The sequence below is a fragment of the Mercurialis annua genome, linkage group LG5 (assembly GCF_937616625.2).
Source record: "Mercurialis annua linkage group LG5, ddMerAnnu1.2, whole genome shotgun sequence".
Classification (NCBI taxonomy): Eukaryota; Viridiplantae; Streptophyta; class Magnoliopsida; order Malpighiales; family Euphorbiaceae; genus Mercurialis; species Mercurialis annua.
This window is the reverse complement of record NC_065574.1, coordinates 13,816,244-13,927,195: the sequence shown is the minus strand read 5'-3', so window position 1 is coordinate 13,927,195 and position 110,952 is coordinate 13,816,244. Positions and strand designations below refer to the sequence as shown.

Genomic DNA, 110,952 nt, shown 5'->3' with positions numbered 1-110,952 from the left:
GCCGACTCGTGGTGCTGATGATGGTCTGACCGAGAAGACCGATGTTGTTTTGATTGAGTCGGCTGATGTTGTTGTTCCGCAGAGGGATGCTGAGAAAAACGATGATGTTGTTATTACCTCGTCTCCGACTGTGCAGCTTGAAGTTCGTCATTATGAGGAAGCTGGTTTAAGCGAGAATGATGGGACTTCCTCCGGGGCTGGCTTGTCGGTTCCGGAGCATGTTAGTAATGCTGTAATAGATTAGGATCTTTGTTTTGTAACGAATTTTTGCCAAGTAATATATCGGTTTATTTTTTGTGAAGTGTGGTGTTTCTTTTCTTGACAAGTAATAGATCGGTTTCCCTGTTTGTTTTGAGTTGTGTCTTCGTCTGGTTTTAAGCACTATCCTTTAAAATATGGTCCTACTCGGTTTTGATTTATAGTTTTGATTTTTGTTAAGCTGTGATCTAATTCGGTTTTAAGCGATAGCTTTGAATTTTGTTAAGTTATGACTTAACTCGGTTTTAAGCAATAGTTTTGAATTCTGTCAAGTTATGACTTAACTTGGTTTTAGGCAATAGCTTTGAATTCTGTTAAGTTATGACTTAACTCGGTTTTAAGCAATAGCTTTGAATTCTGTTAAGTTATGACTTAACTTGGTTTTAAGCAATAGCTTTGAATTCCGTTAAGTTATGACTTAACTCGGTTTTAAGCAATAGCTTTGAATTCCGTTAAGTTATGACTTAACTCGGTTTTAAGCAATAGCTTTGAATTCTGTTAAGTTATGACTTAACTTGGTTTTAAGCAATAGCTTTGAATTCCGTTAAGTTATGACTTAACTCGGTTTTAAGCAATAGCTTTGAATTCCGTTAAGTTATGACTTAACTCGGTTTTAAGCAATAGCTTTGAATTCCGTTAAGTTATGACTTAGCTCAGTTTTAAGCAATAGCTTTGAATTCTGTTAAGTTATGCTATGGTTTGACTCAGTTTTTCTTTTCTTTTTGTTCTTTATTGATAGGGGAAAAACTTGCATTTTGGGCCTACAGCTGACTTTGACCTAAATGCAAGTGAAAAAACCCCTGACAGACTCGATTAACTGAATGTTGTCTACTGGTAGAATCTTTTGAGAACTCTGGCATTCCAGGTTCTTGGTAGGTCTCTTCCGGACATGTAGGTTAAGTGATAGGCTCCACCTTTTCCCACTTTCTTTATTTGGTAAGGCCCTTCCCAATTAGCTCCGAGCTTAGAGATGCCTGCATTTCCTCTTGCTATATCAGCTCGTCGTAGTACCAGGTCGCCTACTTCGAATGTCAAAGGTTTGACTCGTTTGTTATGATACGTTGCCATCCTTTGTTTGTATGCTTCGATGTGCATTAATGCTTGATCTCTTCTTTCTTCTAGCAGATCGAGGCAAATTTTGGTGTTTTCTTCGTTTTGTTGTTCGTCGAAGTATTGTACTCTGATGGTGGGCATGCCAATTTCGACTGGTACCATTGCTTCGCACCCATAGGTCAAACTGTATGGTGTTCTTCCTGTGCCAGCTTTTGGGGTGGTTCTGTATGACCATAGTACATTGTGTATCTCGTCGGCCCATCGACCTTTAGCTTCGTCGAGGCGTTTTTTCAGGCCATTAACAATGGTCCGATTGGTGACTTCTGTCATTCCGTTGCTTTGTGGGTGGGTGACCGAAGTGAACCTTAGGTCAATTCCTTTTTCATTGCAGAACTCTCTGAAGTTTTTGTTGTCGAACTGCTTTCCATTGTCGGTTATGATGGTTTTTGGAATCCCAAAACGACAGATGATTTCTCTTCGGACGAAGCTTCGAACTCGCGCTTCTGTTATGGTGGACACAGCTTCGGCCTCTACCCATTTTGAGAAGTGGTCAACTGCTACTATCAGGAATTTTCGCTGTCCACTTGCCGTTGGAAAAGGCCCGACAATGTCTATTCCCCACATGCTGAATGGCCAAGGGCTTACTATTGGGTTTTGTTCCGCTGTTGGCTGATGGTGGACGTTTTGGTGGTACTGACATTTTTCGCATTTTTGTACCAGGTTTGCTGCGTCTTGTGCCAGTGTCGGCCAGTAGTAACCTTGTAAAACAGCTTTTCGGCAGAGAGCTAGATGCGAGATGTGACTCCCACATATCCCTTCGTGTATCTCAGCCAATACATATTTCCCTTCTTCTACTGTGAGGCATCTGGACCAGGGGTGTGAGAAGGATTTTTTGTACAGAGTCCCGTCTCGGTATGAGAAGTGTGGTGCTCGGCGTTTTACTTTCTTTGCTGCTTTGTTATCTTCGGGCAGAATTCCATTCTCGATGTATGAAATGATGTGTTCCATCCACTGATCTAAAGGGTTTATGAGGAATGTGGCTTCAGGATTTTGGATACTGCTGAAGTTTTGAACTGAGCATGGTATGCTCGGCATTATCTCTCTGGATGCTCCTGCCTTTGCTAGTGTGTCTGCTTCGGTGTTTTCTTCCCTGGGGACTTGCTCCAACTCCCATTTCCCGCCTTCTTCGGTAATTTTTGTAAGTAGCTCTTTCACCCGGTCTACGTATTTTTTCATTTCTGGGTCCTTCACCTCGTATGTCCCGAGTACCTGATTAACCACTAGCTGAGAGTCACTCTGGATTTTGACATATTCAGTCTTCACTACTGTAGCCATCCTTAGCCCATTTATCAAAGCCTCATACTCTGCTGCATTGTTGGTTGCTGGGAAATTTAGGTGGATTGAGTGTTGCATTTTGATTTTGTGTGGTCCTCTTAGTATTATGCCTGCTCCGGCTCCGGTTATATTTGATGCCCCATCGACCTGTAGTGTCCAGCTGGTAAGACCCTTGTCTACTTCGGTGGGTTGGTCGTGTGTTGTTGTTTCGGCTACAAAGTCGGCTAAGATCTGGGCTTTCATTGCTGTTCGCGGCTCGTATTTGATGTCGTACGATCCTATCATGACCGACCAATTGATTAGCCGTCCTGATGTTTCCGGTCTTGCCAGTGCTTTTCGTAGGGGTTGGTTTGTTCGGAATACGACCGTGTGAGCTTGAAAGTATCTTTTTAGCTTTTCCACTGTTAAAACCAATGCGAGTGCAAACTTCTCAATTTTACTGTATCGGATCTCGGGACCTTTCAACACCTTGCTCGTGTAGTATACCGGCTTTTGCTCAGTCAATTCCTCCTTCACTAGTACCGATGCCACTGTTTCATTAGTGACACTTAAGTATAGGTATAGTACTTCTCCGGTTTCCGGCCTTCCGAGCAATGGTGGTGAACTCAGGAATTTCTTGAGTTCTTCGAAAGATTGTTGGCATTCATCGGTCCACTCGAACTTTTTTGCATTTCTCAATGTTTTAAAGAATGGGAGACATCTTTTGGCCGAGTTGGACACGAATCGGCCGAGGGCTGTGATTTTTCCATTTAGCTTCTGCACTTCTTTAGCTGATTTTGGCGCCTTCATATCTAGGATTACTTTTGTTTTTTCTGGGTTTACCTCGATACCCTTCTGGGAGATGAGATATCCTAGGAATTTTCCTGCTGGGACTCCGAAGGCGCACTTGTCTGGATTTAGCTTGAGTTTGTATTTTTTAAGCTTTGTAAAGACTTCTTCCAAGTCTCTCGCATGATCTTCTACTTTTTTGGGCTTGACGATGATGTCGTCTACGTAAACTTCCATATTGCGACCGATCTGGTCTTTGAACACGAAATTCATTAGACGCTGATATGTTGCCCCTGCATTTTTTAGTCCGAATGGCATTTGTTTGTAGCAGTATGTGCCGTTGTCGGTAACAAAGCTTGTTTTTTCTTCATCGTCTTTGTGCATTGGGATTTGGTGGTATCCTTGGGCTGCGTCTATGAACGAGTACACTTCGTAGCCGCTGGTTGAGTCGACCAACTGGTCGATGTTTGGCAAGGGGTAGCTGTCTTTTGGGCATGCTCGGTTTAGATCTGTGAAATCTATGCACAGTCTCCACTTTCCGTTCGGCTTTTTTATGAGCACGACATTGGATAGCCACTCCGGATAATATACTCTTCTGATGAAACCTGCCGCTAGCAGTTTGTCTACCTCGGCTCTGATGGCGATCTGTCTGTCTATTGCGAAAGCTCTTTTCTTTTGTTTGACTGGTTTGTGTTTTGGGTCGACATTGAGTTTATGTGATATTATGGCCGGGTCGACTCCCTCTATTTCACCTGGTGTATTGACAAATTCGACTTCGTTTCTGATTAGCATGTCGGTTATCTCCTGTTTTACTGGCTTAGGTAGTTCTGCGCCTACTTGGACCGATCTGGGTGTTATACCTGCCAGGCTAACTCTTTCTATCTTTCCGTGTGGTTCGAGCTTTCCTTCATCCGAGTCTGGTATCTCCATTGTTTCAATGGCCAGTGTCTCTGATACCGCTTCCATCGATACCAAGTAGCACTGCTTGGCTATGTCCTGCCTTCCCCTGACTGTTACCACTCCTTCCTCGGTTGGTATCTTCATACACAAGTATTTAATGCATGTGACCGCTCCTGTGCTGTACAACATAGGTCGGCCGAGAATGACGTTGTAAGCAAGTGGCATGTCAACAACCATGAACAGTGTTTTAAATTTCTTAGTGATGCCGACCAGGCCTCCTTCTTTGGATCCGTTTTCTTTCCCCAGCTCTACCGTTAATTCTGCTACTCCTTCGGCTTGTACCGGTGTTCCCCCTAGGCCAACTAAGGGGGTTTTGACTGGTTTAAGATTCAGTATTGAGCAGCCGATTCCGAGGTATGCCTGCTTCGTGATTAGGTTAACTGAGCTTCCTTCGTCTACCAATTGTCTCATCACCCAAAAATTTTCTATCAAACCCGAGATTACCAGCGGGTCCTGGTGAGGAAAATCTATTCCTTCCCCGTCAGTTGGACCGAAGCTTACTTCTGGCATAGTTTTCGCCATTGATATGTTCATTACCATCTTCTGCCTTTTCCGTCTTCCTCGTTTATATTCCGGGTCTGCCATTCCGCCTGCTATTGTGTTGATTATTCCTGACACGTTTTGTCTTTTCGGTGGCGGTGCTTCCTCTCTTTTTCCATTGTTATCCCTTTGGTTTCTTCCTCCCGAGTTGTAATTTTTGCTCTGTGCTACAAAGTCTTTTAACCGACCGACTTGTACCAAACGGTCGATTTCTTTTTTCAAGCTTCCGCATTCGTCGGTAACATGGCCGTGACCGTCATGGAACTGACAATATTTTTTCCTGTCTCCCTCATATTGTAGTTTGGGTGGGTATCTCACTGGCTCATTGTTATTTTGTATCCACATCAAGATGTGTGATCTCGGGGTATTGAGTGGAATGAAAGCTTGGTCTTCTACTTTTACTGGTCGGTGTGGGTCTGCTCGCGGCGGACCGGCTTGTTGTTGGTTCCTTGGTCCGAATCTATCGTGCCTGGCACTTTGATCGAAGTTAGGCCTCGGTGTTCGGAACGATGTTGTAGTTTGTGCGGCTTTTCGCCGCTGTTCTTCGTCTAAATTTATGTAGTTCCAGGCTCGGTCCATCAGCTGGGAGTAAGTTTGTACCGGGTTTGTTATCAGGTTATCCCGGAAGGCCATCATTGTTGTGTTGTCTTTCATTGCGTCTATCACAGTATCATCATTCAAATTTCCCACTTCGACCGCTTCTGCGTTGAATCGGCCGATGTAACTCAGCAGACTTTCTCCTGGCTTCTGGTAGCAGAGTTTTAAGTCACTGGACTTTTTCTTTCGTTGTATGCTCGGTGCGAAATGTGTTCGGAAAGCTCTTGCCAGCTCGTCGAAGCTTCGGATGGAGCCTTCTTTTAGGCTTTGATACCAGATGGCCGCTGGTCCTTTTAGGGTGGTCGGGAAAAGTTTGCAGACAGCTGCTTCGGACAAACATTGTACCATCATGACCACTTGGAAACAGCTCAAGTGCGTGATCGGGTCCCCTGTTCCATTGTAATCGTCTAACTGCGGTGTTTTGTAGTTTAAGGGGAAGGGTTCTTCTCGTATTTCTGCCGACAGAGGGTTTCCGATGTTCAGGAAGCTTGTGTTTTTCGGCTCTTTTCTTCTAAATTTCTCCATCTCGGTTCTCACCCTTTCGGTGATTTCTTGCTCCAGGTTCTTTTTCTTTGGGGAATCAGCGCCCGAACTGTGTACGCTCTCCTCGATCTCCACCCGTTTTAGTGTCTTTTTATGCCCCTCTGGAGTTTTATGTCCGGTCTGTGTTGGTTCTGGGTTTTGTTCTCGCGGATTTTTCTCGCGGTTTGCTTCCTCGGGTGTTTTTTGGCCTTGGTAGAATTCCTGTGGGTGAGGTGGTGCGGTTGGTATGTACGGCGGAGTGGTAATGTTATCCTGGGTTGCAGTTGGGGCTGTTGGTCGAGTATGGACCTGTTGTACCTGTTGGAGGAAAGCTAGCTGCCGAGTATGAAATTCGATGTATTCTTGAATTTGTGCTGGTGTAGGATTTTGGACTTCTGGGGTGGCTTGCCCAGGTGTGGGGGTGGCGTTTGGGGTGAATGTGAGGTTGATGGGGGTTACGCCTGGTCGTAAGAAGGTTTGAGTGGTTTGGTGCGTAGGGGTGGAGTATGATGTTGGAGGAACGTTACTTGACGACGGCATTCCCCACGGGTAATAAGTAGTAATCCCCGACATAGGACTCGGGTGAACGCCCACCATCGATGTAGTGACCGGGCAAAACGAGCTTTCACCACCAGCTCTTCTCGGTGGAGCGTTGAGTCCCTCTCCCGTTCTACTGCTTTGCGTATTATTGTCTCCGATTGCAGGATCATCTCCTTCTATTCTGCTCATCCTATTAGTTTCCAAAAGGATAGAAAGGGGGAAGCTTTCTTATTTTCTTTCCCACAGACGGCGCCAAATGATAACTAGTGATCTTGAATCGTGGCTAGCTCCGTTGGACACTTCAAGGCCGTTCCTACAAGGCACAAAACAACCGTGAGAAGGGTGCCGGAAGGGGATTCCGGCAAACCACTCCGACGGTCTAATTAGTAACTGCTTTAGTGAGAGAAAGAATAAGAAGTGAAAAGAGGCTAAAAGTATTAGAGAGAGAAAGAGAATTAACCTTTTTACCTACTTTTTCCTAGCCTTTTATACTATGTGTGTTGTTTCTCTTTGTCTGGCCGACAGACCTGATTTTGTTCTCTTTGTCTTGTGCAGATGTTGTCTAGAATGTCAGGGTACGTTCTGACAAGTTTGTCGTTGTGTCTGGTTGAGGGTAAACTCGGATGGCACCGAGGCGGTGTACATGTTGCTCGGTTCGGCCGAGATGGTACCTTTACGTGTGGCGTTCGGTGACCGAGATGGTATATATGGTGTTCAGTTCGGCCGATATGGTACTTTTACGTATGGCGTTCGGTGACTGAGATGGTATGTATGATGCTCGGTATGACCGAGGTGGTAACTTTATATATCTTGTCTGGTGGCCGAGATGGTATATGGTGTTCTGTTTGATTTAGTTGGATTGGTTTCTTGTCATGATCTGCTCGGTTTGTGTGCTATTTCGGGTTTGTTCCTTTGTGTTGTTATCATCAAACAAGTCAATCCAATACAATGTAGTTCACTCCATAAACAAACAAATTGAATATAATTCAATCATATGCCAATAATCCAAATCAAACAATTCAACTCAAATAATTAATGCGATGCATTTAATAATAATAATAATATATATAGTATATACAAAATAGTTTTTTTAATACGATAATAAGAGTGAGTAAAATATACTCACTGCTTGCTATCCATAATCTTCGATAATAGCTAAGCGATGTCGCGTTCTTTAAGTTCCAGGTTCCATTGGTAGTCGCCTCATCAAGTCTACACAAATTTGATAATAGCTCGAATTAATTACACTCTAACTATAATTAATTAATCCAAAACTAGGTTTCTAGCCAACTTCGGCTATTGAAACCGTTTACTTAAAACAGTCCAACCTCTAAACAAAATTGATATTCTTAAAGTTCAGAACGTCGCCTACAACTTTCGTTTAGGTCTCGGACTGAGATTAGCACCCGAAAGTGTCGGAATTTGGCCCTGAAGTTAATAGCTTAGGGTTGTCCTAAATTTCAGAACTGCTATGCGCGACATAATGTTCTGATTTATTTGAGCCATTTAGAGGCCGAACTAGCAGAAACTTATACTTAGATATTTATAGAAGACATCCTTAAGTTTTCATAACAACAAACTGAACTTAATTTGGAGCTATATAACTCGAGATATTGCCCTTGCAATATGGCTGTCTTGCAGCGCGATAATTCCAGCAATATCGTCAAATTCTCAAGTTATCGCTTTAACGTTTCGGTCGATTAAAACAGCCTATATACTCAATATTATACCATTTACTTCAGCCTCTAATCATGCCATTATCATCAACTTAAACTCGCTAAAATATTAGTTCAAAGTTGGATTCAAAACGGTTTTCACGTTACGCTCGCAACTAGTTACGTAACGCTTAACATTTTACGTCAAATTCAATGCGATTAACCACCAACGGAGGGTGGAATCAGCCCCCTTTCTCTTCCACATGGCCTCCCCTGCTTTGGGCAGGAGAGGGGCTGCTCTAGCCATGGTGCAACGCACCATGGCTGCAACGACGCAGCCCCACTGTGCGAAGCACGGTGGTTCAAGTCCGCCGGCCTCCAAGGCCTCCAATAGACTCCATCATCAACCATACTAATTTCCATCAAACCCTAGAATCAAATACCCCAAACACAAATCTCATATGCTCACTCAAACCACCCTTCAATTCAACTTAAATCAATTAATAACATGCCAAATACATCAATTTTATCATTAAAACTCATCATCAACATCAAGCTTACTAAAATAGAAATTTACAGCCAAAATCCTAATCAATATCTGAGATTTTTACCTTGATTTGATGATCTCAATCAGTAGGTATCGTTTTCCTCTTTCCGTAGCCGCGAGAATCAATCGATTTGGAGTTGAATTGAGGAAGTTATGCCACTTTGAAATTTTTACATGAAGGTTCTTCAAAGGAAGAAGATGATGGCCGAATTTTTCTCCTTGAGATGAGATTATGTGTTGGATGCTATGAAAATTCACTCCACTAAGTATATATATTTATGGCAAAGGTTACAATTGACCCATGAAGTTGCCACCTCTTCGAGTTTGACTTTCAAACTTTTCTTACTTCCAATTTAGTCCGTCAATCACTTAATCATTCGGACTTAACAAATTTCGTATTATTTATTTTCAAATAAATAATATCACCTTAATATCTCATTTTTCTATTTCTGATAGTTTATTTTAGCAATTTTCGGCTAAAAACGCTCAAATTTCATTTTGAGCTAAAATGCACTTTTTCCAAATTTTTCGTCCAATTCTCATTTTAATAATTATCGATAATCAATATATCAATATTATTTTTATAAATACTAATTCCCATCAATAATCTATATAATTTATATTTTCCGGGAATTAAACGCTTATTTTCCAATTTTCGAGTTTAAGTGCAATTTATCCACCTTTTCATATTTTCCTTTTTGAGTATAATTCCATTTCATTTATGGAATTTTAATATTGATATTTTCTTATTAAAATCTTAATATCGACCTACTCGGGTCTTTTTTATTTAATTATTTTCCGATAATTCCTTTTCTGGCAGCTTTAACTGTTTAAATTTAGACACGTTGCTTACTTTGGCAACGTCAGACATACGGGGTATTATATTCTTCCCCCCTTATAAAAATTCGTCCTCGAATTTTCTTATAGCTAAATTATTTTATTCGGTAAAGATTTTACCATCTCCTTATATTGTCCGCTTTATCACATTAGTGGCGTGTATGCTTGTCACTTCAACTATTGCATAACTCCTGCGTTCTCACGTAACTGCTTCACACTCACTTTCCGTTATAAACCGATCTCACTTATTATAGGTTGGAAATTTATTCCCGCCATCTGCTAATGTCTCATTTGAATATGCTCATGTTCATCGTTCTTTCCTCATTACTCTGCATGTCGTATTTGTATTGTATCATACTTGATACAACCTTAAGACGTCCTTTTTAATATCTTTAGTTATTAATCAAAATCGTATTTGATTAATTTATAACAGTTTAATTAAATAACTTAATATTTTAAGTTATTTATCCAAAATTGCTCTTCTGGTCAATTTTGACCCTTAAAGTCACTTATATCGAGTAGCTCGTTTGTCAAATAAAATTGATAAATTTATAGTCCGCAATGCTATCTCCAACTTTTGTTTGAACATCGAGTCAAAATAATGCTCGATGAAGTCGAAAACTTGCGCTGAAACCGCCTCCTTGAGGTAGTTTTGAGACTGCACTTGTAGGTTTTATAGGCCGCTATTCAAGTCGATGAACCAAGCGTTTAAAAACGTTTAACTCTGAATTAAATTCAGTATCCCTATATTTTTCTATCCCGTCTACAACTTTCATTAAGACCAAATTTCCTTTCGACAATTCCTTAATGTCCGAAATCGTCCTCAAAATTGGCTACTAGCCATACTTTTACCCTTAGGTTAACTCATGTTTTCGGCTCGTCTTTGAGAGTGAAAAATAATTAATCCAATTGAATAATGTCATGATCAAATTATCCAAATTTGATCTATGCAATGTCATTTACTTATATCCATTGATTTCGATTAAAAACACCACTAATTTTCGGGGTCCGAAATTCGCCCGAAAAATAGCTTCATGAGCTAATTTGGAATTGCGTTATATCGTTGCCAATTCCAATCTACCTTGCTTTGGAAATTCCTTCTTAACATCTCTACTTAACGTGCATTTATACTATTCATACTAAGTATAAGGTTTATCCTTTATTTTATCTCGTATCTTAGTCCTTGATTTTCGGGTTACCATGTTTTTTCTGAACCAAACAATGCGTAACTTATTATCTTATACTCAATTAACGTCGTTCTTTTGGTTCTCCTCCTTAATCTCAATCTATCTCTCGATATGTCATTATTAACATGTATTTCTTATTCCCAAACTATGTCTTTCCTTGTCCTTTAGTCGTTTACGTTCTTCGCTATTTGCAATGAATTATTATTCCATAATAATTCTATCGGTCTCCTTTCGATCATTTCTCAAATCTTAATCTTAACCCTAACATCTTCTTGTTAGGCTATACTATCCTTGATAGTTTCTATCCTTGTTTCGCATCGTATAAACTTTTAAAGTTTATCGGAATCCGACATCATTTTCCTTGATGTTTCTCATCTTTCTCGTATTCGATCATGTCTATACTTATATTTTCCTTTTACACTTTCGCTGTGATATTCTGACTTAACCGTTTATTAACTGTTGACTTCACAGTTAAACTTGTACGATCTTATATCTGATATCCTTATTAAGACCTGATGGTATATAGGAAATCTTTCCTTTTATATCAATATCTACTTCATGGTCCTCTAGTGTTGAATCCCATGAAGTTGAATGCTCTCAATACATCCTTTAACATGTGTCGCGTTCATCTTTTATGGCGCAACTCTTATTTCTCAATCTTTTCACTTCAATCGCCCACATCTGACTGGTAATACCTTTACCATTGTTTGATGTAATCCTTTCGTTTCCTTGTTATGTTTCTTGTTTATTTGTTCCTATTCCAATGCTTCTCGATCACTTTATCCATCTCATTCCAATGTACATGTTGTACATGATACTTCTTGGTTCTTACGAACATACAACTATTAATTCCTTTACCATCGTCCGTTGAAGTTATTATTTTCATTTTATCGTATTTTCCGATCATCTTGTACTTCTTGTTTTGATATCTCCAATATCGTCTATCGATAGGAGGTAAACCTACTCCCTTCTCGCATTCGTTGCCGTATTGCATCCTTGATCGTGCGTATATCTTTATATCAGACTCATAATGACATCTAATTTATCAGTAAGGTCGACCTTATGCTTATGTCGAACTCTTACATTTGACTCTTTTTGTTTGCGGTTATTCCAAATTCATATCCTCTTATCTTACTTCTTCACTCTTCATATTAGATGTCTTTCATCAAACTACCTTACTACGATCTGCTCCTTCCACGTTTGTGTTCTTATCGAGTACTAGGCGTTATACACGTATTATTCGATTGTTCTCATCCTTACATGGTATTTTCCATGGCCCGTATTCGCTTCGGGTCTTTTATGTTTTATTTTCTTTTCGCTGTACACTTTTTATGTCTACCCCATCTCATTCCTGAGTAAGTACCAATTATAGGTACCTTATCGATATATTTCATGCCTTACATCGATTATCTCGATATTATCTTATTATTATTAGGGCTCAATGCTTATATTGGGGTGTGTTTTATCATATATGTTCATTCTTGTTGGTCAAGAATCTTTTATTATTATTGTCGCAGGGCTTTACATCTGAGTTTCTTACAAAACAAAACACTTTTCAAACATCTTTGACTGGCCAGTCTTTCAAACATTTCTTTCGATTCAAATACTTTTGCTTTAAATCATTTGAAAACATTGGTACAATTGTAGCTCAGAGTGATGAAACCTCTCATCACTAAAGAGTTGCTCGATAAAATCACGTTTTAAATTTTTTGACACGAGTATGCTGCATGATCTACATTTTGAAAAATATATTTTATATAGAAAATATATATATATATATATATATATATATATATATATATATATATATATATATATATATATATATATATATATATATATATATATATATATATGTATACTCGTATGCATTACTAACGTGATTATGACATGCCACATATGATGACTGAGCGCAATTGTACCATTAAATCACAAAATTTTCTTTCCTTAAAAACAATCGTAAGTCCCTTCAGATTAAACACCTTGCGACATTAATAGCTTTTCATTATAATTTATTGGGGTTTATTATGATTTTGATATTGGAAATTTCATTATCCATTAACACTTATCTAAGTGTTTTATAGCCAATGCTATCCTCTATTAGCATTGCTTAAACGAATATCCCGTTACTCGTCTTTAATACTCATCCATCTCTATAGTTCACCATCTCGATCATATCCTTATCTCACGTAGTCCTTAGGCTCACGTGTCAATCTTTCATAGCATACTTTCTCAGATATCGTTTATTATCCTTGTGGTAATAGATACGTAATATAGGAGATTACGTTTCACGCCATATATATTATGTATGTTATGTATTTTATGCATTCTTAATTTTGAGTATCGTATAAGTAACTATGTTTAGGATAAAGCCTATATACGCGGGTTTCTCAATCTATCTCTATAGGCATTATCCTAACAATACACAATTCTATTAATGCATGCCATATCAATCGATCACATAATAAACAAAATAATACAGACATTTTAATCACATAAACACATTTGGCACATAGGCATAAAAATCATTTCGTATTTGGGGGTGTCTGACTGGACTCACCCCTTTCTCGGGTCACAATGCCATATATGTGTCCTCTAGCGCATGTAGCATTGCCTCTACCTCTGTGCAAAATTGCAGGGTTATGCCAAATACTAGGAACAGATTCCTATGAAAAAGAAATGTTGGTCTCTCACGTCAAAAGAAGAAAGGTGAAATGGAATCGCCATTCCACTCATGGTCGCTGACTATCCGACGAGCTCTAGCAGACAGTGATCCAAAATACTCAGGTACATCGTCGTATAGTCTTAGCAAAGTCGGGTCCTAAACCCCTGATGTACCCACGGTTAATCTCTCATAGTGCTTCCTCTTCGGATGGGTCTTTCTCACTGTCCTTACTAACTTCCATTTTTGGGAAAATAGTTATACCTTGAGTTACAAAGGATCCTTTAATGTCTAATATATATTCATTATGACATATCTTTGATAGTTTGTCAGTATCTACATGAAATCCATTTTATAAATAGGAGGCGCTTCCTCCTCTTCTGACACAACATGTAGCGGAGCTCCATTTTCCTCAGATATGCTGAACAAGAACAATACTTAATCATGTGATACTGTCCAAACCACTTTTCCACAATATCCAATAATTTAATATATGATATGCACCATCTAACTTAAAGCTTGACTAACTATCTAAGCATATCACAATCACTTAACCACTTAAGCAATCTCACACACACGCGTTCAACTCGGCAATAGACAGGTTATAACATCAAACAAATTCAACCAAACATATATAGTCAATAAGGCTCGACTCTATACGCTGCAGTAGTTCCTAGGTACTTAGGGTCAAAAAGACACTTTTCACAGACTGGCAGTGGTAACTGGACCAACTGCTCTGATACCACCTTTGTCACGACCCAAAATCGAGGGCCGCGACCGGCGCTAGGGAATGGGAATTGTAGTTCCGAAACCCGTAGCAAGCCTGAAATTCACTAAAACTTTTTCGCAAATAAACAATCATACAATGACTTCACAAACGCAACATTTAAACAAAGATACATTTATATACACTGGTAACACCATACAACGTGCTGGGACTTATCGTTTCCGTATCATGTACGTACTAGCCCGGCATAAACCACTATGTCGAAATTACATCACGGGAATTTACCTCCGTGGTACAATACACTACTGTCGTAGCCAGACCAACATGTACACAACAGACAATAACTATAAACCATATAAAATTTCACTACTGTAATAGGCCACGACACTGATCAGTCTTCACACTACTGCAGCAATTATGGAAGTCGGGGCTGTACATAGCCAAAAAAAACTTCCGATTAAAGACGAACTTCTAGCCAAGTTCAGAATCTAGGTACCTGAAAAACACACTATTGGGGGGTCAGCTATTAAGCTGAGTGAGTTATACTTTACTTACCATATTATCAAAATAAGCATCGCATTTAAAACATTTTTAAAATATAAATATACAATCACATTTTCAAACAATTCCAACATATACAATCACAGCGATTGCAAACAATTCACTTAAGACAAGTATTTGATCCGATCGAAACCTTAATCTTAAACTCCTTAACCTCTCCTAATCCGTATCATATTCGAATCATATCGTCCGAGTGGCCGGGTCTCGAGATAGTTCGACCGAGTTACCCGCTACCACGTGGCATAGTCCCGAGATAGTTCAACCGAGTTACATCATGCCACGACTTAATCCCAAGTTGTGGGTCCCGAGATAGTTCGACCGAGTTACCCACCAGATACGGGTCCCGAGATAGTTCGACCGAGTTACCTCGTATCTGCCACAATTATAATCCTCATTTCCGATACCCAAACATATTCCATTTCATAATTATAAATATGATCAACATTTAATGAGCTCATATCAAACGTATCTATGTACGAATATCTAGACTTTCATAACCACCGGTGATCACACGGCCTATTGACGCCCAATAGGTAGCTCGTTTCTTCGGATCATATACAAACTCACATTGGCAAATAATCGACAAGTCATAAGCAAAGTAATACAATTCATATATCAAACAAGTCAATCCAAATACAATGTAGTTCACTCCATAAACAAACAAATTGAATATAATTCAATCATATGCTAATAATCCAAATCAAACAATTCAACTCAAATAATTAATGCGATGCATTTAATAATAATAATAATATATATAGTATATACAAAATAGTTTTTTTAATACGATAATAAGAGTGAGTAAAATATACTCACTGCTTGCTATCCATAATCTTCGATAATAGCTAAGCGATGTCGCGTTCTTTAAGTTCCAGGTTCCATTGGTAGTCGCCTCATCAAGTCTACACAAATTTGATAATAGCTCGAATTAATTACACTCTAACTATAATTAATTAATCCAAAACTAGGTTTCTAGCCAACTTCGGCTATTGAAACCGTTTACTTAAAACAGTCCAACCTCTAAACAAAATTGATATTCTTAAAGTTCAGAACGTCGCCTACAACTTTCGTTTAGGTCTCGGACTGAGATTAGCACCCGAAAGTGTCGGAATTTGGCCCTGAAGTTAATAGCTTAGGGTTGTCCTAAATTTCAGAACTGCTATGCGCGACATAATGTTCTGATTTATTTGAGCCATTTAGAGGCCGAACTAGCAGAAACTTATACTTAGATATTTATAGAAGACATCCTTAAGTTTTCATAACAACAAACGGAACTTAATTTGGAGCTATATAACTCGAGATATTGCCCTTGCAATATGGCTGTCTTGCAGCGCGATAATTCCAGCAATATCGTCAAATTCTCAAGTTATCGCTTTAACGTTTCGGTCGATTAAAACAGCCTATATACTCAACATTATACCATTTACTTCAGCCTCTAATCATGCCATTATCATCAACTTAAACTCGCTAAAATATTAGTTCAAAGTTGGATTCAAAACGGTTTTCACGTTACGCTCGCAACTAGTTACGTAACGCTTAACATTTTACGTCAAATTCAATGCGATTAACCACCAACGGAGGGTGGAATCAGCCCCCTTTCTCTTCCACATGGCCTCCCCTGCTTTGGGCAGGAGAGGGGCTGCTCTAGCCATGGTGCAACGCACCATGGCTGCAACGACGCAGCCCCACTGTGCGAAGCACGGTGGTTCAAGTCCGCCGGCCTCCAAGGCCTCCAATAGACTCCATCATCAACCATACTAATTTCCATCAAACCCTAGAATCAAATACCCCAAACACAACTCTCATATGCTCACTCAAACCACCCTTCAATTCAACTTAAATCAATTAATAACATGCCAAATACATCAATTTTATCATTAAAACTCATCATCAACATCAAGCTTACTAAAATAGAAATTTACAGCCAAAATCCTAATCAATATCTGAGATTTTTATCTTTATTTGATGATCTCAATCAGTAGGTATCGTTTTCCTCTTTCCGTAGCCGCGAGAATCAATCGATTTGGAGTTGAATTGAGGAAGTTATGCCACTTTGAAATTTTTACATGAAGGTTCTTCAAAGGAAGAAGATGATGGCCGAATTTTTCTCCTTGAGCTGAGATTATGTGTTGGATGCTATGAAAATTCACTCCACTAAGTATATATATTTATGGCAAAGGTTACAATTGACCCATGAAGTTGCCACCTCTTCGAGTTTGACTTTCAAACTTTTCTTACTTCCAATTTAGTCCGTCAATCACTTAATCATTCGGACTTAACAAATTTCGTATTATTTATTTTCAAATAAATAATATCACCTTAATATCTCATTTTTCTATTTCTGATAGTTTATTTTAGCAATTTTCGGCTAAAAACGCTCAAATTTCATTTTGAGCTAAAATGCACTTTTTCCAAATTTTTCGTCCAATTCTCATTTTAATAATTATCGATAAACAATATATCAATATTATTTTTATAAATACTAATTCCCATCAATAATCTATATAATTTATATTTTCCGGGAATTAAACGCTTATTTTCCAATTTTCGAGTTTAAGTGCAATTTATCCACCTTTTCATATTTTCCTTTTTGAGTATAATTCCATTTCATTTATGGAATTTTAATATTGATATTTTCTTATTAAAATCTTAATATCGACCTACTCGGGTCTTTTTTATTTAATTATTTTCCGATAATTCCTTTTTCTGGCAGCTTTAACTGTTTAAATTTAGACACGTTGCTTACTTTGGCAACGTCAGACATACGGGGTATTACAATGTGTTTTTTAAATTTTTAAACATTTATGTGTTAATAGTGAATAGGTGCTAGCTATTAATTATAGAGAAGGAAGAATAAATGTCCAATTGTACATGTGTTCTTATTCTAATGGGATAATGCTAATGAAAACGTTTTGTATTTTATGATAAGAATGATAAATATATAATATGAGTGGTAATGTGTGTAATTGCATGCCATAATTTGATATTTTTATTATTTTTCTAGTTTTTTATTTGCTGATTTATTTATTAATTACAGATATTTATAATTTTCAATTTTCATTTTCGTCAAGTCAATATTTTTGTTTGTTATATTATATTATATTATATATATATTTGCTTTTGTTTATTAATAATCTTTTCTATTATTCAATCTTATTCATTTTGATCCTTATTTTCATTTATATTTTATAATTTTGATTTTTTAATTTATCTATTGTTTAGTTATTCTCATATTAACATGATAATATCAAAATGAATTTATAATTGATAAGTTTAAATTAACTAAATTATTTCGTGATGAATGCTAATAATTGAATTTTTATTGTGAATGGAGCGGAGGCCAGGCTCGCCTAGACTTATGGAAACCTCGGCTGATTTATTTTAAAAAATAGAGTCGTCACTTAGCTTATCTAGGAACTATCCTTTCTACCGATTAGATAACTTCACGCGCCTATAGATGGGATATCATGCATCAAACTAAAAGATTCAGGTTCGTGGACTGATGGTTCCGATGATGCTGGATCCGGTCTTGATGTGGCCGGTCTGAGTGTAATCTTCAATCTACACAGAAAAGATAGGTTAGAAGGATTCGAGCCGGTGTTGGCTCGAACACCCTCCGACCTTTAATTACTCATATTCACTCTAAACTCTTATCAATTCAGTCTATCTGACTTATGCATCGGAGGGTGTTCGAGCCAACACCGGCTCGAATCCTTCTAACCTATCTTTTCTGTGTAGATTGAAGATCACACTCAGACCGACCACATCAAGACCAGATCCAGCATCATCGGAACCATCATGGACATAACCTAACTCTTAACTTAGCTTATTAATTTTATTGATTTAACATGCATATCTCAAATATAAATAGCATTTCATCAAAACAAGGCAGTCCGAAAAAATAAAAATACTAGAAAGCAAATGACTGAAAATAAAGTGTTGAAAGATAGAGTGCAGAAATGTAAATATACATTACATTTAAAACTCGCATATGACTCGATCTGAACTGGCATGTTGCACAAATAGTAAGTACTCACAAACAAGCATCTAACCATGTACTTTCTAACATATAATAGATATATGTAGATTTTATTCTAATTGCATGCATAAAACCTAAACTAAATATAAAAGTGAGACTGATTTTATTAATTAGCATCTTGAATACATATACAACCACTAGTTACCATATTCATGGCAGTCCTAGGATTTTTATATGATTCAATTAGTTTGGAGCTAGATTAACGAGATTATCTGATTAGTTCTGTTAATGATGAATTTGGACATGCATTCAAAGCAGTAAACAATATTTACATACCAAAATTACATTTTATATACATACAAGGTAAGAAATACTTTTAAACCTCTTTTTGGAGTGTTTGCAGTTGTTTATCGTTTGGTCGTCAATACAGTTAGATTTAGGATATGGTCAAAAGACAGAAGTCGCTCCTCTGGTCAACACAAGTCCACCGATCAAAACCGGAGTCAATTTCGGGTCCAAACAAAACATGAAATGCCTCTAGAAGTTGCTGGACCGGCGGTTGTACTTTGAAGCCTATGATGACATGGCAATGCGTACTGTCGTTGACATGGAAGAAGGATGCATACTGAGACTGTACCTGGTAATTATAATAAATATACCTACAACTAATTACAAGACCATGAGTTCAAACAGAGAGTGATTCCGAGCACGGATAAGCCCGAAAATGCGAAAATACAACTTGGAAATAGATACGAAGATTTGGAGAAGCTGGAGGCAAACAAACACAGCGCCACTAAGAGTGGCGGCTGTGCCATAAGATGTTGCGGGGGCGCCATTTTATTATGACAGTAGCGTCAGTTTGTTCTGGCGGAGATCCGGAGCGGTTCGGTTCAATAAAAAAATGTGTCAAAACATATAAAAACGCATAAATAGATGTGTGGAAACTCGTATATATGTAAATAACATGTTTAAGAGCAATTAAAATACCCTAAACATGGATTTAGAGTGACAATCATGGCAAATCAATGCAATTATGGGAGTTATGGCAATTTATGGCAATTTACATCAAGTACACAAAATAAATACTAATCATGCATCCTTTTGATTTAGAATCAGAAACAATATACATATTAGGAAACAATTATATGATAGGAGCTGGATTAGGTTCCTTATACATACCGTTATGATTTCTGGAGTTATTTTCTAGTGATCCGAATGTAGAATCCAGCTTGGACTATAGGGCAACAGTAGATTCTTCGAGATTTGAAGCGTAGAAGCTAGATTTGATCAAAGTGATTGACTGAAATGCGTGTGTATGTGTGTCTTGTGTGGTTCGACCTAGGGTAGTGTTTTAAGGTTATTTTGTGCAAGTCTAGGGTTTGTGTTTGATTTATACATGCCTCCTGCCCCCCCCTTTCAATTAAGGTTCTAATTGTACTATTTACAGAGGTTGAATAAGGGCTAGGGTTAAATGTATAGGCCAGGTTGAAATTCTATTTTTGGTTAATTATATATAATTTTTGTATTATTAGTGTGTGCCATGAAAAAGGTGGCAAAAGGGTTCTTTTTGGTCATGAAAAGTATCAAAAGGGCTTTCAGGGCCACTAAGATTTGGTTTTGAGAAATTTCGTTAGTCAAACCTGTAAATTGGCCCATAAACTTTTAAAGTATTATAATTAGTCCAATTTTTTAGACTTAGATCACAATCCCTTTAGATTTTTATGGATTATCTGCGACAATTACGCTTCACTCCCTCAACTTTGCCGCTACATGACAATATAGTCCACTCATATTATAACAAGAAAATCACAAGATCGTCACCCGGACGCGTATTTCTGGAAATCATAATTGGACGCTTCAGCCCCTTATCATTTTTCTACCAGCCTAAAAAATAGGTGTCTACAGTTTGCCCCCCTATTTGATAGGAATTGACAAAGTAGGTAAATTCTTGTCAAAGAATAAGACTCGCCGTTCGACAACCAATAAGTATATTGTCCACCACTAGAGGTATTTTCTCGCTGATGGTTTGGTTATGCCCTAATCTGAGCATTACCGGTTGAGGTGCGTCTTCTGGTCTACTCTACGTCTGTCTGCCTGAGTAGTACTTCTCAGCTGGCTTAAAGATCGTCCGTCGGATCCTATCGGCTTGTAGTTTGCCCCTTGGAATGGAGCTATGCCCCTCAATTGTCCCGAGGGTGACCCAATGGCTTGAACCCTTAGTAATTATCATATCCAGTGCCTCTTAGGTTTGTAGAGGGGACAACATCCCCTTGGCCGTCCTAAGGGCCATCTTATTGCAAATTATCTTGTCTGGTCCCTCCTAGGTTTGTAAAGGGGACATCACCCCCTTGGCCGTCCTAAAGGCTATCCTATTATGTGGATGTATGAGTTCCGTAATTATTCCACAATTATCGGAACATTTTGAAGTTTGTTTGAACTCATCTTTTTAACGATAAAAGTTTCCTCTGTCCGAAGAATTTCATGTAGGGTTAGATCACTGTTATACTATTTTCTGTGTCGTATTCTATAATTTTGGTCATCTTTGTGTCTTTCCACCACTGAGTGCTTGAATTCAATTCAGTCGTATAGGATAAATATCTAGTCTACTGAAGATAGTTGTCTAGTTTGCTGGCGATATCTGTTTGGTCCTATGGGTAATTGTCTGGTCTACTTCGGATAGTTTTCTAGAGATTTAAGAATTTGGTCTTGAGTCTGATGATCGGGTGCCATGTCCTCTATTGGAAGCAAAACTATGGCTTTGGGGAATTTTGTCTTTTGAAGGCTTGGTGCCATAAATACTTTGGAAAGGTAAATTCTTATTCTCCCTCCCTTCCTCCCTCCCTCTCGACTTTGCAAGAATTTTCTATTTCCACTTATTTGCATCATGCCATGACAATGGGCATTCAAAGAGCCGAGTTTGGATTTTGACTAACACTATGTGCATGATATATGTCTCTCGACATAGGTCAGGATGTCCCGCTTCTACTTCGCTTGGAGCGGTATATTTGCATTGGATTTTGATCCGAGGTAAGTTTTTTTATTGTTTGAACGTTCAAAATGTCGCCCTAAGTCACTCAAAAATAGGCCTGAGAATTGAAAAATGACTATCCAAAAAGGGCAGGCACCAGATTGATGTGCCACCGCCGCCATATTAGCCAATGAGATATTTGCCTAGAGTTTGTTAAACTTTTGGTTCAATTTTAATTTTGGTTTCATTTTGTTAAACTTTTTGGTTCAATTTTAATTTTGACACAAATGGACCATCTCAACACATCTAAACGGCTTGTCCGACCTTCAAACCATCGAGATCCAAAAGTAATTTTATGCAGTTTTAAAAGATTATTTTCTTTCCATTTAGGCTCTCAAAGTTTTTAAACGGTTCAAATAAGCTTCTACGTTTAGAGAAAAAGATCCACATAAATAACTAAAAATGCGAGGGGTTTATTGAAAAAAAAAACTAAAAATGTGTATATGCTCTTTTTGAAAAACTTAAAGGGTTCTTTTTTCACCCAAGTGTCAAAAATATAACTAAAATGGCTTATATGTTCTTTCCAAAAAACTTAATACTCCCTCAGTCCCGTTTAAGAAGTCTCATATTCTATTTTGGAATGTCCCATTTAAAAGGTCCCATTACTATTTTTAGAATACTTTTTCATTGAATACCCCATTTCACCCTTATTTTAGTTATCTTAAAAGAGTTATATGGAAAATTCCACTATCATTAATAGGGGTAAAACATGAAAAAACATGAAAAGATAAGAATAATTAATGTTTTCTTAATCTGTGTGTAAAGTCAAATGGGACTTTTAAAGTGGGACGGAGGGAGTAGTTATTTTATACTTTTGGTTATTATAAAATTATTTTAAATTAATTTTTTTTGCAGTTTAATAAATTAATAGTTGATTTTTTTAAGGAAATTTAATTTTTTTATGTCTTATTTAATAGTAAAAAATTTACGTTAATTTTTATATTTTTATTTGTTTGAATTATTTTTAATTTATTCAATTGATAATAACTTACTACTCAGTATAGTATTTTGTCTACACAAAGAAAAAATAATAATTATTATTACTTAGTTTAATTTTAATTTAATTACAATAAATAAAATATTAACTATAATTACTTAACAAAATTTATTATTTAATTATACTAAGTATAAAATTAATTATAATTACTTAATAGAAATTTTATTTAATTACACTATGTAAAAAAATTATGAGAAGATTACAAAACTATACAAAAAATTAATAAAGTTTACAAAAATGCTAGCTAAACTCATTTATTACACTAGCACCTAAAAATTTAAAAAGTTTACATTTTATACCTAACCACTAAATAAGAGACACATGTCTTACTCAAATAGTAGAAAAAAAGCAAAAAAAACGTGCCAAACAGCTGTCAAAACGCGTCAAACAGCTGTCAAAACACGTCAGAAGTGCGTCTGACGCGCGTCTTACACGTGCGTCAGTCACGCGTCAGCTTTTCAAAACCATTCAAACATGTATCACATATGTATCTGTTATGTATCAGATATGTATCGAAGACATATTTGATTATTATTTTTTCATATTTCTAAAAAATATATAACTAAATAAATTATTAATATGTATTATTTATGTGTCTCTAAGCAGTATGTTTAACATATATTAAATTAAAATATATATGTATCACATGCTTTAATTAAAATTCACGCATCAAATAATAGCAATATAACATGTTTATATACATGTGATATATAAAAAAAGAACTAATAACAATATGTATCCCCTTCATCAAATCTATCACCATTGATAAAAATAATAAATATATATTATTAATATATATTATTTATGTGTTTCAAATCTATATTATTTATATGTATTATTTATGTGTCTCAAAACTATATTTTGAATATGAAGTATTATTTATGCGTTTGAAAAACTATTCAAACGGACACAATTTACTTCGAAATCTTTTCATAATAAATACAACTTTAATGGTACATCTTAAATACAAATAATACATATTATATACAACTTTAATGGAACATCTTAAAATACACCAAAAATACATATTAAATACACAAATAATCTCTCTCTGCTACTGTAATATAGAATATTAAATATACTATTGTGCCATCAATTATATAAAAAAATAGAGAAAAAAATCAGAAAAACATTTCAATAGATATCATGTAATGCGTACAAAATAAACAAACAATATGTTTTTGATACAATATTTATACATAATGCATATCAAAATACACAAATAATATATATTAAATATAATTTTAATAATACATCTACGATACATAAATAATACATATTAAATTTAATTTTAATAATCCATCTATTTTAATATAACAATTATAATGTATAAATTATACATCAAACATGTATCTATAATGTATCATAACTTAACGCATATGCGATAAAAAATTTTAGTATGCAATGTATCATAAGAGGGAATGCTTTATTCATGGTCTCATTTTCTAACACTCTCTCGAGCGTAATAATTAAATTAACTTGTGATCAAAGATGAACTAGCGTTAGCATATAATTATCACTTGTATGGACTACTTCACTAGTTTAAAAATCGATTGATGTATCTACGATGTATCAAAAATGTATCGGTAATGTATTATTGATATATTTATGATGTATCAATAATGTGTCTACAATGTACGGGTGGTACATCTATGATGTATCAGGTGATGTATCTATAATGTATCATTAATGTATCTAATGTATATATATATATATATATATATATATATATATATATATATATATATATAAAAAACAAAAAAGATGAACTAATAACAATATAATGTCGTCATAAAAAAGATGAACTAATAACAATATAATCGCGAACTGGGACTGAAAGAGTTCATTGCAATAAAAACAAACAATGGTAAGGCATCAAATGCTACAACCATTATCAGTCACATTTCCATCGACAATATTTACAATTTTTGTAAATTTAATGACAAAAAAATTGCATAAAATATATCTATACATATATTCACATCTCAAATACATAAATAATACATCTCAAATACACATACAATATATTTTTAATAATATATTTTTTATTATGCATCAAATTAGGATGAGTTTTTCTAAACTATTCAAACAAATACTAACAATAAAAAAACTAAATTGAACAATTTGTCGGAGGCCGGAGAGAGATGTCCGCTGCTATTTTTTTAATCTTTGTTAGGCCTTTTAACTTTCATCTGCAATCAAAAGTATACCAAAATAAATTAAATGTCTATTTTCAAACTATGTTATATCTTATAATGGAAAATAGGATCCAAGCTAAGTCTGTAATAATTTTTTGATTGTCATACATGTTCCCTAAACGTCTGGTTAGATTGAATTAAACTCTGTCAAATTATGCACTTTCAGCTAATACATTGAATGACGGGGTTGAAGAGGTTTGGTTGCAACGAACTTTCACAATTCTTCTAACTGCCAACACCTGATATACTCTTAGTAATACATCTCAAATACATAAACAATACATCTCAAAATATTCAAATAATATATATTAAATACAATTTTAATAATACATCTCAAATAACATACATAATACATCTCGAACTCAATATTAATAATGCATCCATTTAAATATAAACATTACGATTTACACACCTACGTGCAATAAAAGTATCCCAAGTCTCAGATTTTACAAGGATTATTTTCAGCTCACAAAATTTATGAAGTAAACCTTTCTAGAAGATTGTCCATATCCAGAGTAGTTATACCTGCAAAAATTGGAAAATTCATATGAGAACTGTAAACTATAAAAATGCTTCTGATCGCAAAGTTGAATTAACAAAAAAAGTATGCATGTGGGGCTTTTCTTCTAACATCATGGATAACATATTTCATCTCAGAGATGGCAAAAAGAAAAAAAAAGCTCAAACTCATGAACCATTAAAACTGGATAACACCAGGGAAAATGATGATATAATAGTCAAACTCAAAGGTATTAACACAGGTTACAACTTAACCAACAACATGGAGGTCAAAACAATTACTTTTCTCTAGATATCAAGTTAAAAATCCTAGGCATGTCCATAATTATGTAGGAGCCAATTCATCAAACAAGTGAGCAACACTACTGAAACAACTGCAATCAGTATTCAGTACAAAACAAAACTATGCTGATTATGCTGATTTCCCAAAAAATTCACAAGCTGTAAATAATGAAAACATTGCGGAGACACAGAATTACGTCTCAAATACCACAATCATAGCTCATCCCATCTTCATGTAAAGGAACACAATTTTCTATAGAATCAAGATTGCACAAACTTGAATTCTAACTATGCATGTAAACACATCAGACAAATCAACAACAACTAACCAAATAGATGGCTTCAGCAATATAAACAAACCCAGCTAAACTAACTCATCACCAATTAACCAGAAAACACCCATTAAATTTATTGTTAACTAATCCAAGAAAGCAATATACCACCAGAAATTATAAAAACACCAAACACCCAAATGCATGAACTACATAAAAATCACATTCATTAACAAAAAAAAAACTATAAATATATAAAAAAAACTTTAAATGAAGAGAAAAGTAGAGTTACCCCATGATATTAACTCTCAATATTTTCCATACGTGCTTAATTCGATGAAAAACGACATCCAAATCGTAACCTACCAACAAGCCTGCAAAGACTACGTTAACAACTTAGGTCAACCCGCCGCATCTCAAATAACCCGCAAAATTGATTGTCTTTCCGAGTTAGTCAGCAACCCATTATCCCTCGTCAACAAAATTAGCGACGGCGACGATAATAAAAAGATTAAATACATACATCTATATAAGGAATTAGAAAATTTTTCGAAGTGGATATCAATGTTGATGGTCTTTTGAAGCAAAGTTAGTGGGATTGTCAGAGAGAAGCTTATTGCAAGGCTTGCATGGTGATCATCACGGTGGTGGTGGTGGTGGAGGAGGAGGAGGAGGAGATGTGGAAGGAGTGAAGGCGATGACTACAAAGAATTGTGTGAGACTTAAGGAAATATAGAGCAATGAAAAACTGTGTTTAAAAATGTCAGAATTTTATTATAAGTGTCATTTTAGGAGAGAGTGGGTATTAACTGAAATAAATATGAAAGTTGAGATATTATTTGTAAAGTTAAAATTAGCACTGATGTAAATATTGAAGAGAGTTAGCATTTTCGTAATATTTCCGCGTGATTAGCTTAATTATGTAATTTTCTCAAAAATTATTAGTGTAATTAAATAAAAATTATACTATGTTATTATAATAACAATTATACTACGTTATTATAATAAAATTTACTATAATTACTCAATATAAATTTTTATATTTAATTACACTACATATGAAATTTATTATAATATTTTATTGTAGTTAAATAAAAATTATAGTAAAACATAATAATAAAATTTTAACATTGTAAATTAAATAATAAATTATATTAAGTAATTAAAATAAATTTAATACTTAGTATAGTTAAACAAAGTAATTATAATATATTGTTTACTTTTTGTAAATAAAAAGTATCGGAATTTTCAATTGAGTTAACCCTGAAGTCCTTTTTGCACAATTTTTGATGACTACAAGGACTTAAATGAGACGCAATCCACCACAGGGACCAATCTGTATCTTTTGCCTTTTTCTAAGTAGCCCCTTTTGGCCAATTTTATATCCACACATTAGAAGTGAGATGCTCAAAACAAACACCTACTCAACCACCACTAGATAAGAAAAACAAATACAGACACAACACAACATAACTCAGTGAGTCACTTGCTCAAAATTTTACAGACATGGCCTCTTCAACCTCTGCATTCACAACCAACATTCATTGTCTCAACACCACTACCAAACCCCACTCTCGGCTACTACCCAGAGCTTCCCTCAACAACAGCAACACTAGCCATAGCTTGAATCGCAGGCAACTCACTGTTACACTGCCTTTACTATCCCCACTCATGTTCCGACACAACCAGCCTGCATTTGCCGAGGAAACTCTGTCTGACTGGGAGAGAGTTTACCTCTCCATAGACCCTGGAGTTGTGCTTCTTGATATTGCATTTGTCCCTGAGGACACCAACCATGGTTTCTTGTTGGGTACCAGGCAAACGCTGCTGGAGACAAAAGATGGTGGGAACACTTGGTTTTCGCGGTCGATTTCGTCTGCTGAGGATGAGGATTTTAACTACAGATTCAATTCTATTAGCTTTCATGGGAAAGAAGGTTGGATTGTTGGGAAACCTTCCATTTTGTTGTATACTAATGATGCTGGTGATACTTGGCAGAGAATTCCTCTCAGTGCTGAACTCCCTGGAGATATTGTAAGTTATTTGCAGTTTAATTAGATGATACTTATCGGGTTTGCCACTGCTTATTCTGAGATAAAAGGCGAATTAGTTGGGTTCTTTTTGCACTATTTGTGTAGGTATTTATAAAAGGAACTGGAGAAAAAAGTGCTGAGATGGTGACTGATGAAGGTGCAATTTATATCACATCAAATGGGGGATACAATTGGAAGGCTGCTGTCCAAGAGACTGTTTCAGCAACTTTAAATAGGTAGGTGTGTTTGAGCTGAAATCCTTTATAACCATAGATTTTAAGTTTTGGACAGGCAAGATGTTCATATTGTGTCATTGTTGTGCAGAACAGTATCTAGTGGTATTAGTGGTGCAAGTTACTACACCGGGACTTTTAATGCCGTGAATCGGTCCCCGGATGGAAACTATGTTGCTGTCTCAAGCCGTGGTAACTTCTATTTGACATGGCAACCTGGCCAGGTGAGGTTCTTTCGCTTGTTGATATCTAAATGCCCCTTTTAATTTGCTTCACTTTTAGCTGTCATGGATTATATCTGCTCTAAGTTCTGTTTTGTTATGCACGACAATGGGATTTCTATCAATTAAGTTTAAGAATTTAAGTTGTGACATCTAAATTTAACTACCATGTAATTTGGACAATGAGGTTGCATTCGAAAAGTAAGTGAATAGATTTGTTCCCATTACAATGAGGAGTCGGGGATGCATGTGATTTTGGTCAGGATTAGCTTTTGATGAACGCGATAGCACATTTCTGACAGTAACTTGCAATAGATATAACTGACAGTTACTAACTATAAAGCTCCACTCTATTCTGCATATTCATAAACAGAACTCCACGCTTTAACTGATGGACTGCAGTATGATGCATTACCCTTTCATTTTTCTATGTTGGAAAAGAAAATATCTGTTTACTAGTGCTCATTTTCTAGAAGTTAGCAAATCCTCAAGTTCTGGAGAACTCAAGCCTCACAAAAGAGGATACTTCTGGATATTATCATTTTCATTATGGAGAACTGAAGTGTAAAATGCATATTATTCAGGAACATATATATTTAGCAATTGTAAGCAATGCATTATGATGGTATCTTAAGGAAATCGTCTAATCTTATCAGTTTAGATTTGGGTATGAATTTCGGGATAGACCATGGAACATGAGATTTGTGTAAATGTGGGTTTGCTCCATGATGACTACAGATAATATTCACTGAACTCCTCTTTGGTAAGAAGGAAAACTGCATCAGTTTTACATTGCTAGAGCCTTGAATTCTGGAAGTGTTTCGCATTCAGGCACCTTTTATTTGGCCTAAAACTTAACTTTTGAGAATAATGGTTGATTAGTAGAGATGACTGGGCAAGCTCTCGATTAGATCTCGCTCGGCATAGAAATTCACGGAACTTGTAGGAATGACATTATGCTAATCCATGTTCCACACGGCCAAGAAAGCATCGTTTTTTAATCTCATTATCAAAGAAATCGCTTCTTTTGTCACAATGGCGAAGGGCGGTCAAAAGAAAAGATAAGAGCCACCTAAGCATCCCTTTCACAAAAACCTATAGATCTCCTCAATGTTTCCTGATTATGGTGAAATGTACTGGATTTTTTTCTTGGACACCTGAGTTTGGTGGCGTGTTGGCTGTTGCATGGTTTGGAATTCGATCCCGTGCTTGTCTTTTTGAGGTATTGGTATTCCATTGAGGTGAGAAAGGAAGATGAAGCATAGTAATGGGAGAGGGAAATTTGCGAAGCATAATGATGGATATCGAAACTACTTCTGTTCGATGTGAGAAGTAAACTTCAAACTATGCAGATTATCCTATGCAAAGTCTGTAGAAACTCATTCTTCAGGGTCTCCTTAGTTGACTTCTATAGTCAGATTTTTTTACAAAACCGCCTTTTATGATTTTCTATATTCAGTTAGAGTTACACAGTTTCAGAAAGCCTCAAGCTAGCCAGCAGCAAATGTTAATAATAATATTTCAGTTCTCTACAAACCATTAGTTTCAGTAGTCTCAGTGATTTATTCAAGAGGCTAACTTACCTCTATGTCTCTATTAGTAACTTCCCCTTGTGTGTTTTGCATTTGCATGCGTGTTGCATAATCTTTTACTTTTTTTTTTACCTTTTCCAGATTTTCAGTTGGTGGCCAATAGTTCTATAAGATTTTATTTTCGGGCTTCTTCATGTCTTGACTATAATTATATTAGCTATGATAATCATTGCTTTTACTATTTGCAGCCGTACTGGCAGCCACATAACAGAGCAGTGGCAAGACGAATTCAGAACATGGGATGGAGAGCTGATGGTGGTTTGTGGCTTCTTGTCCGAGGAGGGGGGCTTTATCTCAGTAAAGGGACCGGAGTAAGTTGACAATGTAAAGGGATATCTCTAGCAGTTAGTGTGAACATTTTTATTCGCAAGTTTTCACCATTTTAGGCCTGTTAGCTTTCACTAGGTGATAGTACTTGGTTATACCAATTACATTAGAATTTAAAACTAAATCATAAGTCGCAAGCAGGTTATTAAATATCTTTAAATTTAGGTAAGCCCGCATTTCGGGTGGAGAGATCTTGATCAAGTCTCTTGTAATAGATTTGTTTGGGAGGGCTATACTTTTTGTATAGCTGACATTTGATGGCGCATTGAGCCTCCGATGAATCCCAAAAAAATAAAATTAAATGGCCTGACTACTGCCGTATTAACATGCTTCAAAATTAAAGATAGTAATGCTGTAGTGTTCATAGTGGTATCAAAACTGGATAGATCCAATTTTATGAGTAGAAATGAACTCAATGTGGAAATAGTGCAGTACTAATTCGATGCGTCTTCAGCATAACGAGTTCTTTTGTTAATGAATCGGGCAGTGATACTATCCATGGTGGTGGCCTTAAAAGTTACACATATATTCTCACATGCCACTTCTGCAATTAAATATACTTGGTTATTATTATATTTTTTTCTGGGAATATATAATGTTGTCGTGTATTACTTGATACAAAACTATTTTGTGGATTTTTTTTCTTTTACTTTCCCATTTTCATTTTACTTGCATTTAGAGTTCATGGTTAATGCAGCCTTGGAACTTGTGGTAGTTGTAGAGTGCATTCTCTTCATGTAATTTTTTTATTTATTGTTTTATTTGTCAGCCTTGAATATTTGCCTTCTACTGCTCCTTGTTAGCATTGTTTTACTTTTTTGCTTTATTCTTGAAGTACAATTTCATTTGACAGATAACTGAAGAATTTGAAGAAATTTCACTGCAAAGTCGGGGTTTCGGAATTCTAGATGTTGGTTACCGTTCAAAGGTAGCAATTTTGTCATGTAAAGAATTACATTTGTGAATGAATAGATTTGGTATGCACATTATGGTGTATTTTTAATATTTGATGATCAATGGTAGGGGCATGCGGCCTTAAGATAGATTTCACAAAGAGAAAAGGCATTTGAAAAATATTTTGGCAAGCTTACTATATTCAAATACGGCCCTTGCTCGTTTGTCTAATTTGGGTCGAGCCTCTACAATTAGTACACTGCCTGATTTTGTTTCTGCAGGATGAGGCTTGGGCCGCAGGGGGTAGCGGGATTCTGTTGAGAACTACCAACGGTGGAAAAACATGGATTCGCGATAAAGCTGCTGACAATATTGCAGCCAATCTTTACTCAGTGAAGTAAGTCTAGTCCTGTTAAAAGATTAAATATGTTGAATTTTTTAAGTGATAATAGGTTTTAAGAGCAATAATTTTTTTAAGTTATTTAAGAATCTATTGCCCTCAAGGCTCTAGCAAAGCTTCGTGTATGTTGTCATTGGCATCAAATCGCGAACCCTTTAACGGCCAATAGTTTAACATGTTTGTAACTTCTCAAACATGTAGAAGATGTTATTCATGCTGTCTTTTTTCACAGGTTTATTAATGATACTAAGGGATTTGTGCTTGGAAATGACGGAGTCTTGCTTCGATATCTTGGGTAGAAGTGCAATTTTCCGATAGTAATAATGTACGGTTCTCTTTCTTCTGCTCGGTTTCATAATTTTCTCATAAAATTTTGCACTCAATAATTCTTGTCCATTTAGATATACTTATGGCCAATGCTGCGCTAAAAGCTCTCAAGTCTTACCTTTTGGCATTTCGTTTCCATTTCTAAAATGCTTCAGAAACCTCGAAATTATTTCTTCATATTTTTTCTTTCCGGCATTTTCCGTTTCAGAATTTTCATACTGCTGAGCTTACGATTTAGGAAGTTGTTATGAACGCTCAAATGGGGAACTTTTGAAATTTGTTGCTTGCAGGCCTTGTCAATTATGTAGAAATTTAGTGTGCTTTGAAGAGAGGTATGAAGATTCTTGTATGTCACATTGAAATTGTATCTGAATGTTGCAACTCCATTGAGTTTCATAAATGTCTTACACAAATGTTAATTATACAAAATAATATTTCATATTTGATCTATGTAAATTCTATTTTGCACATTTCAAAGTCGACTAAGCTACTGTGGGACATGATTTTATACTTTCAATATAATATTTTTTAACCAGAGATACGCGTTATGTGTTAGTGTTAGAATTAGTTGAAATAACATATTGAGAAACCAACCAACGAAAGGCAGGGTGGAACCCCTGACCTTCCGGGATGCACGGCGAGGAGTGTAGCCACTCGGCTACTCCCTCGTGTTCATGCTGTCGATATTTCAGCAAGGCTAAATCGATGAGAAACACTATATTAGTACAATATTTTAAAGTTTAGTAACTGATTTGGTAAAACAAAAAATTCAAAAGAGTTCAGACACACTAATGTTGTTATTCCAATTTTTAAAAGCAAACTGATCCTCAGGATTGTTTGTCGTGTGAAATCTAGAATAACTCTTGTCGCTCATTTACAATTACTAATTTAATTAAAAACGCCTATCGATTTTGAGAAAACTATCGAGTTGGAGCAAAGATTACCGCAGGAAAATACGAAAATAAATTCACAGATTGTCAACTATTTTGCAAATTTAATTTTAGAGATGGGGAATATTCAAAATGACATTTTCTCTACTGCTAATTTTAAAAATGATCAATTGTTACACATCAACTGCTATCTATCGGTGTTGCCGAAGGTATGTTCTTAGTCGTTAAAAATAAGTTTAAGTTTTTTGCACTTACTTGTGGTGATAATTAGAAACAAGCACTAAATTGATTTTTTTTTCCAATTAAAGAAAAAACTGAAGATTTTTAGAATCTCACTACTTCAATAATTATTTTTTGTGGTTAAAATATGATATTAACTTCTAATGTACTCATAATTTTTTTTTGCAGTGTCAAATATTTTTAAAGATTAATTGTTTCTCACATTTGACAAAATTAGAATAACTTAATAAAATTAACAGAAACAGCTAACATTTGAATTTTCTCGATCATCACACTAAAAGATCCTAAAATCAAATCAGGTACATAGGGTAGACATGCCTTTTCCCTCGCTTTTTAATGACCAAAGATCGTAGATTTTGTAAAAATGAGACACAATATGAGAAGCAGCTGTACACTATATTTGATCAACCTGTTGTATATATATACATGACATATTTTACATATCTACAATCTTTTTAACATGGATAATATATGTTTTCTGACTCTTTATTAATCGGGTATTAAGGGGATATCTCTTCCTGCAGTTTCCCATCTTTCCTTAAAACACGCTATTCCAGTTCAGAAAGGCGTAAGTCCCACTTCCGATGATGTTTCCATCTGCAGCCCCTCGTCTGAAAAGAATGTCGAGGGAAACATGTCTTGATTACAAAGATTCCTTCTTCTTTAGATCGAGATATCAATCTACCTCTGTTGGTTGACCCATTATGATTGATATCGTATGGATATCATAAAAGTGCCAACGAACGCAGTGCACCTATTGCTGAAAACAGCCAGGATGCAATACTTGCCTCTTATGCGAGACTGCTCGCTATTTGAGTAGTAAATCATGGCCGGAAAACTCTAATAGTCTTAGAGACCTGAAGCCGACAAAATGGACATCTCGAAACAGAAGAGGCGCATCTCCGGCAAAGCACATGACCACATGGAACAATGGTCATGTCAACTTCATTGCTTAAGCAGACTCGACAAACCCATGCTGTTTTTGCTGTATCTGCTTCTTTTGCTGCCACATCAGACTTTTCCTGCAAATATGTTCCATAAAATTAAGTTTTGCAGAACGCAAATAACACTGCTGCAGATAGAACATTATAATCGGCATGAGCTTTAAAACTTGTATTCCATAATCTTTAAAAATGTTGCAAAAATTTGATAACCATTCATCTTTCTCAGAGAGTTGCGTAGAAACAATGAAATATGGTTTGGGGAAATCTTTTAAAACTTTTGAAAATCAACCCACCAATCCTGAATATTGTTGACCATTTCAGGTATTTAAACCACCACTAGTCACCGCTCATTCCTAAACAAATGAAGATTAGAAATTGTACCTTAGTTCCAGACCGAACCTCTACTTTTAAAAGGAAGAAGCTTAATAGTTCAAAAAATTGAAAAAAATAATTGGCTTCTTGTAAATCTAACTAAAAAAATTTGAATTTGGTATTTTTAGTCTAATTTAAAAGGTTAACAGTAATTTTAACCAGATTCCACTTATTGTGCAATTTATGTGTTTTTCATTTTCTCAATGTACATTTTTGACATTTCACTTTATTATTATAGTTTACTACATATAATTTCCAAAAATTGACTAAACAATGCATCATGTCACATGTCAGTTATAACTTTTGAGATTGAGAAAAAAATTACTGTAAGCTTCTATAATTGGGTTAAAAAACTTAAAAGTAAAACGTTTAGATTTACAAAAAGTCAAAAAGTTAGAAATTTATATCCATTAGATCTAGAAAAAATAGAAGAAAAAAAAACTTAAAAGACCTGGCTGTCTTGTTTGCCGAACAGTTGATGAATGACTGAGATTAATAATATAGTAATACAGAATACTGAATTGCAAAACTGCTTCACAAACCTGTTCAAGCAGAAGGGCAGCCTGAGACTCTTTCAGTTGTTCCTGCAGAGTTAGTGTTCTTCGCAGAAGAGACTGCTTCTCCTCATCAATGTTGATGCCTGCTGCAGAAAGCATCTCATGAACGGCTTGGACAAGTTCTCCAGCTGATACTCGCCCATACTGGAGCTCTTTACTACCCTGCATTTTACATAAAAAGATCTCAGTCAAGTGCTTGAATGTACTCTGTTCATTAAAATAAAACAAATATTATCATAGAAATAAAAAACAAAACAGACTGCTTGACTGCACCTAACTACAAATAATCAATCATGAACTCATGCTTCCAATATCTTTCTCTTCCATCCAAAAAATCAAACCTTCAAATCCAGGCAAGTTAAATAAGCAAGACAGCTCCACTACTAAATTGGAAGATGTTTAGTATTAAAAAGAACTTGGAAGATGCTTTGGTCAATTTTTTAATGAACACTCAAAATATGAAGACTAGCTTGTAAGCAAACACTAAAATACTCCATTAATCATTTCCATGCCTTATAAATAATGTCTTAAATGTACAAATCAAAAAAGACAAAGTAAAACACCCCAAAATCTTTTGCCATGAGTAGATAAGGAAAGATATAGATTTTAATGAACAAAGGAAGCTTGAATAGGAACAGGAAGGAGCACATGATCTAGCACCATAATTATATCCATATTCATATTGCTCATATTGCTGGACTCCGTGAGACTGGAGCCATGCTCATATTGCAATAAAATCAAGCGATTCAATGCAGACCAAGTAAATATCCAAACCTGATAAGCATTAGTGTTGGTCCTTCGAGAACTCTCTGGCACCTCAACGACAGTCCTCGTATCATCTACAGCTTGACTTATATCTGGCTGAATAGCAAGAGGAGACTCGTTTCCAGCTGATATGGTTTTAAACGAGAAGACGTGCGAAGAAAGAATTGGCTCAACCACTCCTGGTGTCGTTTCTACCTTTAGTCTGTAAAGAGATTGGCCAGATGATGGTCTAACATCCTCTGGAACTTTACCATATTTCAACTTTTCCCGATTTTGAAGCCGCCATGCCACTATTTCCCCCTTGTAGAAGGGCCTCAAAGGATGAAGTTGCACATGAAGAGCATCTGCAGGCAATATTTCTTTACCTACTAACTTATCACCTGTAGATTCAGATTCTCTCTTGGCAGAACAAAGTTTCAGTACATTTAGAATTGCCAATTCAGAGCCTTCAGGACATAAAAATAGGGATCCTATAGGTAGTGGTGCTGAGAGGCCCAAAACCTGGCTTGTAACTATTGCTACTACATCAACAACTGAAATACAAGCAGGAGGTTCGGCAACCAAAATAGAAGTTTTTATCCTGTCTACAAAGTATAGGCTCCTATGTTTAGATCCACCCTCCCATTCTGGAACAGTAGAGTTTTTATGGAGGGTAATATCTAGAGACTTTGGTAGAAGCATGAAACGGGTATGGATAAATTTAACAAACTGCAACTTTTCCGTAACAAGTCTTAGTAACTTCTGTATGGTTTCAAAAGGTAAATTATCAGCTGGAAGAACATAAATGCTATTTACAAGACTCCATACAGCACTCTGAAATGACGTGCTTGACAGCTTTGCTTTGATTAGTGCAAGTGGGACAGACCCAATAGATTCCAATGTCTGTAAATCTTCTTCCTTATCAAGTTCCTAGAAACCAACATGATTTAGCACCAAAAAACAAGTAAAAAAAGAAAAGTTTACAATTAGGATTTCTGGTACTTGGGAAATGTTAAAATTAATTTTAGAACATATAAATTGTTTACCTCTAAGACAACATCGGATACTTTCTTGATGCCCAAAGCTATAGAAATTCTCTCTGGAACATCTGGGTGAACAAACCTTAACCTTGATGTATCAATATGTTTAATATAGCGAGAGCCATTAGAATCAATATACAAGCATGATTTTGCATGAACAAGTCTGCAACCATCGTCTGGGACTATTGCATTAGATTTCCAGTTCAAACTATCAGATGTATATGCCTCAACTGTCACATCACAAAGAAAATACAAAATTTCCATCACAGCACGGAGTTCATTTGGGTTTAAACGTTGATATCCACAAGCTTTTTGGAGATTTAATAGGAGATCCTTGGCTGCATCAATAGATAACACTTCCTGTAGTCCTAACTCTTTAAGAATTTTCAAGAAATGGAGATATGCAGTGGGGAGTTCAAAAGCAAATGGCGACAAATTAACTGTCAAGCGAACAAAAAGAGAGTTTGCTGTCACCAAGCGTGTCCCGTTTGCAGCCGGTAGAAACGCCACTCTCTGCAGTTCTTCTAAATCTGAATAAAGGAAAATTTTGAAGATTAGAGAGGAACTAAGACAAAACAATTAAAAAAAAGATGTGACAGATGCATTCAGTGATCTTGTCACTGATAGGCAGCATACCCATAGATGCCAGCAAGGGTGCCACAATACATAAATTGTATAATTCCTCCAAAACTGTTTACCTTTTCCTCCTAATAAAATTTCTTTCTCATATCTCAGGTAAAAGAAAAAATAGGCAACTTGGCAAGGACAGAAAAGAAAGTATGAACACCCAAATTAAAATATTTACATTTTGTTGGCGGGAGGTGCATGGATGAAGAGAGAAATATTGCAGTTAATAGAGCATAGTACCTAGCAGAGAAGCCAACATCTATATTCCTACATAATCAAGATTCTACTTCTCTTCTCGACTGTTTCCATCCTTTTCCATTTTAAGAGAAATATATGGAATTAAGAGAAGAACCAAAGAGGTACCTGAAGAAGAAAGGGAACCCCAAACTCTTTCCAGGTATTTTAGTACTGTACAGAATGCTTCATCAACTGTCATAACTCCTGAGGCAGTGGGCCAGTGAGCAAGCGTGTCTTCACCACAATTTTGTCCAATCACCTGAGACACACCCTTGTTAGCTACATATGTATGTACTTGAATATAAAACTACTTTGCGAATTTATAGAACACTAAGAATTGTTACCTGCAGATGTTTTAGGACTGTAGAAAAAGCTGGAGGACTCCTAAGGTGGAGTGCTCCCCATGAGAATTCGGGTGGAACAACATTTTGTCTAGTAAGAATAGGAGAGCAACTCCAAGCCAAAGGCCAATCCTTCAACAGAATACCTTTACTGTATGAGGTAAGAACTCTCTTGCCACCAACGTTGGGAAATCCCAGTTCAGCAGGTACAAATGCAATCTTACCAATGGCATTACAGAAATTATTTCCATAAAGGACAGCAAAATTTGAGATCACAGCTTCAACAACGGATCCAGCTAATGTCCATATTTCCAAAGAAACTTCATCATTAGAATCTCTTTCAAATTCATCGAAATCCCTGTTTGGTTTCAAACTCTGACTGCCAAGAGACTCTACTTTTTTGGCACACTCAAGAATCACATCTGCTTCAGCAGCAGTTCGAAGGCCCATTTTCCTTAGAATACGAAGCCACCCATCTGTGGTAAACCTTTCTCCAGGAAATTTCTTAATCTCACCAGAGAATACGGTTGTTAATAAAGCATCAGAAGGATCAAATAGATCCTTGGGCCTTGAGAGATCCATGGAAAATTCATCTGCATTCCTCACAAATTTAGTCTCTTGCAAAACTTCAAGTAAAGAAGAATCATTCTGGAGATCTTGCCAATTAGTGTAAAGATAGATTAAAATATCCTCCTGCTCAGGTTGACGTTTGCCTTCAAATTTAGGTAAACCAAACCTTTTCAAAATCTGTGGATCATTTAACTCTGGGACCCCAAGTGCTTGTAATAGTGAACCTTCAATTGAATCTGTTGAATAAGAAAGACAATGCTCATCAGATGGCTTTAGGAATGAATTTGAAGAGATCATACAATGATGTTGTCCATGCAAGCTGCTGTAGGATCCCACAACTGTTTTGTATATAGGCAAACAACGCAATACATCAAGCTCTTCAGATCCATATTTGGAGCCATTAGAAAAGAAATCCTGAGCAAAAAGACTGAAAAGTTCATCTCGATCTGAATCTGAAAAAGATGCAAGTTCTGCAAAATAGCCAGCTTGTTTAGCTGCAACAAGCTTGGAAGCAATAACTTGCCCTAGTGACTGATTGAGTGAAGGAACACAATTACATGAGGCTGCACAAGCCATGAAATCAGCATCAAAAATAGGTATGTTGCACTGATTCAGAAGAGAAAACAACCAAGGATACCGAATTTTGGCTAGTTCAAAAGCTGAAATGTACAGCTGCAATACAGATTCAGAATAATGATTCACGGACAACCCAATCATATCACTACCCAAGCCACCAGCATCTGAGATGCCATTTTCAGAGCCTAAATCAGCAAGGGGAGGAATGAAGATCAAATGACGAGCCTTTACACGGCATAAGATGGGCCTGCCAAGAAAGGCAGGAACTAGAGGCCAATCAGAAAATAATAAGAGTTCGTCTGCTGAACCAGTGAAACATTTCCAAAACAATCTTATCCATTCATGGGAAGGACCACCTTCGTCATTGGAAATTGATCTATTTTTCCATGAGAACCACGGGGCCATATTGGAACCCATAACATGATTCACCCAGTTCTCATGAAAAAGCGATCTCATTTGACTAGCCAGTAAGTGAAGAGAGAAACTCTTTAGTCTTACTAATGATTGTTCAGCACATTTTTTTAGAATATCAGATAGGATAGACCTACATAAAACTTTCGGATGAATAAATTTTGCAGCCAAAGGCATCATGAGGGCCAATTGATCCTCATCACCAAGCCAAAGTTCAGTAATTCCCAACCGAGCGAGATCATTAGTAGCAGTTGGACAAGGTAAGCCTTTGAGCTCACTCACAACCTGTAAAATCATAGGATTTACATTTCCATAGCCGCCATCTGAAATGCCATTCCTTATAGGCCCTCCAGCCATACCAATGTCATCAACAACTCCCCGGCCAAAATCAAACAAAGCCTTCCCTAAACTTGTCATAAGTTCAAGCGCATCTCCTGAACTGGCTGAGCTCTGGCCTCGAAACCCATGAAAACTCTGGAGATTAGTTGTTGATCCTGAAGCGGAGTTGCCAGACCTTTCATTAGCTGCTCCACGCACAATATTGGAGTTATCAAGGTTAGCTGACGTATTTTCACCAGAAAGATTAAATAAGCCTGGAAACTCAATATCAGACAAGCAATACTCCAAAACATCGACATAAGTATCAACCGATCGAAGAGAAATAGATGTTGACGACATCCGTAGATGATTCCGGACCATTTTGGGTTTAATTTCTCGAACTGTAACACCCACAGCTTGGATTTCACTCACCAGTTCCCAAGGTACAGAAAACACAGGATAATGTTCCTTAACAAAGCCACAAACAGTTGCTGGAAGCAAATTACTAGTTACCCCATTTCCAGGTTGTGAAAGAAACATCCCCTCTTCAGACTTCACGAAACTTCCTGAATATAGCTGCCATAAAGGAAGATCAGCTACACGAGCATAGAATGGCCTTATTATTTGTTCTATCAAGCATTCCCAATCTGTTTTGCGCATTTCGATTTGGACTGAGTTATTGTCATCATTAGGCTGAATAATCAGTGTGTCCCCGTTAGACCTTGGCCAGAAGGAATAAATCTGATCTCCATATGCCTTCAAATAGAGAGCTGTGGCATGACGGGCACTTGATTCAATAGCTGAGCTTGAAGGTTCTCTTCTTAGCTTCTGCATTTCCACCACCATTTCAATGTAGGAATCACAAACACAGGACATCAGTTCTCTGTTCCAAGCTTCAATCAACTGATCCCCAGCCTCAGCCTGTGCTTCCAATAAAGATCCCCTGCCCTGGTACTTAAAGAGTGTACGGCCACCATTGTGACGAACAAGAAAATAACCAAGGATAATAACAGGCAGTGGTATACTACCGGATAAAGGAAGAGGGGACATAACACAGCTATTGAGCTGCACATCAACAGGGTGACCATTTTTTGATATATGCGCTGCAACTCCAGCAACAGGTGTCAAATTGTAAGCAAGGTATCTCCTACGTGAAAAAATGTAACCATGCAACACTTCAGAGAGATATTCATTCCACAAGGAACAATTATTGAAAATAAATACCAATCAAATAAATGTTTAAAACCCACCTATCAAGAGCCATATTTCTTGTTTGCCCAGATCCAAGGCTAAGGACTACGAGCCATTTGTCAACAACTGGAGTGGTAGTGGTTCCTTCATACAAAATCACATCTATCACATGAAATTTTACTGCAGCATTTGAGCTGCTAAATAACCTTGAAAATTGGAACTTCCTCCACTTCTTTTCTGAAAAGGGGTTCCTCATGGTTGCACATAATGAATCAACACAGGCTGAATAATTTTGGCATGGCTGTTCACCTCCTTCATCCCATGTAGAAAGTGACACCTGTAATTGATTAATAATTACTTACATCGTACATGTCAATATTTGAGGACTACAATGATAATTTATGAGAGCAGAAACACAATTATACAAAAGGTTCAACTTTTGATGTAGTACAATAAAAAACGAATCCCTCCATTCCATAAAAATAGAAAAAGTTGTCACAATTAATGTAAAGATAAAATTATCAAATTACCTCATAGTTTTACTCCCTCCGTCCCAATAGAGTTGTCCACTTTGAGAAATTTGTTTTTTCCAAAACCCTTGTCCACTTCTAAAAAGTAACAATTTTTGAATTTAATCTTCCTATAGTACCCCTATTTAAAATCCACTAATAAACTAATATTTATTGATATCTATAAGTAAATTGAAAGTGGACCCTACCTTAAATAAGGGTATGCTAAGAAAAGTAGAGAAAAAATAATAAAACCTATAATAATAATTGTGTTTTCTTAAACTGTGTAATAATGACAAAGTGGACAACTCTATTGGGACGAAGGGAGTATTATATGAGCATTAAATATAGTGACTCCATGATGATTCACTTTTTAAAATTAAGAGGGTAATGTAGAAATATTCTAAAAAATTAACCATAATTTGTGAACTTAAGTCTTGTGAAAATGTGACTTTTCTATCTTTATGAGATAAAGGAAGTACTTTGTTTCTTAATAGCGACCAACGAAAAGACAGAGCCAGATGAAAACAATGGTTATTAATTCAATACTAGCATCAAATAGAAAGATGGTGTGTAACTTGCGCAAGATAAATTGAACATGTGTTTGTTCACGCTTGAAGCTTCATAAGCATTTGCATGCAGTGTATGTGAGATAAAATGTAGTTGGAGTCTCACGTATCAGCTTGAACTTTTTGGTGAATTGATAATTTGAGTGGTGTTATGTGAGTTCAGAATCGTGTATGACAGCATATATCATGCTTTTATTAGGCTTTATTGCTGTAAATATTTTGTTCATAATAGTATAGTTGAAACTTCCTTATCTAGGCAGATTTGATTAGTAAATATACTGTCTATAGAAAGTTCCTTATTTAGGCAGATTTGATTACTAGAAATCAGCTAGATTTAATTGATGTAATTGCTGAGAATCAGCCATGTATTTTTCTATAAATTGAGAAGAACTCTCACATAGAGAGGCATTCAATCCAATCTGACATGGTATCGGAGCCATAATTCAGAATTCTGATTTTTTTTCGTGATCTTGGGTTTGTTTCTGGGTTCTTTTGAGTGTTTCTTTATTGTTCAGTTTCTTCCAAAACTTTTGGATTCTTTGTTCTTTGGTGAGTGACGGGATCATGTCAGCTACCAACCTAGAAAATTTTGGTGTTCGTTTCACTGGTAGAAATTATTCTACCTGGGAATTTCAGTTTCGCTTATTTGTCACGGGAAAAGAACTTTGGGGACACATTGATGGTACTGATCCAGCACCTACTGAGCTTTCTCAATTGGCTCAGTGGCAAGTCAAGGATGCTAAAGTCATGACCTGGCTTGTCGGATCAGTTGACCAGCTGCTTGTTCCTAATTTGAGGCCATTCAAGACAGCTAAGGGCATGTGGGAGCACTTAAAAAGGGTCTATACTCAGGATAATACAGCCAAGCGCTTCCAATTAGAGTATGAGATTGCTAGTTACTCCCAAGGAGATCTCTCTATTCAAGAATATTTTTCTGGATTTCAGAATATATGGGCTGAATATGTTGACATAATTTATGCCAACGTACCATGCGACTCTCTTTCTGCTGTTCAAGAAGTGCATGAACAAAGCAAGAGAGACCAGTTTTTGATGAAACTACGTCCCGAGTATGAGGCAGCCCGCTCCAATTTGATGAATCGTAATCCTTCTCCTTCTCTGGATGTGTGCCTTGGCGAGTTACTTCGTGAGGAGCAGCGACTCTCAACACAAACTTTATTGCAACAAAATAGAATGCATGGTAATGCAATTGCTTATGCAGCTAATATGAGAGGCCATGAAAAAGACAGACGGCGAGTTCAATGCTATAGCTGCAAGGAATATGGACACATCGCTATTCACTGTACAAAGAAATCTTGCAATTATTGTAAGAAGGCTGGGCACATTATAAGAGATTGTCCTATTCGTCCTCAGAATCGTCAAACTCATCAACCTGCTATTGCTAATCAGGCTGCTCTTAATCAAGCTAATCAAGTTGTTGCTAATCAGGCTGCTGTTGATTCAACAACTGTGGACAGATCTGTTCTTACTCCCGAAATGGTTCAAGAAATGATTATGAGAGCCTTTTCAGCCTTGGGGCTTCAAGGTAAGCATTCTGTGCCATCTTTATCTTGGCTTGTTGATTCTGGCGCATCCAATCACATGACTAGATCATGCGAAAGTCTGAGTAATATTAAAAAATATCATGGAAATATTCAGATTGCTAATGGTAGTGTATTGCCTATTCATGCTATTGGAGATGTTAATTCTTCAATTAAAGATGTTCTTGTGTCACCCGAGCTTTCAACTAGCCTCATTTCGGTAGGACAATTGGTTGATAATAACTGTGATGTGCAATTTTCTCGTGATGGTTGTGTTGTGCAGGATCAGGTGTCGGGGAAGATACTAGCGAAGGGGCCTAAAGTTGGACGCTTGTTTCCTTTGAACTTTTCTATTCCTAATTTTGTTTCTTTGGCTTGTACGACTGTAAACCAAAAAGGTGCAGTATGGCACAGACGTTTAGGACATCCTAACTCTATTGTCTTATCTCATTTAATAAATTCTGGTTTATTAGGAAATAAAGATCAATTCTCCTCTCTTCTTTCTTTTGATTGCTCTACTTGTAAATTGGGTAAGAGTAAGTCTCTTTCTTTTCCTTCTCATGGTAGTCGTACTGAAAGCTGCTTTGATATAATCCATAGTGACGTTTGGGGTATAACTCCAGTAGTATCACATGCTAATTACAAATATTTTGTAACTTTCATTGATGATTACAGCAGGTACACGTGGATCTACTTTCTTCGTTCTAAATCTGAGGTATTTTCTGTCTTTCAAACATTTGTAGCCTATGTTGCGACTCAATTTTCTTCGAAAATAAAAGTACTTCGGTCTGATTCTGGTGGTGAATATATGTCTCATGAATTTCATGATTTCCTCCATAAGCAAGGAATTATTTCCCAACGCTCTTGTCCGTATACGCCACAACAAAATGGTATGGCTGAGCGTAAAAACCGTCATTTGTTAGATGTTGTTCGCACTTTATTATTGGAATCTTTTGTTCCCACTAAATTTTGGGTTGAAGCTTTAAGTACAGCAGTTTACTTAATTAATCGTTTGCCTTCATCTATCTTGAAGTTTGAATCTCCTTACTATCGTCTTCATAATAAGCATCCCAGTTACCTTGACATACATACATTTGGTTGTGTTTGTTTTGTTCATTTGCCACCTCATGAACGTAATAAATTATCTGCTCAGTCTGTTAAATGTGCTTTTATGGGCTATAGTGTGTCACACAAAGGTTATGTTTGTTATGATCCATGCTCTAACAGATTTCGTATTTCTCGTCATGTTGTTTTCTTTGAAAATCAATTTTTCTTTTCTACTTATGTTGAGCCTTCACCAGAGCCACCCATTCTTCCTAATTTTGATGAGGTCACTCCAAATTTTGAACGATTTAAGACAGGATTTGTGTATCAAAGAAGACAACGTCCAACTTTGCAGGTTTCTGAGCTTCATCCCACATCTGAGCCTGATCAAACTACTCCTTCCATAACCACCCAGTCCGACATCATTTTACGCCGCTCGTCGAGAATCAAGCAGCCACCTGAACGGTATGGATTTTCTCATACATCTCTTCATACCAATTTGTCCAATGTTCCTATTCCTTCATATTATTCAGAGGCTGCTAAACATGATTGTTGGCGTAAAGCAATGAAAGAAGAACTTAAAGCTCTTGAGGATAATCACACATGGGATATTGTTTGTTGTCCTAAAGATATTAAGGCTATTGGTTGTAAATGGGTTTACTCAATCAAGCTTCGTTCTGATGGTACTCTAGATCGCTATAAGGCACGGTTGGTTGCTCTTGGTAACAAACAAGAGTATGGGGTGAATTATGAAGAGACTTTTGCTCCGGTTGCCAAAATGACAACAGTTCGACTGGTAATTTCAATTGCTGCCTCACAAGGATGGCCACTTCATCAGATGGATGTTAAAAATGCGTTCCTTCATGGCGATCTCAAAGAAGATATATATATGGTTTTACCACCCGGCTTACCCTCCTCTTCTTCTTTGGATGTATGTAAGCTGAAGCGGTCTTTATATGGGTTGAAACAGGCTCCCCGAGCATGGTTTGATAAATTCAGATCAACTTTATTACAGTTTGCATTCAAGCAGAGTCAATACGACTCTTCTTTATTTCTTTGCAAGACAGCCAATGGTATTGTTCTACTTCTAGTTTATGTTGATGACATTGTTATCACCGGGAGTGATTTTATCTTAATTGCTCGTTTACAACAACACCTGGAAGCCTCATTTCACATGAAAGATCTTGGTCCTCTTACTTACTTTTTGGGTTTGGAAGTCCATCATGACTCTTCAGGTATTTTTTTGCATCAACGTAAGTATACACAAGATTTGCTTACTTTAGCTCGTCTACAAGATGCTTCTTCTGTGGATACTCCACTCGAAATCAACACAAAATATCGCCGCGGGGATGGTACTCTCCTTTCTGATCCTACTGTTTATCGACAGTTGGTGGGTAGCTTAAATTACCTGACTATAACTCGACCTGACATTTCCTTCGCTGTTCAGCAAGTTAGTCAATTCATGCAAAATCCCAGTCATTTGCATTTAGCTGCTGTTCATCGAGTTATTCGATACCTTCGTGGAACACCTAGTCGTGGATTATTCTTTCCAGCTGGTTCTCCTCTTCATCTTGTTGCATATAGCGATGCTGATTGGGCTGGATGTCCTGATACTCGACGATCCGTCACGGGCTGGTGTATGTTTCTTGGTAATTCCTTGATTTCTTGGAAAAGTAAGAAGCAGGATCGTGTTTCTAAATCTTCTACAGAATCAGAATATCGTGCTATGTCTGCTGCTTGTTCAGAGATTATTTGGCTGCGTGGACTTCTAGCTGAGCTTGGCTTCTCTCAGCCTAATCCTACCCCACTTCATGCTGACAACACAAGTGCTATTCAGATTGCCTCTAATCCTGTTTACCATGAGCGTACTAAGCATATTGAAGTGGACTGTCATTCTATTCGGGAAGCATTCGACTCTCAAGTTATTTCTCTTCCACATGTTTCCACCAACCTTCAGATAGCTGATGTATTTACTAAGGCCATGACACGACAACGCCATCAGTTTTTTGTGGGCAAATTGATGCTTCTTGATCAACCAGCATCAATTTGAGGGGGGATGACAGCATATATCATGCTTTTATTAGGCTTTATTGCTGTAAATATTTTGTTCATAATAGTATAGTTGAAACTTCCTTATCTAGGCAGATTTGATTAGTAAATATACTGTCTATAGAAAGTTCCTTATTTAGGCAGATTTGATTACTAGAAATCAGCTAGATTTAATTGATGTAATTGCTGAGAATCAGCCATGTATTTTTCTATAAATTGAGAAGAACTCTCACATAGAGAGGCATTCAATCCAATCTGACAGTGTATTGAATTAACACTTTTATATAAAAATCCATACTCTTACTCTTCTTTTATAGAAATCCATGTTCCAAAAATTGGTTAAGAAATTATTTCCACCCCAACATAAATCATTCATAGTATTTGTGTTCATTTAGTTAAACCATAGGAAGAAGCGGTAATCAAATTGCTGAATTTACGAGAGAGAAAAAAATACTACCTGCAAAACTGACTTCAAGAAAATAATTGTCCTAGAAGCATGCTTCATGAATCTGTCAAAAATTTGATTCACTCTCTTTAACCCCAACTCAAGCCCATTCTTAAGACATTCTGATGATAAAGGCATGCGAATAATAGTAGAATCTTGTGATGACCATGATGTATTTTCACCAATCAGCATAGGATTAAACTGATCACAGAATCGCTCAGTTAAATTTGTACCTGAGACCACATCACAAGACGAAACTCAGTATACAAAAAAAAAAAAAAAGGAAACATGAAATATAAAAATGGGGGTTTAGTCTTATACAGCCCAATCAGAACTTGGACGAATATGAAATTTCATGAAAAAGACAGTCGGTTTTTAGTAGATGAAACAGAGGCATGCTGGTAATAGTAGAATCTTGTATTGACCAGTATTGTCATCAATCAGCATAAAATTACATTGATCACAAAATTGCAGTTAATACTTTCCTAGATTCCGTTAAAAAAAAAAACTTTCCTAGACCATGGTCCTAGGACAACATACTCATATGCAGGCAGGAACCACCATGTGTGTCCACCAACATGTGTCTAATGGACCATGGACCATCATCTAGGCAAGAATTTCCAGTTAAATTTATGCATGAGCCCACATCAGAAGAAACAACTCAGCTTCACTGTGCAACAAAGAAAAGAATGAAAATAAAAAAGGAGGTTTAGAAAAGTACAGCACTTGCAGAACATGAATAAAATAAAATTTAATGGAAGACGTGAAATACAATTACATGGATATCTATCTAAAAAACTGAGCTTTTGTGCTAAATGGGTGTTGTGCAGGATGATACTATTATAGTTGCAAGCAGATCTAATGATTTCTATGAAGTGCTTGAACATAGGATCTCAGATCTGAATTTAGAGACAAAATTGCCAGAAAGAATTTAACCTTGACCACACCAAAAAAAGGGGAAAAAAGATGCTTGAAACTGAAAGAGCAACATCCATGAAAGAATAGGAAGGTGGTGATGAAAATTCTTTCATGAGTGCGGTACCTATCAGAGAAAACATTTTTGCTGCTGGAGTATGACTTGAAGGTACACCCAGTGCAAGACCAGAAGGATCAAACATATACAACCATCCACCAGAAATAATCGACAAGAGATCACATATAAAGTAACAGCTAAGAAGCCCCAAGCCATAATTGATAGTATTTCCCCGAAGTCTCCATGGAGGGAGAAGCTGAAGGCTGCTAACTTCCTCTCTATTCAAATTCACACCTTCTAAAACGGCAACTAGAGCAGGCCCTTGGAAATCACCTTCAAAATTTTGAAACCAAAATACAAAACATGTCAGATTCGCCAGAAGAAAGCTATATACACCAAAAAGCAAAATAATTTATTAGAATTATTTAAGATTGATGTTTCCTGCCTAATGAGGCATATGTTAGTAGGAAGGATTATTAGAAAAAAAGAAACATTTACTGCCAAACGCATTACTATCTTACACCCAGAGAGGCAAAGAAAGCAAAATAACACTAAAAGATTTCTACTAAAATATTGTTATGCCATGTAGCCATCTAAAACGATACAGAGGCATAATTCATAGCTGATTACCTAAATTGTGCTGCAGCAAAGACTGACGAGGATGCTCCCTCTTGTCAAATATTAGGTGCAACTTTTTGGCTTTGCAGCCATCTGCCAACTCCAGAAGGTCAAACAACAAAAATTCATTGTTCCCATACAACGCTAGAAGTTCATTTATCTTAGCAAAATCCATGCATGGTAAATCTTTAGTCATATCTTCATCTACCAAAGAGAGACAGCGGAGTGATTTCACCCCCAATCTATTTGCCAAATCATTGCTGATGCTGGGATGAATAAAATGTTTCCCAGTTAAAGCACTGTTTTCCATCCACGGTGCATCATTATAAACAAGATCCCTCGAAACCATCAAAACTCCAGAAGAATCTGGCATTAATAATGATGTGTTAGAAGCCTCAGACATGGTATTATCCGAACAACAATCTGCAATAGCTTCAAGGACACGATTGACAAAACCTAACTGATCAGATGATAGAGGATCCCCTTTAACATCAATATGTAAGCGTTGAAGAACATGTAAGTAATCCTGTTAGATTCCATCTTAAAACCAATTGGTATTAAGTGGAGGTGCCCAACCAATATATAAACACATGTCCACTCACACACACAACCAATGTGGGATTTCCCACTTTAACACTCCCCCTCACGCGTAGCGTGTACGGGCCGAGCAACAAAGTCCCCCCTCACGTAAATCTCACGTGGGCCGGGCCAAACTCAAATTGTGTGAATGGACAAGGCTCTGATACCATGTTAGATTCCATCTTAAAACCAATTGGTATTAAGTGGAGGTGCCCAACCAATATATAAACACATGTCCACTCACACACACAACCAATGTGGGATTTCCCACTTTAACAAATCCCAAATATCAAAACTAAGCCTCACACCAATTTCCAAAAGCAAATCTCTGAATTCTGATAACTCGGATGGTACAACATACAAATAGGGGGTATATTTCACAGGTGAATCAAATGCAAGTAAATTTGGCGATACAAAATCATCACCAATCCAAACTGAGGAAACACCATCTAAAGCTGATTTTAACGCAATAAATTCATCAGTACCAATATATTCTTGCAACATAGAATAAAGTGCTGGAATTCCCTTTTGCAATGTGGTATCAAGATTGAGTCTCATAGAAGAGTTGCACTTTAGCTTATTGTAGGACTTGGATAGTTCACTCAATTGTAGTGATAAGACATCTACCTTTGGACGATCCATCCAACCCAGTTTCTGTTGTAAGTATTTTGAGACCCGTTCAACATCTAGTATATACATAGCACATGACACAGTCCACATCTGTGATTTAGGTCTCACAACGTTTGGAGCTGCTAATTGCTTATTAGACATTAACCAAGGCAGTCCCTCTAGGGGCGGATCAGTACAAACAGGACACCAATCAATATTCTTCATTTCAAACCAAAAATCTTCTTCTGGCTTATCATCAACCAAGTTGGTCAAGAGATATTCAACATCTAGAGCATCTTCAAAGCAATTCTTATCTCTCTCAAGAGAACCAAGATACGCTGCATCACCATTTGCAACACCATTTTTCTGACAAACCAAATTATCCTGCAACAGATTGCAATTGCCTTCATTCTCCTGAGAAGACAGTTTAACTGCAAGAGCATCTAAACAGGTAACCAACCTCCTCCCATAACTCACTGCTTCTGAGCTACCATAATCATGGAACATAGCCACAGATCTAGCACAATCAAGAAAACCAGATAAACCCAGAGTTTTTTTAAGCCCCAAGGTAATTAAAATCTCCAAATTTTCTGGATCCGAGAATTCCTTGGATGGAAAAAAGGCACTATGCAGAACCTTTTGGAGCTCAGGGACACGGGGATCATAGAGCCTGAAAAAACCAGCATTGCAAGGAAATGATGATGTTGAGAAATTTTGCAAGCAAACAGAACAAACGCATAATCAATGGTGTGTTTTACTTTTATGTTAACAGCAGCCCCTTTTGTACAAAGTCCATACTTGTAGTGAAGAGTTCTATTTGGGTGTAAGGCTGACAATTAAGCTTGTGTCATAATTATGTCATTTTAACCTGTTCATATCAGACACATTTTACTGTTCCAACCACAACATAATTAAGCAAAAGGGTTTAAACCTTCAACGCTAACAGGTTAGCACACGATGCATGACACAACTTAATCATTCAATAACTAGTTATGTTGAATTTTGACACATGCTAACCCTAATCAAGTTGTTTTAACAATGGCTACCTAGACCAACATGTTTAATGCTACCAAGATTGAGTTACTTTAGAAAAATCACATAAACAGTTCACAGCTAAAAGGTAAATCTAACATACACTTATTATTTCACCCAGCGGCTTGCACTTTTAGGTAAATTGATTATTTCACATCGTATCGGAGCCTCGATGATCGGAAGATTAGAGTTTGATCCTTGAAAACCCTTATTTAATTAATTAAAGTAATTGAGTACAAAGTGAGGCAAAGCTGTGTGTTTGATTGTTTGCACTTCAAGCCCAATAGGCATTTGCATGAAGAGGGTGAGTTAAAGACAATATTATTTTTGGAGTCTCACTCAACACCTTGAACTTTTGGGTGAATTGATTATTTGTCATATATAAACTAGTTTCTAACCACATGCTATGCATAATTGCATATGAGTTTTATTATTTAATCTGTTATTAATAATTTATTTTATAACTATAGATTAAACTAAAACTTAATTTCATAATCATATTAATTTTTTAATATGCTCTATAATTAAAAATGTGTATTATTTAGTTGAGCAAATATTAATTAATTTCTAACTTTTTATAAATTAAATTAAAACTTAATCGTGAAGTTATATTAATTTTTTTAGTAAAGGTTTTATTGGAATTTTATGTGTTATTTATTTGACCAAATATCAATTAATTACTTTATAATTTGAATCAAAAAAGTAACTTTTATAACTATATAATTTTTTTTAATTGAAGTATTTATTGTGAACTGTAGTTTTACGTGTTGTTTGTTTAATATGTTATTAACTAATTATTTGTAACTTGAATCGAAATTTAATGTTTTATAGTTATATTATTTTTATTTTCTAAAGAAACAGTATTATTTTCACAAGAATCCAGCTAATTTTGTTTGTTTGATATGTTATTAACAAATTACTTGTAACTTGAATCGAAATTTAATGTTTTATAATTATATTATTTTTATTTTCAAAAGAAACAATCTTATTTTTCACAAGAATCCAGCTAGTTTTAGTAGTAGTAGTAATTCAGCATTATTATAATCTCATGAATATTAAATAACTGAAATAATCAAAGTCTATTATTAAATAAAAATAATTAGTTTAAACTAAATAATTAGGTTATCCAATTTGAGAACCACTTATAGCACTAGAAACACACCACACTACAAGTGAGAAGGGAGCAGGATCAACACCATTAGCATACAAGTGAAGCAAGCAACTAAAAAAAAATCATATAATGTTTTAGAACGAAATTACAAGTTCATGGATTAATTAAAAGTTAAATGTCCTATCGTAATCAAGGATGTTAGTTTTACCAGAAAAACAGTGGGAAGCTCTTAAGGCATTGAATTATCTTTTGAGTATGTAACCACGCTATTAAGCAATATAAATATAAAAAATGCAGCAAAGTAGCCTCACATAAACAATGAAATGCATATGAACCAGTTGGAACATTAAAAAATTGAACGAATTTGCAATCAAACAAATGGAACCAATGATGAAAGTACAATAAAACAAATACGTACCTAGATGGCTGTTGCCATGTTCCATTGGCAGCCAATACAAAAGGTGTAGTGCTAAGTGTGGATTTGATAGTAATATCACCCTCAGTCAAAAGCTTCACATCAGTTAGAATGGCTGCAATAACCTCTCTTTGTGAAAGGAAGTCTGCCATGCGGTTAAGTACATAAACCTTATAAAATTCTGCGGTCGATGGCTCTTTTATCTCTAAGTACCTTGTTAGAATAACTCTCTCTCTTTCTGATTCAGAGCGCACAAATTCATCATCCAAGAGATCCTCCCGTACACCCATTGGCATAAGCAATTTGGCAGGTTTAGTCAGACTAACTAGTTTTCTGCTTCTGTATGACTCAAACATGGGAAGGTGTTTGATGACATCAATACATTGGTCATCCATCTGCTCTTCAAAGAACCACTTTGACTGAAGAATAAAACTCCGTAGTTCGTGCAACTCAGCTTCTGATGCAAGAGCAAAAAGTCCCTTGATGTTCTCTGGTCTACCAGCTATGGCAAGAAATGCATTTAATATTCCCACCGCTGTTGGAGACTGCACATAATTTCCCAGCCCTGGATGTTCAATTTTTAGGTCTCTCCTCAAGAATAAACATCCTACTTTAAGCAACAAAGTAGACATGTTTTCACTCCACCCATCATCTGCAATCACATTAGAATCTGGAACTAACTGCAAAAGGTAATTTTCTCCAACAGGTAATATTGGCCAGCTAGAAAATATTGAGAGATCATCACAACATGACTTCAGATAATTCCAGAGCAACATTATCCAATCTAAACTTGGTTGACCCTGATTACCAGGAGTCCAAGTTACCTTCTTGGAGAGCTGCCACTCAACTGGAAGCAGCTTCACAAAGAGCTTTTCAAGTAAATTGCACGACAGAAAAGAAATATTTGATTTCTCGCTCTCTGCTAAGCTGCATAGCTTTTCATAAACAGTTTCAGGGATTTCATGGTCCACCAGTTGATGTGGAATAGAATCCTTGAGAAGACCATATTCATCTCCCCGTGCAATATAAATTCTTTCACCAGACCCGTTTTTTTCAAAGGTTGTAAATGAACCATTGGCAAGAGGCAACAATGTTAAACCATACAGATTATGTGTTTGAATTGGAACTTTCATATCAAGTAAACAATATTCAAGAGTCAAAAGCATTGAATCTCTGTCCTTAAATCCACGTTTCTTCCGAATCAACAGTGTTCTTAACAACTGCGGTGTCAGAAAGTGCAAAGACGGGCAGGCTTCCATAAATCTCTCAACAATTGGCTTGGAAACTGTCACAAGAGGTAGGCCAGCATCTGATAATGCTTCTACAAGCTCATTTACCTTGTAAAAGTTAAAATCAGGAAAAAGTACTTGTTTAGCAGCACTCCACTGTCCTTGTCTAACTTTTGTGTGAAATACACGAAGACCAGATTCAGCAATAAAGCTGTATAACATCCGCACCATTGATGCCCAAGGCTCCAAAGCAGTTGCTGTTGGCCAATATGAAAAGAACAAGTCACATGGGCCAATCTCCAGGGCAATTTTCTCAAGCAAATGACCATAAGCAGGGGCAGCAACAGCTTCAAGGATGTGCATGTTCCAGTCTGACCGCTTTTTTCCACCCCCTGCCATGTCATTACCGAACCAGATGTCTCTCCTGTTAGAGGACAGCTCAAAATATGAATTAACGTGCACTGGAAGCCCAGTGCTGATAGGCAGAGGTAAAAAACAGAAAGCACGACCCTCAAAGTTCTTCCTTTGCTGGACGGAAGCCTCAGAAACTTGAAACATCTTAGAAGTACAAGCCTCTGCATAATTGACATCACTTGATTCCCCATCCCTCTTGACAGACTGTATATATGCAGCAACACAAGCCCACGGTATTGATTTATGAGATTTTTCATTAGCAATTGCAGTGCTTCCCTTTGTTTGCCAACGACCTAAACTCTCACCAGTTATCCAACAGTGTGAAAATATCCCAGATGGTTTTTCCTCTGTCAGGACAATCTTCTTACATCTGTATGGCAAATCCTTATCCATGGATTTGCTCAATTTTAGCAGCAATTGATCTTTATCCATCCCATTACTTTGACTTCCACTGATAAGACTAAATACTTCATTCATCTTACTGGACTCTTCTTGCTCAACAATGCTATTTCTGCTCACACGATGCAAGAGCTGCATTTCATAAGCATTCCCTTCCTTCACAAAAACAGAGATACTTTTCACATTGCGGAGAAAAGGTAAAGTATCAGAAACAACCCCAGAAAAGGACGCAAAGAGAGACATGACATCTTCAGGTGCATATCCTTCTTTTTTTATCTGGCTACGAAGTGCAACTGCAGAGTTTCTAAGAGGAAAACGAAAGAGGGTGCCAGGAAATGGATTCTGCAAATCACAGCCAAAATGCAAGAATGGAGAGAACTGATCAGGAAACTGTTCCAAGATATTCCTCCCCACAAATTTAATTCTCAAGCCAGGATGCGAAGGGGAGATCCCAGGCAAGTTGCAAGCATGAGGATCAAACATAACAATGTTTTCCCCGGAAACAAATGTAGGTATATCTGTGAAATGATAAACACAATTAAACCCAAGCCCAAATCTTCCAATTGCAAGAGGCTTCTCCAATTTGCTCTCTTGACCAATACGAGAGATCGCATAAAGATCCTGTGGACTGAAAACAGAGTCATTGAAACAATATAGAGCAGGGCCTTGCCAATCTGCCATTTCAGGGCAGAGAACAGAAGAAGTCCCATACTGAGTTTTATCCAAAAAGAATATAACTTCTGAAGCCCCAGCATCCTCAGCATTTTGTACCAGTTCAAAAAGAATCCCAGGACCATCTGCATACATCTCAAGTATATGTTTAAGTCTTGTAGTCAATGCTTCATGCTGCCCAAAGGCTTCAGCTGCACCAGATAAACCAAAATTCATTGAATCAGCACTCTCAGCAAGTAAGTTCCTACGAAGTGAGCATACACCAAGCTTCTCTGCAACTTCATTAGAGATATTTCCATGGACAAATTTATGAACTGTCCTTTTCGTATTTACAGCCACGGAAGAAGCACCAATTGAGCTATTGGCAACATCTGAACCAAGCAACCAGGGAGCGTCATTATAAACTAAATCATTGGCAGGAAAAAGTCTTCCGGAAATGTCTGGTAAATAAATTTTAACTTCTTGTTCATGAAATTGAACTTCAGCAAGATGCTGAACAATCAGTATGGCTGCCCTAACTTCTTGTAGATCTAAAGGACAAGATCCTTTCCTCATAGCCATTCTTACTAAAATATTAGCAAAATCTAGGGGCTTAAAATACTCTCGAAGGCCAAGCTCCAAAAATAGATCTTTGAAAACAGCTAAATCAACAGGTATAACACGAACATAAGGTGCCAAATGAAGAGGACCGTCAAGAACAACCTCATCTGTGGTAGCAAACCCATCTCCCACCCAAACCCAACGAGCCCCTTCAAGAACAGCCTTCATAATTTCCATCTCATCTGAACCAATCAAGCTCATCATTATTGAGTAAGCCCTTGGCATTGCCAAAGCTAATTCCTGCCTAAGAACCTGATCTTTTATAATCTCATTGTTCTTTCCGAGCTCAAGTAATTGAGCAGCAAGTGCACTTCCTCCAGGTGGACATAACCATCCAAGATTATAGGATAATGCACTGGAAGAGCATTCACCATCCAATATTCTCATGCTGGCTGAAACTAGCCACATATCTGTTTGTAATCTGACAAGCTTAGGAGGAGCAACTGCAGATGACACAACAGGCCATGGCAAACTCTGAAATGGAGCAGAAACCATTACAGGACACCAAGAAATCATCCGCAGATTATTCCAGAAATTTTCAAGGTCAGATTTTAAGTTGCGTGGTCTAAACGCAGTTGCAGCTCGTGAAAAAACTCTGTTAATTCCTTGATCGTCATTTACTTGGTCAGGTAACCACTTTATAGCATTTACTTCCAAATAGGAAATGAGCACTTTACCTCTGGAATGTGCTTTTTGTTGATCCTCATGCATCAGTTTTTCTACTTGTCGAGCACTTTCTACGACTGTCTCAGGAGAAACAGATGCTCTGAGGCCCAAAGCGTGTAGCATATCCAGAAAGTCAGGTTCTTGGAAAGCACCACTAGGAAAGCTGTCAGAATCATCTAATAAAGCACATAACTCTTCATTACGAGGATCATAGAGCACTGCAGGAGACTTTATAGCACCACTAAAGGTTGGAACAAATTCCAAATTTCTCAAAATATCCTTGAAAGCCGGATCCTCTAAACACAGTTGTGGCAGATTTCGCAAAACAGAAAGCATAATACTGTCACGAACTTCAGGTTTCAACTTCTTGATATTATCAAAGACCTGCTGCCTATAAAAGCGGGCCTTCCCCATTCTCTCAATGCCATAATATCTCATCAAAATCTCTTGTTCAACATTTGAGGAAGTCAACACAAATTCAGAACCCAGAAAATTGTCAGGGACATCTAATGGTGGTAAGAATTTTCGATGGTTTTCTAGATCAGAGAAAAGAGCATCTTCATAAGATTGTCCACTATAAACTTTATAAATGGGAAGCTTCTTACAATTGCTTATGATAGAACCATCAACGCAGTCTCCCAAATACCATTTTGGATCAAGAAGAAACCTTCGCAGTTCATCCCTTTCTTCAGCACTCAAAATATGAAACAATGATTGCGTTTTAACACCATTTGCAGAGACGATATCAGTGATCGACTCTAACACACCAGCATAAGTAGCTTCACTTACATAGAGAGACAAATCTGGATGTTCAACTCCATAAGCTGTATTAAGTATCTTGCATCCAATCTTTAAAAGAGCATCATGAACTAAAACAGGAAGTTTATCTGCTCTGATCAGCTTTGATTGTCTTGAAGGTCTGTACAAGTGGCCAGATATTGATGGCAAGATGGGCCAATCATCAAACAGGGACAACCTTTTGCAGTGCTGTTGAAGATATTGCCAGAATAGCTGAAACCATGACGAGGACGGGTGGTCCCTACAAGATGAAGGATTCCATAATACTTTACTTTTACATCTCCAATCAGCAGGTACAAATCTAGGAAATAACTTAAGGAAGCAAGTAATACTGAAAATTGTAAGATTTGCTTTTGATGACTCAGCAATAGCAGAAAGTCTGCTTAGTATGTGCACAGGAATCCTATAATCAATTATTTTATCAGAAATTTGTTCGAGTAAATTGTACTCTAACTCGTTGCAAATAAAATAAGAAGTGCCTTTGGAAGCTTCAGAGAACATTCCAAAATCACCATTCACTAAAGGAAGAAGTGGCAAGTTCGATGCTTGCAAACCAACATCAGCATCAATTAAGTCCCCGAGACAATATTCCAACAATACAAGCTTGTAGGATTTGGATAATGTCAAAAGTGTTGTGCATTCCCTGAGATAATGGCGCACTGTATCGGGAGTGACAACATTCTGCTCAAAACCAGTAGCATATTTCAAAAGCTTATCATACAAAAGAACTGGCAAATGGATGATAGGCATTCCTAACTTTAGCAGGGCTTCGCCAAGTTCCCTGCTTTTAGTGAACTCCTCATCATGAAGGAAGGCTTCAACAGGTGCCACCCATTTTCCACCTTCAGATTCTGAATGCAGTACAGGAGCATCGCCAATTTTCTTGAATATATGCTCAACTAAAATGTTCCAAGGCTCTTCAAATGAGCCAGAAGGCCATAAGGAGTAGTATGAATCTATTGATCCTAACAGACCTTGCACACGAAGCAGCAAATACTTAAACGTAGGAGCTACAACATCTTCTAAAAGAAGTCTATTCCAGACAGAGCGAATTTTTCCACTTCTATCCATGTCTGCTCCATACCAAATGCCACGGCGATTTGAAGAAACCTCAAAGTAACCATTAATTTGCACACTGAGTCCAGTTCTTACAGGCAATGGAAGAAAACAAAATGCCTGACCGAGCTTCAGATCATCATTCTGTGTGCAAAATCACATTACAACTAGGTGAGACTTATAGGTTGTAATTCGGAGGGTTATAGAAAAGTTAATAATATGGCCAAACTAAGCATGAGGACTATGTTTATTGTCCAACAAAATATCTGCAGAACTGAAAAATTATTCCACGAGCATTAATTCAAGACCCTAAATTAGTTCAGTATGCACAGTTACTATCCAGAAAAATTCATTTTTAAATTCGATAATAAAATTATTTCTTAGACACTGAGAAAAATAGTATATAATAATGAATCTATTAATCAAAACAACAGAAAATTAATAACATGAAATATTTGCTACTCTCTTGAAAGATTATGTTGGCAATATATCGGGTAATTGATCCTGAAGATCACTGAACTTTCAGATTTTTTCATTTCAGTCACTAAACTCTTTTTTTTTTCATTTTGATCACTGAACTTTCATTTTTTTTCATTTTGGTATTTCAGGCCAAAAATGCTTAGGTGGCAGCCGGAATTTGACATGTGACAACCGGATTTGACAAGTTTTACTTTGAAAATTTATCATATATACATAATTTCACTTTGAAAATGAATTTTTAGATCAATTAATGCATAGATGACAAATTTTCAGGTTAAAAAAAATTAATTCCGGCTGCCACCTAAGCATTTTTGGCCGAAAAATACCAAAATGAAAAAAAATGAAAGTTCAATGATCAAAATGAAAAGAAAAATAGTTTAGTGACTGAAATGAAAAAACTCGAAAGTTCAGTTATCTTCAAGATCAATTACCCCAATATATCAAAGTATTTTAAAAGGTCTATAGGTAATATATCCAAGTATCTTAAAAGATCAATGGACACAACCAGAAAGATAAATAAAATTATAGATAAAGAAAGTCTAAAATCATTTCCTAAATCTAATTTTAAGTTCAACATTAGCCAACAACAACATTTTCACAAACTTAGACACCATCAAGGAGCACTTCATGCCTACAGAAGGTTTGTTTTCATCGCCATCCAGGTGCTAATTTCATAAAGATGACCAAATACCATGAGTTGATTAGCTTTTAAATTTCAATGTCTCAAGTCACAAATCACCTTGAGCTATAATCTATGATAATCAAATTGCAGGCATGGAATATCATAGCTTCCAAACAATAATTGCCTCATGTAAGGCTATCCTACACTTTTTTTAGAAAGTTTACATTCAAAATTATAAACCATGGCTTTCAAGAAGTACTACCCTCCCTCCTAAATATTTTCTCCATCTATTAAGCAAGTACTAGTACACAATTGCACTCAAGAACAACCATTAAGAAGAAAGTTGGATAGACCAAAAAAGCAAGCAGGAAAAAGTTGGTGTAAAACAATTATGAAAAGGAGCATGCTTCACTCTTGCTAAGAAGTATGGCATCCTAAGGTAAACCAATATAATCAATACAATCTAAGAACCCGTTGACGCCTCTAACATCCACCAGTTGCTGCAAAAACCACCCAATGACACGAAGGCATAACTTGATGGACTTAATTTGAATCCTACCTTTAAAAACCAAGAGGTCAATAAACTAATGTCATTATCCACATAATCCTCTTTTTAAAATTTCTTTTCACCCACAAAAAAGAAAAAAAATAGAAATGAGAAAGAGTGGTAAGTCCTAGTCATGACAATAGCAACCAGACTATCAATTTCTATTGAAAACTCAACCACGTAAAGATTTCACTAAAAAACAAACCTCTGTAGCCTAAATTGTACACATTGTAACATAACAGATAAATTAATCACAATCCTCCCAGTCTTTGTTCTTGGTGATTGGCTATCACTAATAATGCTCATGGTTCAAAACTAACTATTTCCTTAAAATCAATGCTACAGTCTACAGGCAATGGTCAGCTCTAACCCCTTATCGAATCGATGTATAAAGGACACTAACTTAGTAACCAGGATTATGAAACATTGTTAAAAATCCCCACTAATTTATAGATAACCTCATTCTTGAGGACAAATTTCATTTTATCAATTTTGAAGGACTTTGCCCTACTATTTAGAAGCACATAAAAGAGTGAAAGTAAGAAATTCGAACTCACATCAGACGAACCCTCCGAAATGCAAGCAGCAATAGAAGCCCATGGTAACAAATGAAGATCATATTCTTTAGAAGCTGTAGTCGCAAAAGAAGCAATTCTACTATTAACAGAAGCCATACTCTGCACTACATAAAAACTATCACTCCTTCTCTTAACTTCACTCCCAACAAATTCTTCTCTCAGAAACTCAACCCTATAACCATCCATTTCCATCTCCTTCTCATTCCTCTCCCCATTCCCATTTCGTTTCGACATTCTCAAAATCGCCTGCCGATGCCAAATAAGTTCATCATTCAAACCACTAACACAACACGAATACACCTTCTTAGGCTCACTCTCTTCTCCATCATCCCAAACATACATCTCTAAAGAAACCACACTTTTCAAAAACAACAGCGAAAACACACCTTCCGTAAAAAGCTCAGCAAACATAGCCAAAACATCGTCGTTTGAATAAGCTTGCCGCGAAAGCTTACTGCTAGCTGCTTGATCACCGTTTCGCAACGGAAACCGGAACAGAGTTCCGTTAAATGAAGATTGCATATCACAACCAAACGCAACATACGGCGAGAATTGATCACTGTAATACTTAACCGCTGGAGTCGAAACAAAATCAATTCGTTTACCAGGGTTTGATGTTGATACATTCGGTAAGTAAACTCCTTGAGGATCAAATAACACTATGTAATTACCGCTAACAAACGAGGGTAAATCGGTCAAATGGTAAACCGAATTGAAACCGACACCGAACCGTCCGGTTTTCGACGCTTGAGCGTGTTTAGCACTCCCTCCGATTCTCGAAATACTGACGAAATCCTCTTCTGTGAAAACGGCGTCGTTGTAAGCTAAGAGAGCTGGTCCTTGCCATTGCGATAAGGAAGTGGATATTAGAGAGTTTGAGCGGTGGTTCCGGCGGTCGAGGCAGAGGCGGACTTTAGTGGCGCCGGCGTCATCGGCGTTTTGAATTAGCTCTTTTAAGACGGTTGTGCCCTCCGGATAGTTTAGGAGAACTTCTCGAATCCGGCGAGTCAGGTCAACTTTTTGGCCGAAGTCTTCTAGTAGGACGGAATCCGGCGGTGGTGGTGATGGCGAGTCCATTGGCGTGGTGTTGTTTTGGAGAATTTGATTTTGGTTCAAACATAGAGAGAATTTGTAAATTGTTTTTGAATCGGATGCATATTTATTTGTTTAGCTCTGTGTAGAGACAACATGTAGAAGGGAATAACAATGTTCAGTCCGGTATAGGGTCAAATTCTCCCTCAAAACTTGTGTCTAAAGTTTTAAGGGCTAAGGTACAAATATGACCCTAATGTTTATTCTTAGGCTCACATATGCCCCTAATGTTTTTTACCGCTCAAAAATGACCCTAACATTTAAGAAGTGGAACAAATAAGACCCCCGGTTAACGGTTGAGTGTTTCAACGTTAAATCTGCTGACATGGAATTAAAATAGTCGTTGCCAACAGTCCATGTGGCATTTACTCCTGCCACTTATCCTCCCTTCATGCCTTAATCGAATTGCCCTCACCTCTGAACCCTAAAATTGAAACAACAAAATTGAAACTTCATTTTAACCAAATTGAAACCTGCAACTTCAATCAAAAACCGAAGAACCCCGTATGTCGTCCTCCTCATCTACAGTCGACTCATGCACTCGTCGGAAGGACCAGCTCTTCAATTTGATTATAAAAGGCCTCCAAGGTTGTCATTGTAGAATTGGGGGGGGGGGGTGAGGTTGAAAGCTTCATTAAGAACATAATGGACTGTTGAAAATTTGGGGCGAAGGTTTTTTAATTGTTGTTTCTCAGTTGTAAATTAGTTTTTAATTTTGTTTATTGTTTAATATCATTTGCAAAGTTGATAGCTTAGTTAATTGTGTTTTTTGTAACTTGGTGTAATTGTTGGTGAATTTGCTGAATTGATTGCTTTGTGTTGGCAGAGAAATCAATTGAATTCAAGCAAATGCAATTATTTCGAGTGGTTTGATGATGCAGTCAACAGTAGGAATGCAGATGTGATTAATGATCTTGTAGAAGAGAACTCAGTTTTGAAGAGAGAAATTAGAGTTTTGAAGTTGCAACTGAGGCTAGATGGAGGAGAAAATCATAGTGAGTTTGAAGCTGAGGTTGATGGTATTTAGACAAAGATGATGAGATTGAAAAGAAAACATGTCATTAGCAAAGAAGAAATTAAGACTACAACAAGGAAGAAGATTGTGGCATATATTTGTGCTATTCTTTCATGGATTGTATTGATATTTGTTCTGTTAGTGTAGGATTTTTTGCTTTGTAATTGGAATTCCCTTTCAGTGAGTTTAATGGTAATGATTTACTATTAGAGGTTGATCTGTTTTATGAAAAGTTTTTCTTGCAATCACAAATGCATTACACAAAAACTTGCAAGATAATCAGACCATAACAAATAGAGCATAAACAGTTCTTGTCATCACCATTGCACCAACATGATTACAAACCTATTGTTCATTGCCCCTAATAAATGGAGCATAGAGGCAAGTCTGTGTCAGTGCCCTAACTTACAAATGTAGTGCATGACATACACTAGTTGTTCATGTCATCACCAATCCACCAAAATGCTACATAAAACATATCACAAGCTAAACATGTCCACAGTAATAGTAAACTGTTTTGAAATCTAAAAGATTACAATAGTTTTTCAAAACAAACAAAAGCAGCCTATAGTATGATCATAGACTCTGGTCATTTTACCTATTCTGCAAGCGAGCAACTTGTTGATCCCTCTGTTGTTGCATATGAGAGGTTGTGGTACTAGGACCCCCCTGCCATTGCAATTCAGGAATCGAAAAAGGCAAGTATGTGGCATAGTGAAGTTCAGTTCCATCACCAATGAATTGGACAGTTCTTGCATAAGACTTTGTCTAAGTCTGAGCTTGAGTCTGAGGCCTTGCCATTCTTATCTCTCTTTCATTTGCAATAGGCCTTCTAATCTGAGGATCGGGATCAGTCATCATATGTGCAGGCACAGGTGGAGTTGCAGGTTCAGTGTGTAAGCAAATACCTTAAGGGTCCTTACTTGACCCTCAAGCCTATTTCCTTTCCCATAATGTGGTCTAATTAGGAATCTTATTTTCTATAGGAAGTAAGATATTCCTAATTGATTTGGTTATTAAAAGGGAGATCTTTTCCAATTATGGCTCTATACCTTGATGGACGGTTGAGATTAAGTTTTAGGGAAAACCCTAATTGGAATTTCGGTCCTCACTTCCCCTATATATATAGTGCCTTTGGACCATCACAAAAGCACACCAACAAAACACGTAACTAAAAGATATATAGGAAAGAGGAGAGAAATCGAAATTCTCTATTGTAGTAATTATTCTACAATTTCCGCACTCGCAATCGCCATGAAAGGAGGTATTCCTTTATCCCTCTTTATGTTGTCTATTTGTGATTATCATGTTGTTCAAAGATCTTATAGGGTTCATGTAAATTAACTTACATGTGGTATCGGAGCTTAGGTTAACGAACACATGATTGTCCATAAAATAAATAGACCTAAATTAAAATTGTAATCGTATTCTATTTTTTGTTTTTTGCAACGATTAATTCCCCTTTTAATCATTATATTGCATTATGTCAATTCCGTTTTATCCTTACCAGAATTTATGTTTTAAATTATTACTCCTTGTTAGGGCTGAGCTCGGTTCGGTTCGGTTTGATTTGCTTTGCAAATTTGCTGAACCAAATCAAACTAACCCTATAAAATAAAAATCAAATTTTGGCAAAATGGTATACGGTTTTTTCAGTTCGGTTAACCAAAATATCGGTTTTTTACGGTTCAGTTCGGTTGGTTAACCGAATAAAAAACACATAAAATTTTAATCAAACTCTAAATAAAAAAATTATGATTACATAACTGAAAATATTGTTTATTACATTTATTGATGTTCAATAAATTATTTTACAAATTTACTCAACCTCTAAAACTAAACTAATCAACCAATACAAACTTTGTGATTTTCACTGCATAAATGGCAAGAATGAATCAACAACCTCCTGCAAATGATCAAAATAGAAATAAGTTAAAATCAAGCCATAACAATGGAAGACAAATAAATATCAAAACAAACCAGAAATTAACAAATTTTCATAGATTACCTTAAAAATGCCTAGAAAAGAACCAAATTTTGCCTTTACCTCTTAGAGTATCAAATGAAACTCCTGTAAAAATTAAAAACCACCAGTTACTTATAAACAGTCCTTATAAAGAGAAAATAATAAATAAATATTCAAAAAATAAACAAAATTTCAGAAATATACCTAAAATATGCCATGAAATAAACCAAAATTCGCATAAACATCAAGCATTTTTGTTGAAATATCAGATCTACAATGATAAAACAAAAGAAAAAAAGTTAGATCTATATATAAAAAATTTATTGATAAAAATATAACTAATAATAGATCCTGCTCTTGTTAATAGTTCGAACCAAAAGAGATGAAATATTTAATTAGCGTTCGATTTATTAACCTCAAAACGTGTAACTCCGTTGACATTGAACAATAAAAGATAATAAAGGGTTTGAAAAATGGTTTTTTGAAATCGAATTTTGAAGAATCCGTAAAAATAGAGAGAAGAGAAAGGGTTTGATTGGGAGTGAAATGTGAGCAAAGGCTCAGATAGTGAAAATTAGGATTAGATGTTTAAGGTAATTGAGAGAGAGAAAGGAGAGTAGAAAGGATTGGGTTGGAGTGAAAATGAAAAGGAACAGCAGGGTTTGGGGGTAGGAAATTAGGGCATTATCTTTTGGAGTTGTAATACCAAAATAACCACTCCTCATTTGATTAAACGATGTAGTTTTAGATATTTCGGTTTTCGGTTCGGTTCGGTTCGGTTAACCGAGCCCTAAATCCAAACCATGACCGAAAACCGAAAATTTTGAAAATCTTCTACCAAACCAATCCAAATACACCATATTAACCACTCCATAATTTTTTTCGATCTGGTTCTGTTCGATTTTTTGGTTTGGGTCGGTTTTTGCTCACCCCTACTCCTTGTATGCAAATTAAGATTATCGGCCATAAATGATTATGTTTTTGTTATGGCTATAGTGATGACATATGAATTGATATATTGGATTACTGTTATTAAAAAAACATATTCATGTATTAATTTTATATCAGACTGTCTTTTGTTGAAGTTAGTGTCACTGAATTTTCTTTATAATTTACTAATTCATATGCTGAACTTTAAAATTAACACATTATAGCTAGATGAATTATTCATGTTAGGTTCATAATAAAGAAATTGAATGTGTTAAATTATGCTATAAACTTCAATTAAAGACTATAAATTATAATTTTATTATATTACCATTATTATGATTTATTAATCAACATATAAATTAATTAATTGTCCACAGATAATTAAAATTATATTTTGATTAACAATAAAAAAAGTAATTTATATATAGACTAAGAAATCCACAGATAGCTTATGTGTCTAATTAAAGTAAATATATTACTTAATTATGTATGATAAATATTACGACTTTTAATGGTATTATTTGTAGAATTTATAGTGACTGCCCACAGGAGCATTATATTTTCTTGTTGTATATATTCAATTTTATGTGTTGTTTATGTTTTTAAATGCCTTAAAGTTTAATGTATCTCTACAAATTGTAACATTTTTTCCCGCGCATTTATCATCCTCTGTCTCATATGTCCTACTTTTCACGGAAATCAACTTATCAGAATGGAAAGAGAAAGTTGAATTCACCTTGGGATTACTTGATCTGGATTTGGCTCTTCAAATTGAGGAGCCAGCTCCTCTTACAGAAACAAGTAATGATGAACAAAATGCTCTCCATAAAGCTTACGTATGACAATTGCTAGCAACATAAAAACTTCCTTACCTAAACCGGTAAATGCTAAGGATTATTTACAAGTAATAGAAGATCAGTTTAAGACTGCAGACAAATCCCTTGCAGGGAAACTTATGGCAAATCTTACAACCATGAAGTTTGATGGCACACTCTCAATGCATGATCATGTCATTGAGATGACGAACCTTGCGGCAAAGCTAAAGAATTTAGGAATAATGGTGGAAGATTCTTTTCTCGTTCAGTTTATCCTAAATTCTTTGCCTTCTCAGTATGAACCTTTCCAAATTCATTACAACGCCATTAAGAAAAGATGGACGGTGAATGAGTTGGCTAATAAATTGGTTCAAGAAGAGGGTAGGCTAAACCAACAAGGTATTAAGGTTGCACATCTTGTCCAAGGAGCTGAATCTAAAGTTGAGAAAAGGCATAACTCAAGCCATAAAAGAGCACCACCCAAAATGAATGATTCTAATCAATCAAAAGAGAAGAAGGCAAAGAAAGAGGACATGTGCAATTTTTGCAATAAACCTGGACACTTTCAGAAAGATTGCCAAAAACGAAAGGAATGGTTCGAAAAGAAAGGTAGCCCCATGGGTTTCGTAAGCTTTTTTGAGTCAATTTTTTCTTATGTTACTTCTCATGCTTGGTGGATTGATTCTGGTGCTAATGTTCATGTTTCAAATTCCATGCAGGGATTTCTTACGACCCAAACCATAAGCCCAAGTGAAAACTTTTTATTTATGGGAAACCGAGACAAAGCGCCAGTTGAAGCTATTGGCACTTATCGTCTTATTTTGGATAGTGGATTTCAGTTAGATTTATTTCAAACTCTTTATGTTCCGTCTATTTCTCGTAATTTAGTTTCAGTAAGTAAACTTGATAGTGTTGGTTTTAAAGTTAATCATGGAGATCGTTGTTTTAATTTATTTTTAAATTCTAGCCGTATTGGTTCTGAAATTCTAATTGATGGATTTTATAGATTTAATCTTGCTAGTCAAATTTCTAAAACCCCTCTCACCCTGCATACTAATGGTGATACAAAACATAAGTCGTCTAAAAACGACTCTTATTTCTTGTGGCATAAAAAGCTGGGACACATTTCCAGTGAAAGAATAAAGCGATTGGCACAAGATGAAATTCTTCCAAGCCTTGATTTTACCAATCATAAAGCATGTGTAGATTGCATTAAAGGAAAGCAAACTAAACATACAAAGAAAGGAGCCACAAGAAGTACACAGCTTCTTGAAATCATACATATAGATATTTGTGGACCATTCGACGTTCCAACGTTTGGAGGTGAGAAGTATTTCATTACTTTTATCGATGATTCCTCACGTTATTGTTATCTCTATTTATTGCATGGAAAGATCTCAGTCTCTGGACGTTGTACAAGTGTTCATAACTGAAGTTGAAAGGCAATTAGATAGAAAAGTGAAAATCATAAGATCAGATAGAGGTGGTGAATTTTATGGAAGGTATGATGAAACGGGACAACATCCTGGACCTTTTTCAAAACTTCTCCAAAAACTTGGAATTGTTGCCCAATAGAAACGCCTGGTTCTCCATGGTAGAACGGTGTAGCTGAAAGGCAAAATCGTACTTATATGGGAATGGTTAGATCCATGATGAGTCATGCCAATTTATCAATATACTTGTGGATGGATGCTTTACGAACAACTGTTTATATTTTAAATCGGGAACCTAGCAAAGCAGTTCCAAAGACCCCTTTTGAACTGTGGAAAGGCTGGAAACCTAGTTTAAAACATCTCCAAATTTGGGGATGCCTAGCTGAGGCTCGAATTTACAACCCACATGAAAAGAAATTGGACTTCAGAACGATCAGTGGTTACTTTATTGGTTATCCTGAAAAGTCCAAAGGATATAGGTTTTATTGTCCTAACCATAGTACAAGAATTGTTGAAACCGGAAATGCTAGATTCTATGAAAATGGCAAAATCAGTGGGAGTGATAAAATGCAAGATGTGGTCATTCAGGAAATAAGGGTACCTATTCCTTTACCCTCAATTTCGAAAGATGTTGGGAATCTCCGAGTTGTCGAACAATTTGACAATGAGGAATAACCCAAACAATGATCCACAACTCCATAATGAGATTATTGCCAATAATGATCATATGGCTGAAGCACCAGAGGAACCAGCATTAAGAAGGTCTACTCGTGAGAGAAGATCAGCTATTTCCGATGATTATTTGCTTTACCAAGTAGAATCTGATATTGGGATTATTAAAGACCTGATTTCATAAAAACAAGCCCTTAAAGATGTTAATTCTATGTCACGACCCATTTTCATGAATCGCGACCGGCGCTAGGGTATGGGTATGGTTGTACCAAAACCCGTAGCTAGCCTTGCGGATAACCAACTTATATCATTTAAAACAATGTACCTGCAGAAAACCACATGCTCGGGGGCAACCGAGACTTCAGCCTAGTCTAGCAGTACAATAAGCAACATATATTCAAAGTATACTTATCTCAAATTATAACTCCAACAGTATGGCAATATAATATAAATACCATAAATACTGTAATCATGCCAAAAACAATAAAGTAATTACCAACAAACAACAGTCTAAAAATATAAGTAAAAGACTAAAACATAAAAATCTAATACTACTACTGCGGTCTAAGAGTTTAAAACAGTTCGACTCTTTTATTCTGAAAATAAAATAAAGAACCTCCGAGAATGAAGAAACGAAGATCGACCAATGCTCAAATCATAAACCTGGAAAATTTGGGAAAACAACGGGGTCAGATTTACTGAGTAGAGTTTATATAACCATTTACATTTATTAAGTTAAAAACCTTTAAAACGTTTAATAAAATATTTTCATTATGGATTATCAATGAAACCCTAAACCACAATTCTAAATCCATTGTCGTGTCGGTGAGACGTATCTCAATAACCGATCCCCGACTAACACTTAATAAATAGTGAGCCCAGGAGACGTATCTTCCACCGGTGCCCTCATTAAGGTGAGACGTATCTCAAACCTACCTCAATACCATAATCATTACCGGTGCGCACGCAGTCCCGATGATGCCCATCGAGTAGCACGTTCCAAATCAAATCCACAATGCCGAAAACAGTTCAAAAGCTGTTTATACATATATACATACAAAATATAACATTTGCTTAATAAAGAGGTAAATAGAGATATAAACTCACTTCTTGCTATTCCACGTGAAATTGACAAGTAATTTAACTCTGGTTCGCCTCTGAAGTACGAACACTCGACAGGTCTAAATAAAATATTAAAATCATAATTAAAATCAGACCCTAACTCTAGAGAGTACTAGACACCACATAGAACTAGTACAGCACAATACCAAGCCACATTTAATAAACACTTATATTAAATACATTCCAAATATAACCAAAGTTATAGAGTACAAATCATATAAACATATTTAGAATGATTCATAAAAATAACTTAAATTAACCCAAGTTAAAATCCATATCAGTGAGTCAGCAGAGTTATTAAAAACTACCAAACTTCTTCCCACTTGCTGGGCGACCAAAGTCTAACCCGGTTCAAAAGTTATTAAATTTATAAACCCGAGTTTATAAATTAAAGGCTTAATCACCAAAAAATGCCAAACCTATACGTTTTGTGTCAATTATAGCCAAACCTTTAAAAATCACCAGATTTAGCCAAACCTTATATGTTCTGTTTCTTTTTTACCCATTTTTGAATCGAACCGGTTTTTCTGACACCGTGTCGTCCACGTCACCGCCAACTAAGCAATTGGCTGACATGTCAGCTGAAATATTTAAATAAGGTTTGACTATAACTGACAAAAAAAAAATAGGTTCGGTATTTTTTGGGTGAATAAACCTAATTTTAAATTCAAGCCAATTTTTAAGTTTAATAATTAGTAAATTAATTATATCATTTATGAAATTTATATATATCTAAAAATAATTAATATTTTCTATTTAATATTAATTTTAATTTTTTATTAAACCTAATTAAATCTAATAAATTTATATTATAATATATTTTAATGAATATGTAATTTAAAAAATGAATTAATATATTACTTAGGAATTAATGTTGAATTAAATTTGGTGAAAGGATTTAATGTTTATGATGATTTTAAATTTGATTTATTATTTTTAATGTTGTTGAGATCTTGATATGACTGGATTTAGGTAATAAATAAAATTGTAATGTGTAAATTAAGGTAAGTTTTTGGCTATGCCGAGTAAAATAACATATGCGTTTATACTTATAAACATCATAATATATATTGATTACACCACAATGAGCTTCACTTTTTAAAGAAAAAAAAATGAGAAAATAATTACACTCGTCCTTTAAATAAGCAGTCTATTCAGTGATTATTTTTATATTTATGTGTGTATAGTTTAATTACGAACACTGTCGTATGTTTGTTGTGTATATTACTCTCAGATTGTTCGTTGGAAGACGAACAATTGGGTCTTAAACGGCAGCGGTGTCAAAGAACCGACGACTGGAATTTAAAAAAATAAATTTTAAAATGAATATGACATTTTCTGTTTTTAATAGAATTTAAATTAATTATATATTCATCAAATATGTAAAAAAATATTTATTAGAATTATTTAAATTTAGTAAAAAAATAAATTAATTTTATTTAGCGTTAAATAAAAATATTATTTTTTAAATATATATGAATTTTATTATAATTTAATTAATCATTTAATTATTTAATTTTAAAATTAATTTTATTCATCAAAAAATACCAAACCTATGCATTTTGTGTCAATTATAGCCAAACCTTATTTAAATATTTCAGTTGTCATGCCAGCCAATTTCTTAGTTGGCGGTGACGTGGACGACACGGTGTCATAAAAACCGGTTGGATTCAAAAATGGTTAAAAAAAAACAGAACATATAAGGTTTGGCTAAATCTGGTGATTTTTAAAGGTTTGGCTATAATTGACACAAGACGTATAGGTTTGGTATTTTTTGGTGATTAAGCCTAAATTAAAATACTTGATAAAATAATTATCCTATTTTTAAAATAGAGTTCAATAACTTCAAATCCAAGTAACCCAAGTTACAACTAAAATTTAACCATTTTAAGTTTATAAAAGTTTAAGGACTAAACTGTAATTTAGCCAATTTGATATTCGAAATCAAATTAATTACTCGTTCTCAATTTATTAATTTGTAATTCAAATAAATCCAAAAGTTATCCTCGAGATAAAACCAATAGATAAAACTTAACTTGAATAAGTTTTTTAGAAATTTTTAGGGGCTAAATCGAAAATTAGCTAAAATAACATATAAATCAAAATTAAATATAATTACTCGAGTAATTATATTAATTTAGATAATAAAATAATTATCGTTTTCTAGTTGTCTATTTAAAATCGAAACGAAAATCATAAATTAAAAACAAATAACTATAATTAATTGAGTTAAACTAAACAACTTTAGTGACCAATTTGGCCAATTAGTCACCTTCTTTCTTTATTCCCGTCAACCCTCTAATTGAATGAATTAATCAAATCACTAGCAGAACCATAAACCTTAATCAACAACCATAAACAAACTTCAATCATAAACTTAATATCTAAATCTATAACATAATTCTTATTGTTTAATCACAACACTTAACCTTAAAACATAACCTAATTATCAAGAAAAATATTTAAGAACATGTTACTGTAACATGGAAACTCACGGCGGCAATAACAACTATCAAACGGCGGTTCGAAACGATCACAAATTTAAACCAATGATTAACTACCAATCCACAACATGATTAAACAAGTAAAATTGATATTAAAATCCAAAAAAAATATCGGCAGTAACAATTCAAGAATATGCAGATAACAATGCATGAACACCGCGAACCGAAACGGCGATAAACTGAGTAATATTTACGTACCTTTATCGATTCTTATACGGGAGATTCGAAGATATCGTTGAGTCGATGTGAATCGTCGAACAACAATCAAATTATATCTAAAATAATAAGCTAGAAATCAAGAACCGTATTTTGACGATATCGAAGCAATAAAAGAAACAAAGCGTGATACTTACCGGATTGGAATGATTGCAATGAATGGTGATTGATGAAGTTTCAAAATGTTTTGAAAGTGTGGCGGCTGAGGTTTCATATTAATTGATAGAAAAATTTTAGGTTAAGAAGCAAAAAAAACGTGAACTGCAACTAATAGGTTTATATAGAGGAAAACAAATAAAAGAAAAATAAGGGCACTGCTTCTTATATTGAAGCATGAAAAGAACATGATGGGCTTGTTAAGTTATAAAGAAATGGGCTTATAATGATTGAAAGAAAAATGGCCAACGTGATAACATATGTATGGCTCATTTGCATGGCTAATTTGCTTGGAACAATGTCATATGAATTAATTTTTTTTTCTTTTAAGATTTAATAATACAAACCAAATATGAATCGAATCACGGCCGAATCAACGAACAACTTAAATAAAATTTAATAAAATATATATTAATAATAATAATGATAAATTACTTAAACCTTGACGGAATGCTAAAATTAAAATTAATTTTTTTTTTTAAAAAAATAGTTTTTAAAAAATACGGGATATTACATTCTAATAAATGGATAGATGTCATGAAAGATGAATTAAAATCTATGGTTGAAAATTAAGTCTGAGACGTTGTTCAATTGCCTATAAGACATAAGCTAGTCGGGTGTAAATGGGTCTTCAAGACCAAATGCGACTGCAACGGCAATATTGAACGACATAAAGCTAGACTTGTAGCCAAAGGTTTTAATCAGAAAGAAGGCATTGATTATACTGAGACTTTTCCCCCAGTGTCCAGGAAAGACTCTCTTAGAATTATCTTGGAATTAGTAGCTCATTATGATCTCGAGTTACATCAAATGGATGTGAAAACCGCCTTTCGTAATGGAGACTTGCAAGAAGAAGTCTACATGCGTCAACCTGAAGGCTTCATTATTGAAGGTCAGGAAGACATGGTCTGCAAACTTAAGAAATCACTTTATGGACTGAATCAAGCTTCGAGGCAATGGTATCTAAAGTTTGACGAAACCATTACAGTTTTTGGTTTTAAGGAAAACATTGTTGATCCATGTATATACCTCAAGATCAGTGGGAGTAAGTTCATATTTTTGGTACTGTATGTTGATGATATCTTATTGGCCAGTAGTGATCTTGGTCTTTTACATGAGACTAAGCGTTACTTATTTGAGAACTTTGAAATGAAAGATATGGGCGAGGCATCCTATGTGATTGGAATAGAGATATTTTGTGATAGATCACTTGGAATTTTGGGACTATCTCAGAAAGCCTATATTGATAAAGTTCTAGAAAGATTTGGCATGATGACATGTTCTTCTAGTGTTGTTCCATTGCATATTTGAGACAAACTTGATCTTGATCAATGTCCGCAGAATGAATTGGAACGTAAAGAAATGGAAAGTTAACCCTATGCTTCACTTGTTGGGAGTTTGATGTATGCACAAGTTTGCACGAGACCTGACATTAGCCATGGAGTTGGCATGTTAGGCAGATTTCAGTGTAACCCACGACTCGCTCATTGGAAAGCTGCAAAGAAAGTGTTGAGATATATAAAAGGAACAAGAAATTACATGCTCACATATAGAAAGTCAACACATCTACAAATGGTTGGATTTTCTTATTCAGATTTTGGTGGATGTTTAGATTCTAGACACTGCACTCTTAGCTAAGTGTACCTCTTATCTGGAGGTTCATTATCATGGAAAAGCCAGAAATCTGAGTTGCTCTATACACCTACTATGGAAGCTGAATATGTGGCATGTTTTGAGGCTGCAAATCAAGGAGCACGGTTGTGAAATTTTGTCTCTCAGTTCGGGGCTTTGAGCTTCATCTCTAAGCCTTTGACTATTTACTGTGACAATAATGCTGCAATCTAATTCTCCAAGCATGATCGGATATCTAAGGGAGCCAAACACATGGACCTTAAATATCTATCACTGAAACAAGATGTTAGAAGAGAAAAGTTTGCCATTGATCACTTAGGCACAAATGATATGGTTGCAGACATATTTACGAAAGGACTACCTCCAAAGCCTTCTCAGAAACACACTGAAAGTATGGGCCTTAAAGATAGCTCCTAGTTATTACTTTTCTGACCATTTATTATGCCTGTATTTGACATTTATTATTGATCTCTTAATAAAATTCTACATCTTTTTCCATTCTGTTTTCCATTGTGTACACATATTATTTTTTGGACTTACGATAACAGAATTCGTCTTTTTAAGACATTATGGGACCATTATGAAAACTCCTGATAATAGCCTAATTATGATAGTTGTTAATGACGTGGTACATGGAAGGAAGCATGTTGCAAAATGATGTGACCGCCATGGCTCACATTAACTACTAGATTAATCAAGGGACTTATGACAACCAACTAAAGAAAGGTTAACTTTTTATGCGCGCCTTATGATTTCTAATGAAAATATTAATGAATATTCCTAACGACCAAGTGGGAGATTGTAAGAAAATACCTTAAGGGTCCTTACTTGACCCTCAAGCCTATTTCCTTTCCCGTAATATGCTCTAATTAGGAATCTTATTTTCTATAGGAAGTAAGATATACCTAATTGATTTGGTTATTAAAAAGGAGATCTTTTCCAATTATGGCTCTACCTTGATGGACGGTTGAGATTAAGTTTTAGGGAAAACCCTAATTGAAATTTCGGTCCTCTCTTTCCCTATATATAGTGCCTTTGGACCATCACAAAAGCACACCGACAAAACACATAACTAAAAGATATATAGGCAAAAGGAGAGAAATCGAAATTCTCTTTTGTAGTAATTATTCTACAATTTCCGCACTCGCAATCGCCATGGAAGGAGGTATTCCTTTATCCCTCTTTATGTTGTCTATTTGTGATTATCATGTTGTTCAAAGATCTTAGGATTCATGAAAATTAACTTACACAGTGCTCCTTTCTGTTGCCATTCCAGGCTAACAAAAACACGCAAACAACAACAAAATATACCAAATATCAACACACCAACAAGATATACCAAATATCAACACAATAACACATAGCATAAAACACACAAAATATCAACTAACATCCATGATTGTTTCCCCTGTAACTTCATCATAGTTGTACCCATAGCCTCTCTCTACAGATAAGTTTCTTGTAGCCATCATGCTTGTTCTTCTAGCCATTGCTGCAGCTTGCATCCTCTACCCATGAACCGTTCTCCTTTGGCCACTTGGAACTCTTGAACCAGACCCTCTGTTAGTTCCTCTTCTTGTTGGGCAGAGGATGCACTTGGGCCAACTGAAGTACTTGCACCAGCATATGATGCACTAGGGGCAGCAGAAGGACCCATACCAGCTACTGGACCCATCCCAGCTGCTGCACTTATCCATGAAGGAGCATTGGGCCCTTGATGTCCTACTGAAGCACTGAGCCAGACAGGGAAAGTTGGCCCATGTGGTAATTGTTCTTCTGGCTGGGCCTGTCCAATAACAGTCCAAAAATTTACATGTATAGCCACATAAATTAAAAGAAAAAATTAGGTTCATATTTGTATCTGTGGAGGTCTGTTCAGGTTTTGACAGTTTTTTTCTTTTATGGCCCTCTACTCCCATTTGCCACATTTCTGTTTTTTTCCTTTCTTGCTTAAACTTTTGTTTATACTATTCACAGGACATGTTTGAATAGAGGCTTAATGTTCTGCCTACTAAGGCAGATTTGTTGCCAAGTTCATAATCATACATAAATCGTATAGAAATACATTTGTAGGATCTGAATTTAGGTCAAATCAGTATTAGATATATGTATAAGTATGTATATGTGATTGTGATGGTGTTTTGTGATTTACATTACTCATTTAGGTACTCGTTTTGGCAACGACGGTACAAGTAAAAAGTAAGGCAGCTTTTGATGATATTTTGGACTAGTTTTGGTTGTTGTGTGGTGAGTAAAAATACTAGTCCTTGCTACTAATAAACTTGATATTTTGATATTCAAAGTGTTAAGGTTTATTGTGTTTTCAAATGTTTATATATGGTAGTTTTGATAATGCACGAAAGGTGTTCGATAAAATGCTTCTTTGAACGTTTTAAATAAACATTATACGATGTGGTTTATAAATGAAAGATGTGTTGATTTAATCACTATGAGGACTTGATTATGGTTAAGTTTTGAATGATAATTTGAAATGGTTTTGTTATTGAATCGTATTGCGCTTTGATGAAATAACTTGAGATTTCTTTTATGTGATATGTCTACTCTGTAACGATATATTTGGAAGGTGATGAGTTGTGATATGCACCTGGTTATGTGCTGAGTTAGTTATATGCACATGTGAGATATTGTGAGTGTCTATGCGCATTTGACACAGGGCACTTGATTGATGGTCAGTGAAGGGAGAAGGGCTCAGCCGTGCTAATGATGGAGAAGGGTTAGCCATCAAGTGTTCCTAGATATGTTGGTGAGACTGTAGATCAGTGTTGTGTTCCTGATTGCAGGTCTATGGTTTATATTGTTGTTACAGGGTAATATATCAATCTTATGATTGATGATTGATACGAACTACATTTCATATTTAAAGTGAAATTGTTTTGATATAGTTTATATTTGTAAATGCTTTCGTGATGAACTTTACAAGTATTTTGGGTTGCATTGAACTGTTTTCTAGTATACATTATTATATGATATACTTACTTTAAGTATATAAATGTTTTATGCTTGTTATGTCTATTCACTGAGTTTTCGCTCATTTTAGTTGTTTTAAAACCTTTTCAGTTAGCAAGACAATCTACAGTACAATTGACTAGAGAGGGACTTGGGCTTAGCGTTTGGGCTTGAGACATAGAGGTTGGCCACATCTCCGAGCTTTGAGATGCCTTGATGTTTTGGTTTAGAATAAACTTATTTGTACCTATATATATATTTTGAATCATATGTATACAAGTTTGTAGCAAGATTTAGTTTGCATACAATGTTTAAATAAAAATGTTGTATAAAGGTTTTTCATATATTCTAGGTTAATTATTTATAGACCACGTTTTACAATTGTAATTTGGAGATAAAGATATTTTAAATAACTGTCAATCTCGTACTAAGTAAGGATGGGGTATGACACAATATCATTCATTAAAACCATTTTCTAAAAACCAATATTGTATCATTGAAAACTAGGGTCATGTCTCGTATTTTATAAACCTCCATGTTTCAATCATATTACTCATTCCATATAAACCAGTTCAATATATAACAGCTGGTAAAACATTCAAACGGTTAATAGCGCAATAACCAAAACTGCATACAAGCATAAAACTTTCATAATAGAGTTTAAGCAAGACAACATAAACCGTTGGATACAAAATTAAGACTACCAACTATCGACTACTGCAGCTCTAGAGGAAAATAGTAGTTTTCTTTACAGAGGAACTCCTGAAACCAAAAGATGGAAGCCTGTTTTATTACTTTAAACACAATTACATTCATATACTGAAAACGCTGCTCAAAGCCTAAACTGATTTTAACATCGGAGAGTCAAAGCACAAGAAGGACAATGGGAAATTAAACAAATCCCACGGGAGCAGAATACCGAGGCCGATGCCATAGCCAAGTCCACCTCCGAACTCGAAGATCTTTTCAGCAAAATACAGCTAAAAGAAACCCTAGAACACCCAAGCATTAGTGAAGCAGAAATAATGGTGATCAATAAAGTTTATAATTGGATGACTCCAATAATCATATATCTGGATAACAGGGAATTTCCACAAGACAACATCGAATCCATCTGTAACATCCAAAAGTCAGCCAACTAGTCATACTACGACAAAGTTCTTTACTGAACTTCACTTACTCACCCTTGGGCAAAATGTGTATCATCTGAAAACGGACACCTGATCTTGAAAAAACTTCACGAAGGCATATGCATAGCCCACAAAGGTGCAGGCATAATAGCAAGAAAAACAATTCTACAAGGATTCTACTGGCCGACTATTAAGGAAGATGCAAAAGCACTCGTGAAAAAATACGACAAACGTCAAAGGCATGATAACGTCAGCCACAGGCCAGCAGTACCACAAGAATCATTGGAAAGCCATTGGCCTTTCACCATGTGAGGAATAGACATAGTCGGACCTTTCCTAACATGAACAAAATGAAATTCCTCATCATAGCCATCGAACAATTCACAAAGTGGGTAGAAGTAGCACCATTATCAACCATAACAACAACAAGAATAGAAGAATTCTTCAAGAATGAAGTAATATGCAGATTCGGCATACCACACATTGTGGTTACAGATAATGGGAAACAATTTGATTCCGCGCAGTTCAATTAATTGTACGCATGCTTGATGATCAACTTAAAATTTACATCGGTAGCGGATCCCCAAACCAATGGAATGACGGAATTCACCAACCGGACCTTAGTACAATAAAAGAAGATTAGCTGAACACGAGGAAAACTAGATAGACAAACTCTATAGTTTCCTTTAGGCTTATAGAGCCATACCAAGGAAAGGAACGAGTGAGACACCTTTCAGACTCGCCTACGGTACCAAAGCTATGATACTAATAGAAATCAAAATGCCGAGTCTCAGGGTAAACTACTTGGAAGAAGCAACAAATAAAGCAAAGATAAGACTATGCTTAGACTTGTTAGAAGAAAGGAGGAATCAAACAGAAATACGAGCCGAAGCCTACAAGAAACAAGTCGCCCGTTATCACAACAAAAGAATACACTCAAGAGAGTTTCAGATAGGTGATCTTGTCTTAAAAAACGCTGAAATTGGCCGAGGAAACACCGAAGTAAAAACAATAACCAAATTGGGAAGGACATTATCTAATTGAAGGAACTACGGGAAAAGGAGCTTACAAACTCAAAACATTAGTCGGATCTATGATCCCGAGATATTGGAATGTAGAGCATCTAAGAAAATACTACCAATAGATGTCAAAGATAATTTTTGTACCATGTACCGATCTTATCAAATGAAATAAAAACTTGGAAGAATAATATTCGACAATCAAACGACTCGTTTGAGTTCAATCAAAACTAATAAACTCGTTTGAGTCTAAGCAAAACTAACAGACTCATTTGAGTCCAAACAGAGCTAATAGACTCGTTTGAGTCTAAACATAGCTAACAGACTCGTTTGAGTCCTAACAAAGTTAAAAAAAAAACACTCGTTTGAGTCCTAACAAATCCGACAAACTAGACTCAAGCCATTAGACTTGCCGAAGTCATAAAATGAAATATAAAGAATCAAAATTTACTGAAGTTTAAATTAACTTCGCCAAACGGGAAAATCAAATTAAAAGCGCAATCAAGAAACAAAAACACGAGTTTAGATTAACTCGAAAAATAAATGGAAAACGTGAGAATTGAGAAAAATTCCTTCTATTAATAAAAGACAAAATTAACAGGAATTATAAAACAAAAATAAAAAAATACTAGAAAATTAGCAAGCTTCTTAAGAGCTTCGGCCTTCTGCTTATCAAGTTTCGCCTTAACTTCCTTGGCCAACAACGCAGGATCCAGCTGATTAACGCCCGAGAAATTAACATCGGGGTTCTGCTCACGAAGCTTAGCCCTAATCACCAATCGATAATGAGACATCACTTGGGAATAGAATGACTCAGACTCAGAAAGACGACGGCAACGTCGCTCTGCCTCCATCTTCAACTAGTCCCTCTCCGAGGAAAGAGAAGAAGAAAAAGCTTTTAGAGACTCGATCTCCTCAGACAATGTCTTGATCCGAGTCTCTAAAGTAGCGATCTCCTTCTCCCTGGCGGATTTTGAAGAAAGGAGTCGTAGGTTAAGAACTCCCGCCTCCCCAAAAGAATTTTGAAACTCTTTCTTCTCAGCCTCCCAAGAAGAAAACTCCTTCTTCAGCTTGTCCAGCTTGTCCATTGTAGCCCAGCGATGCCTCTCTAACACAGTCACCGTCTGGATCATCTGAAATTTTAAAATAATGGTCAAATGAAAGAAAGAAAAAAGTGCAAATAAAAGAAAGAATTAGACACTAACCGCAAAACCACCAAGATATGCAAAAACCAAGTCCTCGCTGTGCTTGCGATATATGGACTCCACGTTCCCCCGAACTAAAATAATCTCCATGTAAGCATGGAGAACCTTGGAATTGGAAAGCCTCGGAGGATCTGCCTCTCCGCCCATTTGACAAGCTTCGGCACATCTCCTGGAGTAGAAGCTTCATTCAGAGTTTTCTTTTTCTTGAGCCTCTTGGCAGAGTTCGGATAGGAATGATCCCCAAAAGAATGTTTTTTCAATCCCAAAGCTGGCGGCTCATCTTAAATAACCTCGGGTACCTTCGCAAGAGATAATAAAGCCTCTGAATCACCCGCCAAGACACCCTCCAAATTCGGACTCGGAAAAGCAGCCGGAAGAGTTGGAACTCCGTTGGTCACCTTGCTTATGTCGACAGACATGTCTGCCGCAAAGTTTTCAAGAAGGTAATCGAGAGAAGTAGACATCCTGCAAATAATGAAAAAAAATAAAAGTTAGAAAAAAAATACCTCCAACAGGAAGATTCGCCAGAGGCGAAGCACGACGATTCAAAAATCGTTCAAACAAAACGCTATACTTAGGCTTATTAGCCTTGCATTCTGAAAAAAAAAACGATTTGGAAAATTCCCGCTCTTCATTAGAAAGAATCGAAAGAGAAAAAATGAACACTTTACCATCGGCAAACCCTGGCAAAAAGAAGAAAAAGATTTATGCTGGACCAAGAAGAATTCAGGGGTCCAACTCTTAACGGAAGAAGGAAGAACAAAAAGAGAACGATTCGGCCTACCACCAACAAAAATGAATTCCTCGTACTTTTGACGAGAAAAAAATAAAAATAGTTAAATAAATTAAGAGAAGGATTTTGACCGCGAGATTCAAACGATTCAAGAAAAGAAAAAATCACCTAAACAACGTTAGGATGAAGCTGGCCAGGTGAAATACCTAAATTTTTACAAATATCTTTTAACAAAGGCTCTAAAGAAAATCTCAACCCAGCTAAAAGATGCTCGACAAAAATAACTATTTTTTCGGGCGAATTAGGAATATGGTTCGCCCTAAATCTCGAAACAGTTCTTAGAACCAAAAAATATTCAGGAAAGTCATAATCTTAAGCAAATTCAATAATTTTCCCAGTAGATAAAGAGCTAGGAGTATGCTCCAATTCATCACGAGCACTCCGAGTCCCTTCGACTTCCTCAAACATTTTTTGAAAATGGGGGGAAACAGCGAAAAAGAGAAAAATTTAAATTAAAAAAGATCAAAAGAAAAAAAAGTGAAAACAAGTACCCAGAACAACAAGAATAAAAGAAAAATCTAGCAGGGACAAAGGGAAAATTCAAAAGCCAAAAAGAATCAACCAAAACTCTAAACGTACTTGGAGATCAAATAGGCAGGATTAAAAGAGAGATATGGAGCAACTCTGAAATGAGAAATCTTGAAATGTTTAAAAAGAGTAATTCAGAAATCTAAAGTTTTGAAAAAAGAATTCGAAAGAGAAGATATGAAAAAAAAAGCCAAAACAAAAATATATAGATACTCACAAATCCCTAAACTGCAATTATGAGGGTTGGAAAACCGAAGAGATGAAACCCTAAGTATCACAACAGATGACCGACACATGTTAAACAACGAGACACTTGTCTCAAATCTGGAAATGCAAAATAACGAATGATTGACACACGTCAAAAAAGGAGATATGAAAATCTAAAAAAGCAAGCAAAACGACTCGCCAAAAGATGAAACGCTCGCCTCAAATCAAACTAAAATTACTAAGGCATAAATACCAAGAAGTTAGCTCACTTGCAGGGGGCTAATGATAAAACTGAATCTCATCATAACAATTGTGGAACTGAGTCGCATAAGATATACCCTCCGGGATAATATCAGTTCTCGCCCAAAGTAAGAGAACCCGGTAATATCAGTATCCGAATCCATGAGATTCACCGAACCTGAAGATTAAAGGAAAAATCAGCCGAATCCCCAGAAAAACTGATATCTCCGACGACTCGGAAAAAACGCGTCGTTTATGGAATTCGTCGAAAGCTTAAATATACGAGAAATCTATATTATATATAAAAGCACGGATGGGGGGGGACATGCAAATTTACTGAATAATCTTTTTCAGTTCACTACTAAATAAAGGTTTTATAGTCATTAACTAATTAGTTATTTAATTAATTACTATTGTAATTAAAGTCCTAATTAGAATAGGTAGCTAAATTATCTCAAATTTAATTTTTAGTATGTAAAAAATAGCTAAATTATCTCCAAATTAGTAGGAATACCTATCTTTTAGTTTGATTTAACTACAAAATTAAAATACTGTATTTGGTCAATATATTATTATTTAAATTTCTATCTTATTATTTTTAAATATATTATTAATAAAATTAAATTAATTATTTAATTATGTTTATTATAAAATCAAAAGAAGAATCAATTCAATATGGGAAAAAAATTAATAACCGAATATATTATATTTACTTTTACAAAAATTCTTAACTAATTTAATATTAATTATAAATAAAAAAATTGATATAATTATAATAAATTTACTAATATGTACATTGACGAGTTACGTTACGAGCCACGTGCATAACACGTAATGCGAAACTAGTATTATCAATAAAGACCGAATACATTAAATATTTTTCCTATTTACATACAAACTCCAATTTAAGAAAATAAGCTTATTCAGGAAGATATTTCTAAATAAGAGTTTCTCTTGAATAAGGAATATGTTTCCTATTCAAGCTCAATCCCTATTAAATAGGAATCACTTTTATATCTGATGTCTATTATGTATTCTCTCAATTACTGTGTAAAGAGTTGAGAATATCACAAAAATACCACAAAAATGGCTCAACATTTCATACATTGTCACCTAACTCCATTATTTATCATTCCTACCATAAAAGCACAAAAGTTTTCACCAAACACAATTCCATTAAAAAGATGACACATGGCAAACATGACATTATCTTAATAAAAAGGAATAAAAACAGCTAGCACATGTGATTTGCGTGTCAGAGCGCGTCAGCGCGCGTCATAGCGCGTCAGCACGTCAACCAATAGCACGCAAGCATCAACAAATTATAGACACAGTTTTGTAATATCATCTGATACATCTCCGATACATCTCCGATACATCTCTGAGATATCATTGATACATTCTCCAAAAAAATAAAATTGACAGTTTTTTATTTATCTTTTAAAAATATATTTTGATTATATATCGTATTTTATTATTCCTGTGTATTAATAAATATAAAAAAATTCACAAAATTATTCAAAGTAACATTTACAAAAATTAGAAAGCTAGTTTAATTAACTACAATAAATAATTATATATCAATGATGTATCAAACAAATATATGTAAAAAAATATACAATGTGTAAATTTAGTAAAAATGTATAAATTTAATAAAATTGTATCTATCATGTATCTATTTAAATACATTTAAAAATATATCTATCGTGTATAAATTATGTATCAGCGATGTATCTATTAAATACAGTTAAAAAAATGTGTCTATCATGTTTATATATATATATTTTTTATAGAATTTGACGAGGATTTATTTGAATATATCAGATATGTATCCACGCTATAAATAATACTCTAATGATGGCAGTCCTTGAAACTATAGAACTTGACAAATCAGAAATGTATCAGCGATGTATTAAATATGTATCATATATGTATCGACGATATATCAAATTATTTGTTTGATAATTTTTCAATTTTCAACGTAATTTGACAATAGTCTTTTTAAATACGTATAAATTATGTATCAGAAATGTATCACATATGTATCCGAGATGTACCAAATATTTATCGAATATTTTGTATTTCTACTCTTTTTTTTTCCTTTCTTCCACCTTGAGCTTCCGGTCAAACCATGAAATCAAACCGATCGAATATAAACAAAACAATAAATATAATAATACTAATTAAAATGAAGTAATTAGTTCATTTTAATTAGTATTATTACATATATGTTTATAAGCTTTTTAAAATATAAAAACGAACCAATCGAATTATGTATCATGTTTAATATTTTTTTTTATAAATATCACGTATAAATTATGTATCGAAAATGTATCACGTATGTATCCGAGATGCATTAAATATATATCGGAGATGTATCAAATATTTATCGAATATTTTGCACTTATACTCTTTTTTTCCTTTCTTTCATCTTGGGCTTCCAGTCAAACCATGAAAACAAACTGATCAAATATATATATAAAACAATAAATATAATAATACTAATTATAAGCTTTTTTAAATATAAAAACGAACCAATCGAATTAGTCAGTTAATTCAATTAATGTATCAAATATGTATCTATATTATGTATAAATTGTGTATCAGAGATGTATTAAAAATATATTCAAATTACAATTAAATATAGTTGATTAGAAATCAATAAGCACTAGAAAAATTCATTTTAATTAGTATTATTACATATATGCTTATAAGCTTTTCTCAATATAAAAACGAACCAATCAAATTAGTCAGTTAATCCAATTAATGTATCTATTATGTATAAATTATGTATCAGAGATGTATGTATTAAATAAATTTTAAAAATGTATCTATCATATAGCGGAAATGTATCAAATATGTATAAAGATATATGTGCAATATATATAAAAATATTTCGACACATCTCAGAAATGTATCAAATAAGTATAAAAAATATATGTAATAAAATGTATAAAAAAATAGGAAAATTTGTTCGAACAATCGAATATTTATCAAATATATATATATATATATATATATATATATCGGCAAAATATTATTATATAGTATATGAGAGACGTATCCACTCTATTAACAATTTTCTAACGCCGGTCTTGATTTATAAGATTTTGAAAAATAAAATAAAATTGATTCATCTTGCAGAACTATAACAATAGAGGTATTATATACTCATTTAACCGAATAAAAATTACAAATAAAAGTAAAATGAATGTAAAAAATAAATTTAAAAATAAATTTAATTTTATAACCAATCTAAAGTGAAGAGTAAGTAAAACAAATAGGGAGCTTCACTGTGACCTTTTTTGCTTATAAAGTGTCATTTCTTCTATCTTCCGGTATCATTTGAAAAAAAAAAAACAAGTAGCAACAAAATTAGGCCATTGAAACTCATAGGTACACCTACTGAGTTCAAAGTCTAATAGCAAAAATGCTCTATAATGGTTCAGTAATTTTCACAAACAGGTACAACTCAATTCATTCATTCATTCATCCATACATACCACTAAAGACATTCATTATCCATACATACCACTAAAGACATTGAGTAACCCATCAATTTGTATGAATTTACATCACATAATCTCTAAAAATATTGACTAATTCAGATAAAACAAAACAAAACATAATTCTTCATTATTTACAACAACTAATTAAAAAATCAAACATAAACCCAAAAACTTCAATCAAAGCTATATCAATTCATTATTTGATTTCAACCAAAATCAAATCCTGAAGATTAAACATAAACCCAGAAACTCAACAACATCGAATTGTGCCTTATTCACAACAACTAATTAAAAGATTAAACACAAATCCATGACAAAAGAATAATCAATAATCCTTACATAATCTTCTAATTCTTCAAGAATCTATTGACGAAAACTGTAATTGCTTCGTGAATCCTCGATTGATTTGAATCCGTCGTTGACTACTCACCGATTGATAGTTTGAGACTACTGATAAAGAATTAAAAACCAAGACTTGATTATTTTGATGATTTAATGAAGAATTAACTGAAATTTGGAGGTTTTATGTTTTATTTTACTAACCTAGGATTTTCCTCTGTTTGCCACAATAAGGAGAAGAAGAAAAGTGTTACATGGGTGATTTGACTGGGCACGTGTGTAAACTTGAGAAGAAAGTGGTAGTGGTGAAAATAAATGAAGAAAGCTTGTGATTATGAAAATAAAATGGTATTAATGAAAACAGATTTATTAAAATTGTAATGCGTGAAAATAGAAGCCTTTTTGTTGGTTTTCTTGTTATTTTTTCTAAAGAGTTTGAGTTATGCCTAAAAACACAGTTACATTCATATACTGAAAACGTTGCTCAAAGCTTAAACTGACTTTAGCATCGAAGAGTTAATCGGACAACCACAGTCCGGTTAGCTTCTACCCTGTTTTGCAGGTTTACTTATCGGATAAGAAGGCAGACTTCATCAATTGTCATCAGTTTCCACTTTTTTATCACTTATTTAAATTATATTTATTTTAATGAGTGTTCTAATCTATATTAACTTCTAATTTCTACACATTTATAGTGTTCTAATTTATATTAACTTTTAATCTCTACACTTTATATTGTCCAATGTATTTAACTTCTAATCTCTACACTTTATATTGTCCAATGTATTTAACTTTTAATCTCTACAAATCATTTATTTATTGAATATTAATTTTTTAAAAATAAAATTAATTTAGAATTTTGACAAACTCACATATCATAAAAATATTTATTTAATTTTTTATTATTTTAACATTACACTTTATTTAATTTTTACCTAATATGAAAATTATTATTAAAAATATATTAATATTAGAAATCATAAGTATTTTCAAATTATTTTTTATTAATATTAAAATAGATTTTTATTTTATCAGTCTTTACATTATGAATTTTTTTTATATTTTTATACTTTTTTAATAAATTACTAATTTGATTTCGCGTTAATACACGGGACTTACGTCTGGTGTTTTAATATTCGATTGAACTTAAAATTATACAACCAACTCACCAAGTAGCAGTGATTTTCAATTTTACAAAGTATACTGACTTTTTTGTTGTTTTTTTAAAAAACAAATCTCTTACAATCTTACTTTAAAAAAAGTAATATGGAAATTTTAGGATCTTTAACAATTTGTTTTGAATTCTTCATTATTTTATTTTATTTATTTTTTAATGAGAATTAAAAATAATTATTTATAAATTTAACTCTTGAAAATTTATGATATTTTTTTTAAAATTTCGATCTCTAAATTCCTAATTGTTTTTCTAAAGTGTTTATCTCTAAAATGTATGTTTTGTTTTTAAAATATTTGATATTAAATTATTTTATTATAATAAAAATTACACTTCACTTCTTAAAATTTATTTATAAATTACATTTAAATATTAATAACCAATTGTATGGATTTAAAATATAAAATTGAAACTGAATTTCATAACCACAAATAAATAAACAGAATTTCAAATGAGTTTCTAAGAAAAATATGGGATTCATTAACCAAACATAAGGTTAAATTAATAATTGAAAAGTCATAAGGTTGGCTACCAATAACTGCAAAATTTAATAATATAAGCATTCGAATTGTTGATATAGTTATGAATAATGAATTTGACGTTTTGTATGCACGCACGACATTATACAACGTGGGAGGCTTAACTTAATTAGAACGTGAAGGCTACCACCATATCTATCATTTTTCTTCTTTTTTTTGAGTTCCTTGTTATATATATACCAACATTTTCATGCATAGCCAATAGCATATACCAACATTTTTGCTTGTTTCTTTGTTTGTTCATAGTATTTTTAGCTATGGGGAGCTTCAAATTATGCATGTATTTTTACATATTTGGCATGCTTGGCATTGGGATGGCACAGGCCTTCAACTATGGTGATGCACTTGATAAAACATTTCTGTTTTTTGAAGCACAAAGATCGGGTCTTCTACCTCCGGATAATCGAGTCAAGTGGCGAGGTGATTCCGGGCTTAAAGACGGTTTTCTTCAAGGGGTAACTAATCGTCTTGTTATGTCTTGTCGTGTATTGCCGGATATTACTATTTTTTATCTAAATTTTGAAAAACTCGCGCTTCTCTTTTTACTTTAGTTCCATTTAAATGAAACTAAATTAGAAGAGGAGGTGAATTTTTAAATTTTAGGAGAAAATTGTAATTTTGATCTTATCTCAAGGGTATAATAGTCATTTGTCTAAATGAAAAGAGGTTTATTATGCAGGTGAACTTGGTAGGAGGGTACTATGATGCAGGGGATCATGTGAAGTTTGGACTGCCAATGGCATTCAGTGTGACAATGCTTGCATGGGGAGCTATTGATTTCAAGAAAGAAATCACTGCTTTAGACCAAATGGGGCACACTCTGTGGGCTATTAGATGGGGTACAGACTACTTCATCAAGGCTCATACTCAGCCTAATGTCCTTTGGGCTCAGGTTGGTGATGGTGATTCCGACCATTATTGTTGGGAGCGAGCGGAGGACATGACGACTTCTCGAACAGCATACAAGCTTGATCGGTATAATCCTGGTTCCGACCTTGCCGCTGAAACTGCAGCTGCCTTAGCTGCATCTGCCTTGGCTTTCAAGCCTTACAACTCTTCCTACTCTGATCTCCTCTTGCTTCATGCAAAACAGCTCTTCTCATTTGCTGATAGATTCCGAGGTCTCTATGATGACTCCATTAAGAATGCTAAAGAATTCTATACTTCCTCAGGCTATTCGGTTAGTACTATATTCTACTCAACTACACTGCTACAATTATATAACATTTTCATTGAGCAGCTCATTTTTATTGTTAAATTAGGATGAGTTATTGTGGGCTGCGGCGTGGCTGTATCGGGCAACCGATGATCAGTACTACCTCAAGTATGTGGTTGACAATGGTGTGTACATGGGTGGAACTGGCTGGGCTGTCAAAGAATTCTCTTGGGACAATAAATATGCTGGTGTTCAAATACTTCTGTCTAAGGTTAATCTAAATTCTAAGTCTACTTACACCAACAATTGTTTTATTATTGTTATCTCTAACAATTTCAACATTTGCAGATTCTCCTGGAAGGACGCGGCGGCCAATACACTTCTACTCTGAAGCAATACCAGGCCAAAGCTGATTACTTTGCGTGTGCTTGTCTTAGAAAAAACGATGGCTATAACATCCAGATGACTCCTGGTTAGCTAGCTACCCTTCTATTTGAATTATGTTGCACGGAAACTTCTCGAGTGTTGTATTTCAACATTTTAGAATATATTAAATATTTTATGTTTTGGATTTCTCTATTCCGTTTCTGTGCTACATAGAATCTAAATAGAAAATGTTCGCCAGGGGGATTGATGTATGTAAGAGAATGGAACAATATGCAATACGCCTCTGCCGCTGCGTATGCTCTTGCAGTCTACTCTGATTATCTTTCTGCTGCAAATTCCAAGCTCAATTGTCCTGAAGGTCAGATCCAACCCCAAGAGCTTCTCAATTTTGCTCAGTCACAGGTGGGTGCAACTTCTACATTTCGACATTTAGTTTTCATTTCCGCGAAACTCCTAAACTCTATATTTATAACGTATTCTTAAACATCAGCATTTTCCGCTTTACGAATTTCATTTCTAGCAACTGCTCTGAAACATCTGATGTTGTCATAATAAATCGACAGGCTGATTACATTCTTGGCAAAAACCCGAAGTCAATGAGCTATTTGGTTGGATACGGAGCAAAGTATCCATATCAGGTTCACCACAGAGGCTCTTCCATTGCCTCCATATATACACTCCACTCTCCTATTGAATGTGTGCAAGGATTTGAGACATGGTATCACAGAACTGAAGCAAACCCGAACGTAATATATGGCGCCCTCGTCGGAGGTCCTGATAAAAATGACAATTTCTCCGATGATCGTTCCGACTATGAACAAACTGAACCAACACTTTCTGGCACTGCTCCTCTTGTCGGTCTCTTTTCCAAGCTTCAGAGTTTGTCTGGAGGAACAGGTTGAGATATGTTCTGATATACTGTCTTATTTTAGGACTGTAATATTGTCAACTTACTGATTTTCCCATAATTTTGTGCAGGTTACCATTCCCAAGCATCACAGGTTCCTTACACAACAAAACCAGGCTACTATCACCAAAAAACACAAGTACCAACCACAGTCTCAGGTAATCAATTTTTAAGTAATATAGGTAGTACGGACACGCATAGGCGGAACTGGCGTGGGGCGATTTTCCCCATCCGGTTCCGAAATGTTAGAGATCAATGAGTACTAAATAATTATTTTGAAAAATATTTCATTTAGCCAAAAGAAAACATCAAATTATATGTTCGGTCTAAAAATGATATTGTTTAGTTTAAAAAAATAAATGAAAAGTCGATCAATATATCTTTCGATCTAAAAAAAATAGTCGAACAATGTATGGTTCGATTAAAAAATTTGCCCTACCTGAATAAAATTTATGGTTATGCCAGTGCAGATACCGGCATGAAAACGGTGTTATTATAAGGTTTTCTATGTTCAAAATGAAGTTTCATGTTCGAAAACACTATGTTTCTGACATGTTTCTGAAACGAAAAACGTTGATTGAATGAAACGTCGGTGCTACAATTATATCTCTTAATTCTCATAAAGACATATGCTAAGGATGTAATCCTGAGCTAATGAGTTCCATAAATCTCTGGAAAGCAGGTCCTCCAGTCGAGTTTGTGCATTCGATAACAAAAACATGGAATGTCGGAACAACAACATACTACCGGCACAAGGTGATCATAAAGAACAAAACAAGCAAGCCGATTACGGAGCTGAAGTTGTTAATAGAAGACCTCTCAGGTTCGATCTACGGCCTCGCTCCGACTCAAGAAAAGAACACATACAACCTGCCTCAATGGCTCAAAGTCTTGCAACCTGACTCAGAGTGCAGTTTCGTCTACGTTCAAGGCGGCCCTCAGGCTAAAATTACAGTTCAAAGCTACCAATGATGATAATACCACAAAATGCCTTCATATATTTTGGTAAGGAAAGGCAGTAATATTTAGAAGAAAGAATTCAAAATCAGTTGTTACATGGGATAAATCCCATTTTTACCTGTAAATTTGTCATCTGTTGAATCAAATTTTCCCAAAAGAGTTAAATTCAGATTCTACATGGTAATGATAGGGTGAAAAGTTGAGAAATTTTTAGTAAATTATTAGATAAAAAAATTCATGTATAACCATATCAGATTCAACGTTTCGATTATAAGAACAAATGATTCAAAATCATAACTATTAAAAATGTTTGTCAATTTCCTAGTGCTCTATTACAAAATCACGTATTATAAATCTATCATTATACTATGGCCTAATTTCTTAAAAAAAACCCGACCTTATAGCCTTTTTCGATCCTACCCTAACATTGAAAACTTATCAATTTTATCCTATTTCGCATTTTATTGTTTCAATTGTACCCTATTTTTTTAATTTTTGTCGATTTGTTTACTTAAATAATGAAATCATTCAATTAATTAACCATGTTGAAAGATAAAATTAAATTCATTTTAAAAACTAATTAAAAATCATAATTAATTAAAACTAATTTATATTTTTAATTAAAAAAACTAAATCTAAATAAATTTTAAATATATAAAAATTAATATCTGCTATACATGGAGAACGTTTTTAATTTTTTTTTCAAATTAAAAAAGAAGTCAATTTAATATTTTAGGATACAATTGAAATAATAAAATGCAAAATTGAATAACATTGACAAGTTTTTAACGTCAAGATAGGATCAAAAGGAGTTATAAAATCGAGGTCTTTTAAATATACTAGTGCCGCTTTACGTGTTTCACACGTGGCTCATAATGTGACTCGTCAATTTATATTACATTACTCATTAATTATGTATTATAAAAATATTAAAAATAAATAGCATATTATTTTCTATTAATATTATAATTTTTGATTTAATATAAATATTTGATGTAAGAAGTTATAATTTAAATTATAATATGAATGTTTATTAAATTAAAATTATACCACTCGATTTATATTTATTGACCTATTATATTTATATTAAATATTTATTAAAATATAATATTTTAGTTTTTAATATATTATTATATAGATTGCAATAACTTGGAATTTATTTAAATTGAAGTTATTTTAAGAATTTTTTTAAAATTTTATTTCATAAATATTATGAAATTAAAATATTTGTTATTAATAATTAGTGGAATTTATTTTTGTTACAGTAACATATATTCTTATAATCATCCCAAGTTAATATGTCTATAATTATTTTTTATTTTAATTTAAGGCCTAATAAAATAATCACGTTGCAAGTTGCAACATAAAAAAAGTTGAGGACTTTTAAATTATAGAACGGTTTTTATATTGAGGGCAAAAGAGTTTATATTTTTTTCCTTACTGATGGAGTCTGCCTTCTGAACCGGTAAATAAGACCTGTAAAATAGGGTAAAAACTAACCGGACGGTGGTTGTCCGATTAACTCTCTGATGCTAAAGTCAGTTTAGAGTTTTGAGCAGTGTTTTGAGTATATGTATGTAATTGTGTTTCTAGGCATAACCCATGCTCCTTTTATAGTAGATGAGTGCATACCTTGTTGAGATTTAGTAGGTAAGTGAATCCTACTTTGTACGGATTGACCTTGATTTAGCGTGATCTATCTTATTCAGACATGAGTCCTATTCAGAAACGTCTTCCTAAATAATCTCGTCTTCCTAAGATAGAGCTTATCTTCCTAAGTTGGAGATTGTGTCCAAATAGGAAGATACTTCGAGATATCATAGTAGATCTGGCGATTTATCCGGATCCAAGATTAACGCGTTTTGAGCGGATCCTAAGGGATTCGGTCTTCATCTTGTTGAATGATACATCGGCGGATCCTACGGATTTGGCCGTCTTCCTCATATATTCAGGTTTCTTGTTAGGAGTCCGGTATCACCTGAGAATGGATCTCCTGTGACTCGGCTCCATTATAATTAGTGTAGGATTCGGTATCCATCATTAACCCCTAGCAAGTGAGCTGAAGTATTTGGTATTCATGCCTTAGTAAATTTTGACTCTTTTGGAGATGAGTCTTTTCATATTCTAAGCGAGTCGCTTCGTATATTGGCGAGTCGCTTTTTTTCTCTAGTAAGATTCTCTTTCTTGCCACGTGTTATTCATCAGCGAGCGGCAGTTCCTGGATGAAGAACAAGTGTCTTATTTGTGCGCCATTTGTCATTCATCCAGTTCAACCCTTAGGGTTTCGTCCCTTCGACTTCGTCGTCTTCTTCTTGGGGTATATAAGTGTTCATTCCCCTCTTTTCTTTTCACTTTTCACTTCATCTTTCTCTACGGTTTTCTGCTATTCTCAGCAAATCCAATTATTAATCTTCTTATTTACCTTCAAGATTCCTCATTTTCAGGTTGCTCCATATCTCTCCTTTGATCCAGCGTATTTGATTGCGAGGTATTTGTATTTCTCTTCCTTATTTTAATTTTCTGTTTCTGATTTCTAAATTTCTCTTTCCTTACTTGTTCTTCTTGTTTTTCATCTTTTCCTTCTTTTAATCTTTTAAAATCTTTATTTTAGTGTCATTCCTTGTTTCCCCCCATTTTAATTTTAAAATGTCAGAAGTAACAGAGGGAGTTCGGGGTGCTAGTGGTGAATTGGAGCATACTCGAAGTTTTCTTTCTATACAACAAATAATTGATTATGCTGAAGAATTCGATTTTCCAGGGTCTTATGTTATTGTAAGACCTAGAAAAACATATCTGGCGAATCACAATACATATTCGTCTTCTAAAATTGTAGTTTTTCACGAGCAGTTGCTAGCGGGTCTTAGGTTTCCTCTTGAGTTTTTGATCATAGAGGGTTGTCATAATTTAAACATTCCTCTTGGTCAACTTCATCCCAACGCGATTCGCATCCTCTGTTCTTTTATGGAGTCTTGTAGATCTCACGGCCAAGAGCCTACGCTTGGTCATTTTAATTACTTTTATGTTTTCTCTCGCCAAAAGGGCGAGGAATTTATTTTTGCTGGTGGTCGGCCGAGCCAATCTGTTTTTGTTTTTTCATCTTCTTTAAAGGGTTGGACCCCTAAGTTTTTCTTGGTTCAAAATCCTTCTTTTTCTTCCTTCTCGCGAAGCTTTACTCAAAGTAAAGTTTCACTTACTGCTGTTCTTGATCTGTCTGATGGGGAGAAAGATTTCGCCTTATCTTTGTTGTCAGATTATCGATTCAATAAGCCCAAGCACAGAACCCTTTTAGAGCAGAATTTAAATCATCGTGAAATACTTTTGGGGGGTCTTCCTTTAGAAGGTATTTTTTTAACTTTTTCTATTTGTTGTTTTTTTATAGGATGTCAACTTCTCTTGACCACTTGCTTGACAATTTTAATGTCGATATGAGTGTAGATATGGGCGGGTCACCAGTGACGTTGTCCCCACCCCTACTGCTGTTCCGAACCCGAACCCAAGTTCGACGGATCTCGCACCTGCTGCTGTTGATCAGGTGCCTTTTATTAGTCCTGAGTCTGCTTTACTTCCTACGAATGATTCGGGTCCTTCTCTGAAGGAGTTGGCTGCTGCTGGCAAGAAACGGTCTACAGAGGAGCAAGCCGGTGCTTCTTCTAAACGCTCCAAGAAAAAGAAATCTTCTAAATAGTCTTTAGTTGATGAAGCGCCTCGGCTCGCTGCGTGGGCGGAGGCTCAAGATCCGCCTCGTCTTTCCAATTCTGTTATTCTTCATGCTTGCATGGAGAATATCATGATTAAGGAGGACATAGAGTCCATAAATCGCGACCATGGCGATGGTCTTGCTGAGTTCACCTGCCTTGGCGGTTTTTCGGTGAGTTTTGCTTTTTCTTCTTTTATCGTTGTTTGTTATCGTGTACTTATTGTTTTGCTTCTTTTTATTTTGTAGGTGGTTCAATCCATCGCTGTTTTGGAACGTCGCCGTAGGGATGCGGTGCTTCAGCTGAAAAAGCTTCAGAAAGATTCTGAATCCTGGCTATTGGAGAAACAGAAGATGGAGGAGGAAGCTGGTGAAGCGGCGGGTCTGAACCAACAGCTGCGCTCATCCGTTGCTGCCAAGGGTCGAGAGATCTCTGCTTTAGAGGCTCGGGTTCAGACTTTGTTTGATGAAATCCAGTCTCTAAAGTCTTCTTAAGATATTCTCGTAAAAGAGAGGGATGGTTTGAAGAAAGAGGAAGAGCATTTCCGCCGGCGTCTGGGTGACTCTGGGAGCTTTTATTCCCAAGTCATGACTCAGTACCGGTTGGCTATTGGGGCTAAGCTGCGGGAGCAGAATCCCGACATTGATCTTTCGGGGGTTAATCAACTGGATCATGCCTCCTTAGCGAAAGAGGTGAAGGCGAAACTTGATAAGCAGAAGCGGGATGCTTTGCAGAAAGTTTAGCTTTATCTTTTTGTTTTGATTTTTGTATCAAATCGAGGCGAATCCGTTGTAACTTTTTTTGATTAATGTATATATGATCTTTTCCGACCGTTGTTCTTCTTTTTTTATTTCCAGAGTTAATCTAAACTCATGCTTGTGTTTATTTAATTTTATTCTTAGAAGTTAATTTGAACTTCCTTGATGTATAATCGCGAAACCAGTTAGGGTTCGGTTATATGTGATTTATTTGTAGGTCCGATCGGATCTCTTTATTTTATTCTGACTCGGACAAGTCTAGATTATTTTAACTAAGATTCAAACGAGTCTTGTTAAATTGTGTATATCGATTCGGGACTCAGACGAGTCTTAAAATTTTGTATTTTAACGTCGAATCGGCTTTATTTCATAACGAAAATGAGTACATGCCACGAACTAGTCTATTGGTAATATTTTCTTAGATGCTCTATATTCAAATATGTCGGGATCATGGATCCGGTCATTGTTTTTAACTTGTAGGCGCCTTTGTCAGTAGCTTCCTCCACTATGTAGGGGGTCTTCCCAGTTTGCTTGCATTTTCTTTACTTCGGCGTTCCCTTTGCCAATTTCAGCGTTTCGTAGGACTAGATCGCCGATTTGGAATTCTCGTGAGCTTATTCTCTTATTGTGGTATCATGCAGCTTGTTTCTTGTAATTCTCGGATTATTGCTTCATTTCTTCTTTCCTCTAATAGGTCTAAACACAGCCTTATTCTTGATTCATTGGTCTCCTCTTCTAGATAATTCACTCTGACGCTGGGTATGCCGATTTCCACGAGGATTACCGCTTCAGTGCCATAGGCGAGCCTGAAGGGTGTCTCGCTTGTTCCTTTCCTTGGGGTCGTTATCTTTGCCCATGGAACGATGTAAAGCTCGTCGACCCAGTTTTCTTTTTAGTAAGCTAATCTTTTTTTATTCCTTGTGCTATAGTTCGATTGGTAACTTCAGTCATTCCATTTGTTTGGGGGTGTGTCGCTGATGTGAACTTTAAGTTTATCATTAAACCTTCGCAGAATTTCTTGAATTGTTTGCAGTCGAATTGTTTTTCATTGTCCGCTACTATTGTGTGAGGTATGCCAAACCGACATATCACTTCGTTCTTGAAGAATTCTTCTACTCTAGCTGCAGTTATGTTTGCGACTGGCGCTACCTCAACTCATTTTGTGAAGTGTTCAACCGTGATGATCAGAAATTTTATCTGATTTTTCCCTGTTTCGAATGGTCCTACTATGTCGATTCCCCATGTGGCGAATGGCCAGGGGCTTTCCAGCAATCCCTGGGGTAATGTTGGCCTACGGCTGACATTGTCATGTCTTTGGCATTTGTCGCATTTCTTCACTAGTACTTTTGCATCTTCTTTGATGGTTGGCCAGTAGTAGTCTGGAAGCATTGTTTTTCTTGCAATGGTGACCGCTGCTTCGTGTGCCCCACATATTCTCTCGTGAATTTCTTTCAGGATTGAGCCTCCTGTTTCGGGCGAGACGCATCTTGACCAAGGATGAGTTAAGGAGGTTCGGTAAAGAACTCCGTTATGATATGAGTAATTGGCGAATTTTGGATGATTTGGATGGCTTCGACATTGTCGGTTGGTAGCTCTCCTTGGTCCAAGTATTTGATCAGCGGTTTCATCCAGGAGTCAGCTTCATTAATCGCCATGATTTCTTTTTTCTTGGTGCTTGGTGACTCGAGGGTTTCCTTTAGCTGCATCCTCATGAATTGGTCCCCTAGTTCGGACGCTGATTTGGCGATGGCATCAGTGTCAGTGTTTTTTTCTCTTGGGATTTGAATGATCTCCCACTATCCTCCTTGTGCTTCGAGTTGTCGAAGTAGCTTTATGACTTTTTCTAGATATTTGATCATTCCAGCTTCTTTGGCTTGATATTCTCCTTTAACTTGATTTACTACCAGCTGAGAGTCGCTGTAAATTTTCAGAATCTCCGTTCTTATCTCTAGTGCTAGACCGAGGCCAGCAATTAAGGCTTCGTATTCGGTAACGTTGTTGCTGGTAGCGAATCGAATGTTCACTCCGTACTCGATTTTAACCCTTCCGGGTCCTTTGAGAATGGCTCCGGCTCATTTCTCGTTCGAAGCTCCATCTACATGGAGTTCCCATATTAATTCTTGTTTAGGCTGTTCGGACTCGCCAGGAGTTATTTCTGCTACGAAATCCGCCAGGGCTTGCGCTTTAAGAGTTGGGCAGGGTTCGTATTTGATATCATGTTCGCTGAGTTGGATTGACCAATGGACAAGTCTCCCAGAGGTTTCGGGTCTTTGGATCGCCTTTCGCAATGGTTGATTCGTTCTAACTATCACGTTGTGGCTCTAGAAGTAGTGGCTAATAATCACCCACGGCCCCTGACTTTAGGGGTACCTTACGACAAACCCCCTGATAAAAAAAACGATCAGTAAACCCCCTGATATTTGTGGCGGCGCTCGCTAAACCCTTTTTGGACGAAAATACCCCTGGCGCCGTCTTTTTTGGTCAACTGACCTTCAAAAAAAAATCTGACGGCGCCACGTCGGCTACCACGTCAGCAAAATACCATAAAAATCTAAAACACCCAAAATACCCCCATATTGAATTAAAAAATAAATAAAATAACTCAACCAACTCTATCTAACCCAAACCTTTCAATCAACCCAACCACCTCCACCCGACCAACCCGTCACCTGACCGCCGTCGGTAAATTTTCCGGTCACCCACAACTTCATATGTGTTCCAAGAACAGATCCATCATCGGATCTGTCCCAAGAACAGATCGCACATCTGTTCTTTGGAACAGATGCGGCGATAGAGTCCACGAGTTGGTCGATATCAGGCAGTGGTTAACTATCTTTGGGGCACGCCTTGTTTAAATCGGTGTAGTCCACACACATTCTGTTTTTTCCAATAGCTTTCTTCACGATCACGACAGTTTCTACCCATTCGGGGTAATGGACTTCTCTGATGAATCCAGCTTTTTCAAGTTTTTCTACTTCTTCCTCTATTATTTTTTGTTTTTCTTCAGAAAACTTCCTCTTCTTTTGTCTGACGGGGTTCGCCGTTTCTGCTACGTTCAGGTCATGAGTGATGACTTGAGGGTCTATTCCGACGATCTCCGAGGCCTTGGCGGCGAATGTTCGGATGTTGTTTTTCTGCTATCCTCTCGAAATCCTCTCCGTCGAAAGCCACCGGCGGTGGAATTGAGGATTCTGTTGATTTTCCTTTCCTCCCTTGCGATATGTTCCTTGCTTTGTCTTTCAGGTTCATTACTTCAGAAGTCATCTTCTTCAATGAAATTTGTTTGAGTTCAGAAAACCTCCTTCGAATTTTAAGTTGAGTTAAGCTTTTCCCACAGACTGCGCCAATTGATGGAGTCTGCCTTCTGAACCGGTGAATGAGACCTGCAAAACAGAGTAGAAGCTAACCGGACGGTGGTTGTCCGATTAACTCTCCGATGCTAAAGTCAGTTTAGAGCTTTGAACAGCGTTTGAGTATATGTATGTAATTGTGTTTTTAGGCATACCTCATGCTCCTTTTAGAATAGATGAATGCATACCTTGTAGAGTTGTAGTAGGTAAGTGAATCTTACTTTGTAGGAACCCTGATTTAGCGTAATCTACCTTATTCAGACATGAGTCCTATTTAGGAACGTCTTCCTAAATAGTCTCGTCTTCCTAAGATAGAGTTTATCTTCCTAAGTTGGAGATTGTGTCCAAATAGGAAGATACTTCGAGATATCATAGTAGATCTGGCGATCTGTCCGGATCCAGGATTAACGCGCTTTGGGCGGATCCTAAGGGATTCGGTCTTCATCTTGTTGAATGATACATCGGCGGATCCTACGGATTCGGCCGTCTTCCTCATATATTCAAGTTTCTTGTTAGGAGTCCGGTATCACCTGAGAATGGATCTCTTGTGTCTCCTTTCTTCTTTCGTTGTATTCTGTTTTTAATTCGCTGTTTTCTATTTTTAATTTTTATATTCTAATTCTTTTTATATTTTTCTGTTTCTTTTTTTAATTGTTGTTCTTACATCATCTTCTATGAAGTTTATATTTTCCCTTTGTGGAATTTTTTTGCCCTTAATAGGATTTGATGTTCTCTTCGTGGATCTTTCTATGAGGTGCAGATATGAATCATTTATAGTGAAAATTGACAAATTAGATTAAAGTTGTCATAAATGCAGATTGAGTTCTTAATCAAGTGTTTATTTAAATCTAATGTCCAATTGATCATCAATTGCTTGCAGAAGACATTGTTATACATGGTTTAACAATTTTCAATTTTCAATTTAATGGTGATATCACAGAACATTCATTTGCGCAAAGAGCATTGCAGCCGTTGAGCGTTTATTTGTCTGTTAATGTATTTACGTACAAGCTATTTGCTTGAGTGTGTAATGTTTTTAGTGCTGTAATAAAATCTTATATCTCATTTAAAAAGGAACTAAACTGCAACTAATTTTCTTACTCTAATGGAAAAAAATATGTAAGGATTAAGACTCGATTGGAGATAGCGGTTGAGACTCAAGGGCTCAATTGAAATTTGGGGTCGAGACTCAATTTGGGTTATGATATTGGGCCCGGGACTAAATACTCATAACTCATTGGATTAGGATCAAAACTTATGATTGAAGTTAGTCTGGAACAGGGGTCGCGTGAAGACTCGAGGTAAGGAATTAAGATCAAGTCATGAGATCAGAACTCAAATTTATTTCTCGAGTCAGGTCAAGACTTGATTCGAGATCGGGGTCAGAATTAAATTTAGAGCCTAGACTCGGTTTAAGGTCAATTTTGGAGTCAGGACTTAGTTTTTAACTAATATTTAATTAACAATTATTACCATATAATCATCTTAAAATACAATATTAATAATGAAAAGTCTAAAAATGATAATATAGATATGAATAATAAAAAAGTAATTTGGTCATTAAATGGCCAAATTTAATTTAAGAAATATAAATAAATAACAATTACTATGATATAAATATTATCAGAACCACTAAACATTAAAAATAAGATTAACAGTAAATATCAAATTATTTGTTGATAATATCTTATGGATAGTGGATAAATTATGTGAAAACTACAATTTTCATTTCACTTTGTTATAAAGTTTTTTTGCTGGTTATATAGCTCTATCGATTCATTCCAAAACTGATTTCAATTGTAGCCAATATGCAAATATAGGAAAAAAAAACACGAATAAATGACACTATATTAAAAGCACACAACTTTTAATAAAAGCAGAAACCGAAACAAATAATGTAAACGTTGATTATAAAATTAAGGCTTAATTATTTAAAAAAAATGACACCTTAATTTTTTTTTTCGTTTATACCTTGAACTTATAAAAAAGTTATTTGTACCTAATTTTAGATTTTTAAATTTCATCTCTACCCAAAAATACTAAAATTGCCTCTTTTCACTTAGAAAAAGTTTATAATAATCCTTTAATTTATATTTATATACTAATTAGACGTATGATATAACTTTATATTTATTTGGTTTAAATTCTCCATCCTTTAATTCATCAAATTATCAGTTATATTTCTGGCTAATAGATTGAAAAAATCATGACCTTTCTTTTAATTTTCAACTCCACCCTGACGTTGCAATTTTTTCAATTTTACCCTATTTCATATTTTTTGTTTTCAATTGCACCCTGAGATAAAAAAATTAAATAATTTTATTATTATAAGGATTAAAATATATAAAACAAATATATTGAAGGAACATTTCATACTTATTTTCATATAGAAAAAATTCAATAAATCCTTAAACTTAAAAAAATTTCAAATAAATCTATAATAAAATCTTAATTATAATTCATTATTAATATTTAATACACCTCACTCCGCTTTCATCAGACCTACCATCACCGGACCAATCGACTGAAATCCGCTTATCACCTGCCATCGGAAACCACCGGAAAGCCATCTTCTCAATAAAATAAAAATAAATTAATTAAATTTAAATTAAATTATTTAATTTAAAATTTGTTTAAAAAAAAATTGGGAGGAGGAGCAGCTGCTCCTCCTCTGGCTACTCCTTGCCGGAGGAGCATCTGGTCCTCGCCTAAGGAGCAGCTCCTCAGGCGAGGAGCTATTGTTCCTCCGTTGAGGAGCAGATCTGATCCTCAACGGAGGAGCAGATGTGCTCCTCCGTTGGAGCTGCTCCTCCGGCAAGGAGGAGCTGCTCCTCCAGCAAGGAGCAGCTGCTCCTCCTCCCAAAAGTTAAAAAAAATTAAATTAATTAATTAATTTAAATTTAATTTATTTATTTTTATTTTATTTAGAAGATGGCTTTTTTGTATAATTTATAACTTTAAAAAGTATTTAGATCATATGATAAATATAAAGGATCTATTTTCAATATTAGCCAAATAAAAAGAGTTCAATTGAATGCCTCACGATGCAATTGAAAATTAAAAATGCAAAATAGGGTAAAATTGAAAAACTGCAACGTCGGGGTGGAATTGAAAATCAAAACAAAGATCAGGGTTTTTTCAGCCTATTAGTCTATATTTTTTGTATTGGGTAGAGATGAAACCTAAAAACTAAAAATTGGGTACAAATGACTTTTTTACAAGGTCACGGTATAAACGGAAAAAAAGGTTCAAGGTGGGGTTTGATAAAGATATATTCAGTTATACTTTGTATTTCAAATATAATTTGTATTTCAAATATAATTTGTATTTCAAATATTTGTTAGCTCAATCCTTTGAGATAAAATTAGATATACAGTTACAACAAACTCTTGTTTGTTGCCTTTATATAGCTTACTGCTGTACACTGTATTGCTATGATTGAATATACAGATATTGGCTTTGCTGCATATACTTCTTCATGGTATCAGAGCCAAAATTATGGCTTAACATCTGAAATCAATTTTTTCCCTCTATTCTTTCATCACAATTTTCAATCATGACTGATACTACTGCAATTCAACCTGCCACTATGATTTCTAATCCACCAAATATTGCCCATCAGCTACCCATAAAATTAAACTCCACCAATTATTTGCTCTGGCAAACTCAACTTCTTCCCCTCCTTCATGGTTATGATTTATCTAAATATATTGATGGTTCTCTTGAACCCCCTCCTCGTATTATTAATAATCAGCCTAATCCAGCATGGCTACCAAGGTTTAGACAAGATCAACTCGTCTTATCTTGGATTATTGGTTCAATGAATGAAACGCATATCTCGCAAATTGTAGGGTCATCTACGGCTCGAGAGGCGTGGTTGAAACTGGAATCCACTTTTGCATCAGGTTCTAAAACACAGGTTAGAACCCTTAAAACCAGTCTATTCAAGCTAGAGAAAAGAAATGAGACAGTAACAGAATATATTCAACGGGCCAAGAAGATTTTTGATCAGCTAGCTGCACTCAAATCACCAGTTACATAAGATGATTTTGTTCATGTAATTACCATTAGATTAGAGCCTGTTTTTCGCCCATTTGTCCGTTCTCTTGAAAATCGGTCAGAATCGGTTTTTATTGATGATTTATATGGTTTATTGTTTAGCGAGGAAAGCAATCTCAATTTGGAATCATATATCAAATCTGATGTTTCACCTACTGCACATTATGCTTCTCCACATTCGAATAATGGAAATCGTTCAAATTTTCATTATATAAGAGGTCGATCAAACTATAGAGGAAGAGGGCAAGGTCGTTCTTATTCGCAGCATTCGTACCCTTCTCGTGGACAGGCCATTCTTGGACATCAACCATCTGGAACAGGTCGTCTTCCTTCTTTTTCCAATAATGATAATTCAATTTTTTGTCATAATTGTAATGGCCATGGTCATATATCACCTCAATGTCCAACACCAAGAGTTCGCAGCTATCATTCCAATAATTATAAGCCAACAGCTCACATGACCACTTCCAACAATTCTACAAATCAATCCTGGCTTTTGGACACTGGCGCTACTCATCACCTCACTTCGGACATGGAAAATCTTGGAATTTATTTTGAATATCATGGATCAGATGAAGTCAAAATTAGTGATGGTGAAACCTTACCTATTTCTCATATTGGTACTACTAAATTTCAGTCCTCGAATTCTAAATTTTTTTCTTTAGATAATATTTTACGTGTTCCCAATGCATGTACGAATTTATTATCTGTTTCTGATTTTGCTAATACTAATCAAGTTTCCATTGAATTTTTCCTGATTATTTTGAAATCAATGATATCCACACGAGGGACATTCTTCATACAGGCCCGAATGATGGCGGTTTATACCCTATCTCTCTTACTCCAGAAAATCAAATTTCTCCTGCTATTCAAGCACATTTGATGTCCCTCTCCATTTGGCATGCACGTTTGGGACATGCTTCGTTGCGTACTGTTCGTCAAGCTTTAGCGTCTAGTTCTTTAAATTTTTCTCATAATAAAGATCAATTGTGTCATGCTTGCTGTGTTAGTAAGATTCATAAGTTTCCATTTCCTGTTTCTAGTTATCAAGCTCAAGGTCCTTTGGATCTCATTTGTTCGGATTTATGGGGTCCTTCTCCTATTTATTCAACTAATGGAAATAGATACTGTGTTTTATTTTTTGATCACTATAGCAAATACTCTTGGATATATTTTCTTAAGCATAAGTCTGAGGTTCTTAATGTCTTCATTAAATTTCAGCATGTGGTTGAACGCTTCTTCGATCGAAAAATAAAAAAAATTCAAGCTGATTGGGGTGGAGAATTTCAAGCACTCACTTCTCATTTAAGTGCTCATGGTATATCGCAGCGTAGTTCATGTCCAAAAACTCCAGAACATAATGGTTGTGCTGAAAGAAAACATAGGCACATTGTTGAAACAGGTCTTGCACTTATGCAGCATGCGTCTATACCTCCTTTATATTGGGAACAAGCTTTCGATACCGCTGTCTATCTTATTAATAGAATTCCCACACCGCGATTAGCAAACAAATCACCATTTGAGAGTTTGTTTTCCGTTCGTCCTAATTATTCTGAATTAAAAAATTTTGGTTGCTTATGTTATCCTTGGCTCAAACCATATGCGAAAAATAAATTGTCACCAAAATCTGTTCTGTGTATTTTTCTTGGTTATAGTCGAATTCATAAGGGTTATCATTGCTATGATTTTACTTCAAAAAAGTTTTATGTTTCACGCCATGTTTTATTTGATGAACATGTATTTCCATTGTTCAAGTTTGATGCGGCAGTGTCCAAAGCTTCACCAAATATTCCAGCAACCATTTTTCTCCCCACTGTTCAGCAAATCAATCCACACCAACCACTTTCAAATTCTGAAAGTGATCCAAACTCTCCTACCTTACCCCCAACATCACATGCCCAATTAAATTCAAACTCTTCTAATGCTAATTTCAATGAAGTCTTACCAACTCCAAATTCCAATATCTCTTCACAAATACTACCTCAATTCCCGCCTTCCATACAGCCAAATTCTCCAACTATTTCACTTCAAGTTGATCTCTCCAAGTCTGTTCAAAATCAGCCAGTAAAAACCCATTCCATGATAACCAGATTGCAAATCAATTCCCTTAAACCAAAGACTTACCTTTCTACTATTGATAAAAATTATGAACCTTCAAGTTTCACAATTGCAAATAAATATCAACACTGGCGTGATGCAATGAAAGAAGAATATGATGCTCTTCTTCATAATGGTACTTGGTCATTGGTTCCCTTTTCTCCTTCAATGAATGTTATTGGCAACAAATGGGTTTACAAAGTGAAGAAAAATTCAGATGGTACCATTTCACGGTATAAAGCACGGCTAGTTGCTAAAGGGTATCATCAACGACCTGGAATTGATTTCGATCACACCTTCAGTCCTGTGGTAAAACCTTCGACTTATGTCTTTCAATTGCAATTATTAAAGGTTGGAATGTGAGCCAATTGGATGTTTCAAATGCTTTTCTTCATGGAACACTTGATGAAGATGTTTATATGATGCAACCTCAAGGCTTTGTCAACTCCAAAATTCCCCATCATGTGTGTAAACTTCAGAAGTCACTCTATGGGTTGAAGCAAGCCCCAAGACAATGGTATAAATGTCTCACTGATGTCTTACTTTCTTTTGGATTTATTGGCTCTAAAACAGTTTCGTCCTTGCATTATTATTCTCACAATAATATTACAGTTTTCTGTCTAATTTATGTTGATGATTTACTCCTTATGGGAAGTTCTCCATCTTTTGTTCGGCAATTGATTCACAAATTACAGCAGCAGTTTGCGTTGAAGGATCTAGGTCGTCTCCATTATTTTTTGGGCATCGAAGCTCAATGGCTCAAAAATGGAGTTTTGCTCACTCAGCGCAAGTATATTTCTAACTTGCTTCGCAGGGCTAATATGCATGAGGCACGCGGTCTTACTACTCCTGCTTCTCCATCTATTGTTCTTTCGATACATGACAAGGTTGCTTTTGATGATGATCAACTTTATCGGAGTATTGTCGGTGGCTTACAATATATATACTTCTTCAGGGTTGTTTAAGTAATTAGGCCTAAAATTAAATATAAAAAAATTACCTTAAGTCTTGGAGTTGTACTGTTAAAACAGGAATCCTTTTTCCTCCACTCCACTCTCACCAATAACTTTTCCAATGATATCTAAAAATTAAATTTGACATACATATTAATTTTTAAGAAAAAATCATTCATGATAAATATTTATATAATAAAAATTATATATTAATTTTGTAATTATTTAAATGCAAATACCTGTTAGCATGAATATTTTACCGCATCGTGAGATCAACTCCTCAAACTCAAGCAAATCAAACCGATGTCTTGAAATATGAAGCTCATTATTCACGGTTTCTTAGACAATTGTTTTTTCAAAAATCTCATCATAAATTTGTTATCTCTCACAACACGATAATTATCTTTATTATTTATGATTTCAAAATTTGAGAAAAGATAAGTTTCCCCTTATTTAAGAGTTGTACGGAATTGAAAAGCAATATTTTGATATAATATTGCATGAATATAATTTGCCTGCCAAATATTTTAAAAAATAATTATGTTTGGAAAAGCTTAAGAACCTATTAAATTTAAATTTATGAAATTACCTTTTCATCTAGAAGAACCATCTCCGTACTTGGTGAGCCTCTAGCATTTTAATATTTGACGTCCCATAATCTGAAAATGCGAGCTTTAATTTTATATTCTTGTGCCTCTAAATTTAACTTTTCAATTAAATCATATGATGTTGAATTTTTTGTCCTAACAAAAAAAATTAATAGGAATTATATAATGCTCTAAAAACCAAACCAGACATGTGAACAACATAAATATAAATAATGAAATGAACAACACAAATTACTTTGCCATTGTAATTTCGGATTTGGAAATGAAGAAATAAAAGGAAATATAATAGAGTATATGCAAATATTTCAAACGAATATAAGGTATGAAATTTTTGAAAAGAATGAATTTGGAACGGTCTATATAATATGTAGTAATTTAATTGGAATAAAAATAATTATATTGATGATTAATAATGGAGTTACAGAAATATGTAATAATAGAGTAAATATGTAGATTCAATTTTTTGGAAATGTAACAACAAATAAATTATGACCATTAAATTCGATAGTATTAAAGTTTATAGTGTTATTTACCTCCACCATTGATAGGTGTGAAAAAAATTAGTCCATTTAGACATAATTTTTTATGTAAAAATTATAAAAATTTGATTTGAAAAAATTATTAATTTGTTTTGTGCTTTCTTCATATTAGATCAAGGGTTTGTTCTTTTTTTCTATTTTTGGCCGGACCTTTGATCTTTCTTCAATTGTGAATTTGTGATGATGCATTTGATTTGGGCTGTTACCAAAAGTTATTATCATTGCTTTAAATTATGCATTTATTGAGAATATTATAGCAAAATGTATAAGTAAATATAAAAGCAAAATACAGAGTAGTTTACAAGGTAATTTTATAAATTTATTCATAATATTAACCATTACCAACTAATTTGAATATAAAAAATTAAATTCAAGGCTTAATCACCAAACCTATACGTTTTGTGTCAATTATAACCAAACCTTTAAAAATCACCAGATTTAGCCAAACCTTATATGTTCTGTTTCTTTTTTAGCCATTTTTGAATCGAACCGGTTTTTCTGATACCGTGTCCTCCACGTCACCGCCAACTAAGCAATTGGCTGGCATGGCAGCTGAAATATTTAAATAAGGTTTGGCTATAACTAACACAAAATGCATAGTTTTGGTATTTTTTGGTGAATAAAACTAATTTTAAAATTAAATAATAAATGATTAATTATATTATAATAAAATTTATATATATTTAAAAAATAATATTTTTATTTAACGCTATTTAAAATTAATCTATTTTTTTTACTAAATTTAATTAATTCTAATAAATTGTTTTTACATATTTGATGGATATATAATTAATTTAAATTCTATTAAAAACAAAAAATGTCATATTCATCTTAATTTTTTTTTAAATTTCAGTCGTCGGTTCGTTGACATCGCCGTCGTTTGAGACCCAATTGTTCGTCATGATGTTTATAAGCATAAACGCATATGTCATTTTACTCGGCATAGCCAAAATCTTACCTTAATTTACACATAACTATTTTATTTATTACCTAAACTCAGTCATAACAAGATCTCAACAACATTAAAAATAATAAATCAAGTTTAAAATCATCATGAACATTAAACACTTTCACCAAATTTAATTCAACATTAATTCCTAAGTAATACATTAATTCATTTTTTTTAATTTCATATTCATTAAAATATATTAGATTTAATTAGGTTTAATAAAAAAATTAAAATTAATTTTAATTTGTATTAAATAGGAAATATTAATTTTTTTTTAAATATATATAAATTTTATAAATGATAAAATTAATTTACTAATTATTAAATTTAAAAAATGGTTTGAATTTAAAATTATTTGTATTCACCTAAAAATACCAAATTTATTTCTTTTGTGTCAGTTATAGCCAAACCTTATTTAAATATTTCAGCTGTTATGCCAGCCAATTGCTTAGTTGGCGGTGACGTGGACGACACGGTGTCAGAAAAACCGGTTTGATTCAAAAATGGCTAAAAAAGAAACAGAACATATAAGGTTTGGCTAAATATGGTGATTTTTAAAGGTTTGACTATGTTTGACATAAAACGTATAGGTTTGGCATTTTTTGGTAATTTAGCCTAAATTCAAATAAGGTATATTGAATTTATTGTAATTTGATAAAGGTCAAATTTTATTTAATATGTATATTACCGAAAATATTAAAGAAATTAGAAATCAATGTCATTACTTTTTGTAGATTTTAACTTTCAAAATTAGTAGTAGGTCATTAATTAGAGAGTTAATGATTTCAAAATATTAAAAGAAATAAAAAAAATATAAAAAATGTTGTGAAGAAGGAAATATATTAAAATGAATATGGAAATGCCACATGTCAATCTATTTGATTGATAAAATAACCATTACCAACTAATTTGAATCGATAAAAAATACTAAAATTGACCTAAAAAAAAAGTTATTTGTACCTAATTTTAGATTTTTAAATTTCATCTCTACCCAAAAATACTAAAATTGCCTCTTTTCACTTAGAAAAAGTTTATAATAATCCTTTAATTTATATTTATATACTAATTAGACGTATGATATAACCTTATATTTATTTGGTTTAAATTCTCCATCCTTTAATTCATCAAATTATCAGTTATATTTCTGGCTAATAGATTGAAAAAATCATGACCTTTCTTTTAATTTTCAACTCCACCCTGACGTTGCAATTTTTTCAATTTTACCCTATTTCATATTTTTTGTTTTCAATTGCACCCTGAGATAAAAAAATTAAATAATTTTATTATTATAAGGATTAAAATATATAAAACAAATATATTGAAGGAACATTTCATACTTATTTTCATATAGAAAAAATTCAATAAATCCTTAAACTTAAAAAAATTTCAAATAAATCTATAATAAAATCTTAATTATAATTCATTATTAATATTTAATACACCTCACTCCGCTTTCATCAGACCTACCATCACCGGACCAATCGACTGAAATCCGCTTATCACCTGCCATCGGAAACCACCGGAAAGCCATCTTCTCAATAAAATAAAAATAAATTAATTAAATTTAAATTAAATTATTTAATTTAAAATTTGTTTAAAAAAAAATTGGGAGGAGGAGCAGCTGCTCCTCCTCTGGCTACTCCTTGCCGGAGGAGCATCTGGTCCTCGCCTAAGGAGCAGCTCCTCAGGCGAGGAGCTATTGTTCCTCCGTTGAGGAGCAGATCTGATCCTCAACGGAGGAGCAGATGTGCTCCTCCGTTGGAGCAGATCTGCTCCTCGCCTGAGGAGCAGCAGCTCCTCAGGCGAGGAGCTGCTCCTCCGGCAAGGAGGAGCTGCTCCTCCAGCAAGGAGCAGCTGCTCCTCCTCCCAAAAGTTAAAAAAAATTAAATTAATTAATTAATTTAAATTTAATTTATTTATTTTTATTTTATTTAGAAGATGGCTTTTTTGTATAATTTATAACTTTAAAAAGTATTTAGATCATATGATAAATATAAAGGATCTATTTTCAATATTAGCCAAATAAAAAGAGTTCAATTGAATGCCTCACGATGCAATTGAAAATTAAAAATGCAAAATAGGGTAAAATTGAAAAACTGCAACGTCGGGGTGGAATTGAAAATCAAAACAAAGATCAGGGTTTTTTCAGCCTATTAGTCTATATTTTTTGTATTGGGTAGAGATGAAACCTAAAAACTAAAAATTGGGTACAAATGACTTTTTTACAAGGTCACGGTATAAACGGAAAAAAAGGTTCAATGTGGGGTTTGATAAAGATATATTCAGTTATACTTTGTATTTCAAATATAATTTGTATTTCAAATATAATTTGTATTTCAAATATTTGTTAGCTCAATCCTTTGAGATAAAATTAGATATACAGTTACAACAAACTCTTGTTTGTTGCCTTTATATAGCTTACTGCTGTACACTGTATTGCTATGATTGAATATACAGATATTGGCTTTGCTGCATATACTTCTTCATGGTATCAGAGCCAAAATTATGGCTTAACATCTGAAATCAATTTTTTCCCTCTATTCTTTCATCACCATTTTCAATCATGACTGATACTACTGCAATTCAACCTGCCACTATGATTTCTAATCCACCAAATATTGCCCATCAGCTACCCATAAAATTAAACTCCACCAATTATTTGCTCTGGCA

The 110,952-nt window shown here is 35.1% G+C and overlaps 4 protein-coding genes and 1 long non-coding RNA gene across 6 annotated transcripts; 3 read left to right on the top strand and 2 right to left on the bottom strand.

Moving 5' to 3' along the window:
* Positions 1-27,429: 27,429 nt before the first annotated feature.
* LOC126682417 (photosystem II stability/assembly factor HCF136, chloroplastic) lies at positions 27,430-32,521 on the top strand. 2 transcript variants are annotated; one of them, XM_050378099.2, is made up of 8 exons: positions 27,430-28,058; positions 28,163-28,293; positions 28,382-28,514; positions 30,292-30,414; positions 31,284-31,358; positions 31,606-31,721; positions 31,957-32,049; positions 32,342-32,521. In XM_050378099.2, the coding sequence occupies exons 1-7, from the start codon at positions 27,531-27,533 to the stop codon at positions 32,021-32,023; spliced, it is 1,173 nt and encodes a 390-aa protein (XP_050234056.1). In that variant the 5' UTR covers positions 27,430-27,530; the 3' UTR covers positions 32,024-32,049; positions 32,342-32,521. The 2 variants fall into 2 exon arrangements, with proteins under 2 accessions (XP_050234056.1, XP_050234057.1); XM_050378100.2 differs by having other exon boundaries at positions 32,260-32,521.
* A 1,037-nt stretch (positions 32,522-33,558) lies between these two features.
* Positions 33,559-61,887, bottom strand: LOC126680894 (uncharacterized). Its single transcript, XM_050376162.2, has 13 exons — positions 60,641-61,887; positions 52,604-58,578; positions 49,721-50,712; positions 48,867-49,385; positions 48,306-48,569; positions 47,276-47,496; positions 41,169-41,446; positions 38,047-41,065; positions 37,829-37,961; positions 36,845-37,368; positions 35,829-36,728; positions 35,040-35,216; positions 33,559-34,203 (listed from the first exon to the last, which is right to left on the bottom strand). The coding sequence occupies exons 1-13, from the start codon at positions 61,736-61,738 to the stop codon at positions 34,006-34,008; spliced, it is 14,298 nt and encodes a 4,765-aa protein (XP_050232119.1). The 5' UTR covers positions 61,739-61,887; the 3' UTR covers positions 33,559-34,005.
* Positions 61,888-64,512: 2,625 nt separating this feature from the next.
* On the bottom strand, positions 64,513-65,376 carry LOC126680229 (uncharacterized). The gene is made up of 4 exons (XR_007641082.2): positions 65,150-65,376; positions 64,939-65,005; positions 64,777-64,839; positions 64,513-64,674 (listed from the first exon to the last, which is right to left on the bottom strand). It is a non-coding gene; the product is annotated as an uncharacterized LOC126680229 (long non-coding RNA).
* A 1,126-nt stretch (positions 65,377-66,502) lies between these two features.
* On the top strand, positions 66,503-66,968 carry LOC126681508 (uncharacterized). Its single transcript, XM_050377050.1, has 2 exons — positions 66,503-66,878; positions 66,931-66,968. The coding sequence occupies exons 1-2, from the start codon at positions 66,503-66,505 to the stop codon at positions 66,966-66,968; spliced, it is 414 nt and encodes a 137-aa protein (XP_050233007.1).
* Positions 66,969-88,055: 21,087 nt separating this feature from the next.
* On the top strand, positions 88,056-91,439 carry LOC126680190 (endoglucanase 5). The gene is made up of 8 exons (XM_050375249.2): positions 88,056-88,319; positions 88,544-89,044; positions 89,127-89,291; positions 89,369-89,492; positions 89,646-89,809; positions 89,971-90,304; positions 90,386-90,472; positions 90,997-91,439. Exons 1-8 carry the CDS (start codon positions 88,122-88,124, stop codon positions 91,284-91,286), a joined length of 1,863 nt encoding a protein of 620 aa, XP_050231206.1. The 5' UTR covers positions 88,056-88,121; the 3' UTR covers positions 91,287-91,439.
* The last annotated feature ends 19,513 nt before the right edge of the window (positions 91,440-110,952 follow it).

Excerpts from the sequence above, each read along its gene's own strand:
- LOC126682417 (XM_050378099.2), top strand. The coding sequence starts at position 27,531 with ATGGCCTCTTCAACCTCTGCATTCACAACCAACATTCATTGTCTCAAC. Across the intron at positions 28,059-28,162 it reads CTGAACTCCCTGGAGATATT|GTATTTATAAAAGGAACTGG; the intron begins GTAAGTTATTTG and ends CTATTTGTGTAG. Across the intron at positions 31,722-31,956 it reads GCCAATCTTTACTCAGTGAA|GTTTATTAATGATACTAAGG; the intron begins GTAAGTCTAGTC and ends CTTTTTTCACAG.
- LOC126680894 (XM_050376162.2), bottom strand. The coding sequence starts at position 61,738 with ATGGACTCGCCATCACCACCACCGCCGGATTCCGTCCTACTAGAAGAC. Across the intron at positions 58,579-60,640 it reads TTTCGGAGGGTTCGTCTGAT|AATGATGATCTGAAGCTCGG; the intron begins GTGAGTTCGAAT and ends TTTTGCACACAG. Across the intron at positions 35,217-35,828 it reads CCAACACTAATGCTTATCAG|GGTAGTAAAGAGCTCCAGTA; the intron begins GTTTGGATATTT and ends TGTAAAATGCAG.
- LOC126681508 (XM_050377050.1), top strand. The coding sequence starts at position 66,503 with ATGACAATTGCTAGCAACATAAAAACTTCCTTACCTAAACCGGTAAAT. Across the intron at positions 66,879-66,930 it reads GGGTAGGCTAAACCAACAAG|GCATAACTCAAGCCATAAAA; the intron begins GTATTAAGGTTG and ends AGTTGAGAAAAG.
- LOC126680190 (XM_050375249.2), top strand. The coding sequence starts at position 88,122 with ATGGGGAGCTTCAAATTATGCATGTATTTTTACATATTTGGCATGCTT. Across the intron at positions 88,320-88,543 it reads AAGACGGTTTTCTTCAAGGG|GTGAACTTGGTAGGAGGGTA; the intron begins GTAACTAATCGT and ends TTTATTATGCAG. Across the intron at positions 89,810-89,970 it reads TCAATTTTGCTCAGTCACAG|GCTGATTACATTCTTGGCAA; the intron begins GTGGGTGCAACT and ends ATAAATCGACAG.